At 44.4% G+C, this 144,179-nt stretch overlaps 1 protein-coding gene across 1 annotated transcript; it reads right to left on the bottom strand.

The window, feature by feature from the left end:
* Positions 1-888: 888 nt before the first annotated feature.
* SLC26A10 (solute carrier family 26 member 10) lies at positions 889-98,639 on the bottom strand. The gene is made up of 19 exons (XM_029594921.1): positions 98,109-98,639; positions 89,711-89,821; positions 88,795-88,952; positions 79,922-80,086; positions 79,292-79,444; positions 78,700-78,782; positions 78,277-78,424; positions 74,659-74,772; positions 72,804-72,881; positions 66,479-66,574; positions 65,309-65,415; positions 55,664-55,733; positions 52,408-52,587; positions 45,502-45,562; positions 42,968-43,050; positions 36,607-36,661; positions 34,680-34,786; positions 33,049-33,096; positions 889-1,655 (listed from the first exon to the last, which is right to left on the bottom strand). The coding sequence occupies exons 1-19, from the start codon at positions 98,488-98,490 to the stop codon at positions 1,617-1,619; spliced, it is 2,238 nt and encodes a 745-aa protein (XP_029450781.1). The 5' UTR covers positions 98,491-98,639; the 3' UTR covers positions 889-1,616.
* Positions 98,640-144,179: the final 45,540 nt, after the last annotated feature.

Here is a 144,179-nt window from a genome sequence, read left to right on the forward strand (position 1 = left end):
TTGCATCCACAAAAAAGCAGGGGAGTAGCTTGCTTGTTACAGCGGTTACTACCCAGAATCAATTAAGCCTGATACTTCACTTGGAATACATATCCAGCGCAGCTCACTGCTTCAACGGCAGGGGAATGAAGAAAAGAGGATTTATATTCAGACAACAACCAACAAGGACTGAATTGCACAGGCTGGGTAAACAAGCATGGGAGTAGCTTGCTTATTACGGCGGTTACTACCCCTAAACAATTAGCTAGATATTTCACTTAGATGCAGCACCAGCACTGCTATCTTTATCGATGGTGGGGGTGGAAGGGAAATAGAACCAAGAAGTTACTTATAAGGGCCAAGAGTAACAGCTAAGTATGAAAAAAATAAGTGTGAAAGCTTGCTGGGCAGACTGGCTGGGCTGTTTGGTCTTCTTCTGCCGTCATTTCTATGTTTCTATGCTTTGTGACTCCTGCCTGTAAAAACTGCCGTCTGTATGAGGCTCAAAGGGGACAGACTAAGGAGTCACATTAGGACATATTTCTTCATGGGTGGATCATGGATCAACCTTTCTTAGGTGGGGGTCATGTGTGGAGACAAAAACAGTAAAACAATTCAAGGAAGCTGCCTGGGAGAAGCACGAAACAGTGAGGAAAAAGCCAGACATCAGCCGGGGGGGGGGGGGGGGGGGGGGGGGTATGGCAATGCAGCAAGAATGTAACTGAGCAAACTGGGTGGGACTTATGGTCTTCCTTATCTGACCTTGCATTCTGTGTTTCCTAGGTTTTCATGTGCAACTGATAGACTTGTACTAACTCGAATAGGAAGCAACAGCAGGAGGGGAGGGCAGGGAGGAGATGGGAGAAGCAGAAAGGGAAGGAGGCCCCAGACTAAACAAAATATCCAAAACACACCTCATTATTATCTTTATTTATAGATGTCAAATAAAGTAACATTTAAAAAAAAAATTAAGTTTACTGCAATCGAACAGCCTGCTGTAGAGAAGCACGTCGCAACCGAATTGATTTTTCTCTTTCTGCTTTATAACAACATAAAGCAACATTTTAGATGCGTTGAACTCTGGTGAAAACAAAGAAAATCACAAATGCAATTTGCTTTTTTTTTTTGTAGAAGCTGTTATTTAAATACCTCATTAATTTTTAACCATTGTCTTAATAAATGAAATTCCCCAAGTCTCTTGCAATGCATGTTTGTCTTGATTAGACCGTAAGCTCTACCGAGCAGGGACTGTCTTATATGGGGGGTTTTTTTTTAACAGCACTGTGTACATCGAGTAGCGCTATAGAAGTGGTAAGTAGTGGTAATAGTATATTAACCAATGTAGACTTGGCACACAGTGGCTGAAGGATTGGCGTCACAGGCTGCAATTTGGGTTCTGCAGTAAACGGTAATGGGTAGCCGCATGCCAGTTTCATATCTTCAAATAAAACCTTTCCAGGGGACCTGGTGCTCCGTGCCATGATGATGGCCTCCAAAGTACCCGTCGTCGTGTTTCCAGCCTTCTTCCTCCTCGTGCCCGGCCCTGTTTGGAGGTGCACTTCCCCTGACAACCTCAGGGACTGCTTCTTCCGTTCAAAAAAAACTTTTGTCCGATTCCAGGTTCAGGGGAAAGGAGATTAGACCCAGACGGTGGAGGACTTCTGAGCAGAGGACTCCTACAAGCAAAGAGATGACAGAAATCAGACCCAGGAGGAGCCTCACTAAACCATATGCCCAGTCTACGAGAGAGTTTTGCTATATTCTGTGCTTACAGCCCATATGAGCTGCTTATCGGCTACCAGGGAGCTCAAGAGGTCAGATAGATGGCCCATCCTCCTCTTACATCTGGGGCTAAACATCTCAGACTGCTGTGTGTCCGGCCTGCTCTTAAAACCCTCCAGGGACGGAGATTCCTCTTCCTCCTCCTCAGGTAGCTCTCCCTGTTCCACTGCTCACCCACCCTCGCAGGGAGAAAGTTCTTCCTGACGTTTCACCTCAATCTCCCCCGCTGCTGGAATGTAAGGCCATTACGTTTTTGGTTGTAATTTTTTTTTTTTTCAAATTGTTTTACCAACTTATAAAACGTTGAATACAACTGCAGCCCATGACAATTTATCATATAATCAGCTCAGTCCCTTTAAGTCATATTGTTACAGTGGTCTTCAGGTTTCTCCAGGGTATGGGCATCTCCTTCTCCTGGAGTTATTCTGTCCTGTTGATACAAGTACAGAGGATGTGTTGGGGGGAAGGGACAAGAGAAACCAGAACCCGGAGCCTTTCCTGGTTTTCCTTTCTGCCTCATTTCCTGAGTTATCTTTCTGATCTGGATATTCAGGATTCAATTCCTTGTTTGTTTGTTTTTTGGCATGTTTGTTTATAAGTAGGAGACTGGTATTACCGCAAGATAACAGTACAACCATTCCAATGCGTACTTGAAGAACAAGACTATACAGAGCATCAAAAGGCTTCGCTAAACTGGCTATACCAAAAACAAATAAACTAATCCCATCTCATACATTTGTCTTAACAAAGTTGCCATAGCAGCTAACAAGGTAATCGTGCAGCAAAACGTAGTCTTCATCCAACAGTCCTACCTGCATTCATACCCATGCACCATATTGCCACTGTGAGAATATTGCTTACAACCAACTTGTCAAACAGCCTAAATCGTTCAATCTGCTTTTTATAGAGGTTGGCAAGATAGTATAGAAGAAAAAAAAAGAGTCCCATGCTTAATAATATCATCTTTAGCAACTCTTCCATGCCTATAAATTACATCTAATCTCTCACATTGCATCCAATCTGTCATTTTCTAGAACCAAAGCATCATAAATGGTGTCACCTCTTCTAACCAAAATTTTAGTATACAAGATTTAACCTAAGGTATAGCTATATGCACAGATTTAACATATCCTTTAGATAATTATAGTCACCTAAGCATATGATTCCTGTATTAAAAATTTGCCAGTGAAAGGTGGTTTAATTGAAATCACTTGCTGAATATCATTTACAACCTCTTCCCGAAAAAAGGAATTAGCTTGTTACATAAGGCAAATTTATGAACTAATGTACAATCTTCCATTTTACATCTTCTACATAATGCAGCAGTTATTTTCATTTTAAATGCCTTTACTGTGTCTAGCTAGTTATGATGTATAAGCTTAAATTACATTTCTGGGATACTAGAGGCTATTGATGTCTTATATACAAATCAATATACAGTAGGGATCCTGTTAGTCCCCTACTAATACTGGATAAGGAATGTACCATGTGGTATGGGAAGAGACAGACTGATAGTTTGGTTGGTTTGCAGCTCCCCCATGTGACAGCTAGAAATGGTAGTGTCCTTAGTGTGTTCTATAGACAGCACCATTTACCCTATGCATAGTGGATCCTTTGCGCTTTCAAGGAGGCACCATGTCCTAATCTGTGCTTTCATTTTTCTAGCTTTTAACTTTAAGCTCCATGGAGACTTATTTTGGCTAAGAGTCTCTCATGCCACCTTTAGCTTATTTGAGTTTGGCATGCCAAAGCCTTTTTGATGCAAGCTGAGTTTTCTCTTCCAACCAATGGAATAGGCTCACTTCTTGCAAGTGGGATCTGAGATCACCAGCAACCAAGGAGAGGAGGAGGAAGGAGATAAAAGGAGAGAAGGAGAGCAGTTGGACCACATCAATAGCCCATGAAAATCCTCTGAAGTTAAGAAGAAGGAGATAAACGGTATCACCCTTGATACTACAGGAGGAGGTAGGAGATAAAAAGACTAAAACATTTAAAAACAACTCTCTATGATACTTCACCTACATTAGATTCCAATGGGAGGGGAGAAATCAAGAGGTTACAAGAACTACCGGTAATTGAATAGGAATAACATCTGAATTTACTAAAGACTGTAAGAAGTCACAAACTTATTAAAAGAACTTGTACCATCTTAAAAATGAAGTACACAGCTGTAAAGACTTTCAATCATCATTGCACCTTATCAGTAAAAGAGAAATGTTGGAAACCATCAAACAATTCTCATGTCTTATTGAGAAGTGATTTTGCTATCCTCTATGCTGAGATTACACTGGGCAACAATGAAAGTGTTACTGACCTAAAAGGGTCCTACTCTGTAGTATCTTGATGTGCTGAACACGAATATGACCATGAAAAGTTTTTATTGGCTCTCGTTTTGAAGATATTTAATATAGTTCACTTTCTATGTTTAGTCATGTAAATGTATCCAGTAGGACTGTAAATAAGCCCAGAATGATGTAATATTGCATCATATTGCATAATACCATCATGCACACATCATCCAGAGTTTATTACATCATTTTCTGATGCAATGCAGTTCTACTGCCATGCTGCTGCTGAGTAAGCTGACGTCAGCAGTGTACTATATGAAGCCCAGTCAGAAAGGGTGAGCATTTGAAATATTCATGCTGGCTGACTACTGCTGGACACTCCGCAGAGATGCTCCCAAACAGGTGTACAAGAGACAAGCAAAGAAATCTAAGACGTAGTCTATGACTTCATTTTTCAAATGGTATTAACCGTAGGTCTCCTATTATTGGCATACAGTTCACGATGTAATTATATTATTGCATATTACAAAAAAACTAGAGCCAATTTTGCATTTTCACAGTCACATTCATGTTTAGCACATGGAAATGTATAAGAATTGACTAATTTCATTTCCGTAACATGACTTTTGTGAAAATTTGTTGCCCATTGTTATCAGTGCTGGGTGCAAGAGACTTAACTATGGGGAAACTAAAGAGCAATGTTAAGGCCTTAAAAGATAACTCCCCCCCCCCCCCCCCCATATGCAGGAAAACCTGCAAAATACAGCTTATTGCATAAAGTCAGTGTACCCACTAACAAATAAGTGTGCAATATGAACTGTTATCTGTGTTCAGTTATCACAGGGGTTACAATACTATTTCAGAAACTTCTACATCCACACCAAGTTTGTAGAGCAAACATTTTTCAGCTTAGTGAGAGAATCTGGAGAGTATTTTGGTCAATTTGATTTTATACCAGTAAGAGATTAATTTTGCAGACTAACAGAGCATATTATATCTTCCAATGAGTTTGACTGAAATAATGTAACGTGGTGAGATTTTAAAGCCTGTCTATATATGTCTAGCTTGTAGAAACACATAGAAGTGTTTATGAGGCAGATTGTAGTGTAATTTACCAAATATCATTGTTTTCTGTATTTTACGTTAAAAATGTGCTATTTCACTTAAGCTTTTCGCCTTCAGTTCTGTGAAAATTTTCCCCTGTAATCCAGGAATGAATCCCAGATTAACTGTAAATGGTAAAAAATGCAGTTCCAGTAAAAGAAAGCCCCCACCATTTACACAGAAATCTCCAAGTTAACAACATTGGTTTTATCAGGATGCAAGATTTCAATTGCTTTGGGATCATTGTACCATTAGTATGCACTGGGCCAATCAATGAAATAGGCCTTGCAATAGATTCATCGGTGTGTGGGTACAGAATCATAGTCCCCAGAATATCATTCACAGAGAACGCATTTGGCATGCCACATTGTGAAAATGAAAATCGGGTGGGTTTAAACCTCCCTATTTCTTGTTTCTCATTAGTATGCTGTACCCAATTCTTCCACCTTTAGATTTCCAGAGCAGCTGGGATTTACGTTTAAATTTCTGTACATCTTGATTTGTAACCCAGATGAGCAGCATTTGGAGTTTATACAGTAGCTTGGGTAGTAATGTCATTTTAAAATGTGCACATCTACCAATAGGGATAATGGTAACTCTGCCCAGCCAGCCATCTATTCCCGAAAAGTGTTATGCAGGGGAGAAATGTTTGATTTATAAAATTCTGCATGTTTTAAAGGGAAAAGTGTACCCAGGTACTTGAAATGTGAAGTTGCCCAACATAAGAGAAACTCTCCAGTCCAAGCTGTCTTGTTTTTATTTGTAAAGGTGCAGCTTCTGATTTGTCATAGTTAATCATTAGACCTGCAAATTTACCAAAAAAGTAAAAAAAAATCTAAATTTTTGGGAGAGACAAACAAGGGTTACTCACAAAGAGCAACACATGATCAGCAAATAGACAAATTTTATGAGTTTCCCTAGTTTTAATAGCCAAGGATTCTATGGACAAAACATGAAGAGACAAGGGACACCCTTGCCGTCAGGCACAGTGGAATGCCTTTTTGGTTGTGGGAGCCAAGCCAACCAAGCTCCCCCCCTCCCTTCTCTGTATCTCACCCGCTCCCTCTCTCTTCTCCTCCCCCACCCCCACTCTGTCTTCCCATATCCCTTCCTCCTCCCTCTCTCTCTCCCCCCCCCACCCCCCAGCATCCCTCTTCCCCACTGATCAGTGGCAAGAAGAGCAGTGTGGTGGTCCTCTGCCACATTCTCCTCATCCTCTGCTGCCTGGCTCTCCGGCTGCTTTGATCCACATAACTGTACAGAGTCCCATGCAGTTTAAGCTTTAAAGCAGCAGTCAGGTCCAGAGCTGCAGAGGTGTAAGATGCAGTAGACACATCACAGCATTCCACTTCCTGCAGCCGATTAGCTGCCGCCTACAGGAAGTATTTCTTCACGGAGAGGGCGGTGGATGCCTGGAATGCCCTTCCGGAGGAAGTGGTGAAGACCAGAACTGTGAAGGACTTCAAAGGGGTGTGGGATAAACACTGTGGATCCATAAAGTCTAGAGGATGTGAATGAAGAGTGGGTGGCTCGCGGGAATGATGGCTACTACCTGGAGATAATACCCTTATTCAATAAACATACACACGGTTAATACGACTCCAACATTGCTCTAAGCTTCAACAGCAAGAGGAAATGTGGAAAAAAGGATTTGCATTCACAAAAAAGCAGGGAGTAGCTTGCTTGTTACGGCGGTTACTACCCCAAACCAAATAAGCCTGATACTTCACTTTCAATGCATATCCAGCACAGCTCTCTGCTTCAATGGCAGGGGAGAAAGACCGATACTTCACGCATATCCAGCATAGCTCTCTGCTTCAACAGCAGGGGAGGAAGACCGATACTTCACGCATATCCAGCATAGCTCTCTGCTTCAACGGCAGGGGAGGAAGACTGATACTTCACGCATATCCAGCAGAGCTCTCTGCTTCAATGGCAGGGGGAATGAAGAAAAGTGGATCTATATACAGACAACAACCAACAAGGACTGAATTACATAGTCTGGGTAAACAAATAAGCATGGGTATAGCTTGTTTATTGTGGCGGTTACTACCCCTAACTAATTAAGATAGATATTTCACTTAGATGCAGTTCCAACACTGCTCTCTACATTAATGGTGGAAGGGAAGGGAAGGGAAATAGAATCAAAAGGTTACTAAGAGCCAAGAGAAACAGATAAGTATGAGAAAAAAAAAGTGCGAAGCTTGCTGGGCAGACTAGATGGGACGTTTGGTCTTCTTCTGCCGTCATTTCTATGTTTCTATGTTTCTATGTCCTGTCCCCGGATCTCTAACAGAGATTCCACAGGATAGGGTCATATTGTAGTGAGGACATGGCTCCTGTTGCCCTCCCCATTCTGACACCTAAGCTTGCCACGTACCACTTTGTAAATTAAAACTGTGTAGAAATTAACCCATTTATTCTCAGTCTTGCCTGTGGGTTGCCATACAATAGGAAAATCCAATTCACAAAGGAGATAGGTATCCAATAGTTAGACAACACCCAAAACAGGTATTTCCACTGAACGCGATCAAATGCCTTCTCAGAGTCAAGACTAACAATCATACCGTCCTTATTCAGTGGAGTTAAAGACCATACAGCCTGAACTAACTGTCTGTATTGGCCAGTCCATGGCCACCTCTCATAAATCGCATTTGGTTGGGTGAAACCAGAAAAGGGCCAACTAAGGTGAATCATATTGCCAAAATGGACACCAACATTTTAATGTCCACATTTATTAAAGAAATGTGCGGTAAGACTCAGGTTGGAAATCTTTTCCCCTCTTTGAGGATACTGTAATCAATGCCCGATTGGCTTCTTTAGGGAAGGATCCCTTTTCAAGACTGTGAGAATTCATTTGCAATAAATGATATGTAACCTTATGATGTAACATCCTACAGGATTCCAGGCCTAAGCCATCTATCTAGTCCTGCTGTTTTCCTCAGTTTTGAATTACAAATAGCACTGTCCATTTCTAGCCTAGCAAGCGGCATCTGTAGCCAGCTCTTTGGTTTTGCAATTAGGTGAAATAAGTGGAGTCCTTAAAAAAAACAACTGTTCCATCTCTGTCTTAGAAATCTTTTTCGCAGAATATAGATTTTTATAAGTCTATGAAAGTCTGAGATACATCTGGCATAGATAAGCAGTCCTTACATGTTTTCTCTTTTATTTTTAGAATAATGCTTGGGTTTTTGATTGGTAACTAGACTATGAAATCTCTGGATAGTTTTGAGCTCTCTGTGATAATTTATATTTTTTCTAGTACCTTGTGTCTTATATTCAGGCACTTTCAAACTTTTCATTTGTATATTGTCTTAAAATCCCTTTCTCTCTCTCTTTGGCCATAAATGCTGTCTATCTTATGATTTCTCTTCTCATTACAGAATTTCAGGAAGTTAAACTGAAGTCCAAACATTCTTGCTATTTAAATTTAAGATATTCAAAAAATGTTGTGTCATGAAAGAGAGAAGAGTTCATATGTGGATTACCATCATTTAATTTCTTAGTCTTAAGAATAACTGAAAGATAAAAGACATGGGGGTCCATTTTCAGCCATTGTGCGGCTCGGCTAGTTAACTGGATAAGAACATAAGAACATGAGTTAATAGCAGGTAATGGACTTCTCCTCCAAGAACTTATCCAATCCTTTTTTAAAATCAGCTACACACTGGGGTAGATTTTAAAAGAACCGTGCGTGGCCTACATGTGCGCAAGCTACCTGGTGCGTGCACATGTATGCCTGATTTTTCATAAAATCCGGGGCCACCGCGCGCGCAAGGGGATGCACAGTTGTGCACCTTGCGTGCACCGAGCCGCGCTGCCTTCCTCCGTTCCCTCCCCCATAACCTAACCTTCCCCTAACCTTTCCCCCCCCCCCTAGCCCTACTCTAACCCCCCCCCCCCCCCGACTCTTGTCTTAACTTTTGCGTCTGCTGGCAGCTTGCAATGGCCACTCTGTTGGAGGCCTCTGGTCCCTTCCCTGCCCTGGCCCCATCCCTGCCCTGGCCCTGGACTGCCCCCGTCTCCAGACTGCCCCTTTAGTAAAGCCCCAGGACTTACACGCGTCCCGGGGCTTTACGTGCGTTGCCGGGCCTTTTTAAAATAGGCCCGGCACGCGTAACCTTTTTTAAATCCGGCCCTAACTGCACTAACCACATCCCTTGGCAACAAATTCCAGAGTTTAATTGTGCATTGAGTGAAAAAGAACTTTCTCCGATTAGTTTTAAATGTGCCCCATGCTAACTTCATGGAGTGCCCCCTAGTCCTTCTATTATCCGAAAGAGTAAATAACCGATTCACATTAACCCGTTTTAGACCTCTCATGATTTTAAACACCTCTATCATATCCCCCCTCAGTCGTCTCTTCTCCAAGCTGAAAAGTCCTAACCTCTTTAATCTTTCCTCATAGGGGAGCTGTTCCATTCCCTTTATCATTTTGGTCGCCCTTCTCTGTAAACATATCCGGCTAACTAGCAGGATATATTCAGCAGCACAGTTGTGCCACTAAATACACCCGCGTATCTTAAAGTTAGCTGGTTATGTCTAACCAACTAACTTTAGGATAGCCCTATGGCCTGACCAGAGTTAGCCACATACTAACGACTAACTCTGCTCTGCCCAGAAATGCCTCCCACCCATCCTGGAATACCCTGACATATGCAGCTAAATTTAGCCACACACAGTGATGAATATTGCCAAGTAGCCAGATAACTTTTCAGTTATCCGTCTAAATGGATTTTGAATTTTGACCTAGGCCCCATGCCTGTTTTCACAACTATAGAAAAGGCAGATCCAGAAAGAAAAAAGTAATTGATTCTAGAATAACTATTGTGTGGTTCTGAGTAAAAGGTAAAATCCTCAGGATGTAATATCTACCATATATCAATCATTTATAATTCCTTCATGAGGAAATGAATCCCTTCAGGAAATTGATATATTTGCGTAATCCTGGTGGTTTAGCATCTTTTGTCTGCGATACTCTGGATGTCTCTCCCTACTAGCAAAATATGATCTTGGTACTGACTCTGTAAGCAAATGAGAATACAAAGCACGGTTATAAATATTTGGAGCACATACATTGCACAACACATCCCTCTGGTGGTATAAGTTCCACTAATGAAAATATTAACAGCATTCACTATGTGTAATTTTCTTTTCTATCACAAATGGTAAATGTTTGTGAAATAAAATAACCCTCATTACTACTAGAATATGAAAAGAAAGCTACCTGACCCACCCATCCCTGCTTAAACTGCTTATGTTCCCGCTCTGTGAAATGAGTTTCCTGAAGGAACAGCACATGTGCTTTTGCTTTACTAAATATAGTTAAAAGCTTTCACTTTATGGGAGAATGCACACCATCAACATTAAGAGAATAAACATTTAAAGCAGACATTGAAACACTATAAAAATATCATGTGTTCCTTGTTTATCCATTTCCATACGGAGTCCATGCGTCTCCCAGCTTAGATGCAGCAACTCTATAATATGCATAGGAAAAGCTCTAAGGCTGATTGCTCCAGTGCACCTACAGTATTTACTCATCCAGCCATCCAAATCCCTTCCAAACACATTCACACACATTAATTCCCACATCATTCCCACAAAACACAGCAAATCAGAAACCAACAAAATACAGTGCTCCAAGGGACAGCATCCTTGGCTCCTGCCACCATATTTCTTAGTCCAAAGACGCTCCCTTCTGAGGTTAATCCGATGAAAAAGCTGCAGTGATTCTTCTTGGGGCTATATGGAGACTTAGTCTGTCTAGTATCCTTAGTCCATCCAAGATAATGAAAAGTGACACTATTGAAAGAATAAGCTGTCTGACACGCTGCAAGGAATATCATATATTCACTGATTTCAGTACTGGCTGCCAGACTTAACTAATACCTCCTGTAGAGATCACATAACACCAATTCTTAAGCAACTCCATTGGTTACCCATTCATTATCGAATTCAATATAAAATTTTAATGCTCACTCACACCCTACTACATAGTACTACTTCCATTTGGTTGAGTTCCACTCTACGAATTTATCAAACCCCCACCGTCAACTTCGATCTTCAGACAAAAATTACCTCCAAGTACCAACTGTAAAAACTGCTAGGTTAAACCTAACTTGCAACTGTGCCTTTTCGGTTGCGGGTCCCACCTTATGGAACTCTCTTCCCAACCATATTCGTCAACTCACCACAAAACACGATTTCAAAAAAAATCAATAAAAACATCTCTCTTTTCCAAAGCTTTCCCAAATCTAGAATCTTAAAGTGATAATTCAATCTTTTTACTACTCCTTTTCAATCTCATTGTGATTTGTAATTTTTCCATAATGTATGCTTTTTGCTTTTATTAATTATGTATGTTTTATCTCTTGTAAACCGCTTAGTTCTACTTTGTGTGTATACACGGTATATTAAAAATCTTTTAAATAAATAAATAAATAAAATAATTAGCAGTCCACAGCTAGGGTTAGGGGTGTTAGGGGTGTGCATTCGGTCCCTACGTATTGGCAATCCGCAACGGATGTGCCAATATTCGTTGTATTCGTGGGGAAGCGAAACATATCGCGATTCCCCATGAATACAACAAATTTTTGCCGAATTATTGGCTGCCAATTTAAACAACCCCCCCCCACCCCCCTGATCCCCCCAAGTCTTACCAAAACTCCCTGGTGGTCCAGCGGGGGGTCTGGGAACCATCCCCTGCACTATCACACCCTCGGTACATTTCAAAATGGCGCAGGTAGCCCCTGTGACATAGTAAGGGCAAGGCTATCGGCGCCATTTTGATTCCTGGCACCCGACGGCATGAGTGCAGGAAATCGCTCCCGGACCCCCGCTGGACCCCCAGGGACTTTTGGGCAGCTTGGGGGGGGCCTCCTGACCCCTACAAAACTTGCCAGAAGTCCAGCGGGGGTCCGGGAGCGCCCTCCTGCACTCAGGCCGTATTGTCAGTATTCAAAATGGCACCGGCGCTAGCCTTTGCCCTCACTATGTCACAGGGACCGACAGCCGCTAGCCTTTGCCCTCACTATGTCACAGGTGCCGACGGTCGGCCCCTGTGATATAGTGAGGGCAAAGGTAGCGCCGGCGCCATTTTGAATACTGGCAATACACGCCCCAGACCGCCTCCTGACCGCTAGCACGCCCCTGGACCCGCCCCTTTTTCGAAGCCCCGGGACATACGCGCGTCCCGGGGCTTGCACGTGCCGCCGAGCCTATGCAAGATAGGCTCGGCACGCGCAGGGGCAGGCAGGGGCAGCTTTTCGGGGTTACGCGCGTATGTTACGAGCATAACCCTTTGAAAATCTGCCCCTTAGGGAATAGCCACTGCTATTAATTGCATCAGTAGCATGGGATCTTCTTAGTGTTTGGGTAATTGCCAGGTTCTTGTGGCCTGGTTTGGCCTCTCTTGGAAACAGGATGCTGGGCTTGATGGACCCTTGGTCTGACCCAGCATGGCAATTTCTTATGTTCTTATGTTCATCAAAGTCATGTGAAACAAGTCATCCAGAGTCTCTGTGAGCACCATCTTTATGCAAAGTTAGAGAAGTGTACTTTTGAAAAAGAGGAGCTCCCAAAAAAGACAAAAAACTTCACATAGGCATCTTAATCAATTTAAATGGTATTGAATGTATAGGATGTCATCCAAAAGGAGGAAAAAGACCTCAGAGCCTCTATACCTGTTCTCAATGAAACAATTGGTATTCAAGAGATTATATCAATCACAGGTCTTAAAAAAACCTCCAGCCACCTGATTTACTTTTATTTAATCTTGACACTATTTTATCTCATATTTATTCTTTTTTTGTTTTTAATAAAAAAAATTTTTTGAAGAATTCAACACTGGCACTAGAATTCACAAAAAATCATGTTTGTAGATTATTTGATATATCCTAAATAGATCTTTCAAACTTTAAGACAGTATATAAAAATCATCTGAGTTTTGATGTTATAAATCCATCTTCTTTATGATGAAGGAAATTGTAAGCCAAGTTGAATGTAACCAAATAGGTAACCGCTAAATGGCTTAAGCAATTTAAAGACCATGAAAGTCTTGTCCAAAGAAGGAGCCGACGTCAGCTCAAAGTGGAGGTACTCCAGAGAGGCAACCCTGAGGGTGGAGCTGCACAGTGTGGAAGATGGTGATGTAATGCCGAAGGCCAACCCCCAGGACAGGGAAGCCCGAGCTGAGCCTCTAGTGGTGATGTAGCACAACCCTGAGAAGCGAGGAAGTGCTGGCAGTCTCGATGTAGTACATAGACGCAAACCCGTAGATAGTCACAGAGAAGACTGAGAATGCTACCCCGAGGAGCAGGGAAGCTCTGGCAGTCCTATGAGAAACACGGAGGTGCGATCCCGAGGAATGGGAGGCGCGGACAGTCTTGTACAGTCTGCAGGCTCAACCCCGAGGAGCGGGGGAGCCCCACTGTAGAACTCACAGATAGAGGTTTTCCAGAGGTAGTCCCGAGGCATGGAAGGCCTTGCAGGTTAGGACCAAGGAGACGCCGAGCCAGCCTGAGGAGCAGGGGAATATAGGACATCCCTCTCTTCTCTCCCCAAAGTCTTCTGAGTTTGATTCCATTTATCGTTATTGTTGCTTTGGGCTTGGGGGTAGAGTGCTTTGCTTCAGCATACAGACTCGTCCCCCAACTACAGTGAGTTTAGGAAGGCAAACAGAAACTCCCACGCTACCTTATCAAAGGTTTTCCACATCTACGGATTCCAGATATGCTTTGGTCTGTTTAATTTTAGCTGCACATATGATATCAATCAGCCTCCATCCAATGTCCAGGGGACTGCATGGTATGAAACCCTTGTGAAAAATCTCGGGTTTTTTTAATCCTTTTCGCTAAGATTTTCCTATCCCAGTTTATTAGTGATAGAGCTCCATTATGTTTGGGTTTCTTTTCTTTGTGGCTCACTGATATTTGAGCTTTGTGCATAGTGTTTGGGAGATTTCTGGTGCACATTAGGTCATTGAATACTCTCACTGGGAGCAGAGATAACTTTGGCTGATAGAATTTGGTAGTAACCTGCAGGGAGCGGCCTCGGAGGGAACGCGCGTATCTTATAAAATCCACCGTACTTTTGTTCGCGCCTGGTGCGCGAACAAAAATACGCGATCACGCAAATTTAGAAAATCTACCCCTATGTATACAGGAGTGGCAATAAAACTTAATTTTTATATATATATATATATATATATATTTTTTTTTTTTTAGAAGCCAAGGGAAAATATTTCCCTCACTAACTGGTTTGGATTATCTTTTTTGCTTTTTTGGCTTTTGTCTAAATAATTTTTCTTATTTTGCAGTATTTGATTTTTTTTTTTTTTTTGCTTTGCTTATTTCATTCTTTTTTTTTCACTTTTTTGCCTTTGTTTTCCCTCTAGTCTCTCTCTCATAACCCATCATCTTCTCGCTCTCTTTGGACTCTGCTCCTTTTTCTCCTCCATTTCTTTCCAATCTCACCATAATTTTTCCCTTAGGCTCAGACTGGCATCAGCAGTGGCATCTCTTGCCAGGCTTACAACTTCTTTCCCTAGACTTACACACCACACACACACATACACACACACACACACACACACACACATATACAGAGTTTCAGCTCACTTATACACACACTTTAAAGGGCCTCAGCTTCTCTCTCGCCTCTGGGCCTCCTTTTCACCACAGACTTCATGGCGGCCCTGATCTTCTCAGGATGCCGTGAGCTGGTATTCACGGCGGCCCTGCTATCAGGACTCCTTGGGCCACTGCAGATGATAGAATCCACTTCGGTCCTGCCACTTCACTTCTCCTCTTCTGCACGCACGCAGACGCTCCTCCTCCAACTTTTTAAATCCGGGGCCACATGGGCAGGAAGGAGAAGGCGCACCCAGTGTTTTGGGGATCTCTTCTTTGCTTCGAGCCATGGTGGGATGAGCTCCACCACAGCCCCACTGGTCTTCCCGTGCAGGGGAGTAAAAGATGTGCACAGCCTCGCACGCGTGCAGCTTAGAGACAACAGTGGTTACCAGTGCTGTATAACAAGGATAAGTCTTTAGTCTGGTTCGGTTCAACATTTTAGTATGCAATATTGCAGAAAGGCTATCTTGTAATGTTTGTCATTTTGCAGATAATACCAAAATCTGCAACAGAATAGAAAACGTAAAAGCTAATGCTGAAAAAGTTCAAGGTTGTGCATTTGGGTTGTAAAAGCCCAAAGCAGCAATAGAGTATAGGAGGTGGGCTTCTCCTGGGCACGAATCAAGAGTGGGATCTGGAGATGATTATATCCGATGGCTTAAGGTAGTTAAATAGGTAGATAAGATGATGGCGAGAGGAATAGCCAATAGGAGAAAGGAGATGATATTGTCTCTGTGTCTGATGAGATCTCATTGGGTTTATTGTATACACATCTGGAGACCACCTCTTCAAAAGGATATAAACCAGATGGAATCAGTCCAGAGCGCAGTTACGAAAAATGGTTAATGGTTTTTGTCATAAAATAGATGAAGAACGGGGGGGGGGGGCGCTGTTCACATCCGATGTGAGAGGACGTGCGTTGGCTCAGCTCCGTCCCCTCCGGGCCTGCCTACCCTCGAAATACGCTTTAATTACCACAATTTCTTGGCGAAAATAATCCTCAGGCATACCTGCTCGGCCCTACTTACTTTAGCCATGACCAGCAAGAGAAAAACCACAGATCTCAAGCAGTATTCGTATGGGAAACTTTTCCCTGATCCAGGCCAAGATGGCACCGAGAGCGGGGCCGCGGACCAGAGTTGCATAGGGGAACTGGCAGATGGGATGAGAGACCCCCTGGAAAAAGCACTGGACCCTGCCGCTACCGCACTATCTAGAGAGGAAGCCAGGTGTTGGTTCATGGAATTAAGGGCTGACATGAAGCAATATAAACAAGACATCTTGGCATCGGTGGCAGACCTTAAAGAGGACCTGGCTGCCCTGGGGAATCGGGTAGATGAGACGGAAACCCGCATTGATGGTCACGGCGATGCCATCAACAGTTTGCTCACCCGACAGGAAAAAACCTCCGTGGAATTACAAGCGCTCTACGATAAAATTGAGGACTTGGATAATCGCGGCAGACGGAACAATATGCGGATTAGGGGGGTTCCAGAAACCACTGAGTATGCCGATGTGCGTCAGATAGCCGCCCAAATTTGCACCTTCGTCCTCGGCAAGGGAGCTGAAGGTCAGTCGGGGAGCACGGAAATACCCTCAGAAATCAGCTTTGAACGAGCCTACCGGGCGTTGGGGCCTCAGAAGGATCAACAACCGCGAGATATAGTCCTCTGTTTCACCAGCTTTCCTTTAAAGGAAAGAATCCTTAAAGAAGCGAGACAGTTGAAAACCATCCAGTAGCGTAATTGCCACATTTCTCTCTTTCAGGACCTAGCACCAATTACGCTTAAAAAGTGCTATGATATGAGAGAAGTGACACTGGCCTTGAGAGAGCGGGACATAAGATATCGCTGGACATACCCGTTTGGATTGACCTTCCAGCACCAGGGCACTACCTATCGCATCGCCTCCTTAGAGGAGGCAGCAGCAGTTTTTCAAAAGGCCCAGCTGCCGGTCTCGTTCAATTCTTCTAAAATGGCGGCTCCTCCGCCATCTCATGACTTGGCTCCTAGATGGCAGAGAGCAGGAAAGGGAGGCAAGAGGCTGCGTCGTCAGTCTGGAGACACAAGATCTCGCACCTCCGAACCAGACTGAGGGAGCTCGGGGCTTCTTATAGCCATAATTCTTTTTGGAAAGATTCTCAAAGCTCTGGTATACTGTTTGAGGAATTCTGGGGCAGGTCTGGAGCCTGTAGTAAATATTACTGTTTGATTATGGTTACGCTGGTTTTACTAATTGCATAGCGCTTGCAATACATCTGAGAAAAGCGCCAACAGCATTAGAGGGTTGTTATTTATGACAATTTATATTGATGTTAATAGGTGGGGGGGGGGGGGGGGTTATGTTTTTCTCTCTGCTTGGATGGCGGCAGGCCCTCCACATTTGGTGTCCCATATGACGACTTGGGATGCAGTAGGACGTATAGTGCTCATGACCATACACATAGGTAGTAACGCTAGCAGGCGACAGGGGAAGATGCAGTGTGGCAACCCCAGATCAGCTTTGGTGACACGTTGGGGGGAGGACCTGGACTGTATGCTTACGGGAGGGCTGTGAAGGCTATGGTGAATGTCTTTTTCCTTCATGATGGCGACTAAATTAGTATCTATAAATATAAAAGGCCTAAACTCTCCTCAGAAAAGGCAATTGCTTAAGCGAGAACTCGCAAGACAGGCCGCTGACATCATCTTTATTCAGGAAACGCATATGAAGAAATCACATGAGCAGCTGTTGAAATTCCCGAGATTTTCTACTTCTTTGTGGGCTGCTTGCACACCTGAACATAAATATGCAGGGGTGGGTATTTGGTACTCCTCCTTATTTGCTCATGAGCAGATCCTGGTAGTTACGGATCCTCATGGTAGATTTATACTAAATAAGATCAAAATTGATAAAAAGATATTCACCATCCTTAATGTGTATTTTCCCAACCAGCATCAGGTGTCTTTTATAAAGTGATTGTGCACCTTATTGCAGCGACACGCGGAAGGGGAGGTAATTGTGGGGGGAGACTTTAATTTTGTATTAGACCCCGCTAAGGATTCAAGTTCTGGAATACAGTCCCACACGGTTGCTAGGCAAACTTGGTTGGGAGCTCTAGATAAATGGGGATTGGTGGATATATGGAGGACTAGACATGAGCATTCCCGCTCGTATACGTTTTACTCCAACCCTCACTCCACGTACACTCGCATTGACTACATTTTTGTGTCGGCTTCTATGCAGCCCCGCAAACAGAAAACTGACATTGACAACATTACATGGTCTGACCATGCCCCTGTATGGATGGTTTGCACAATGGGAGATCTCGGGGGTGGCCTACGTACATGGAGACTCAATGATAGTCTTTTTAAGGATCCCTCTTTTACTGCCTCCACCTCACAACAACTCCTTGAGTATTTTCGGTGAACCAAACGGAGGGCATGTCTCCCCTCACAGTCTGGGAGTGCTCTAAGGTGGTAATTCGGGGTTCCTGCATTGCTAGGGCGACCTATTGTAATAAGGAGAGAGAGGCCAAACGGGCACTACTCAATCAGGAACTCACTGACCTAACCAGACGACATAGTAGCTCCCAATCTGGGAGACTGTACCAAAAAATTCTGGCAGTCCGAGCTCAGATCAGGACGTTGGAAGACTCAGCTATTAGCCACTCTTTGACTCTTCTTAAACAACAGTATTTTGAGGGGGGTAATAAGGTGGGCAAGTTGTTGGCTAGGCAGTTGCGAGTAGCCCAAGCCCAAACAGTTATATCTAAGATACAGGACGCCAGAGGACAGGTTGTCACCTCCTCGGACATCCGACAATCATTCACAGACTTTTATTCTAAACTGTACTCCTGTGACCCAACTATTGCCCCTGACATAATTGCTGATTACTTGTCCTCTATTGCCTTGCCCCAACTTACTCCACTACAGAGAGAGGTCCTAGACAAACCTATATTGCAGCTGGAAGTGTTAGCGGCTATTAAGCTGTTGAAAGCTGGAAAGGCACCAGGGCTGGACGGCTATACCGGTAGTTACTATCGTAAATTTGCCCATATACTAGCCGGCCCTATGACGCTGGCATTTAATTCCCTACTGGAAGGTGCGGAATTCACTTCCGATGCAAATACTGCGGGTATCACGGTATTGGCCAAACCGGGCAGAGACCCGCTCAGTGTAGTTCCTACAGACCGATTTCGTTAATCAATATTGATTTAAAGATATTGGCCAGAGTATTGGCGGCCCGGTTAAATGGGGTTTTGCCGGGGCTTATACATAATGACCAGGTGGGGTTCGTGCCAGGGAGGTTAGCTGCAGATAACGTCCGTAGGATAGTGGACATAATAGATCTAGTACACTATTTTTTATTTATTTATTTATTTGTTTATTGTAAACCGAGGTGATGTTATTAACATGCTGCGGTATAGGAAAAAAAAAAAATCACTAAATAAATAAATAAATAAATAAAATGAAGGCCTTCCGGCTATTCTCCTGGCGTTGGACGCTGAAAAGGCCTTTGATCTTGTTAATTGGGATTTCCTCTTCTCTACGTTACAGGCTATGGGATTTGGGACCTCCTTTATTGCTTGGATACGCAAAATGTACGCCCATCCAGCGGCCAGAGTTAAGGTCATCGGGAGATATGGCCATCAGTTTCTGATTCACAGAGGGACTAGGGCAGGGGTGCCCTCTCTCCCCCCTGTTTGCCATCTTTTTAGAACCCTTCGCTAGCCATATTAGAGGCAATGCGAGTGTGAGGGGCATTTCCAAAGGAGATGACCACTTTAAAATTTCCCTGTTCGCAGATGATGTTTTGTTCACCCTCACTGACCCTGAGCTGTCATTGAGGGGAGTTATGGACGAGTTGGTGGAATTTTCGGCACGATCAGGGATGAAAATTAACTTAGATAAGTCAGAAATATTGAACCTCTCATTGCCGTCTGAAGTAGCTAAGGTGCTGCAGGAGACATTTCCCTTTAAATGGGCCGGAGACATTTCCCTTTAAATGGGCCGCTACCTCTCTAAAGTATTTGGGGGTTCAATTGGGGAAGCATACTGACTCCCTATATGATCTGAATTATCGACCATTACTCGTAAAGCTTCAGTGCGACTTGGATAAATGGGGGGATAATGCCCACTCATGGTTGGGTAGAGTAGCCATTCTCAAAATGAACGTGCTGCCTAGATTTCTGTACTTTTTTACCACCATCCCTATCTACCTCCCAGACAGCTTACTTCGCAAATGGCAACAAATTCTTGGGCACTTTATCTGGCGGCGCAGGCCCCCCAGGATAGCAAGGGCCACTCTGTATCAGACTAGAGCACGGGGGGTTCTACAAGTGCCCAACCTCGTCTGGTATTATAGTGCGGCGCAATTACGGGCGTTAGTTGCTTTCCATGCTAAAGGGGAAATACCACAATGGGTTAAGTTGGAACAAGCTTACTTGGGCCGCTTTCCCATAGATGCCCTTCCTTGGCAACCCCGGTCCCTTTGGGGAGAAAATCTTTTTTTGCCGTTTGCCTTACGTACTACCATGCAGATCTAGCAACGGTGGAAGAAGGTGTTGGTGGGGCCAGAGTGTTTTTCTATGATGACTCAGCCAATCAGGGGACAGCCCTGATTGGCCTTTAAATCTGAAGATCTCCCGGACTGAGCCCTCTTCCTCCGGACGCAGCACGGCGGAGTAGAGAAGCAGGGCCTGCGCGATCGGCGCCGGAGACCCGCCGGGGTAAGGCCCGATATTTTTCACTTACCCACGGCCGCCTCCGACCCCGACCACGAGGCAGCCCCTGCCGGCCTCCTTTGAAGCGAGACACTGACGACATTCGGCTCACCTTCCTCCGCCTCCGAGGGGCACGCCGAACACCTTCAGCCAATCAGGGGACAGCCCTGATTTGGCCTCCTAATTTAAATTGAGAGACACCCAGGCGTCGCGCGCCTAAGGAGCTCGACAAAGGAGCCTGCTCCTTTGTGCGCTCCTTAGTGCACTCCCTATTTGTGGAACCCGCCCGGGACCCAATCCCCCAACGGGAGGCCTTTAACAGAGCAAAGGAACCGATGCTACCTAACCACCATTCTAGCATGTTATCTTTCAACCCAATCATCGGAGCCCAGAAATATAATAGTCCTCGATATAACTGCTGTGACCAGAATCATCCCAGCAACCACTCAGACAACCAATCAAGCTTACAAAGGACAGAGCACCTATCCAGCCGAACCAACTAAATTACTAACACCTTCAGCAATTCATCCAAATTAACTCATACAGACAGACACCCTCTCTCACCCATCCTCAGTCACCTCTTGAATTCATACAGACGCACACCATTGGGCTTCCAAACCCAGACCCAATCAAGCGCATCTCAAAATAAACCTCCACCAAAACCATCCTCACCATGCTCACATATAACATCCCAATCATCCACAACCTTAGGAGAACCCCCATATCTAACTTCACCAATGTCATACAAAAAAGAATCATCCCTATCACAACATCACCATTGAACCAACTTCTAGGCCTCACGCTACTCTCAGTAACCCTTATCAATGCGCAATCCTTAACTAAGAAGACACACATCCTCAACGATTACCTCTTGGATAGCAACCCAGACATCTGTGCCATCACAGAAACCTGGTTCAAAAACTCTGACATTGCCTTAACCAATCAACTACAAATTCAGACATACGACATCTTCACTTTTCATAGACTCAAAAAAAGAGGAGGCGGACTTCTCCTAGCCACTAAGAAAGAACTCAGACTGACCACACATTCTATCAAGACAGAATCCAAATTAGAACTGGGTCTAGTCAAATCGAAACACTTACAAATTCTGTTAGTCTACGCTCCCCCGGGAGTTCTAGAAACGGACCCATCACCCCTCGTAGAATCCATCGTGAAACATATTAATTCAGACCTTCCAACAATAATTATGGGGGATTTCAACCTCCACACAAACGCAATACCTCGCTCTACCAACTGTGAAACTCTCCTCACCACTCTTGGCGCGATGGGATTCACTCAGACCATAAACAGCCCCACGCATAAAGCTGGTCACACCCTGGATCAAATATTCATTAATGCTAACTTCACCTGCACATCAGAACCTTCCTGTACCCCAATCCCTTGGTCAGATCATTTCTTAATAGAATCTTCATTTTCCACTCACAAACAGACACACACCTCTCCTCACACATCTACCATTCAATTCAGGAAAACATGTCCTTCCGACATACTCGGCGATCAGCTATCCAAAGAACTCTCCAACCTAGACCTAGCTAATCCTGACTCAGCCCTATCCTCCTGGCAAAAGATTACAGAAACAGTCGCAAACAAATGGTGCCCAATAATCTCCAAGTCACTCAACCCAACAAAAAAGGGAAACCAACCTTGGTTCTGCTCAGAACTGAAACAAATGAAACAGGATTTACGCCAGAAAGAAAATAGATGGCGCAAAACCCCAAACAATACAACCCTCGCATCATACAAGGGTTTCTTAAATCATTACAGGACTGCCATTCTACAGAAAAAAAAGGAATACTATGCAAACAAAATACACCACTTTCAATATGATGCGCAGGCCCTTTTCTCTTACGTATCACAAATCACCCAATCAACCCCACCACCTATTCCTGATGAACAAGCTCTCACCAAAGCCATAGAACTTGCTTCCTACTTCCAACAGAAGATCTTAAATACCCTCGCCCTCCTTCCTACAAATACAACTCCCATCAAGTCAGGTGAGAATTCCAATTCTCTAAACAGACCCAAATTTGACTGTTTCGAATCAATCTCCACCAAAGAGATTGAATCTCTTCTAAAAAGACAGAAACCTTCTAGCCATCCAGCTGACAATATCCCATCGAGACTCCTGCTTCTCATCCCAAACTTGATCTCAGGACCCCTGACCAACATAATAAACAGCCTCCTATCCCAAGGAAGCTACCCAGACATCCTAAAAACCGCTTCACTCAAGCCCCTCCTCAAGAAACACAATCTAGACCCAAACGTACCAGCAAATTTCAGACCCATCTCTAACCTCCCATTCGTCGCTAAACTAACGGAGAAACTGGTAAACACACAGCTTTCTGACTATCTGGAAGACCACAAGATCTTACACCCTTCGCAATATGGTTTCCGTAAATCACGCAATACTGAAACCCTCCTCATCTCACTAACAGACCATATTATTATAGGGTTAGATAAAGGACACTCCTTCTTACTAGTCTTATTAGACATCTCGGCGGCTTTCGACACCGTCAATCACTCCATCTTGTTGGATCGCCTAGCAGATATTGGCATCTCTGGTACTGCGTACAACTGGTTCAAGTCCTTCCTCAGCAATAGGACTTACAAAGTCAAAATCAATAATAAAGAGTCACCTCTAACAAAATCTAATCTGGGCGTACCACAAGGATCTTCTTTATCCCCAACCCTCTTTAACATATACCTCCTCCCCCTCAGCCAATTGTTAACAGATCTCAATCTAACTCATTATCTGTACGCAGACGACGTACAGATTCTAATCCCCATAACAGAATCACTCTCAAAAGCGCTCACCCATTGGAATAACTGCCTTTTATCCATCACCAACCTACTCAACAGCTTAAACTTGGTCCTCAACGCTTCTAAGACAGAGCTTCTCCTCATCTCCTCAAATGATATCAATATCCACCAACCAACACCACTCAACCCCCACATCACATGTAAGCAGGTTAGAGATCTTGGGGTGATTCTAGACAATCGTCTAAACCTAAGGAAAATGGTCAATTCAACAACGAAAGATTGCTTTTACAGATTACAGGTCTTAAAACGACTTAAACCTCTCTTATTCTTCCACGACTTCAGGACAGTCCTCCAAGCGCTACTGTTCGCCAAAATAGACTACTGCAGCGCCCTTCTACTAGGACTCCCCAAATCCACTACCAAACCTCTTCAGATGATTCAAAATGCAGAGCAAGATTGTTGACCAGCACCAGCCGCTACGAACACATATCACCAATTCTCAGGAACCTACACTGGTTACCAGTAAATTACAGAATTCTATACAAATCAATCACCTTAATCCATAAAACCATCCATCATCAACTTCAACTTGACCTAGAAATACCTTTCAAACTTTACTCCTCTAACAGACCAACTAGAGACATTTACAAAGGCACTCTTAATGTTCCACCCACTAAAGCTACACGCCTCGCTACGACCAAAGACAGAGCCTTTTCGACAGCAGGCCCTTCCATCTGGAATAGTATCCCATCAAACCTCAGACTGGAGCCATGCCTATTAACTTTCAGGAAAAATCTTAAAACCTGGCTCTTTCTCCAAGCCTTCCCTGAACCACCAGACAATCACTAGCTGGCCTTCTTTCTTACCCAGTCTGTCACTCCGTTTCTCAAAGAAAAAAAATAAATGGACTCTAGACTTCAGATTAAAGCACCGTTCTTAAGTTTGTAACTTGTACACTCTACGGTAAAATTACTTTACTGGCCTTTTCTTCTTTCCAGCTTGTTGCAAGCTTCCAAGTTCTCGCCCCCTGATGATTGTAACTTTGACTTATTCCTGCTTTGGTTATCTTTCGTTTACGTGAATTTGTTACTCTAGTTTTTTCCCTTTGTTAAACTGTAAACCGATCCGATATGGTAATCTACTATGAAGGTCGGTATATAAAATTGTTAAATAAATAAATAAATAAATAAATGACTCATTTATTTTCTAATGCAGTGATACCATTGAGAGATAGGTCACAAGCCCCCCTGCAGTGGATACGCCAGGGGGTTTTCAAGTTGGGGCATGTTTATCAACAGGATGTTATGATGTCAAGTGAGCAATTACGAGATGTGTATGGGTTGGTGCCAGTTGATTTTTTATTGTATGCCAAAGTATATCACTTTACTCTTAAGGGGATCCGAGAGGGACTGATTAGAACTAAGGGCACGTTATTTGAAATGTTTTGTAAAAATGCTTCCACCCTCAGGGGAGTGATCTCCAAAATTCATGGACTTTTGAACACCCGGAAGACAGCTTCGCTCCGGCATCGTACTTTGTGGGAAGTGGACTTTCAGACTTCGTTGGACGATGAGGACTGGGCACAAATTTATGCAGCTGCACACAAATGCTCCATATCCACAGGGCTTCAAGAAAACTGCTAAAAATTGCTCTATCGATGGCACTACACACCAGTTGCCCTTCATAAATTTGCTCCAGACATTCCAGATACTTGTTGGAGAGGTTGTCACTCCAAGGGTACTTACTATCATCTTTGGTGGCAATGCCCTTTTGTAGCTCAATGTTGGAAGGCGGTGTTTGCCTGGTTATCTCAGATATTACACTTCCCAATAAAAATTGAACCTTGGCATGCGTTATTGGGTTTACCAATCTCAGATACTTCCCAATCTGTGCGAAAATTGGCTCTCCAAGTCTTTATTGCAACACGAGCGGAGATTGCCCTTTATTGGAAGCAAAAACTTACACCATCTTTAGCCACCATTCAGCAACGCTTACATTCCTATTACCAGCTGAATAGGCTTACAGCCTTCCATCAGGACCGTCTTGCCGCATTTCAAGGCATATGGCACCCATACTCAGAATGGCTGGAGGCTCAGAAGGCCTGATTGGTGTGGGATACTGGAGTGTATTGCAGGCCCGGGTAACACCCTTGAAGTGGACTGTTGCCACTCGAGCATGAGCCATCACAGTTTCCCTCTCTATTTGTTTATTAGTTTCTTTGATAGCTTTGTAGCTTGCACTATTACTTAACTACTATGTTTGCTACCTGCCGCCTTGTGTTATGGTCATGGGGAAAAGGGGGGGGGGAGGAGGGGGCTTTTTGAGGGAAGTTTCACTTTGGCGACTGCAATATGGCGTTCCACGGCCATCCAGCATCCATGCTGTCTAATGCACAATGTTTGTACCTGGTGTCTTATACAATGGACATGTTATTATGGTTTTCTGTATTGTTGGATGTATACTCTGAACACTGTTTTTACATACTGCTTGCCAATAAAAAACGTTTAAATACAAAAAAAAAAAAAAAAGATGAAGAACTACAAACAACCAAACCTCGATTCCCCGTCCTAAAACATCAACTATTAACCACTTTGGGGGAATTCTTTGATGTGTTGTGATGTGCGGTATCTATATGCATGTAATAACCACTGAATAGTTATACCCTTCTATGGCATACCGACTTTATTCTCCAAAACATTTTTTTTTGAGTTTTTTCAATTATATTTAATTTTTTCAAGTCATGCCTTTATCTTGGCCGTTTCCTCCACTGCGCTTACTCTCCCTGACGGTCAACCCGACTCCCATGAATCATACACACTTATGAATTCTGTACTTATCTTCTTCAATGTTGTAGGCCAAAGCCCATCAAATTGTTGTAAACTTCCTGTGTGAGTCGGAGCCACCGTAGGCCCACAACATTGAAGATAAGTTCAGAATTCATAAGCATGTATGATATATAGGAGTCGGGCTGAACGTCAGGGAGAGTAAGCGCAGTGGAGGAAAGGGCCAAGATAAAGGCATCACCTGAAAAAATTAAATATAAAAATAATTGAAAAAACACAAAAAATGTTTTTTGAGAATAAAGTCGGTATGCCATAGAAGGGTATAACCATTCAGTGGTTATTACACGTATATAGCTACCGCACATCACAACCCAAAGAATTCCCCCGAAGTGATAAAATAGATGGGGACAGACTGAAAGATCTAAACATGTATACCCTAGAGGAAAGGAGGGAAAGGGGAGATAGGATAGAGACATTTAAATACAACCAAGGATTAAATGCACAGGAGGCTCTAGAATGAGGGGTCATGGAATGAGGGTGCAAGGGGATAAAATCAGGAGTAATCTAAGAAAATATATATATATATTTTTTTTTACGGAGCAGGTGGTAGACATATTGAACGGCTTCCCAGTGAAAGTGGTGGAGACAAGGACAATGTCAGAGTTCAAAAACATCATGGGCCTATAGTTATTTATTTTATTTGTACCCTGCAAAATCCACAGTTCTCAGCGGGTAACAAGCCTACACTCTTAATTTATAAACAAAACAAATAAAAACTCACATTGAAATAAAAAAATACACTAAAAAAATCTATAAAAACAGGAACTCAGAATTATACCATCACAGAAGTTGCAGAACTTAAATTACATAAGTTCACTAAAAGTTTGTTTAAAATAGTAAACTTTAACCTGCGTTCTAAGAGACACATGGCATGACTACTTCAGGCAAATTATTCCATAATTGTGGGCCAGCAAAATAAAAAGTTCTTTCCCTTGTTTCGAGGCGAACTTGATGTATTGTAGGACTCTCAAGCAAGATCGGACTGGCTAATCTTAAATCACGTTCTGGTTTGTATAGCTTTAAAGCTGAGGTTATACAAATTGGCATATCGCTTCTAAAGGCACAATGAATCAGTGCAACGATTTTAAATTGAATATACCACCTTATTGGCAACCAGTGCAAGCTATGCAGGAAGGTGTGCTAGGATCGCACACTTTGGTCTCTGTTGATAATAATCTTGCTGCTGCATTTTGAACAGCCTGTAGGCATTTCAGCATGTAAGCTGGTATAAGGCACAGTCTTCGAGATCAATAATGAACGTATGATCATATGAAAGTCAGGAGTGGACAGAAACAATTTAAGTCCTTGCAATGCTTTAAGTTTAATCAAGAGTGCAAAGGATTAACTATTGACAGAACAATTTGACAAAAAAATTTTTGTTGGAAGGAGCGGAACGTTTCATATATATTATCATAGATCCCCACCAGGGGTAATATGACTGTTGATTATAATCATAAACGTCCCACCTCCGAACAATATATGTGATGAATGTGCAAAATGTGCTACAATCCACAAGCTTTTTGTTGGATAATTTTTTGTCTATTGCTATAAAACATTATGCATAATTAATTACAGTGAAACAAATCACTTCAGATTCAAGTGCAGTAAAACGCTCCTCGTAGCCTTGTGTACTAATCCCAACGAAGGGTAAAAAATCGCCACAGCCGCTGATGGCACGACCTAGAACGGCTTGATAGGCAGTCTCTTATGGCTTAGAAATAAGCTCATACAACACCCCGACTTATCTGCTGGTTGAGCGGGTCACCAAGCCATAAGAGACTGCCTATCAAGCCGTTCTAGGTCGTGCCATCAGCGGCTGTGGAGATTTTTTACCCTTCGTTGGGATTAGTACACAAGGCTACGAGGAGCGTTTTACTGCACTTGAATCTGAAGTGATTTGTTTCACTGTAATTAATTATGCATAATGTTTTATAGCAATAGACAAAAAATTATCCAACAAAAAGCTTGTGGATTGTAGCACATTTTGCACATTCATCACATATATTGTTCGGAGGTGGGACGTTTATGATTATAATCAACAGTCATATTACCCCTGGTGGGGATCTATGATAATATATATGAAACGTTCCGCTCCTTCCAACAAAAATTTTTTTGTCAAATTGTTCTGTCAATAGTTAATCCTTTGCACTCTTACATGAGGATCTGGGAGTAGAACAAAGATAGTTATATAAGTATCATGAAGGATCTGTTTTGAGGTTTTCATAGTATTGTAAGGATCCTCTTAAATTCTATTGGTGCCTATTGATAATAGTTAAGTTTAATCAAAGCATTGCTTGCTACCTGCCTTATCTGCTCCTTCAAGGATAAATTTGATTCCAACATGACACCTAAATTTCTAACAAGTGTTAAAATATTGATATTCCATTTTATCCAGATCAAAAGGTTGTTGGGGTTTTTTTGAGAGACATAATCATCACCGCCTTTTTAATTGACAGATAACAAAGCATTATGTTCATCTCTAGGGTTGTATATTGGTTAACAGTCAGGAGTCTGAGAGATCTAGCATTCTCCCCTTCCTAATGTAATCCCTTATTCCCCCCTGCTCTAACCCAGGTTCAGAGGTGTACAGGTTTTGTAATATTCTTGGACTGATTTACATACAGGTATGTCTTTTGTGGCATTTTTGCAGGTTTTCCTTGTTTGTCTCAACTTTCTTATATCCTTCTGCCTCCTGTTTTATGTTTTGTTTTGAAGTTGCTAGTTATTTCCCCTATGGTTTTCACTGCTCCTCATTAGGTGTTTCTGTCTCATCTTCCTCTCTTTGATTTATTCTGCTCTTGATTTCTAAGATGCTTGCATGTCATTTCTTCCCTTCTTGAGTTACCACTGGAGGGAGCTGAGCTCTAATTTTTTTCTTCCATGCCGAGACCCTGATATAATCTTGCCTCCCTCATATTGGCCTTTTCCGTTTCCCATATTAGACTGGGAGGGAAAAAAAAAGGAGAAAATCAGGAGAAATCATTGCTATAATATTGGTCGAGACAAGGTGGGAGAAACCCTATATTCCCAGATCACAGAAAAAAAAAAAAAAGCAAATGAAGAAGAGGACCCAAAGCAGTATGAATGGTGTGACTGATAAAGCAGTGGGAGAAAGAGGAAGAGAATTTCTTATTTCTGTGATATGGCAGGGGAATTGATAGCAACAAGTAAAGTCGAGATAAGACCCTCAGATCACTAGAGAAGTATACCTTGGAGATGAGGAGAACTTGGCAGTGGAAGGGCCGAGGGAGTGGAGAAAGTTCAGCCGTTTTTGCTCCTGCCTATCAGGCCGATACAGTAAAGTTCACGGGAGAGCGGGCAAGCGGCCAGTGTCCTGTGCGCGCAATTCAGTAAACCAAAATATTTAAATTAGGGCCCGCGGTAAAAAGAGGCACTAGGGACACTAGCGCGTCCCTAGCGCCTCCTTTTTGACAGGAGCAGCGGCTGTCAGCGGGTTTGACAGCCGACGCTCAATTTTGCTGGCGTCGGTTCTCGAGCCCGCTGACAGCCACGGGTTTGGAAACCGGACGCCGGAAAAATTGAACGTCCGGTTTTCAACCTGCGAGCCTACTTAAAAATTTTTTTTTGAACTTTTTGTAACTTTCGGGACCTCCGACTTAATATCGCCATGATGTTAAGTCGGAGGGTGCACAGAAAAGCAGTAAAAACTGCTTTTCTGTGCACTTTCCCGGTACCCGGAGAAATTAGCGCCTACCTTTGGGTAGGCGCTAATTTCTGAAAGTAAAATGTGCTGCTTGGCTGCACATTTTCCTTTCTGAATCGCGCAGGAATACCTAAGAGGGCCATCAACATGCATTGCATGTTGCGGGCGCTATTAGGTTTGGGGGGTTGGACGCGCGTTTTCGACCCCTTACTGAATAAGGGGTAACGCTAGCGCGTCAAAAACGCGCGTCCAATCGCGGGTTAAAAGTGCGCTTCGCCGGAGCGCACTGTACTGTATCGGCCTGTATGTGGGCAGTGCAGCAGGCCCCATTTGACTAAATGCCATCAACGTGGAGACAGATACTGGGAGGGAAAACATTTTTTTTTTTAGGCTTGGTAAATGAAAGAAGGAATGCGGCTAGTCCAGAAACAGAAAAGGACGGACCCCAAAACAGGAGTGTTGAACCCCTCCGGTCAAACACATACAAAAGAGGTAGAGCTAGAGGAAGACCCTCCTTTTCCACCCCCAAAAGTAACTATTCCCAACAGCTGCTGGCCTGAGAAACAGAAGAACTCAAAATATATTGCTCAAATAAGATCCACTAGTGAAGTGAAACACATAAGAGAAAGGGAGTTACAAAAGTCAAAGGGAATAGCACAAAGGAACTCCTCTAGGGAACGAAGAAAGCGCTAGGCTTAGATCTTGGGAAAGGAGAGGGTGAAGAGCAGTGAAACTGCACAACCAAAGTAAGACAGCCATAGAGAGAGAGTAAAAAAAAAAAAAAATATCCAGAGATGCAACCAGAAGGCAGCAGAAGATATTCTCCATGGAAATGGAAATATCAAAATATTGAATCTTACTGTACTACTCTGTGTTATTCCTAGCAGAAACCCTGAACCTGGAGCACTTTTGTCATCTGCCTCATAAGCACGCCTCCCTACTAACACCAAAAAAGCTTGGTGCACCCATCCCACATCTCGGAGAGTCTACCATAAGGAAGAACAATGCAAAGTTGAGGATTAATATTGCACCCTTCATTGGGGGGTGGGGGAGAGGGCAGGGTTCAACAACTCAATCAAAAGAAAAAAAAGTCCTAAATTACCTGGGAAAGCATTAGATGGCCATAGCTCTGTTACAGTAACACACCTAACCCCACAAGAACACAAAGTACAAAAAGCCAGATATATTATATTCTATGTTAAACTAAAAAAAAGGGAGTGGTAATGCTAAAAAAAAAGGGGGGCGGCAGTACTAAAACAAAAAAGTACTCTCCATTATATGTGATACACAAGAACAATCAGACAGACTGAATGATACCCTTCAGAGGTCGGGATGTGCAGAGGGAAAAAATGTGTTTTGGTTTGTTAATTTATCTTGGAGACATCTAGTTTGTTTCATTAGTTCTTCCCTTTTTCAGCCATCGGCGGGTTGGGCTCCACCGGTGGCCTACAGCGCTTCCTCGGCCTCGAGCGGGTTGGAGCTTTGCCAGCAGCCCTGTAGTCTCTCCTCTTTTTTTTGGCCGCCAGCACCACCGTGAGTCTCCACTCCACTCTGAGTCAAACTAGCAGGCCATCGCCCAGTTTGACTCTCTCTGCTGCCGCCGCTCCGCTCAGATGTGCTGCCCTGTGCAAATGCACGGTATGCACGCCCGATGGCGCTGGATATGCCTTTACTCTTCCCTCTTCCAGCTTCCGCTACAAACCTCCACACCTCTCTCCCAATGGATCTCTCCCACTCACTCGAAGCAAGGGCACAGAACTACAGCAAGAGTGGCAGAATCAGAACAGTAGTGGTGGTCAGTGTGCACTTGCAAGCCCTGGCCATCCTGCATAGGTTTCAGAGATAAAAGGAGGCTGTAGAAGGGTCTGTAAGTTGACGCTGGATCACAGGCCCTGCACTGACTGCTGCTGCTGTTGCCAGTTGCAGTGGATAATCGGTGTGTGTGTGTGTGTGTGTGGGGAGGGGGTCAAAGGGAATGGTGTTGATTCTTGTGACCCATGTACTGATTTCTCTGACCTCGTTTATTGTTGTGACCTACAGTTTGGTATTCACTAATTTTTATCCATTTCTTTTTGAGGTCCAGGAAGTTTCATATTTTCTAGTTATTGGAAGGAATTTCTTTCAGTTACCAAACCTGTGCTCCGTTTTAGTCTCGGTTAAATAGACCAGAGAGGCGTAGGAGTTGGTTTATTCTGAGCGTGTGTTACAGTTCGTGTTTTTACGGTGTATGTCCCTCCCCCTCACCCGTTAACTCTGGAATGGCTACATCCAGATGCACCAAACGTTGTTTGAAAATAAGTCCTTGTTTTGGGGGGAGGGGCGGCTAACTGACTTTTTTCACCTTTGAAAGTTGGCGAGTGATTTGCAGGGAGCAGGGGAGTGGAGCAAAATTGGCAGTTTTCTCATAAGACATGTGTGTCCCTCCCCCATCCCCCCTCATAACTTGGACACAGATGAACCTAGCTCGATCCAGTTTTGTGTGGAGGTAAGTCCTTCTGGAAAACTCTGCTGTTCCCCTATTTCAAAGGCGGTGAGTGATTTGGAGGGTGGGGAGGAGGAGAGGCAACAGGAAATGCAGAAGGAGAGCAAAGTTGGCACCTTTTGAAAAGAAATGCATGGCCGGTTGAACTGAGGCTGCCTAGAACGTCTCTTACCTTCTAGTTGACTTTGAAGTGGAGAAACTGGATGATCGGGGCCCTTGTTCTCTCCCCCCTGCTCTAGGCCGCAGCTCTCTGTGTGCTTGCTCAGTTTCGCAGGCGCACAGCTGTGCACATCAGGAAGCAACCCAGCGGTATCTGCTTCACCAACGTGGCAGTGTTTGGGGGGGGGGGGTCTCACCTCCTTCAGGGATCCTGGAAATTTGTGTATTCGAGCACCTGTCTCCGTTTTTCCCCTTTGCTCTGCTTTAAAATATTTTGATGAGGACCTTTCCCTTTTCATCCGTTTGATTTTGGGTTCAGTCCTTTTTGTGTCCCTGTCTGTGGGTGTGCCAATCTGGGTCTCCATCTCCTCCATTATTTCTGGAAAGAATAGAGAGTTTTCTCTCATCTTGACTCTCGATGTGGATCTTTGTATGTCTATTAGGATCACAACCAGGTTGGAGTTTTGGAGTGATTTTTTTTTTTTTGTTATTTTCGTTTCTCTTTCTGCCGTGGCTGGTGAATAGGGCTGCCAGTTCTGTTCCAGGAAAAACCCTGCTCCGATTCCCAGATCTCATGTTAGCTCTTCTGTTCCCCTCCCCCCCCCACCACCCCAGACCTCATCTCACCTCCTCTGTCCCATCTGCATTCCTTTCCCACGATTCAAGTTCTTCTCCCTGGAAAAGAGAAGCAATAGCAGGCAGGATATTAGTCAGTATGGGACCTGTGAGCCCAGTGCGCTCATAGGCTCTGCAGTAGCTCCACCCCCTTCCTCCCCCTGAGAATTTCCTGTTTGAAGAAAAAGTGGCAGAGTTTCTACAAGGCCCATAGGCATGCATTGGGTTCGCTGACCCTGCCACCTGGAGATGGAGAGGGGGGGGTGGCAAATGACTCCTTTTGCTCCCCCTCTCCATGGGCACCCATGTGGCCCTGCGTTACTTAGATCCCGTCTCCAATGGGATCTAGAGCCTCAGCAGAGGGAATGGAGTTTGGGGGAGTGACTACTTCCTTAGGAGAGGCCGCTAGCTGGCAGATTGCCAGCACAGATTGCCAGTCTTAAAGACCTGCCTGCCTCTAGCCTCTCAAACAAAAGCAGCCAAGCCGACCGAATAGCAGGCAATTGGCAACCCTGCTGGAGAGGCCAAGGATTCTGGCTGGTGTTGGGGATCCATAAGTTGACCGTTTCGCTTCTCTGCCTCTCCTTGTAAAATTCAGGAATACTTTTGATCGGTTTCAAATAAACTGCTTTCTTCATTTCGAGTTTCGAAAAAGGGTTTGTGTCTGGGCCGCCGGTTCCAGCTTTAACTTCAGGTCATGTGAGGAGCACTGCAGAAGCATATCTTGCTGCCGTGCGGCCAGGACTGGAAATGCCAACCCCGTTGCATCTCATCCTTCCCTCCGATAAATAGCAGCCAAGCCTCACTCTCTTTATGACCTCAGTTTTAAAACCTGTCTGCTAACCTGCCTAAAAGCTCACGTTTTGAACCTTTTACATGCTATATAATATATAAAATTAGTCTACATGTACCACTACTAAACATTTCTATAGCGCTACACGACATACGCAGCGCTGTACATTTCTATAATTCTATAATCACAGAGACTCAGTCACTGTCTAGCCAATTAGCTTGCCATTCCTGTGCCCTTCCGTAATCATGGGGCTAATTTCCAAAAGGAGTTAGGCTCCTAGATTAACCCTATTGATGATTTACTAGACCTGAGAACCTAAGTTTAGGGTCCTAGTTTCACGAGGCCCCTAACATGTGGGTGGCTAAAGGGGCAGAGCTCGGCTGAGGAAACTAAGTTAGAAGCTTAATGCCAATTTTCAGCACACTGCGCCCAATTTAGGAACCTAAATCTAGGCAACTGAATTGCAGGCCTAAATGTGGGACCCTAAGTTTTAGGGCTTTAATTGATGTGAGTTTTGAGCTGGAGACTTAGGATCCTAACTTAGGTGCCTAAATTTGGGAGGCTGAACTTTTTTTCTTTTCTTCTTCTTCCAATATCAGATTTCTAGGCTCTCTCTCTCTCTTATGTCCTAATATTGTATTTCTTGTATCTTCTTAGGAGTGCTTTATCAGAATAAAGCTGCAGGTACCTGAATGTGAAACGAGTATAGCTTTAAAGTCTCTTAGGTTAGGCACATGCTGCTTTACTGGTGCAAATCCATGTGCAGTGTCAAGGACAAGTATTGCAACTGCTTGCGCATTTCTTCCAATTATCCCCTCTAAAAGTGTGGAACAAGATGTGATAAACTTACCATGGTCTGCTCCGCGAAGCATGCTGCGTCATGGACGGTCACAAACACCTGCTGAGTGCTGAGATGTTCCATGAGGCCGCTACATGCCAGCGTTCTCAGCACGTTTCCTGAGAGAAGCACCAACACAAGGGGGCAGCAGTGAGGCAGAAATGTAATACCCAAGAATAATTACAAATTAAAATTAAAAGGATGCATGTGCTGCATTTAAAGATAATAAAAAATACATTACTTTGTGTTTATTGTTTTGATTTGTTGATTGGGAAAGTGAGATTAAAAACAAATGGCTTCAGCTGGGTGCTAGAAGCACAAGGGAGATAAAGTGGCTTGCCCAAGGTCACACACAGAGACCATGGCAAAGCTGGGAATTGGAACAGAGGCACATGGAAAAGAAAATTACTTGCCTCCAAGGTCATACACACACAGAGATGGTCAATGGCAGAGCTGGCAGGAGCAACCTCTTGTTTTGACCCTGTCTGCCCTCATCCTCCAAGGCAGAGGAGAGCCAGCTGATTCTGGCTCAGAGAGGAGGACTGTGCCTTATTGGCTAAGGAGAGTGCAGTTAGCATAGCTGGATTTAAAAAAGGTTTGGATAAGTTCTTGGAGGAGAAGTCCATTAACTGCTATTAATCAAGCTGACTTAGGGAATAGCCATTGCTATTACTATCATTAGTAGCATGGGATCTATTTAATGTTTGAGTACTTGCTAGGTACTTATAACCTGTATTGGCCACTGTTGGAGACAGGATGCTGGGATTGATGGACCCTCGGTCTGACCCAGTATGGCATCTTCTTATGTTCTTATGTGAGAGAGGAGAAGAGTTGCTGGAGAGGGTAATTTTCTGGAGGAGAGGAGCTCAAGGATGAAGAGTAAGACTTGGGGACCCTAGGCCCACTTGGGGAGGGATGAAGAACCAGCACTGGGGATTCATAGGGGATGCTGAGAATGGAGGATCAGGATGGAGAAAGGGCACATTAAAAAAAACAAAAAAAAAAAAAACCCAAACCCACCCCAACCCTTCAAATTTAATTAATTGGAACCCCCCACTCTCCTGACCCCCGAAGACTTGCCCGACTGCCCCAAGACTTACCGGAAGTCCCTGGTGGTCCAGCGGGGTCCTGGGAGCGATCTCCCCCTCTCGGGCCGTCGGCTGCCACTAATCAAAATGGTGCTGATGGCCCTTTGCCTTACCGTGTGACAGGGGCTATCTGTTCCATTGGCCGGCCTCTATCACATGGAAGGGGCCGGGGGGCGGGGTTCGTGCTTCGGTTCGGGGTCAGATGAAATAACATCGGCCCAAACCATGGGAAAACGAAATTTCCTGTGGCGGGCCGATAACGAAGGCCGAACCAAAAGGTTTGGCTGAATCACATCTCTAATAGTTATCAGTCTAAATGGCTTAGATGGCTATAGTCAGCCCTTACCTAGTTAAATTCTAGCTGGGTAACTAGTTTAGCTGAATAAGACGGGGGTAGGCAAAAAGCGTTCTGGGGAGGAACAGAGTTAGCTTCCTAAATTAACCAGTTAACTCCGATATTTGGAGTTAGTTACCTTCTGCGGCTATCTCTGGTCGGGCCTGTAGGGCTGTCCTAAAGTTAGCCGGTTATACATAACCGGCAATTTTAGGATAGCCGGAAATATTCATGATGCGACTGCACCGCTGAATATAGCCTTCTAGTTAGCCAGTTATATATAACTGGCTAACTAGCACAGCTGCACTGTGGCTGAATACAGACCTCAATAGGATTTGCATTAGGCCCAGATTAGCCCCCAGTCGGGTGATCAGGTTCTGGTTTTGTCCCTATTGCATCAAACAAAATCCAGGATGACAAGTCCAGTGATCCAATGAGGGGTAAAACCAAGACTGACTCATTGTTGACCTGAGTCAAACACCAGTCCATGAATAAGTTAAAACAATTTCCAGCTTACCATTACACCCAGCTAAGAAAAGCAGTATTCCAGCCTTTTTGCATTCTGTACACATCTGGGAAAACAAAGATCAGATTTCAAGGGTCGTTAGTACAGCTACCGTAAGAGACTGACTGACTTCACCATACCTACCACTCAGGCCGATACAATACAGTGCGCTAGCTTTACCCCTTATTCAGTAAGGGGTAATAGTGCGTCGAAAACGCGTGTCCAACCCCCCGAAACTAATAGCGCCCGCAACATGCAAATGCATGTTGATGGCCCTATTAGGTATTCCCGCGTGATTCAGTAAGTAAAATGTGCAGCCAAGCCGCACATTTTACTTTCAGAAATTAGTGCCTACCCAAAGGTAGGCGTTAATTTCTGCCGGCACCGGGAAAGTGCACAGAAAAGCAGTAAAAATACTTTAAAATCGTCAGCTCAGTGTGCTGCAGCAGTCAAAAAAGCAAATAGAATGTTAGGAATTATTAGGAAGGGAATGGTTAATAGAACGGAAAATGTCATAATGCCTCTATATCGCTCCATGGTGAGACCGCACCTTGAATACTGTGTACAATTCTGGTCGCCACATCTCAAAAAAGATATAATTGCGATGGAGAAGGTGCAGAGAAGGGCGACCAAAATGATAAGGGGAATGGAACAGCTCCCCTATAAGGAAAGACTAAAGAGGTTAGGACTTTTCAGCTTGAAGAAGAGACGGCTGAGGGGGAATATGATAGAGGTCTTTAAGATCATGAGAGGACTTTAACAAGTAGATGTGACTCTGTTATTTACACTTTCGAATAATAGGACTAGGGGGCATTCCATGAAGTTAGCAAGTAGCACATTTAAGACTAATCGGAGAAAATTCTTTTTCACTCAACGCACAATAAAGCTCTGGAATTTGTTGCCAGAGGATGTGGTTAGAGCAGTTAGTGTAGCTGGGTTCAAGAAAGGTTTGGATAAGTTCTTGGAGGAGAAGTCCACTAACGGCTATTAATCAAGTTTACTTAGGGAATAGCCACTGCTATTAATTGCATCAGTAGCATGGGATCTTCTTAGTGTTTGGATAATTGCCAGGTTCTTGTGGCCTGGTTTGGCCTCTGTTGGAAACAGGATGCTGGGCTTGATGGACCCTTGGTCTGACCCAGCATGGCAATTTCTTATGTTCTTATATCCCACCGGAGGCAGCCGCTATCTCTGGGGTTTCCAAATCGAGGGCAGGCAGGCGGTGGAGGGTCTTATGTGGACTCTGCAAGCACGGGACTGGCTCTAGCCTGGAATCTGTGAGCGCAGGAGGGAGACGTGCTGCCAGGGGGGGGGGGCAGAGAAGTTCCAGAAAAAAAAAAAAGTGCTGGTATTCAGGGAGCGCAGAGCAAGGAAGAAATCCAAGCCTGTGGAGGAGAGGGAACCAGAAACCGAAAGGTGAATGAAGGATAGCCTAACATGCTGATGAGGGGTGGGGGGGGGGGGGGGGGGTGGGTGGGATCAGTGAAAGGATGGGTGAACCAAGACCGCAGAGGAGGGCAGCTGGTTAAGGAGTGAGGGAAAAAGGAGCCTGCGGGGGAGTGGAGGGAACAGGTCAGCGGGAAATGGGGAGAAGATATGGTTAAGGGGATGCAGGGGGGTGGAGCTGGAAGAGGGGTATTAAACCGGTCCCCCAAGTTATAAAGTTCTAATTACGCAGGAAGGAGAGAAATAAGAGTGCAGAGGGAGTAAGGAGGGGAGCGAGGGAAAAAAAACAAGAGGAAAAGCGGTGAGAGGAGGAGAAGGAGATTAGGAGAATGAGAGAAAAAGGGGGGTTAAGAGAGTGGTGGTGACTGGTGAGGGGAGGGGGAAGGAGCAGGAGGGAGCAATGAATGTGTCTTCCCTAGCTTGTTTTGACCACACGAGTCTCTCGCCCATGACCACATTACTTGCGGCTCTCAGGACATTTAAATACAGGCTGCTCAGTCACACTCACAAGCCCCTGTGCTCTGCTTTTTCTTTTTTTGCTGGGGGGGGGGGGGGGGTTGTAATTTGTGTTGAGCTCAGCACCCCCCAATCATTTTCAAACACTGGCTTCTATGGCCTCCAATATTTATTATTTTGATGGAATTGTTCGCTGGCGGTTGGTTGGAACAGATGGAGCTCCCTGGAAGACTGAGGCTTGTCACTAGCCAGCTGCCCCTTAATTAAGAAAGCAACTTGTTTACAGCTTACTGGGAGATGCATCAAGCCGGCTTAGCGCTCAAACGCGCTTTAAACGGCGTATATCACACGATGTACCGCGTATATCATGCAATGGAGCACTATCGTGGCGATATTGCATGATATATGCGGTAGTTTGCATCTTCTCACCCTCCTACCCTCTCCTGTTTTTAATGACCTTCTTTACGTGCAATCTGCATGCATGAATAATGCAAATGAATGCAAAGGTGGTGATTTCATGCACATATTTCATCAGAGCAGACTGAGAAAGTGGTCTGCCACGATAAACCACCACCTTGTCAATTTTCAGTAAATGTAATGTTACAGCTCCAGGATCCTAAAGTGGGTTCCGAAGCTCCCACCTTACATGTACCAGGCCTCCAAAATGAAAAACAAAATACTTCCGCGGGCACACGGGAAGAATGAACAGTGGATCAAGGCTGACCCCTGTCTCGATCCAGGGCTGCCTCTTGAGGTGCCCCCCCACCTCGACTCCCCCAACGTGATAAAATAAAAAATGTAACCACATGGCAACAGCTCTGTTCCCCCCCCCCTTCCTTCCAATAGCCCAAGTCATACAGAGCCCCCCCCTTGTGGCCTGGGACCCTCTTGAATGAGAGGGTGGGGGGAGCCATTGCCACGCAGCTGCATTATTATATGGAGGAGTCTGGTCCGCCTCTAGTGGACTGAGACGGGGGTCAACCTTGACCCCCCCCCCCCCCCCCCGCTCAACATCCCCAGGTGGCTGCAAGCCTTTTTTTTTTTGTTTTTGAGGCAGCCCTTTAAGGTGACGGTGGTCCCTTGAGGTTGGGGCTGCTGCTCTCATTAAAGGGCTGCTAGGCGGGTTCTTTTGCCCTGCGGTGTTTGGCTGCAAGAAAAGAACCTGCCACAGAGCTGCGATGTTTTTTCGGGGGGAGGGCCCCCCACTTCCACAGCACCAGCACCCCTGCGATAGCGGGACCCCCCTTCTACGGTAAAACTTTGCAGCTTAGTGGCTCTAGGCCGGGGTGGGCAATTCCAGTCCTCGAGGGCCACAAACCTGTCGAGGTTTTAGGATATCCTAATGACTATGCATGACATAGATTTGCATACAACTGAGGCAGAGTGCATGCAAATCTCTCTCATGCATATTCATTAGGGATATCCTGAAAACCAGACTGGTTTGTGGCCCTCGAGGACCGGAACTGCCCACCCCTGCTCTAGGCCTTAGTCTGAAATAGGCTGGCGGTGCACAGAAAGGGGCAGTGCTCTCCCAGGCTGCGGCGGCAGACAGAGGCTTATGTACTTTCCCCCCATCTTACAGTGCAAATTGTAAATTCTGCTCTTCTTATCCTGAAACTGATTATTCCTATTACTCCTGCTGCACTGTCCAGTGACTGCTTGCTAAACTACAAGACTGCTTTCTCATAGCAGTGTATTTGCTCTAGAAGGTTCAGCTAAAAGCAGTGGCTCCCCAACCTTTTTCCTGTCATGACACACCTGATGGACAATGCTCACGTGTGTGACACACCGCTCACAACAATCCACAGCTAAACTTAAAAAAAAAAATAAAAATAGTCTCAGTATTATTTTTATTGTTAAGAATGACACAAGGGAAAGATGAGATTACTCTCTCGGAAGAGAAATAACACATTTTTGTTCAAGCTGCGTTCTCTGTCCCCTGTGGAGCCACCAACCTTTTTTCTTCTGCTGTCACTTTCGGGCCCAGCAGGGGGGGGGGGGAGATAGAATCAGTTATCACTAGCCCAGAAGAGAGAGAATTGCCATTTCTCGCTGGGTTCCGGCAGGAATGGAGGACAAGAGCTGGGTCCTGCTGGGCCCAGTGGGTGAAAAAGTCTGCCTTGTGAACCGTACAACCTTGTGCACTCTCCCCTCCCCACACAATTAAAAATTATGCATTTATCATAGATTTTATATGAAAACTGGCATTAAAAGTAAAGTCTGAGGTAAAAAAAATATCACTTACAACATGTATATTATATTTACATGCACTGTTCTGGTGCCAACCAGAAAACTGCAAAAAAAAAAGTAAAAAGACACTTGGAACCCATATGGTATTAGGCCTATTGTAATGTGTTCAGTGTGGGCTTAGCACTCAGAAAGTCATAAGTAAAAGAATTAACGACAATATAGTAAAGCCTCCATACTAAAACACTAACTGCCAGCACGCAAACAGTAACAACCCTTCTTATGAAAAGATAGAAATGCTAATATTACACCAGGCCCTAAAACAACAATATACCTCATATTAGGAATACCTCACCTCAGTCATTCATGCAGAATACAGACAGATCCTCACCAAATACAGAAAACAGAGCATACTGAAAGTATGAATAGAAATATACAGACAAAAACTGAACTGGAAACCACAACAGTACAACAATGGAAAAACAGAATCACCACTCATAAAAAAAATAAAAAAATATAAAATCAATAGTAATAAAATCATACTAATAAAAAAAACATATTTCATAATAGCTGAAGAATAGAATAACATCCAACAATTAAAAACTCAAAAATATTCCAAGCACCAATAAAACATTTCAAAACAGCAGACACAAACATCCAATAATTAAAACTAATAAAGGACAAAAAAAAAATCTCCTGCTCTCCATACCTGGCAACTTTTGATTTCCGGGTGCCCAAAGGTTGTCTTGGATTAGATGAGGAGAGGAGAGGAGAGGAGAGGAGAGGGGTTGTTGCTCAAACTTTCTCCTCTCTTTCATATATGCACATGCTTTCTCCCTCACTCTCACATGCTCAGTCTCACATAAATGCACAGGCTGTCTCTCACTCACTCTTGCTCAGTCTTGTTGGCACACACACACACACATGCACACACGGAAGCTGTCTCACTTTCACATGCTCAGCTTCTCACACAGGCTGTCTCTCACTCAGGTGCTCAGACACACACACTCTCACATGCTATCTCACACAGGCACATGCACACGCAGGCTGTCTCTCACTCACATGCTCAGCCTCACATAGGCAAACACACAGGTTCTCTCTCTCTCACATGCTCAGTTTCATACAGACTGTATCTCACACATGTTCTCAGTCTCACACAGCCATATACACAGGCTGTCTCTCACTCTCACACGATCAGTCTCACACAGGTACACAAACACACACACACATGCCATTTCTCTCCTTCTGGAAGCACAAGTAACAGTAGCAGCAGCTTGAAGCTTCAGCCTGTCCTTCTCCAGCCTCTGTGGCTGACTGGACTCGTTCTCTTTCTTGGGGCCATGGGAGCAGACGCTGTGCCTCTTCAAATTTGGCTCGCACTGCTCCTTCTCATTCCTGCACGGGCCCACCTCACTTCTTCTTCCAAGCCGTGCTAATAAGGAGGCCATACCACCCAAGCGGTCCCCCACCCCCACTTGTTCTTTCTAGATGGCCACTTAGTGCTGCAATCGGCTCTGCTGCTAGTGTTCCACCCGGGCTTGAAAATGCTGACAGCCCAGTCGAGGAGGAGATCTCTGCATTCCGCTGGAGCAGAGGAGGGGGAGAGAAGAGGAGCCGCTTCAGCAGGAAATCAGGGAGCGCACAATTCCTGCCGTGGAGGTGGCGACACACCAACCTGTGCTCTATGACAGTGGTCTGTCGTGACACACTGATTGAGAAGGAAAAATGAGCTAAAGGAAACATTCCAGCATATCTAGAGCAGTCCCGTGATCTGGCTCCTGGGGGTGAGAGACTTTTGGCTGGTCCTTGTTTTTTTTTTTTTTTTTTTTTTTTTTTTATTTATAATTTTAAGCAGGTAAACATATAATGTCATCACAGCAGCGATGTACATCTTTTGTAACAACAAATTAATAAACATGTAGTAGCTCAACAACCAAATATGCAATACAATATGTAATATAAAATTGTAAAAAACCGTGCTTGAGTTTTCATTTTCCCCCCCCCTTGTTTTTTTTGACCACCCCCCCCCCCCCACCATCCCTATGGTGCATTCTGGAATCTACAGGGCTGATTTCACACAGACACAGAAAGAACTACAAATACCACAATGCACTGAGGATATAAGTTGTAAAAAGCAATGGGTCAAAGGTCTCTTTCTAGAAACCCGGTCACCTGGTAGCAATGACGTACTAGGGTTGGACTGGGTGACCCTGATGTAACATTTGCTTCCACGAGGATCCCTCTCCCACCCTGTGTTTCCACCCTGGAGTAATTAGTTGGTTACCTGAATGAAGAGCCTTGCACCAGCCATATCGATGAATATGATGCCACTGCAATCGATTACTACTATTTTGATCTCCTCCTCACCTAGTAAAGAACAAAAGGTAGATGAGAAGATGGGTGAGGGGTTTTGCTCTAATTCACACTGGTGTCTATTTCTCTTTAGTGGGCCCTAACAGTCGCACTGTTAGCCCACGTTTGGCCGTGCGTTTTCGATACGTTATTTTTACCCCTTATACAGTAAGGGGTAAAAGCATGTCAAAAACTCGTGGCCACCACCCCACCCCCCACCCCCCGAAAACTAATAGTGCCCACAACATGCAAATGCATGTTGTGGGCCTAATAGTTATTCCTGTGCGATTCAGAAAATAAAATGTGCAGCCAAGCCGCACATTTTACTCTCAAAAATTAACTCCTGCCAAAGGCAGAAGTTAATTTCGGCCGGCACCAGGGAAGTGTACAGAAAAGCAGGAAAAACTGCTTTTCTGTACACCCTCCGACTTAATATCATAGCGATATTAAGTCGGAGGCCCCAAAAATAAAAAAAACATTTAAAATAAAAAAATTTAAAAATCTGCCCGCGTCCTGCGGGTTGGAAGACGGACGCTCAATTTAGCTGGCGTCTGTTTTCCGAACCCGTGGCTGTCAGCGGGTTCGAGAACTGACGCCGGTAAAATTGAGCGTCGGCTGTCAAACTCGCTGACAGCCGCCGCTTCTGTGAAAAAGGAGCGGCTAGGGACACGCTAGTGTCCCTAGCTGCTCCTTTTACCGTGGGCCCTCATTTACATAAATGTATTTACTGGATCGCGCGCCCAGAAGAGCCCGCTCTCCCGCAAAGTTTTATGTATTGGCCCATAGATAACCACCCTCATAATGAAATTGCCACCTGGTTCCATTTCCTCAGGACCAGCTGAGCCAGTCCTGTTTTATTTGGGGTTGGCATGGCCATTTCTTTCTGCTCTTTTTTTTGGTTCCAGTTCTATCACAATTGGTTGTTTTACTCCTGGGGGAATTATGTGCACAAAATTTTAAAATTCTGCAAACTTTATATTGGTCAAAATAACACAATAATACAGCACAGTCTTTGAGTAATTCATTTAAAATGTAATATAGAACAATTATTATTCAGAGATGCAGAGTTTAAAATATTTTGAGCAGAATTCCCCTAGAAGTACACTGTAGGCATGTCCCTTTCACCCTTCTCCCCTGGCCAGATGCCTTTCATGCTGCCTTCTCAGGCTCTAACTTCTCCACACTCCACTATCTCTCCCCTGTCCCCCCAGGCTCAACTCCTTCCACTATCTCCACCCTCCACTCCACTCCTAGAATTCAACTACTCTCTCATACAGCCTCTCACATAGGCTCTCTCTGTCACACTCTCACAAGCCCACACACCCTCACAAAGACTCCCTTTCTCTATTGCACATCCCCCTCCCCCTCACATAGGCTCTATCTCTCTCTGGCAAATACACACACACAGGCTCCTTCTCTCTTGCACCCTCATACATCCCTGCACTTAGTCTCTCTCACTCACATGCACCCCTACACATAGGCTCCCTCTCACACACAAACACACACACCCTCACAAAATCCCTCATTCACACACACCCTCACTAAGACACATCCTTCTATGCCTGTCATTCTGCGCACACGCACACTAACATGCCACGTCGATGCTACTCCTTGGCCGCAACCCACTCGCGGTCCACTGGCACCTCCCTTGTCTTCAGCCTCAGGCAGGATGCGCTCCGCTCACAGCTCGCCAGGCCTCCTTACACTTTGGTCGTGAGGGGGATGATCTCTGCTCATGGCCCATCAGGGCCTTCCTCAACTTCGGTCATGAGCAGAATGAGCCCCGCTCATGGTCCACTGGCGCTTCCCTCGTCTTCAGCCGCGAACGGGACGGGTTCCACTCGCGGCCCACCAGGTCTCCTTCCACTTTGACCGTGAATGGCACTGGCTCTGCTCGCGGCCTGTCGGGCAGCTTAGAATTCTGCGCCCCGCAGTAGTGCAGAATTCCCCCAGGACTATTGCTATTTTGGGGGGCTATGGTACCAGAAGCTTTCAGTTGCAACTAAGCAGGATTTTCTTTCCTCCCAACTCACTTAGCCCCAGCCACTGCAATGATACTCCTTGGATGGGTGTCACAGACTACAGCTCCCTCCGGGCCAGGATAACAGACTTGAAATCTTGCCACAAGGTGTTCCTTCAGGGCTGTGAACACTTCTTCCGCAGTTCCACTGGCTCGGGAAGCACAGTCCAAGCCCAGGCATCAAACTCAGGTCCTCTCTGCATGGCAGTGCACAGCACTTCCCACTGAGCCAGCAAGCCAGTCCTGGTTTTATTAGGGGGGTAACCAGATGATTGCTCCTACTAAATCCTTATTCTTAGGGAAATTGAAACTACAAACCCATGGAGGCCATGGGGCAAAATCAGAAGTAGCTCAGCCTGGCCCTGAGGGCTAGGAACTAGTTTCAAGTCATATATCTAAGATGCAGGAGAGCTTTGCCATACTAAAATAATAGAAACAAAATCTACCTGAATTTGTTGATGGGTTTGCCTGGTCTGGCAAATAGGCAGGATTAGCTATTCCATTTTCCTATGAAACAAGACAAAGAAGGGAAATTTGGCTAGCGCCACCAACTGCAGTTAATAAGACGTTCAAGGGTGGACTTTTGGTGATAAAATGTCAGTAAAGTAAGAACAGAGAAGATCTTTGTTATTGGATTAACCAGGGTTTCCCAAACTGATTCCATGATTAATTTTCAGGCTCAGCCACTAACAAAAGGGAACTCGAGCTAGTCAATAAAATAAATTAGAAGCTAGAACATACATTAAGCGTGGCAATGTAGAATTCCTGCCAAAGGGAAAGACCCCAGAGTTAAGTCTGAACAAAACTCAATGTCTCAATCAGATTTAAAAAGCCTCCATTTTTTTTTTGTAGTTTTTATGCAAAATAAAAACCTATCTCAAAACTTTTTCTGCAGGTATTTTTCCCCATACTTAATATGCAGACTTCCTATTGCAGAGAAAAGTATTCTATTTGTTTCACAAAAACACGGATGTGGCCAACATTTTGCAAAACAGCTGCATCAGGGCTAATCTACCAGAGAAAAATATATTTAAGTCTCTCATGCATATTCCAATCTTAATGAAGAACTTCCTTTCAAATGCCAACAGAAATCTTCACTGTGACACAAATGGTCTTCCAAAACTTTTTTTTTCTTAATATGAAGACACTAATCCATGGCACAGGACATGATTTTGTTTTCAGTTAAAAAGTCATTCAGCACTTGGCTTGAAGGTCCTCCAGTAGGAAAACATCGGAAGAACCTTTTGAATTATTAACCAATCTCAAACAGCTAAAGAAAAGGTCAGTGATGGACAAGCAGGGAAAAACATCCAATGTTCATCTCTTTCCTTATTCCCCTTTAATACCAGAACTGTCATCAATTCTACTGTTAGAAAAGTGTTATTTATTCTATACTAGAATGAAGACCATCTGTTTCAATACAATTAAGCTCAAAAATCCGCTTTTGTTCTGCCATTGTATGAGAATATAGCAAATAGCATTTGTCAACACTGGAGATTTCTTTCTACATTAACGTGCTTTTGAGACACGGAGTTCAGAATGGCATATTCTCGCACTCCAAATTTATGAGAACATTTATGTCTGGCAATGCCATCTGCTAATGGAAAATCTTCAATACAGACATTACATGGTTATAGTCTTTATGGACATTTTAAATGTGGTCATTGAGGTGTGTTTGTTCTGTTATGCTATGATTAAAGCAATTGTGCATCCCATAACTTGATGAAATTATGAATTTTGCTATTTTAGCAATGTTCAGCTGTTTTTGTGATATATGTTATTCTTTGTCCTTGTCAGCTGATCTATGTAGGCAAAACTGAACGTGCTTTTAGAACTCAAATGGTAGAACATCACAATTGTTTGAAGAAAAAGAAGATGGAGGCAGCAGTAGTGACATTGTTAATTTTATACATGTTAAAATGTTTTGCTTTGGATCATGTTCACCTGCATGATTGGGAGAGAGATTGTGACCAGTTTTATATTGGCTGGAACAAAAAAAAGTGGATTCTTGAGCTTAATTCTTTTGAACCCGATGGAGTTAAATTCTGGTATAGCATGGGGAACATTGGGAGGATGCAAGAGGGAAGCATATTAGATCTTAGACATTGAGACTCCTAAAAGTTTGTCTTTTCTCTCTTTAAATTTTGATGTTTTTCTTACTTGGTTTATGGGGAAGAAGACTGGAGCTTGGATCCATCCACCTGGTCCCACTATTTCATCGCCTTCTTGCTTTCAGCAAAGGCGGTCTTCTACCCCTCAACTCCCTGTGTCTGCCCAGCCTAGACGGGAGGTGTCCTTGGCAGGACCAGCTCTTGGAACGCCCTGGAGTATGAGGGTTGCATCATTCTGGAGCTGCCTGTGCCAAGCAGCTCTGACCTCCTGGGCCTTGCAGCCCAGCCTTGAGAACCTAGCCAAGCAGACGTGAGGGGGAATGGTGTGGTCGGGAGCTAGCTCAACATTAGAGGATCAGTGCAATGAGGCCCTGCAAGATCCTTAAATAGTGGTACATGCAGAAGCCTAGAAGAGCTGGAACCCTTGAAATAACTGTTCCATCTTCAGGCATGAGCTCAAAACCAATTCTTCCTGCAACTTTTGTTTTGGAAAAACCTACTAAAATAACACAAAGTGAACTTTGGATGGCTATTCTATTATGGGGCAAAGGTTTTTGGGGCAGATTTCCAAATCTGGCATTTAGACTTGTAATGTGAAACCTAGAGTCAAGGAAAATGAAGAATATAAGCAGTTCCAGGTAAAGATGGAAGAAGTTGATAACTAAGAAAGTTTAAGAACTGTGCTCGACTAATATAAAAGAAAATCAACAGCTTCTTAAGAAGGCAGAAAATCTGGTGCAGAGAAAACTTAAGGTTTAATTTTCTTCAACTCTCTTCAGTGACTCTTGAATTTATTTAGGCAGTACCTTAAGGAATGTTTGCCATTCTTTGCCAAAACTATGTCACAGAATTTTGCAGGGTTGAAGCTCCAGGAGAGGACTTCTCAGAAAATGTGTTAGAAAATGTGTTTCTTTGTAATCATGCATGTATGGTGTAGTCAGTTAAATGAAGTTTATATTGAAGCATATGAAATGCAATTTTTACTATTACTTAGATGAGGGCCTCTTTTGAGATGCCTTCCAACTTCAGACACCTGTGTCCTTGGAGGCTTAAAAAAAAGTATAAGAAACTTTACTTCTTATTTTTGGGAGTTGGAAAATGAGAGCCCCCACCTGGCTACTCTTATCGGGGGGGGGGGGGGCAAAAAAGTTAACTTTCCTCAATTGGGATACCTTCCAACTTTCTTATCTTTGTCCTTGGGGGGCTTCAAAATCTGAGCCCCCACCGGCCTGTTGTTCTGTCTATTTAAACCCCTGTTAAGAACAGTACAGGGAGAGGAATGGTAGCAGAGCAAGATAAACTGACTGATCGCACGAGAGAGACAGTAAACGGGCTAATTGCTTCATGACATTGGTAAGCCTTTTAATTAGTCATTTTCTGCATAAGAGAACCCTAGCTAGTATAATTAACCTAGTTAGGATTAGCTAAGCATGTACTAGAAAGAATTTATTTTACAAGAAAAATGTCTTTAGTAGATATTTATTTAATTGCTATAGTAGCAGTAACTATTGTTATCATACTTATAGCTCTGTACTGTTTGATTAAGATAAGATTTGAGAAGTATAACGCTTCATAAGCTAATAAGATAACTTATCTGAATAAAGAGACTTATTTTCATACATCTAGACTGGTTTATTTCTCTAAATAACTATTGGGGAACCCTCATCTGTAAATAATAAACTCCTCCCTAAGGGCTGGAGGGTCTTATGAAAAGGTAGGATAGGAGCAGAGCATATCCTGACTTTCACTGACGGACTTGTCTGTTTCTGAGTCATCATTAGATAGCTTGGATTGGTCTTTGATTTAAAAAAAAAAATAAATCATGTACTATCCTATTTGATCTTGGTAGTTAATTTTGCTTTGGAATCGGATGCAGAGCTTGCCCTTCATTTATTCTTCATGTTTAAGAATACATTGATTCATAACTAAAATTAGGGTATTTCCAATTTATTTGGAGAGACCCAGAAGAAAAAACAAGTTTTTCTCCTTTATAGGCTGAAGATTTTACAGATTGGTGCCTCTTTTTTCTTAAAGTATCCATGCAAATTTCTTGTTAAAATTATCAGGGGGTGAGATATTTTATTTTAACCCTCTCAGCTTCTATGTTCCTCTGTGACAAACTGCTATCTACTGCCTCGGTTGTATCTTGACAACACATAATATTTATATAGTCATTGTTTCGCCTAAATTTGCCTTGTGATGTTCTCCTGGACTTAATGGAGCAGATTTGAAAAGCCCTGCCCGCTTAAATCCAGCTGGATTTACGCGAGGAAGGGGACTTGCGCGCCAGCACGCCTATGTTGCATAGGTCGCCGGCGCGTGCAAAGCCCCGGGACACACGTAAGTCCCGGGGCTTGGGGGGGAGGGGTGTGTCGGGGGCAGTGCGGCATTCGGGGGCGTTCCGGGGGCGGGGCTGTGGGCATGGTGCCGGCCCGGGGGCGTTCCAGGGGCATGGCCGAAGCCTCCGAACCAGCCCCCAGGCCGGGGAATGGCTCGCTGGCAGCCCGCCGGCACACGCAAGTTACGCCTGCCTCAGGCAGGCATAACTTTCTTAACAAAGGCAGGGGGGGTGATTTAGGTAGGGGAAGGGAGGGGAAGGTGGGGGGGGGGGCCCGGAAAAAAGTTCCCTCTGAGGCCGATCCAATTTCGGAGCGGCCTTGGAGGGAACGGAGTCAGGCTGCTCGGCTCGGCGCGCACAGGTTGCACAATTGTGCACCCTCCTGCGCGCCGACCCTGGATTTTATAACATGCGCGCGGCAGTGCACGCATGTTATAAAATCGGGCGTAGATTTTTTCGCGCCAGGTTGCGCGAACAAATCTAAGCCCGCGCATAACTTTAAAAAGATCCTCCTCTAATTTGTGGATTATATCACTCTTAATTATGAATATTTCAAGCTGGTGTTTCTTTTCTTTTTGCTTGTTTTTGAGTAGGTTGTGTTTTTCTGTGCAAGAATCTTTCTTGTATGTTTGGAATATCATTGATAAAGAAATAATTGAAAAGAATGGAGAACACTTTCATAACAGAATTGATTAAGTTCTGATTGATTAATGGGGATAATGAGAGGGATGAACAATGTATATTTTCCCTGTTTGTCAGACTGTTCTTTAGTCGTTTTGGATTGGTTAATAATTCAAAAGATTCTTCAGATTTTTGACTATTGAAGGACTTTTGAGCCAACAGTTGATTGACTTTTTACTATAAAAATCACATGCTGCATCATATGCAAGGGACTTCATAATTAAAAAATGTTGGTAGTCCATTTGTGTCACAGTGAAGATTTTTGTTCATGTGTGAAATGTAAGTTAAGTTGGTCTTTATTAAGATTGGAATACGTATGAGAGACTTAACTATTTTTCTGGTGTAGATAAGTCCTAATGCAGCTGTTTTGTGAATCATTGGCCACGTCGGCATTTTTGTGAAACAAGATAACATATATTCTTCTAATTGCAGAGGATTGTAAGTATGGAAAAATCAAAGATAAGTTTCTATTTTGAATTTTAAAAAAATGGAATTTTTTTAGACCTATGATTGAGACATTGAATTTTGTTCAGCTATCTGTTCAAATCTAACTCAGATTATTTTGTCTGGAAGGAATTAAACTTTGGCATTCCATATGTTCTAATTTCTAGTGGGGTATTTTTTGTTTGTTTATTTTGTTTTTTATGGGTTCTCCACTGTGAATATTCATGGGTTAAAAGCTGAATACGACTGAACTAAGAACCAGATTAATCTGCGTATTTTGGTTTATCCCAAAAACCAGACAGGTCCAGGGTCCCCAGGTCGAAGAATAACATATATCACAAAAACAGCTGAACATTGCTAAAATAGCAAAATTCATAATTTCATCAAGTTATGGGATGCACAATTGCTTTAATCATAGCATAACAGAACAAACACACCTCAATGACCACATTTAAAATGTCCATAAAGCATAAATGACTAGCTTTTGAGAGTTGGCAGGTAAAATACATTTTACAGTGCAGTCACGTGGTCACACCTGTGGACCAGACTAAACTCAGTGGGGAGGAAATCTACTTTCAGTAAAGGCCAAAGACTTCCAGAGGATGCTTCCAGGTTCTGGCCCTGGAACATCACCACGTCCTGCCGTGACTTGACATTTGACAGAAAACATCCACAAGAAGGGACATGTAAAACACATTTGCAGCAAAAAAGGAGGGCTTTTTTCCTTCTGAGGACAAAATCACAAAAAATGTCTTTTTGGATTAAATATTTTCCCCATAGAAATAAATTACCGGTAATATCTTGTTAAATTCAAGAATGGTCAAAATGGAAGCATTAGTCTATTTGGCTGCGTTTATTGTCTTATTGTTTTTCTTTTAAATGTCAAAAATCACGCAGCATTCACATGACCACTGGAATGGAGGGGAGGGAGTCCCAGTTATTACACAACAGCGACACCTACTGGTCAGACTCAGGGTACAAGTTTAGCAGGTTCTGAAGGGAGTTGTGGTTTATGGCTCATGGACCCTGGCCAAGGATCGTTGCTGTAATGGTTCAGCCATGTTGAGAGGGGAATATAAAAAAATAGGTGGGGGAAATCCCAGGTAGTTGTAAATGAAGGCTCCAGCTGCTATACTCAGCAGAAGCCACATCCAATTGAACTAGATACCCACAGGAGCAGAAGGAAACTGTCAGGCTAAAAGAAAAAAAGTCAAACATTTGTAGAACTGGTGGATGGTGCCAATTTCTTTTTTACAATTCAGGGTAATTTTTAAAGCCATTTATGCCGTAAAACATGAATTTATATATGTAAACAGCTGTTATAAAATTGCACAGGGATGCATGCATTCAAATATGAGTGGGACCCAATTTTATGCACACAAAAAATAGACATTCTGGGGGGCGGAGTTGAGTTACATGCATGCTTAAGATTGTAAAAAATATGCGCAGAAATTAACAGGCACAGGAGCAGGTGAGACTTTGTGCAAATGAGTTTGTGTGCTCTCTTAGGGAGGATTTTCAAAGCAAACTTATGTGCAAATGTTTCTTTTGAAAATTGGCAGAATTTATACATTTTGGAAACACAAAACTTACATGGGTTGTTATAAAATTTACCTCATCCTGTTAAAGATGGTGACATTTGTTTCTCATTTCATCGTTTACTTTGTAAATAATTTTGCCGTTCCATGATGCATGGTTTATAAAAAAAAATTTTGCGACCCTCCCCAGGGCATGAAACATGATCCAGTGCGCCACCCTCCCAGGAGAAGTATCCTTACCACAGTGCTGATGCTCATTTTTCGGCCATTCTGCAGGGCTTTCAGAGCCTTTTCTCTCTTCCTGATCTTCTCCTGGGTCAGCCCCAGCAAACGGCTCATGGCTTCTTTGAAGAAATTCCTGTTCCCGTAGTAAACGGGGGCATTGTAGGCCAAAATTTTAAGCCCAGGGATTTCATAGCACTGAAAACAAGGGGGGGAAAAACCTAAAATATTTATACCCATAAGAGCCAATGGCATTGCCCTGCTTGATATCTCTTCCATATGTCATTCGTCCCCCACAAAACCAAAGGCCATGGGGGTGGTCTGGTTGGAACCTGGTTAAATTCTCCAGAAATCAAATGGCTTGTACCAGAAAGTTGGTGTAGGCCAGGTACCGTCCAGCAAGGCCGCAGGGACCTAGGTGGCAGGATGTCAGGCAACAGCTTCAGTTTTAACTGTTTAGTTTACAAACAGGCCGATACTATAAGAGTGCGGGAAGACGGGCACTCAGTGTTGAGCGCCCGCTCTCCCAACGCACGCGATCCTGTATTGAAATGGGGGGGGGCTCTGTCAGCGGGTTCAGGAAACAGACTCAATTTTTTTTTTTTGAATGTAAAGTTTTATTGGTCAGAGTGAGCAAGCAACTGACAACAGTATCAATGTTAGACCAATACTTTAAGAGCATCTGTTTTCCAAACCTGCTGACATCCATGGGGTAGGAAAACTGACGCCGGTAAAATTGAGCATCTGTTTTCCTAACCTGTCCGGCAGGCACTTTTTAAAAATGTTTTATTTTATTTATTTATTTTCATTTTCGGTTATTCTGACTTAATATTGCTATGATATTAAGTCAGAGGGTGTACAGAAAAGCAGTATTTTCTGCTTTTCTGTACACTTTTTTTTGGGATGCTCATAAGTTAACTCCTAACTGCAGGAAGAGGAGGGGTGTAGCAGTGCATCAGGTCACTTTCTCCTCTGCCACCTGGGATCTGACCACTGGAAGCTAGAGTTTCGCTGGCTATGTGCCCAAATATTCATTCAGCCGGCTAACTTCTGAGTTAACTGGCTAAGGCACAAAATCCTAGGTGGTGAAGGTTCTATGGTTGGTAGTGGGAATATATCCTTAGCTGTGATCTCATATAATACTAAAACATCTTCTAATCTGCTGGTGAACCAAGAAGGGAGGTTTTTGTAAAGTAAATAGTTATAATGGAGGTATTCAGATATTTAAAGGAGCAAAGGGATGCCATTTCTGTCTGTGGAAGAGGATAATGCAGGGAGGAGATAATTAAGAAAGTGATTGAATCTATTGGTGAATGACACAGGGAAGAGAAATTTAAGAGGTTCTGTTGAAGTCTATGAAAATGGACGATGTAATATAGGTTTCTTTATTATTCTCTTTTTATTTATTTATATTCTGTTTTTCAACCCAGAACTCACCCCAAGCCTCTCTATCACATCCCCCAAGTCCCTTCCTGGCTCCCCCTCCCCATGCTGATTTTGCTGCAGGAAGAGGAGGGGTGTAGCAGCGCATCAGGCCACCTTCTCCTCTGCCACCTGGGGCCTGACTACTGATTTGAGCCCTGCAGGACACCATAAGTCACGGTCTGACGTGCTACCTCTCTCCTCTTCCTTCTGCTGCAAAATCAGTTCAGGTACGGGGAATCGTTGGAGAGAGGGAGATGAAGCATGCCACCACTACAAAACACTTCACCTTTCCAGCCCGGTCCAGTGCTCCCCCCCCCCCCCAATCTCCCACAGCAGTTCCACTGGGATCAGCAAATTCTGCTGAAAGAGGCAGATTTTGCAGCCCTTCCTATGGCCACAGAATCACAGGAGACCTGGGGCCCCGTCTCCCCTATCCTCTGTTTGTCACTCAGCCAGTTTCTAACTCAAACACCTTATCCCACGTATGACGCTGCTAACCTGTGTAGAGGCTATGGCGTCTCCACTAGATGTCCCTAGCACCCCAGTCCTTGGGTAGTCAGTTGCAGAGGGACATTTATTACAGCATCTCCCCCAGAGATTGTCTGGAACTGGAAGTCCCTTAGGCACAAGGGGGTGCTAGTGTAAGTGAAGTTAGGGCAGATGTACTTTGCTTTTAGAGGGGAAGGGTGTGTGTCATGTGGGCGCTCTGAGGAAGGCCCCAGTCTGACATAGAAGAGAGGTTCATACCTTGCTAGTTCATGTAATAGGGCTGGAAGGAAGAGTTATAGTATTTTCTGGTTTCTTCATTTTGACCTGGTCCATTCCTGGCAGGCTATATTCCCTGCCCAGGGTGTGTGACTGTACACCTTTTCGACCAGCATAAGGGAAGGTTGCAGCACCCGACTGAGAAGGGAGCCCGATTCAAGTTTTTGCAAGTTTGGATTTTTCCCTGAACTGGAGACTTTTAGTGACTGTTTCCAGTTTAGGCCTTTCTTCCTGGGAGGCCGGCATCTGTTGAAGAGGAACATCTGGAGATACCCAATGGAGTTTCCACCCCTGGGACACAGGACACTGCCAGGTGAAGGCCGGGTTCTGTGGGAAGGGATCCGGTCAGAGTTAGGATATCCCAGCCCCTTGGGACCGTTATCATTCCATGCCATGGAGGATAAGTCAGTTCCAAGCCCCTGCCTGGAGGAACACATCCACAGAGTTAGAGAGCACTCAAAGCCTGGCTCATGTAAAATCTGGGAATGCTGGAAGTAACTGGACACTATATTTTGCAGCTATCAATTCTTCTAAGAGGAATGACAATAAACTTTGATTTGAATCCCCATCCAGTGAGTCCTGCCTGGTTTGTAAGTGCCTGTCTCTAAGGGATATGGAAACACACAGGGAATATCATTACTGCCTGGGCCAAGGTGGTCTGCCTTCACCCCCATAGAAGGGACCCACCCCGTTAGTGAGAAGGGTGAAGTCAGCCCCAGTTGTACATTTTTTTGTGTACCGTCGGAAACAGTGACAATCCAGAACAAAGGGGTCACACCTGACGCCTTCCATGCTTCCCTGTCCTCCTTTACTGATCCATTAACTTTCCAGCCATCTCTTAGGAAAACCATTCTGCTTTTTGCACTCACTTTTGTTTACTTTCCTTACGTAAATATTTGTTGCCTTTACAATATCTCCTTTTCATTTTTCCAGCTTCACACCGATCTTCCCACCCTACCAGATAACCACTTGCATGAATTTAAGATATCTCAGGGGGACTGTTATTCAAAGAATCAGAGGCATGCCTGTGGTGTTGCTTCCCATCTCTACCTGAAAGGATGGTCCTCTTCCCGTTTGGAATTACCTTGTTGTTCTGTTTGATAGGTCGGTAGATTTCTGTGTTGGTAGCTCTTCCCAAAACGGAGCACTGAGCTCTGAAAAAGGATGAAAATGTCTCATTGTCAAGCTGATGGTATTCAAACCTGCTGAACATGCTGTGCTAGCATTGCAATTCCAGCTGTTGGTGGTTGCTGAATACTGAAAAGGGCAATTTCTTTTCAATAGCTGAGAGGCATTGTCTGTGGTTCCTTGGAACCGCTGATACACATGCACACTAAGCCACAGCTAGTGAGTGACTCTTGAGCAGGCCCGGTGCGACCGGATGGGCACACCGTGCATCTGCATGAGGTGGCACACCTGGTAGGGGCAGCGGCAGCAAGAGAGGCTGTGAGGCCACCAGCAAAGCTCAACCTGTTGGCGGCCAAAAATGAAAGGCCACAGCAGTTTCCTATTTTAGCTGCATGTGTGTGCTCATAGCTTTGCAGCTCTCGCCCCCCTCCCCCCCTTTCGCAAAAAGGCCATTGGGGCTGAAGAAAGAGTAGCCACGAGCCATGGTGGAGCCCATCCCACCGTGGCCTGGAGAAAGGAAGCCGTGCATCTGTGAATCTGTCTGTGTAAGAGCTTGTGTTCATGTGTATGTGTGAGAACCTGTGTGAGCTTATGTATCACATATAGGTTCTCACAGGCATGCTCACACACACACACACAAACTGTATATGAGGGAAAGAGCAAGTGTGTGTGAGAGCAAAGACGTGTATATAAGAGATAAAGTGTATGTGAAGATAAAGGTGTAGAATCATCATTTTGCTATAAATTTCACCTGAATAGTGCTTATGATAAAGAAAGGGGTGTAGTCAGGGCTAGTTTTGAGTTGCTACAATGCATGCTATTTTAGATGAGAGAGAGAGAGAGAGAGAGAGAGAGAGAGAGAGAGAGCGCGCGCTCATATTGGTCAACTATTTATACCACTGTGGAAGGGTCAACTAGTAACTCGAAGTGAGGTTTTGGTGGTGGTCTAGGGTTTGGTGAGCAGTTTTACATGCACAGAGGTACGAACAGCACAGTACACATCAGTGAAGAATTGATGTGATTTGGAGTGAGGAAAGGTACACAAAGATGAGATTTGTACATTGTACTCTCAACCTAGTTTGCACTCTCTACCTAGCTGCTATCAAGCCAGGATGAGAGTACAATGTACAAATCTCATCTTTGTGTACCTTTCCTCACTCCAAGTTGCATCAAATCTTCACTGATATGTACTGTGCTGTTCGTACCTCTGATTGTGCATGTAAAACTGCCCCCAAACCGTAGACCACCACCAAAAGCTCACATTGAGTTACTAGCTCACCCTCCTTCGTTGGTATAAATAATTGACTAATAGGTGTGCTATCCCAGTGTCTCTCTCCCTCCACCTCCCTGAAACATGATTTGCAATAAATATTGCATATCTCAGTTCAGGCATGTCACATAGCATAATACCAGGAAAAAAGGTGTAGTTATTTCCAGCATTAAAACATGCATTATGATATCACATGCAATGTTAAACACTCCTCATTTTTATAAACTCCTCCCCTTTGACTACATTTTGAAAATTTGCATACACGACTTGTGATGCAGAACACACATGCATTATGGCATTCTCGCAGGGGTAAGGGCCCAAAAGCCCGCAATAACGCCCTAACACATTTTGATGAATGACCCTGAAAGTTTGTGTGGCCCTACCTCCCCAATCCACGACAAACTCAAAGTGACTGGAAATCAAAAGATCCCAGGTATGGAGAGCAGGAGATTTTTTAATCCTTATTAGTTTTAATTATTGGGTGCAATTTGATGTTTCTACTGTTTTGAAATTGTTTTTTGGGGAAATATTAGAACATATTTTAATTACTGGATTTTTTTATTCCTCAGATATTTTGAAATATTTTATTGGTGTTTGAGAAATTTTGGATATTCTATTTAACAGGTTTGAAATATTTATTCTTTTTATGACTATTTTACTAAAGCTTTTACTGTTATTCTAATGTTATGTTTAAGGATTTTAAGATAGTTGTATTATGTTATTTTAATGCAGTTTTGTCATTTTTTTTTTTTTTACTAATAATTTTTATTGAATTATCCAAAGAATACAAGATATACAGCACGACATATCACAACAACAGAACATACGAAAGAGAAATTCAGTGCTGCTTATCCCCCCCCACCCGTCATCCATGTGCCCTGAAAGTACAATGTGCAAGGTCCAGAAATCATATCAGTACAATGAAATGTGGCAACATCGAAAGGAAGAAAGAAAACAAATGATGGTTAGCAAGAAAACAAATGGATCTCAGGCTACTAGCTGAGTGAAGGTAGCGTTTGTTGTCGTTCCCAATTTAGGTATGGGGACCAAACAGCCTGGAACTTGGCAACGTCCGCGTGAAGATCCGCCGTGATCGCCGCTAGCTTACAAGAGAGATGAACTTTATGCTGCACCATCGTCAGCGATGGCGCTTCTGTTTGTTTCCATGCTTGTGCAATTGTCAATCTGGTGGCAATAAAGACTTGATGGCATAAGAGTATGTGATTCTTTCGTAGGGTGATGAGCGGATGATGTAGAAGCATAAAGCTTGCCCTGTATATTCCAGATACTCCCAAAATGCGTTCCAGCCATGCCGCTACTGCAGTCCATAGCCCCGTCACTTTCGGACATTGCCACCAAATGTGGAAGAAAGTCCCCGGGTGGCCGCAGTTCCGCCAACACTGTGCGTCCAATTGAGGATACCGGCGGTGTAAGAGATGAGGAGTGAGATACCAGCGGGTTATCATTTTATAGCAATTTTCCTGGTAGAGGGCGGAGACTGAGCATCGATGGGCCTGATTGTAAATGTTGAGCCAATCCTTTTTTGTAAACGTTAGGCCCAGATCCTGTTCCCAGGCTCCCGTATGGGGAAAAGGTCGCTCATCAAGTCCCGCCAATAGAGTATAAAGTTTGGATATCATCCCTGTAGTTTTGTCAACTGCTACACAAAGGTGTTCAAACTGAGATTTGCCCCTATGTATGGAGTCTTTCATTCTGGGGGACCGGAGAAAATGAAGCATTTGGCTGCCCGCCAGGAAATCAGTAGGAGGTAAATGATAGAGCGCCTGTAATTCAGGCCACGTCAGCAAAGACTCGCCTCGAAGTAAGTGCTCAACGCGAGTGATTCCTTTCCTCCGCCAAGCGTTGAACACCCCATTTTGGCGACCGGCTGGGAATTGCAAATGATTGTAGAGTCCCGTGGTATGAAAGTAATAGCGATCTCCCGCCAGTTTCGTCTTCCAACGTTCCCAAAGACGTAACATAGTTGCTAGGGCTCCCGTCTGCATTCCCGTCGGTAGCCAAGTGCAGCGCGGCTGCCAAATAAGATCAGTCAGTGGCATGCCCCCGAGTACCTGCTCCTCAAAGGAGGCCCATTGCTTTGGAGATCGACGGCTGTGAGCATCAGAAATCGCCTTCAATTGTGCAGCTGCGTATAGCCAAATTAAATTCGGGACCCCAAGGCCCCCACGATCACGAGGTTGAAACAACAGGCGCCTCGACACCCGAGGGGGGCGCCGACGCCAGATAAAGTCAAAGAGTATTTTCTGCCAGGATCGGAGGACAGCTGAAGTAATGTAGATGGGAATGGTATGGAAAAAATACAAAAACCTAGGTATAACATTCATTTTAATAATCGCCACCCTACCCAACCATGAATATTGCCCCCTATCCCATAGATGGAGATCTTGACCAATCCGTTTCAGCAGTGGTGTATAATTAAGGCGAAAGAGCTCATGATAATGCGCTCCAATGTGGACACCCAAATATTTTAACACCTTGTGGGAGACCCTAAAGGGATAAAGTCGCGTCAGCTCTCCCATTACCGCTGCGTCAGTGTTTATATTTAATAATTCCGTTTTGTCCATGTTGACCTTGAGCCCAGACACTACACTAAATGCCTGCAATTCTTCCGCTACTCCAGCTATGGAAGTCAAGGGCCTGGTGAGGGTGAGAAGTATATCGTCTGCAAAGAGGGAGATTTTCATGGGGCTGGGCTTCATGGGCACTCCTGTAATGGAATCAGAACCGCGAACCCTGGTCGCCAGGGGCTCTAAATACAGTGCAAACAACAAGGGGGACAAGGGACAACCCTGACGCGTCCCTCGGTTGACCTTGAAAAACTCCCCATACTGCCCATTAATCTTAATTCGGGCCCCCGGCTCCTGATATAGGCATTGGATCCAGCGTAAGAATCCGGGGCCAAATGACATTTTCTCCAATACTGCAAACAAAAAATCCCAATGGACCATGTCAAAGGCCTTTTCGGCGTCAATGGCCATCAGGACCATGGGGACTTTCGCTGTCTGGGCCCACCAGATCGCATCTATCACCTTGCGTACGTTATCGGCAGCCGTCCTGCGGGGTATAAATCCTACCTGGTCACTATGTACTAAACAAGGGAGGATGGTATTTAGCCGGGCTGCCAAGACTTTAGCCAAAAGCTTTATATCGATATTGAGCAAGGAAATAGGGCGATACGATCCGCATTGCGCGGGGTCCCGGCCAGGTTTTGGGAGGACCGTTATGCCCGCCACGTTAGTATGATGAGGTAATGAGGCTCCGTCCCGTAATCCATTAAAGTAGGCAGTCAGGGGTCCCACCAACTGGGCACTAAACTTCTTATAATAACCACCAGTAAAACCGTCCAGTCCCGGCGATTTACCTGCTTTCAGATCTCGAATGGCCTCCTGTATCTCTATATCCTGTATGGGGGAATCTAGATAGGCTCGCTGGGACTTGGTCAAGGAGGGGAGGGACATGGTCGCGAGATAGTGGTCCACCTGAGCTGGGGAAATAGTAGAGTCTGCTGCATACAACTGGGCATAATACTGGGTAAAGCAGCGTTGTATATCTTTAGTGGCGGTTAGCATAAGTCCCTGTTTATCCCTGATCTTAGCTATGAGGGTCGAGTAAGTGCGTTGCTTAAGTAGTCTCGCTAAAAACCGTCCCGCTTTATTATTGCCCTCATAATAACGTTGCTTAGCCCGAAACATAGCATGCGTGATCTGCTCCGCGTCCATTAAGTGCAGTTCAGTGCGTTTAAGCCGGAGACGGGCCAGTGTATCCCGAGCCCGGCGTTGGGCATGTTCCCGCGTCAGCTGTGCAATGTCAGCTAAGAGGGCTACACGCTTGGCCTCCCTTTGTTTCTTCAGGGCGGAAGAAAGTGCCCTCTCATGACCGCCTTAGATCCCTCCCAAAAAATCCCCGCGTCACGCACCGTCCCCCTGTTTAGGGTCAGGTAGTCCCGTAAGTGGGCTGTCAATTGATCACTGTGTACAGTGTCCCGGAGGAGTTCATCTCGAAGGCGCCAGAATCTACACCCCGATTCTCGATCCAGCAAACTAATGGTGAGCCATACGGGAGCATGATCGGACCACGTAATATCCCCTATTCCGGTGGTCAACACCTGATTTTTAACCCCCTTGTCCACCAGCAAAAAGTCCAGGCGGGAATAAGTGTCATGAGGATTAGAATAAAAAGTGTAAGTGCGAGACGTGGGATTTCTCTGCCGCCATATATCAATAAGGCTCCACCCCTGCATTAAAGTCTTCAAGGAGGAAGTGGCTTTCCAACTCCCTGCCTTCCTGGGATGAGAGGAATCCACCCTGGGGTTCCTTACTACATTATGATCCCCGCCCCATATCAGTAATCCCTCAGCATAGGTGGATAGCACTTCCTCTAGTTTTGCAAAAAAGAGATGCTGATCCACATTAGGGGCATAGACGCTTACTATAGTGTACAAGCGCCCGTCCACCCGGAGTTTCAGGAGAACATAGCGGCCCTCTGGGTCCACCACATGCGACTGGTAATCAAAAATGACAGATTGTGCCACAAGGATACCCACCCCTGCGTATTTAGAAGTAGGAGAACTAGGGGCAAAATAACCGTGTGGATAACCGGTAAAGCGTAATAAGTGTTCATGATGTTTCCTAGTGTGAGTCTCCTGGACTAGGGCAACATCAACATGTTGACGTTTTAAGTCTCGAAGAAGGTGATGCCTTTTCAGGGGAGTGTTAAGGCCCTTCACATTCAGGGACCATATCTTCAAAGCCATAAAAAGACCCTAAGGGTTCGATGTATACCACACTGCTGGAACAACTCCCGCACTGCATTCCGGACCACCCCCTCACATGCCATCTCCCCAAGTCTGTCCCCTGAGCACATGGATGAATACCCCCCCTCACCCCTCCTTCCAATTCCCAATATATCCCTCATTGGGATAACTCCTGAACCGGGGGTCTTAGTAACCCACGAGAAGGGCCTCCCCCCGGCTCTATGGCAAAATTCCCTACGAAAGGTCAGCCAAAACCCCGGCATCACAAATTAAGGAGAAACAGCATTGGAACTTTAAACAAAATCTATATATTCAGAACTCATTCACCCTAGAAGATGAAGAGAAAAGCTGCCCGTCCTTCAACCTGTGGGACCTGTAGCGGGCAGCAGCCGCCCCCCGGGCGGCGTCCGTCCCTGGCGTTCCAGTCGGCGCTTGTTTCCGACCCGCTGCCATCGCGGTGTCCTGGACGAGCTAGGCATCTGTGGGGCCACGGCTGAGGCAACGGCTGGTAGAGGGAGCTGGATCTGAGTGAACGCCTCTGACGCTTCTTCTAGGGTACGGACTCGGAAGGTCCTCCCCTGGTGTTCAAACTGAAGGCCAAAAGGAAAGGTCCATCTGTACCTAATGCTCCGGTCCCGCAGCGTGCTGGTTATAGGGCGAAATTCAAAACGCCTGCGCAACATGGAGGCTGCGAGATCATTAAAAATGCTGATCTTTTGGCCCTCCCAGGCCCATTCGCGCTGTTTACGGGTGTGAGCGTATATCCGTTCTTTCTCTTTGAAGGTCTGCAGGCACACTAATATGTCCCGGGGTTTTTCGGATCTCCTAGGGCCCAGGGTCCGATGTGCCCGCTCGATATAAAAGGTGGAACCGTCGGCCACTGCCCGCTCCCCCTCAATCGCACCCTCACACAGGAGGGACTGAAAAATTTTTTCCACCACAGCTTCACTATTGGCATAGCGTTCCTCTTCGGGCACTCCCCGTATGCGTAAATTATTCCGGCGGGACCGATTTTCGAGGTCCTCTACCTTATCTGCTAGTAATGCCTGTTCCTTCATGCTGGAGCGGAGCTCGTCGGCCATTTTGTGTATCACATCCTCATGGCCCTCTACCTTGGTCTCCACCTCGTCCACGCGGCGTCCGAGTGCCGCGAAATCGTCCCGGAGCTCCTCCATATGCTGCAGTAAGTCGGTCTTATGTTGTTTCATATCGGCACGCAAGCCGATAAACCAATCCCTCATCTCTGCCCGCGACGGCAGATCCGAGATGGCTGCTGGCGCCGGGTGCTCTGCCTCCTCTGCTGTTGTGGGGCCGGCAGTCCCAGGCGCTTCAGACTCCCTACCTTCAGGTCCTGATTTCGCGTACGTAAAGCGTGTTAAGTCGCAGCCCGACTTTGCGTTTGCCATCCCGGTATCGTGAGCTACAAGCTGATATAGGCCAGAGGGGCGTTCAGGCGGGATAAAGGTGGGTTTTGGCGTTTGCAGAAGAGAAAAGCCGGGAGCTCTTCGTTTATGCGGCCATTCTCGCCGGTGACGTCAGCGCGCCCCCCAGTTTTGTCATTTTATGTGTACATTGTATATATTAATAATGTATTTTATGTATCTGCTGTATATTTCATTGAAATGATATATCTGTAAATCGGTATGATGCTACCACGAATATCAGTATATAAAAATAAATAAAGTATTTTATATTTCTTGATTTTAATTTTTTATGTTTTATGAAGAATGGTAATGTTTCTGTTTTTCCAATGTTGCTCTGCTTATAGAGGCTGGCTTGTTGTGGATTCCAGTTCAGTTCAGTTCTCTGCATCTTTTTATTTATACTTTCTGGTCTCTTTATTCTGTATTTGGTCAGGGTCTGTGTGTTCTCTGTGTGTGACAGAGGTGAGGTATTCTGCTGCCATATAATTTATCTGTAGTGATCCACAGCAGTCTGATTTGTTCTGTTTTCCTAATAGGAAGTGTATTGGTGTTCTAGGGCCTGATGAAATGTTTGTTTTTATATACCAAAGTTTAGCGAATGGTCTTCACTCTGGTTTACAGGTATAACAGTGTATGCAGTGTTACCTTTTAATAGATAATCAGCTAAATTTTAAATCCCCTGTACACGGGGAAAACTGAGGTTACGTGCATGGCTGGGGCTTGTGCGCACTGCGCGCATTTTAGAAAAGGCCCGGCCATGCGCGTAACCCCTGTTACGTGCACAAGAACCAGACCTCTTCCAAGGGGTGGCCCCGGGGGTGGGGCAGAGCTGGAGGCTGCCGGTACAGCGGCCATTTGCTGCTGTGCTGGCGCGAGCAACTTACGCCAGCTCAGGAGCTGGTGTAAGCTCGAAAACAAGAAATCAAAAGGGTCAGGGAAGAGAGGGGAAGAGGGAGGGAGAGTAGGTAGGGGGAGTAGGAATGTTCCCTCCCAGTCTGCTCCTTAATTGAAGCGGACTGGGAGGGAACTGGGGGAGGCCCGATCTCCTCGCCGCGCGCAAACTGGGAAAATCTCTCCCCCCACGCGTGCTGGCCCGGATTTTATAACATGCGCACACCGGCACATGCATGTTATAAAATCATGCATCCATGTGCACGCGCACACGTAATTTTTTTTAAATCTACCCTAATGTTACATTTTGAGTGCTGGCACTTAGGGTTGTTTTGGTATGGGAGGTTCATTTCATTGTAATGGTACTTTATTCATGGCTTTATGAGGGCCAAGCCCACACCCAGCGCACATTACAAAAAACATAATTCCATAGGAGTTCAAAGTGTCTTTTTTGCAGTTGGCACCACAGCAGTACATGTAAATATAATATGTATGTTGTAAGTGATATTTTGCCTCATAAGATTACTTTTGAATGTTTTTTTTTTTCATGTAAAATCAGTTATAAATTCATAATTGAATTGTGTGTGCATCTGTAGAGGGTGGGGGTGTATGTGTGTGTGCGCGCATGTGTGTCCACGCAGAAGGCTATAAGATTTGCTTAGGGTACCTAAAACCCTTCCCTTGATCTTGGGTTCTGTTTGGGGGGGGGAGCGTCAGTTCTTAAAAATATAGATTGCTGGAGGGGGCATGGGACAAAGACTGAATGATGTGGGGGCAGCACCGTAATTGTTCGCACAGGGCAGCAAAAAAAAAGCTAGCACCAGCCCTGGCTCTCGAGCAATCCATCCCGGGTGCTGTCGAAGCTGCCAGCCTGAAATTCAGGACCCAGGTATGGAAATCAAATCCAGGTTGCTAGGGCATTGGGCTGGCCCAAATGGTGACACCACATTTGACCAAATAAAAGCAGTGGTTTGGGGTTTATCAGTAGAGCACCTGGTAGTACATATCATGCCAAGACACTTGTGTGGCTCTGCCAGAGGAGAGGAAGGAGACCAAATAAGAGAAAGAGCTAGGAAGGCCAGAGTCTATATTATTCGGCCCAGTATGGTGCCTGAATTCAAATAAAGATCAGCCTTTTTCCCTGCAAGGAAATAATGCAATACATTCAAGGGCGGCCTCAGCAGGTCAGCTTCCTGCACACCGAGTGCTGCAGTGTTCATTGTAGATTCCCTAGCACCGTACCTCTGGGTTCGGCAGATTACAGTCATCATGGAGAAGACAACGCCGACAGCCAGCCCCATGTCCACATTCAGGATGATCACAGCAAGCCAGGTGACCACCCACACTGCCTGCAGACAGATGGGGGAAAGTGACAAGGGGAATGCATGAACACAAAGGCGTGTGCATCAAAGATTACACTGACCAACCTTTAACGAAGAGCACTTTGGAAGTGCAGCATTATTGGCCAAGCAAGTGCTTTTTCTCTCACTCTGACCTTTGCCATCTTCACTCCCTTCCCCGATTCTTGCAGCTTTTCCGGATAGTCTTTGAGATCTGAAGGCTTAACCTTTTACCATCCACCTCCTTTGAAAACCAAACTGCTCTCTTTTTCCGCTTCACTTTCCTAACATTAAGATTTGTCACCCTTACTATAATTTCTTTTAGGTAAGCCCACTGTCTCTCTACTGTGCAAAGATTTTCCTATCCTCACAGCACTTTCTTAAAGAGATACCCTCCCCACCTCAGATTAAAAAAAAAAAATCAGTACTCTTGACGTCCAGGGCAATGACCTTTGTGTGACTCCTCTCTGCTTTGCTCTTATATTAAATTGCATTGTCTGGTAACCATTAGTGCTAAGGTGATCGTCTAGAAGATGGACATTAGAAACAATTTTTCCATTTTTAAGTATTAGTCCCTCTGTTGTGATATACATTACCATTTCCCTCAGGAGAGCCAGGATCTCTCTACTTCTAAGTGATTCTGCAGATGGGATGCTCCAATCCACGTCCAGCAGATTAAAACCTCCAACCAGTAAAACCTCCTCTTTCATTGCAGTTTTATGTATATCACTGACTGGATTTCTGTCTAGCTCGTCAGTAGATCCCTCCACTGTCTATGGAAATTCCACCCCTCTCCTTTCCAAAATGACTCAGTGTCTCTTCCTTTTTCCATATCCCATTTTTTTTAGTTTCTTTACTTTTTTTTTTTTTTTTTTTAACATAAGGTGCTACCCCTCTCCTTCTGTCTTCTCTCTATCTTTCCTGAACAGATTATGGGCCTATATGGCCATCTCCCAGCCATGGGACTCTTTGAACCATGTTTCCATGATCGCAACAATATCTAGATCTGCTTCAACCGTTAGGGGCTCCTGTATAATGCACATAGCAAACCGATGCACATCCTCCCACTTACAAAGTCAATTTTGCTGACCCTCCAGAGCTCAGGTAGATCCTGGAACTGCAGAAACATCTGTCTCAGGCTCACTACATTAATGCACGCCAACACAGCCTGTGAAGGAAGATCAAGACTTTAGTGTAAACTTAACTGAAGTACCACTCTGACACACCAATAAAAGCGAGATCCCTTCAGGGTTTCCACACATCTTGCAGTCATCACTGGGGGTCTCTTGCTTACCTACGAGCTATTTGCATAGCAGGCAAGCAGAAAACTCCAGTGGAAGCCATTCCCAGAACTAATCAACTTCTATCTAAAGGCTTGTAAGAGGGATCCTAATATTTGTTTGAAAAAGGCACCCTTGAGCTCGCTGAGAAGCAAGCAAGCTGCAAGTCTGAGCAACTGCTGTTTGAAGTTTCAGCCCTGCAGGAAGCAATCCATCTGGAGACAATATGACTGCATTTGCAGAAACCTGTTTATTTTTATTTATCTGATTTATATTTCGCTTCTTAGCATTACAACCCAAATTGCATTCAGGTACTATAATTATTTCCCTATCCCCAGAAGGCTCACAATCTGTTCAAACACATTGGACTGGCATTCACCTACAGGATCAAGGAACTGCGCCCAACATTAAATGACTGTAATGCAAAGCTAGTAATGTTCTACATTATATTTTGTGAAAATGGTTACGTTAACCATTACATCGATGTGAAGATTATTTCCTTATAATCCTTCAGTAAGATCTCATCTGTTGCAATTCCTTTCCCATGCTGAAATGTTTATTGTTATCGAGGGCTCTAATTGCATATGCTCAGAAGTAGTAAATCACCAGAGACAGACGGGATTTGTTCTCCTGTTTAAAAGTGCAGAAATCCGCAGCCAGAATTCCATCTAGAAGAACCCTGGTAAAAGTGAGGAGAATGGCATTTGGCTATTTATATTTTTCCTCTCCTCCCTCCAGGTACCACCTGGAGAGTCTGATCTGAAAGGAGAAAGAGGGTTCGATTAGCCACGATCCCCAATGTAACTGCATATTTCAAGGATGGGGGGGTGGATATTAAGCAGCTGGAGAAGAAAGAACCATCACCAACTTAATCCCCCATCACCAACTGGACAACCAATAAGCACCAAGGACCAGAGACCACCCCTTGCCCACCTAAACCTCTAGTACTCTGGCGGATGAAGTGCTGCTCCTCAAACTCTTCCTAATTTTGAAGCCTTTTGCCAGAAAAAAAAAAGTTTCAGAAAGGTTAGAGGGACGGAAATAAATGAGCAAACTCACTGAAACTTTATTTCAATGTATTCAAGTGGATTAAACACAGACTACTTTATGCAGGATAGAGGGAAAAGGTTATCGTACCTGAGTGATGCCAAGAGGGGGTTATTTTATTGTTATATTTGTTTATTAAAATTTGGTTTCAGCCAGCTAAGAAGCATTTTGAGTGCGTGCCTCTGGTTCTACAGAGTCCTTCATATGGATTCTGGAACCCACTTATGTTGTTTGGCCTCTGTAGGACATAGAAATAGGTCTATAAAAAGCTTTATGCATTGGAACAAGTCACCTTGGAGAGGTCGAGGAATCCTCATCACTGGAATTTCCACACACTCTTTGGGCTTCCAGCTCCGTTGGAACCAGGCTGAGATTTTGTGCCATAGCCTCCATTCGCAACTAATCAGGGATTCCCCTGCCCCCCCCCCCCCCCTGCTTTATATATCCTCTCTGTACTCAGCCCAATTATTGTGGGGACAGTCCTTGGCCAGAAGGCACGCATCAATGTCCTCCTGGAACCCTGCAATAATGCAGTCTTCTCGACCATTTCAAGGCACGCATACACTAACAAAAATGATACTGTGGCACACAGGCCCCCATGGAGCGGGCAATGCGGACATGGAGAGATAGGAAGCAATGCAAGACCCAGTCTCTTCCATATTTTAAACAAAGAGAGAGATGGGGAGGAGACACATATGAACTCATGCAAATGCAGGAGGAGGCAGAAGTTGCATGTGGCAGCCAGAGCTCCTCCACTGCTGTTGCTCCCAGCACTCAGAATGAGACACATCCGGAGCTCAGTTCATGCTCTCCCTGTCTCGCTCAGCCTGGGAATAAGACAGAGGCTGGAAACTCAGGAGGGGGAAAGCTGAGGTGCTGTATATACTGTGTATGCCATACAAAGCGGGGCTCAGCTTTTCGTGCCCTGCATGCTGCCCATTGAGTACCACATGCCAGAGCTCATGCTGCAGCTGGAAGAGGCATGCATGATTGCACATTCTCATAAAGGAGCTCTTACATGTTTTAAGAGCCACCGCTGGGGACCGGTTAAGAGATACAAAAACAGAGAGGTGGGTTAAATGGTAAATTTTCCCAATGGAAGAAGGTGAAGAGTGGAGTGCCCCAGGGATCTGTTCTGGGACCGATGCTTATTAATATATTTATAAATGACCTGGAAATGGAAACAAGTTAGGTGATCAAATTTGCTGCTGACAAAAAATTATTCAAAGTTGTTAAATCGCAAGAGGATCATGAAAAATTGCAAGAGGATATTGCATAACTGGGAGAATGTACATGCAAATGGAAAATTACATTTAATGTGGACAAGTGCAAAGTGATGCACATAGGGAAGAGTAACCCAAATTATAGCTACACAATGCAAAGTTCCACATTAGGAGTCACCACTCAGGAAAAGGATCTAGTATCATCATTAAAAATATGTTGAAATCTTCTGCTTAGTGTGCAGTAGCAGCCAAGAAAGCAAATAGAACGCTAGGGATTAGGAAAGGAATGGAGAATAAAACAGACTATCATGTCTTTGTATTGCTCTATGGTGTAATCTCATCTTGAGTATTGTGTGCAGTTTGGTCACCACGTCTCAAAAAAGATATAGCAGAATTAGAAAAGGTACAGAGAAGGGTGACCAAAATGATAAAGGGGATGGAACAATTCCTCTATGAAGAAAGGCTAAAAAGAGGTTAGGTCTCTTCAGCTTGGAGAAGAGTCAGCTAAGGGGAGATTTGATAGAGGTCTATTTATTTATTTAAAATTTTTTCTATACCACTTCTTCAATGGAGGAAGATCGAAGCTGTTTCCAATAAAAACATACATAATAAAATATAGAACTCAAAAGGTTATCAATACAACATAAACGGCATAAAATAAATCATTTGACATAAGAAAGCAAAAATAGTTGTAGCTTGCATCAGAGTGGAGAGAGAGGAGATCAGACAGACGCTAGTTGCTTAAAAGCCAGGCCACAAAGAAAAAACTGAAGACCTATTTAATTCCTTTGGATGTGTCAGGAGCCTTAAAGAATCACGGAGGGAATTCCAGAGTGTTGGGCCTGCCACTGAGCATGCACGCTTCCTTGTAAGGTGTGATCTAGCTACCGTATTTTTCGCTCCATAAGACGCACCTGACCATAAGACGCACCTAGGATTCAGAGGGGTAAAATTAAAAAAAAAAAAAAAATTGTGCTAAACCGGCTCTGCGTCTGGGCATCTTATGGAGCAAATTAGGGGAGTGCATAGCTTTTTTTTTCCTCCCCATTTTGTTTTCGGGTCTGGGGAGGGCCATTTCGGTCTACTCCCCAGATCAGAAAACTTTTCTTTCTCTGGGAACCCCTCCCCCCCCCCAAAAAAAACCCCATCCCAACCCTTTAAATTAACAACCCCCACCCTCCTGACTCCCCCAAGACCTGCCAAACGTCCCTGGTGGTCCAGCGGGGGTCCAGGAGCGGTCCGGGAACGATCTCCAGGGCGTGGGCCGTCGGCTGCCAGTAATCAAAATGGCGCCGACGGCCCTTTGCCCTCACTATGTCACTGGGACCGGTCGGTCCCAGTGACATAGTGGGGTCAGGAGGGTGGGGGGTTGCGGTAAATTAAGTCGGCAGGTCTTGGGGGAGTCAGGGGGGGGGGGGTTTGTTAGATTTTTGTTTGTTTTTTTTTATATTCGCTCCATAAGACGCACATACATTTTCCCCCCACTTTTGGGGGAAAAAAGTGCGTCTTATGGAGCGAAAAATACGGTAGTTTGACGCATGGTACTTCGAGAAGTTTTTGTTCAGGGAGCGGAGATGAGTCTGTTGATACATACGTAGATTGAACATAGCCAGATCAATGATTTCTTATCGAGGAGGTTATAGGTAATAGTGAGGATTAAAAATATAAAAATAATGAGTGGAACGGAACGAGTAAGTATTAATCTGTTTAATCTTTCGAAAAGTACAAAAACCAGGGGACACACAATGAAGTTACTGGGTAATACATTTAAAACTAATAAGAGAAAATGGTTTTTTTGCTTAATGCATAATTAAGCTCTGGAATTCGTTGCCAGAGGATGTGGTGAAAGCTAATAGTGTAGCTGCAATTAAAAAAGATTTGGACAAAATCCTGGAGGAAAAGTCCATTAACCATTATTAAAGTGGAGTTGCAGAAATCCACTGCTTATTCTTGGGATAAGCAGCTTTGAATCTATCTACCCCTTAGGATCCTGCCAAGTACTTGTGACCTGGATTGGCCACTGTTGGAAACAGGATATTGGGCTTGATGGACCTTTGGTCTGACCCAGTATAGCAAGTCTTATGTTCTTATGACTCTTGTTGCTGTGAGGTGTTGAGAGCAAAGCATCTGTTACGCATCTGGCAGATAGCTGCGACCTCATGCTCACCTCTTTTTTCCCCGCTCCATCAAGTCTGGGAAGAATGGCGGCTTCTGCCAGTCCCCGCCGACCTCTCCGGCATTCCCGGGACAGCGTGAGCACTTCTGACCACCATCTTGGACCTGGAGTTACCTAGATGCATGTGCATATGCGTGCACAAGGGCCTCATTTGAACACGTCATGGCGGGAACCTCGGGGGCGTCCCCGCACGATGAAGTCAACCCGCTAGTGTATTTAATCTGACCAGCCCATGCCTTTCTCGAGTTAGCAAGGAGTTCCGTCTTGCTGAATTCGCCACATTCAAGGACTTCCTGTTCCTGACTTGGCTTTGGCATCCAGACGCTCTGAGTACCTGCTCCTCAGGGGCTCCCTGCGTTCAGCTATCCGCTCCTCGGAGGGCCATCCTACCTGTCTGCTACTAGACCTGCTTCTCAGGTCTCTACTTCTCTCCAGGAACCATCTACTGTGAGTACCTCTACTGACTTCTATTATACAGACTGCATTGTGGATTCCATGCGGTGTATCCCAACCCTCGGGCCACTACCGTCTTTCTTCAGTAGAAGCCATTCAGCTTTCCTGCTCTACAGAATACCGATACACCATCTATAGGAGCCACTTCCGGGTTCTGGCATCACTACCAGTTCTTCAACATCTACTGTACAGACATCCTCGGCATACCCCACTCCATGGGCCACTACTGGATCCGTATTCCCGCAGTGCCTACACTCGTCAGAGGGGATCCCCGGCGTACCTCGCTCCGCAGGCCACTACCGGATCTTCTCAGTGTGGTCTCACTGTGGGTAATTCCCATTGCCCAGGACTATACTTCTCTATCTCCAATTCTGTGAACATTACTTTTTCCTTCCTTCATAATAAAATCTCCACTTCTAGTGTCCCACGCCACTGAGACCGTGCCTGCCGACGGTAAGGCTCACAGGGTGGAGACATCTCTCATCTCAGCCCAGGGTTCACATTCTTACTTAAACATAACAGCATCAGGCAGTGTTGTCTTTTCTGTGGCACACCTGAAGAAGTCTGAAGGCACACCAGTGTGGCATGGCACTCTGGTTGGGAAACACTAATAATGAGCCCTACATGTGGCCACTAGCTGTCACCATTGCACGATAACAGACTCCCTCCCCACAAGGTGTGTGGACCAGTGCCTACACAGCATCCCCAGGCCTGGCTGACCCAGGGTCTACTCTCTGCATAGCACCTACCAGTGAGCCACCAGGCCAGCCAAACGGAGGTTTTCAAAAGCAGGTTGGATACACACGTCTGGAATGGGGGAGGTACAGGGGATTCTGCCTGAAGGCAGGCGATTGGCTAGATTACCTCAGGTCCCTTCTAGTCCAATCTTTCTAGTCATCCCTTGTGGTTCCTTCTGGCCCAATATTTCTATGACTTTCTGACACAGACAGCATCCAAGCACATGAGGGTATAAGTTGCCCAGCTTTCAAAATCTTGTTTTGAGAGGCAGTTTGAGATACATGAGGAGAGAAAAAGGATCCTGGTTTTAAAAACCCATCCAGATTCCTTGGGTTAAATGAATTGTTTGCAGAGCAGAGTGAAACAAAAAAAAAATATTAAAAAAAAAAAAAAAATTAAAAAAAAAAAATAATACAATTAGAACCATCTTTCCAAATTCAGAGCAGATCTCCGAGAATTAAATCTCCATTTCTTTCTTACCTTGGGTAGGTAGTAGAAGAGGGGTCCAACCCAAATCAACACCACAAGGACTACACAGCTGGTGAAGAACCCAGAGAGCTAAAGAGAAAGTAAACAGGCTGCTAGTTATCCAACACAATCCCAGAACACAGTACAGCTTCCTTCAGTGGGGGATATAGATATATAGATATGATAGAGGATATTTCAGATAGCAACCCAATTTCCAGTAACACTGGTGCATTTCCACTGAAACTTTTTTGTTACATAGTATAACTGAAAACATTTCCATCAGGGTTAGTCTTCTTAGGGGGCCAATTTTCAAAGGGTTTAGGATCCTAACATTTGGAGTTAGGCTCCTAAATTGGCACCTTTTGAAAATTTACTAGGGCTGAGTTCCTAAATTTACATTCCTAGTTTCATTAGGCTCCTAAATTAGGACTCTAACAAGTGGGTGGCTACAGGAACAAAGTTAGGGTAGGGAAACAAAGTTAGAAGCTCAGCACTGATTTTCAGAACTAGGCACCTAATTTAGAAACCTAAATCTAGGCAAATAAATAGCAGGCATAAATTTAGGGGCCTAACTTTTAAGCCCCCTAAATTCATATGAATTTTCAGCTGAAAACTTAGGGACCTAATTTAGAAGCCTAAATTTAGGAGCTCAGCTTTTGAATATCTGCCCCCCTTACTGTCTAGTGCTAACTAGCATTTCCGGTACCCAAACTGACTGGAGTAAGAGAAGGAAAAGATAGAAATAAACAGAAACAGCAAAACATGATCCCATGTCCATAGAAGAGAAAGGATGACCAGACAGCAATACAGCAGGTAATCCCAGTAAAGGCTGACACTAACTCAAAAGAAGGGTCTCTTTCAAGGCTCGCAATCAAAATGAAGTCTTTCACTTTGGATTAATTACTGCAATCAAATTTGTGGGTGTCCCATTGCTTCTCTTTAGTACATTGAATTGATTACTTGTACTGCAGCCTTATCTTCCAAGAACCACCAATTTATTCACTGAGGCAACAAGATGAAGGTGACAAGTGGTGGTTTTTGGCCACTTCATGCTCTCATATAGGCCAATACAGAATGGTGCGCTCAGCCGAGTGCACTGTTAACCTCCATTTGGCTGCGAGTTTTTGACGCACTATTATTACCCCTTATACAGTAAGGGGTAGTAATAGTGCATGGAAAACGTGCTGCCAACCCCCCCCAAAACTAATAGCGCTCATCACATGCAAATGCATGTTGATGAACCTATTAGGTAGTCACCCGCAATACAGAAAGCAAAATATGTGGCCAAGCCGCACATTTTACTCAGAAATTAACTTCTGCCAAAGACAGAAGTTAATTTCAGAAGGCACCGGGGAAGTGTACAGAAAAGCAGAAAAAAAACTGCTTTTCTGTACACCCTCCGACTTAATATCATAGCGATATTAAGTCGGAGGCCCCAAAAATAAAAAATTCTTTAAAAAAAAAAAAAATCTGTCAGCGGCCCGCGGGTTGGAAAACGGACGCTCAACTTTGCCGGCGTCCGTTTTCCGAACCCGTGGCTGTCAGCGGGTTTGACAATCGACGCCAGTAAAATTAAGCGTCGGCTGTCAGACTCGCTGACAGCCGCCACTTCCGCCAATAAGGAGGCGCTAGGGACGCGCTAGTGTCCCTAGCACCTCCTTATTAGCGCTGGCCCTAATTTAAATACTGAATCGCGTGCCCAGGAGAGGTGCCTGGGCGCGCGTTGGGAGAGCGGGCGCTCGCCTCAGAGCGCCGGCTCTCCCGCGGAGTTTACTGTATTGGCCTGATTGTGCAAAAAAGTGTTGCTCACCTGATCACAGTGCAGCTCAGAAAGATTGGGAGCCTGAACCTGGTCCCAAAGACGTACCTGGGTGTGTCCACCTGCGCTCTCCAAAATGTTGGTGGTGGCGAGGGTGGCAGAATTAGCAAAGCAGCTGAACAGCGAGGAGATGATATTGGAAATCCCGTGAGCCAGGAGCTCCTATTGGAAAATCCCAAAAGAGAGCACAGCTTGCAGTTAGGAAGTTAGCCAATACTACCTGGAGTACTGCAATTATAGAAAGATCCTGGCGAGGTCCTCGCCTCCCGTTTTGTTTTTTTTTGTAAATGGTATTTTATTGAAATCAGCTGTCATCATATTAACATAACAATTACACATTGCAATAAACTCTACATATTCACTCGCCTCCCTTTTATGGACAGCTCTGGTGGTTTTTGGATTTCTCAGTTGATTGATGGCTGAACATAACATGTACACTATCTGTGCTGACCTATGTTCCGGCAGAATACAAGGACACAAAAAGTCACCCTGTATGAATTAAAAATTCTATTGTTCATTTATTTTTCAATTCCTTAGGCAATTGTAATATCCTCGGATATTAAAGGAGCTTAGAGAAGTTCTGGCAACTACATTGACATTGCTTTTCAATCATTCTTTGGTGATGAGAGTGGTTCCAGAGAACTAGAGAAGGGAAGATGTGAACAGCAGAAGTAACAGCGAGGCTTGAGACTGCGGGCCAGGTAATCTGACCTCAACAGTGGATAACCTGAGGGAGTCACTACTTAAGGAGAGAGTAGTGGAGTATCTTCAGATCTAGTAGTTTACAAGAGCTAAGGCAGCATTGCTTTACCAGAGGCAGATCATATCAAACAAGTCTGATCCATTTCTTTGACTGGGTGTCCAAAGAATGAGATCAGGAATAAAATTGCAAGAAGACTTTTGGCACTGTCCTAAAGAGGTGACTCATAAGTAAATAAGAACAGCCTAAAGGTGGGTCAGTGGTAAACTGGATTAGAAACTGGGTGAGTGCTAGGCAACCGAGAGCTATGGTAAATGGAATTCACGTCAGGTAAAGGGATCCATCCTAGGTCCAGCTCAGTTCAATATTTTTACCCGTGATATTGCGGAGGGGTTAGTAGGAAAGGTTTGCATTTTTGTAGACGATACAAGAACTGCAGCAGGGTAGACACTTTAGATGGAGCAGAAAAAAAAATGAGACATGGTCTAAAAAAGCTTGAGGAGTGGTCATGGGTTTACTAGAATTTACTGCAAAACAAGTGTATTTGGGGCACAGAAACCCAAGGGAGTAGTGTATGATGGAGGGTGCGATACTGATGTGCACCAAAGAAGAGATCTCAAAGCAGCAAACAGTACAGCAAGACTATAGTGAAGTCAGATAAATGTTAGGATGCATAGGTTAAGGTAACACCAGTAGAAAATAAGAAAAAAGGAAGGATAATTGTTAAGACCTTATCTGGAGTGTTGTGTCCAATCCAGAGGCTGCATTGCCAGAAGGATACAGAAAGAGTAGAGGCAGTCCAGAGAAGGGCTACCAAAATGGTGCAGAATCTGCTTAATACGTCCTATGAAATACATCCTAGAGCAGTGGTTCTCAACAGGTGTGTCGGGACACACTGGTGTGTCGCGAGGTCCCAGGAGGTGAGCCGCAGGGCCAGCAGGAGGCTGCTGTCTCCTTAGCCTGGGTGGAAGTTGGCTGACTTCTCATATATTAGTGTTCACATCACTACTAAACCAAAACTGCAGCCTCAGGAGCAATCCCCAACATTAGTTACATAAATGACAAAGAAAGGGGAAAAGTATTAAAGAATGTTGGTCAAATGCTACTGTCTGGTAAAGTTAGCCAGCAGTAGTAGCCTTGCTTGACCAGTGCTGAATACGTTCTGTACCGTTTTTAATGTATTTAATGTACAGTACGTATTCAGCATGGTTAAGCAAGGCTACTACTGCTGGCTAACTTTACTGGACAATAGCGTTGACCAACATTCTTTAATACTTTTCCCCTTTCTTGGCTCCTCTCACTTCCTTCTCTTCTTTCTGGCCGAGTGGGAGGCTGTTTCCTCCTTCACCCAGATCACAGCGAGACATTACAAATTCCTACTATTCTGGGCCTGATGGGACACAAACCTTATCTCCCCCTGCTGAGTCTGGGAGTGATGCTGCTGAAGAGCTCTTCACCCTGTGGAGGGTGGGGGAACGGAGGGTGGGGATGCTGAGCAGATAAAAGTGGAAGGGAGAGGGAGTGTGGGGGCTACTGAGCAGGAAGGGATGGGAAACAGGGGGTCAGGGAAACTGGTATGAAGGGTAGGGAGAGTCAAGCAGGGAAGAGAGAAGCACAAGGAAGAGGATGTAGAGGGTCGGGAAAGCTGGGCAGGGATATGAGTGTGAGCGGATGATTGAAAGGGAGTAATTGGGAAAAGTGAAGGATGATAAAGGCATGGAGGGGAGTGATGAGTTGCAAGAGGCATAATGTCAGTTTGGGGAATGTGTATTTCTTCTACCTTTGTACTTTGCTTAGTGTAGGAGGAGATAGATGTATTTGTTTCTAGTTCTCCAGTTTTGCACTGCATGCAGAGTGGCTTTTTGAGGTTTCCATTCCAGTTTTTGTCTCCACATTTGTAATGTATGGTCTTTTATTCTGTATTTGGTGAAGGTCGGATCTGTATGTGTTGCTGAGGTGAGGTATTTTACTAGTAGGTCGGCATTTGTATCAGTCTTATTCGTTGTGTTTTCTCATTCTCAATAGGGCATGCACTGGTGGTGCCCTGCTGCCTTTTCAAAGGTAGGGATATTGCTGTCTGAATTCTTGGAGTTAGTATTGCTATGGTATGGCAGGTTTGCTACCCATGTGCTGACTGGGTTGTTTTTTGGGGGTTTTTTTTCAGATTTTGTATATATTTACAATGTGTCTGACAGTAAGGGAGTTTGTGTTTCTGTTACTGAGATACCACCAGACTATCTTTTTTTATATGGCGAATGGTATGGGGAAATCTCCTGCCCATGAGGGTCAAGTGTTCAGTGTGTCGCGCCTCTAAGCATTATCTGTCAGGTGTGTCCCAGTAGAAAAAAGGTTGAGAACCATTGTCCTAGAGAAGAATAAGGAGAGGGGAAGTATGAAAGACATTGGAAAGCCTCAAAGGTACTACTAATACACAAGAACTAGCATTTTGCAGTGGAAAGGAAGTTCTAGAACAAGGGTTCATGATATGAGACTCAAAGGGGAAATCTCGGAAGTTCCATAAGGACATTTTTTGACACAGAAAGTGGTGGATACATGGAACAGCCTCCCATTAGGGGCGGTACTGGCTAAAACAGTAGCAGAATTCGAGAAAGCAGGAAATAAGCACAGAAGATGGGAGGATGTGAGAGGAAAGCCTGAGATCGGATGGGCATCAGGAATGGACAGATTAGATGGGTATGATCTCTGTTACCATCAATTGCTATACTTCTGTGTTCCTCCAACATCACTGGGAACCACCATGGTAAGCAAGAGAGTGAAAAATTACCTCATACTCACTGGATTTGATTGGTCTATGCTGAATGTGATATCACACATGACATCACACACACATGTACCATGGACCAGTGGGATACTAGAGTAGAGTGTGTGCCCTAGAAAATAAATCTGAGTTTCCTCTTTAATCTGGAGTCACAATATTTCTGAAGAGTTCATTTGTAATTACAAACCTGATTAGGATCGATGGTGTAGCTGTGCTTTTCTGCATAGATCATAGCCAGCGACACGGACACAGCATATGCAACAAATGTAATGGCTACTGTATCTCCAATCACATCAGGGATGACCTCCAGGCTCGGGAGCTTGGGTTCAGGAAATCTAGACAGGAGCATCACAATTCCGCAAATGTAAATTCGGAAGAGGGTTTCACAGGCTTTCAACCCATCAGCATGACATTTCTAAGGACCTACTTTACATTGACTGTTGAATAATGAGACTTGACCCATTTGGTTCCTCTGTCTCTACGCACAAGCCTCTCTGCCCATCAAATAAGTGAATTAGTTCAACAGCCATCTACTAAAAGGATGCTTTCTGTAGCTGCCATGCTATGGAGTGTAGACCTGCCTAGCCCATCTCAGACCAGTACTTCTTACCCAGCTGGTATGTGTCCAACAATCTGAATACCATATTGAGAATCCAGGGACGAGGCAAAGGTTACCCCTGTGGCTACCAAAACCTGCAATGGTGCACAAGGAAAGAAGTGTTAAAGAGGAGGAGCTTGCATAATGAGCAATCCAAAAACAGGAATTCTAGGGCAATTATAATGCTACTTCATTTTCCTGGCATCATATTAATAGACATTTAAACCTATGCTTATTAAAAGGAAACCAGCAAAGTAGCTTTAGTAGAGATAATACCTTTACAAAGCTTAAATCCACTAGACCATTCCAGTTTATTTCTATTTTAAAGTTTGGGTAAGATCATTTTTCTATGAACAGGCTACCAGCCTGTCATATAGCATCCAACTGGGGGACCTTTGGTCCACTCTTTGACTCTTCTTGAGACTTATTCAGCAAGGGTACTCCTATCAGGAACTTATGCTCCGCTGACATAGCTCTCAAGGTCAGAGCACACAAGCCCCTCACTAATATTAAGGAGGGGGTCCCATGGCTTTACAAGTTGACAGCCTTCTTTAGGCCTCTTATTTAACCGGGAATTATGGCAGACTGGCAACAGTGTACCTACTATTACAATTTCCCCTGGGATGGGCATTCGTAGTTTGTTCCGGAAGCGAGAGTTGATTTCCTTGATTGGAACCAGTGCTGCCAAGCAGAGGAAGGAAATGATGAGCTCTGCAATGTTTGTCATCAGTAAGGCTTGAAAGACGGAGGCCAATGTCTAGACGCAAAACACAATGGGTAGAAATCAGTATTCAAATCCACCCCCATCCTCAACATGAAGTCTCTCTGGGGGACAGGAGGAATATCTATGCAAGGTGTGCACGTGACATCAAAGAACATCCAGCTGGCACTCTGAAGGCTTGCTAAAGCCTTGTGCCACTTAAATCCTGAGGTGGTATTTGTGATATGCACATTGGCATTGAGGTGTATTTCTCTGTTGCATTTTAGAGGAATTCTACTCATCATATCTAACTTTTAGGTTTGTTCTAGTAAAGTATTCCTTTTATACATTACCTGTCCCACATTGCAATGTCTACTCCTTCTCTGGTGGGCATGGAATCAGCTTTCATCATCCTAATCCCAGAAGTGCAATAGTGGAATGGAGAAAAGCCATATGTGATGGCTCCCCGATGAGAAACAGATAGGAAGCAGTATGGATGGATGCCATGCAGTGGATGATAAAGGCAAAACCAACCTTAAAGATGGTGAAATATCCGGTAAAGCGAGGCAGGGGGAGTCCGAGCATGCTCTGGATCTGGGATATCATAACGTGGAAGGCTGCCCCATTGGTAAAGGCCTTCACTATGGGTTCAGAGAGGTATGTGGAAAGGAAGCCCAGCTGGAGGATGAACATTACAATCTGAAAGAGAGGGAGGAGCAAGCTTTTGTAAAAATAGATGCTACATGGTTTCTCCCTGCTGAATTCCAACTTTACTGGGTGTACGGCAGGCTTTCTTCATAACTTAGATGGATATTAATGGACAAGCTCTGTACAGTGTGTACAATAGTTTAAGACCGGAGACATCTATTAGCACTAAGGATCCACAAGACAGAACATAATTCATCCACTGGGTTTACTCATGCACAGTCAAGTTGGGTAGAAAATAGACATCAAGCCTTTCCATTTTGGGGGATGTTTTCTTCTGCTCCTGTGGGTTTCCAGCTCATTCGGAACTAGGGCTGCAATCTGACACCATGAGGCTTCCTGTGCAGCTATACAGGGATTTTCCCCCTATTTTATATCGCCTTCCAACTCACATAGTCAAGTCTTCACAACAGCCCTGAGCCAGAGCTTCTCCACTCTCAGGAATAGCCTAGTGGTTAGAGCAGTGGGCTGAGAACCACAGAAGCCAGGGTTCAAATCCCCATCATCCTCCTTATGAGCTTGGCCATGTCACCTTACTCTTCATTACCCAAGAAACAAACTCAGGGGTTTTTCACTAAAGGTTTTCTCCCATTCTGTGTCTATGGAAAAGATGCTTAGAAAATCAGAGCTCTTAGGTACCAATGCAAAAAAAGAGGCAGAAAGCCCCTTTAACATGTGCATGGTACAGGTGGTCTGCCGGTTATGAACGCCAAGTTTATTGGCATCTGTTTTCATAATGCAGCTGGCCGGTTATGAAAACAGATGCCGAGCATATCGGCCTCGGTCTTCTTAATGCAGTCGGCTGAGGGGTTTTTTTTTTTAACTTTTAAAAAGTTCAGAAAAGCAGTTTTTCTGCTTTTCTGAATTTCTTTTCAATGCGCTCAGCTATTATGCCTACTCCAGGCAGGCATTAATAGCTGAGCGATAAATGTGTGTCAGACGCACATTTATTTTTTTACATTTGGAGAGAAAGAGTAATAGCCTCGTTCACATACATTCGCATATGTTGAGCGCTATCCCATCCACTCTGCGAATGCGCGTTAAATAGGCGCTAATCTACCCCCTAATGCAATAAGGGGATTAACGCCTCTTTAATGTGCATCCGACTGCGGGTTATACAGTGTATTGCATTGGCCCCTTAGATTATAAACTCTCTGTGGACAGAGAAATACCTTCAGATACTGAACATAACTCACCTTGAGCTACCAATGAAAAGGCATGAGCTAAACAAATACATTTTAAAAAATGAGCTTTGTGTCTGACCCTTAGGAAGCAGCTTTGCGTGAAGAGTGGGATTTCCCCCCCCACAAACGCATCAAGGGTTTGAATACTGCCTCTATGGCATCTCTAGCCCTGGGTAATATTTATTTATTTATTTATGTATGTATTTATGTATGTATGTATTTATTTATTTAGAGTTTTTCTATACCGGCATTCATGATACAATCACATCATGCTGGTTTACAAAATAACAGGGGGAGTGATAATTTTGAACCTTGAACAAGTGAAGAGAGACAATGCAGTTACAATAAAAACAAGGCTGTTCAACTGGGAGAAGAAGAAACAAAGCTATAGTAACTTAACAGACAGAGGTATAATTATTTACAGTATTATAATAGAAGACAGCATCAAGCTTTATAACAGCAGTCCAGCCACCTTTTTTTTTTTTTTTTTTAATGAAATATTCTTAATTGTTGCTCTGGGTATCTTATCCAAGTCAGCACAGATTATCCTTTTCTTCATCTCCATCATTTAGCCACTAGGAATCCTCTGTGGTTTATCCCATGCTCTTTTGAATTCCCTTACTCTTCCTTGTCCTCACCACCTCCTCTGGGAGGCCATTCCATGCCTCCACCACCCTTTCCACATAGGAAATACTTGAGTTAACCATTTGTGAATTACCAAAGGTTGGATCATTTCATCTAAGTCTTCTTTACAAGCAACGATCTAAAGAAAGGTCAAATAAACCTTGAGGAACGCTAGCCAAGAATGTTCCAAAAGTTAAAAAAAATCCTTGGGTTTTATCACTTGGCCTTCAAACTCATGCTCAAGGTGAGTTACAATTCAGGTAGGACCTTTCCCCAGAGAGGGCTTTATAATTTCACTTAGTAGCTGGGGAAGCAGCAGTCGCAGCAACTTGCTCAAGGTACATCAGTGGGAGAAATGGGATTCAAACACTGGTTCCACCAGGTATTAGCCCACCACTCTAACCCACGAGACCACTCCTCCGCATCCTTCACGTTTCCAAGAATATGGCCAGACCTACGCATGAGGGCAATTTTCAAATACCATTTCCCTGTGTAAATGGCTACTTGCATAGGTAACAAGGGCTATTTGTAAAAACGTGTAGGGGATAAGACAGAGAATGTAACTGTCACCCTCTTTTTCATGGCGTTAAGTGTCCCAAAGGGCACACAAAAGAATTTATGTTTCTGGGGCTGCTTCTGGCAATACTCTTTCCCCTCCAGTAAACTTCCCAAGGTGTGCGTTCTTTCTGTGGGGGGAAGCTGATGCTTATAGCCCAGGCGATCTCCCTTCGCCTTCTCCCTGTTGGATAGGACCTCTCAGAAACGTCTGATAGTAAAGTTCAGAACCGTGTTTCTCCAGCCCTAGTCCCAGGCAAGGAGGGGTGGCAAACACCTCCTCACCAACTTAAAATAGGTAAAACCTCTCTCATAGTCCAAAAATCTCCTCTGGAGGGGCCCTCTGTCACTACAGATCTGTCTCTCTCCTAGACAAGATTCTGTCAGATCTTCACCAAAATGTCTAGGCTCCCACTCCAATGTGATTTCTCAAAAACAGTGAAACATTTGAAGTCTCCGTTCTTAATCAGAGGCAGATCCAGAGAGTGCACAGAAAGGAATAGCCTCCGAAAATATATCCGGTGAGGGGATAGGCCTCACTTTAAAAGAAAAACTCTAAGAGCTCCTTACTCCTCAAACACCAACTAAAAATGCCAGCCACATATCTTCTACTAGCTCCCACTTATAGGAAAAAGGGTCCACCCATTTCAGACATTCCTCTGAGTGAGGTGCTAAATAGTGGTATCTCCTCCTAACTAATTCCTATGGTATGTGCAAATCTCTATAGGTACTTTTCCCATAGGCAGTTTTGCTCACAGGTGTTGTACTGGGAACTGATGTTACACCTGTGAGTAAAAGTCTTTATTTCAGTTTATAAGCTACTTTTCCACATACAGCAGAGAAGTACAAAAACAAAACATCAACAATCATAAAACATCAAAACAAAACACAATCAATATCACTCCTAGACAGATAAGCATAAATAATTTAAAAACAAAAAATTATAAATAAAATCACAATGCTTCAAAGCACAGCACACTAAAGAAATGCATATAAAAAAATAATTTAAGATAATCCTTAATCAAGATCACATCACCATAAAAATAAAACCACCACTACGAGCAGAAAGCACAAAAGCATAGCATCACGACAGACCCTCTAACCCAGGAGAAGTTGAAAGACCCAGGTCTTCACAGATTTCCTAAAGAATATATCATCTTGGAGGCTGGAGAAGGACATATACTTATTACCTGAAAAATAAGCTGTCTTGCACCCGGGGGTAAGCATTTGCCCCGACGGCTTGCTAAATACAATCACAGCTGATTCCCTTTGCACTGGAGGGGCATGGCCTAGACCAGATCCGGAAGTGAAGTGACTGCATTTAACCATCACTGCTTGCGGCGCGCAGTCGACGCCAGCGCGCTGCTTAAGCCGCGCGTGCTCAAGGGGCGCGCGGTTAAGCAGGGCTTAGCCGGGCTTTGCCGGGATTTTGTCCTAGTTTTTCTTGTTTCTTCGAATCATCAAATTGAAATTAAAATGGACTAAGAAACAACACCTCCAGGTAGGATAATTTATATTTGACTCTTTCTGGCCTCTCAAAGTGGAATCTTTTTGTATAGAACATACAATAACCATCTATACTCCTCTTGGCTCTTGTTATTTTAGATTAACTTTTTCCTTGAAATGCCACACACTAAAAGAAAGGCCAGGATACGGCCTTCCAGTGAGGTGGCAATTTCAGATATAGGCCAAAAGACAGTATTAGAATGGCTTGACCCACAGAAAACCCCACAGGTGTTAGTCGCTGGGGGAAATGCACAGGAACGAAGTGCTTCCTCCCTGACTACTGATATATCTTTGAGCCCTGGGGAGCCGGCTCCTCCATCACCGCCCAGAAGAGAAGGGGATATTTCCCCAATTAACCCGAGTGGTATCTCAGAGGGATCATTAAAACCAATGGATACCAGAAAAGAATTTGGTAATGGAAACCCTAATGTGAATCTGGACTTTAATGATTTGAAACAACAAATAAGTTTGGAATCTTTGGAAAATCCTACTTTAGAGCCAATTGAAACTAGTACTCCAGGCAATGTGGAATCTGTTAGAAGTAAAATGGATAATATAGACGTAATAATTAAAGCAAATAAGGTATGGTTAAAACCGGTAAAGTAACTATGGATAGTTTATGGTCATATATGGAAAAGCTAGACACTTCAATAAGTAAGTTAACCTATGTGGTATTAAAGACTTCTAGTTCTTTGCATTTGAATACAAACGAATTGGGAAAACAAAAAGAAGATATAAATAAGATATATAAGCGTGTTCTCCAGATTGAAAGGATTCAAAGTCATCAGATTGTAAAAGAGGAAGAAACAAATAGAAGATTAGAAAATTTGGAAAATACCATAAGATCTTTAAATTTAAGAATTAATAGTTTTCCAATTATTAAAAAAATGGATCCTATTGAATTATTTAGAAACTATGTATCCCAAGTCTTGAAAATTCCCGAGAAGTGTATGCCAGTGGTAGTTAAGGCTTACTATTTAAGTGGAAAGAAAAAAAGGCTGGAATTAGAACTTGAAAGACAGGGTAATGATGTTAAGGAATATGAAGCAAATTCCATAGATATATCAGATTTGCTACAAAAATCGCAAGATGAAATTGAAATAAAAGTAAGAGAAACTCTATTAATACAATTTGCTTTTTCCACAGATAGAGATAACATATTGAGATCTTTTTTTTAGAAATAGATCTACTACTTTCTATGAACAAAAGGTTTGGATTTTCCCTGACCTCATTAAGGATACTCAGATTCGAAGAAAGAACTTCCTACAATATAGGAAAGCAGTAACAGATAAGGGAGGGATTTTTACTTTAAAATATCCGTGTAAATGTTCCATTACATTAGATGGTAATAACTATATATTTTGGGATCCAAAGGGTTTGAAAGATCTTCTTGAGACTAATGAACGGCAAGTAGGAAATGAAAAATAGGTCAAGAAATATTGTATATTTTTTCTCTGAATTTATTTTTCCTAAATTTCGTTCAAAGGATTTAGATTCCACTTGTATTGCCTTTTTTAAAATGTCAGTATGGGGAAACTAATATAATATACTGATGTGATATTACCTGTATCTTGATATATGTTATTCCAAGGCTGACAATATTTTTTATTGCAGTGTAAATTGTTTACTGTAATTTAAGTATGTAAACAATAAATAAAGAATTGAAAAAAAAAAAAAAGAATATATCATCTTATTTCTCAAATGGTCTTTGGTAGGGAGTTTCAAGGAACTGGACCTGCATATGAAAAAACCTTAAGAATGTTTTGAAGCTTAATCTCTTTTGGCAATGGAGGCTGAAAACATACTTCATGGGTAGATCTCAGATTATTATTTACAAAAAGAGTAAGTTTTGCATTTTTTGTACCCAGGTCATGAAGACATTTATGTATCAAGAATAACTTGATACACCCAGCAATAGGTAGCCAATATTAAGCTTTTCATATGGATGAAACATGATCTTTCACCATTAACCCTGCAATTTATCAAGCTGATTATTTGGAATCATTTGAAGTCTACTCAGGATCTTTCCTTGCAATTCTAGATACAAGACCTTGCACTATTCAATCCTTGAGGAGATCCTCAAGCATACTACTGTAAGCAGATCCTCACTTGATAAATATGGTCTAAGATACATAAAAGACAAATGCAAAATCTGGATTTAATTACAGCCTGGATTTATTTATCCTTTTTTTTTAATTTTAGTCAACGATCAGACCAAGCATATGAACCTGATTAGACAATGGCAAATCAGAGCTTTTTAATGTAATGACAGGTGGAATAAGGGTCAAAGAAGACTTCCTAACACAAAAACCTTCAGTTTTTGTAGGGATACATTTTAATTTATAACCCTTCAGTCATGAAGCCATTTCCTTCAGACACGTATTGACCTTCAGAATGGCATCTACCCTTTTCTGACCAGTAGACCAGAGCAACAGTATATCATACATAAACTGGATCATATTGAAATTCTGGATTAAGGGTCCCAAACACTGAACATAGCTATGAAAAAGTAGTAAGGACATGCTCAACCCCTGCAAAACTACGGAACTGAGAGGCCAAGAAAGAAAAAAAAAAAAAAGGTCAATTCTCCCAAAATTTGCCACTGAAGCCTATTCTCTAAGAAAGAATCAATTCTAATGGCATGAAGACAATCTAATAAGATACAGTGATCAACTGTATCAAACGCAGTGTTAAGATCTACCCATACCCATCCCTTTGTCCATCAACCTATGCAGATAATCTGACAAAGCCAGTAAATTACTTTCTACTATGTAATGGTCTGAACACAAACTTTGCAATATCTAACATCTGATGGCGTTACAAAAAATGATTGTTGAAAAGCAACCGCCAACTAAATCAATTTGCCAGTAAAAGAAATAGTGGAGACAGGGCAATAATTCAATAATGCATTAACATCCAGAGAAGGTTTCTTGAATAATTAACAAATGACCACTACGGACTTTGCACCAAAACACAGAATTTTGTAAATTATCCCTATAAGGGAAGACAGACTTCATAAAAGTAAGGAAGCCGGGTGCTCAGTGAAATATTCTAGCACTTAAGTGGATTTTCAGCTGCCTGCTCGCCTAAATCCGCCCAAAACCGGGCGGATTTAGGCGAGCAGGGCCCTGCGTGCCGGTGAGCCTATTTTACATAGGCCTACCGGCGCGCGCAGAGCCCCGGGACTCGCGTAAGTCCCGGGGTTCTCCGAGGGGGGCGTGTCGGGGGGCGGGCCCGGTCGTCGCGGCGTTTAGGGGGCGTGTCGGCAGCGTTTTGGGGGCGGGTACGGGGGCGTGGCTACGGCCCGGGGCGGTCCAGGGGCGTGGCCGCGCCCTCCGTACCCGCCCCCAGGTCACGTCCCGGCGCGCAACAGGCCCGCTGGCGCGCGGGCATTTACTTCTCCCTCCGGGAGGCGTAAATCCCCGGAGAAAGGTAAGGGGGGGGGGTGTAGACAGGGCCGGGCGGGTGGGTTAGGTAGAGGAAGGGAGAGGAAGGTGAGGGGAGGGCGTTAGAGGATTCCCTCCAAGGCCGCTCCGATTTCGGAGCGGCCTTGGAGGGAACGGGGGTAGGCTGCGCGACTCGGCGCACGCCGGCTATACAAAATCAATAGCCTTGCGCACGCCGATCCAGGTTTTTAGCAGATACGCGCGGCTCCGCGCGTATCTACTAAAATCCAGCGTACTTTTGCTTGCGCCTGATGCGCCAGCAAAAGTACACCTATTCGCGTTTTTTGAAAATCTACCCCCATGCATACAAACATTAAGTATGCACAGAACTCTGCAGCCCCATTTTGCATCAGGTTAAGTTACGTGTGACATAGCAAGCTGATATTCAAACTCAATTTATGTTTAGACCTTGTGTTTGTAAATCAGATTATTTTGTGTAAGTCTGAAATTATAAACGTAACTTTGAAGATAGGTGCACTATTGACAATTTTTCCTTTCGTGGATGGTACTCATAGGCAGGCCGATACAAAAAGAAACGTGGGAGAGCAGGCGAGTGCCCGCTTTCCCGGCACGCGCACAGGCCAGTGTCCTGTGCGCGCGATACAGTAAATAAAAATATGCTAATTAGAGCCCGTGGTAAAAGGAGGCTGTCAACGGGTTTGACAGCTGACGCTCAATTTTGCTGGTGTCTGTTCTCGGACCCGCTGACAGCCACGTCGGAAACCGGACGCCGGCAAAATTGAGCGTCCGTTTTTCAACCCGCGAGCCGCGGGCTGATTTTAAATTTTAAATTATTTTTTTACTTTTGAGACCTCCGACTTAATATCGCCATGATATTAAGTCGGAGGGGGTACAGAAAAGCAGTTTTTACTGCTTTTCTGTGCACTTTCCCGGTGCTGAGAGAAATTAACGCCTGCCTTTGGATAGGCGCTAATTTCTGAAAGTAAAATGTGCGGCTTGGCTGCACATTTTACTTTCTGAATCGCGCGGGAACAACTAATAGGGGAGGGGGGGTTGGACGCGCGCGTTTCGATGCGCTATTACCCCTTACTGAATAAGGGGTAAAGCTAGCGCGTCAAAAACGCGCGTCCAACCCCCCCCCCCCCCCCCCCCCCCCCCCCCCGGCCTGAGGGTTGGTATAAATATGGTTGCAGTTATCCTACATTTTTATAGGTCTTTGTGCCTATGAAATTCTTATTTATACTAGAACAACAACTTGGTAAAAAAGTAAAAAAAAAAAGTTAATTTTTAAAGTTCATCACGCAGTATCCCATGGGCCAGGCAATGTCTCTGTGGGCTAAGAAGAGGCCAGAAATGGAAACGCTTCTGCCAGGGTATTAACTAGCTTCCATGTTGCTCATTATCATCTCATAACCAAGCAGCCTACCATGATGAGTCCCATCAGGAAAGCGATAGCCGCGGCCACTCCTATCCTTTGCTGCTCGATCTCCTCCACTTCGGCACTGGTGGCGTTCAGATCCAAAGGTTTGGGGACAAGGCGCTCGATCACAGAGCCAGTCATCAAACTCAGGACGGCAAAAGTACCTGGAGGACAGCAAATCCTAGAGTGTAACAAAGGTCTAGACAAACTTCCTGTGGCACTGTTGTGTTTATACATAGTTCAGCAGGTGTGCAAACATCGGGAGAGGGGTTTACACAAGCTTTTTCGTCTGTGTAAATAATGGGATTAACTAAACCTCCAATACTTACCTGCATCATGAAGGGCAAAGGACTTTTGCCTCTTAATGGTTCAGCGCAGGGAGGGTAATTTTATAACAGTGGTAAAGTCTGCATGGACAGAGTATTTCCAAAGCAAACGTACATGCATAAGTTTGCTTTAAAAGCGTTTGCGTAATTGGCTGAGCACTCAAGATTACACCTGCTTCAAGCAGGGCGCAACTTGGGGGGGTAACTTAAGTTTAATGTATCAAAAAAGCATGCATGTAAGTCGCAAATCTGCCCCAGCTCCAACCGTGGCAATTTCTTCTCCTCGAGGCCCGTACAAATATGAATAAAACCTAGTTACACAGTACTTTTACACACATTGGCCCCCAATTGATTTTCAAAACACCACTTACAAGCAAAAAAAAAAAAAAAAAACACCTCCTAAAACACCCCGGGAATTTGTGCATATAATTTGCTTTGAAAATCAAGTCCAAAGGAGGCGAAGCTACATGCACCCCCTCCTCGTGCCTGCGCCCCCTTTAATCCCAGAAATTTCTGCATCTGACCGACATTTCACTGCGGCCTGAAATTCACATTTGCCCTTGCATAGAAAATAAGCTGGCAAACATTCCACTCACCAGTAGACACATGGCGCCCAGTTCCAAACAGCATGTAAAGGATGACTGGGAAGAAGGAAGTGTAGAGGCCGTAGACTGGAGCCACAGAGGTCAGAAGGGCAAAGGCCATTCCTGTAGGAAAAAAATCAGAGAAAAAAAGGTTGAGGAAATGTCCACTCCTCGTGTTATCTCCTTGTACATCTGTGTTTTGGAAGTTGTTCAGCTTGCTTGGGATGTGTTTGCATTGTTCTGGGAATGCTGCACGCCGTCTTGCTGTCTGAACAGCACTGACATTATGGGCGCACAGTGGGGACCCACTGTCTCCTCAATTTCCATCTGGGGCCCTGCCCCACTTTCAGAGTCCCATCCCAGCCCACCCTAGTGGTCCTCGCCTTCTATGCCCTTCTCGATCCACATTCCTCCCCAGGCCAGGAGAGCAGAACTTCAAACCTTCCTATTTCCCTTTACAATTCTGTTTCTCTAGTTCCACAGTTGAACCACACTCAGTACCCCCATAGAGAGGGACCTTCATTTTCGGTTGTTATTGTTCTTTATTTTTTCCGGGAATTTAACAGGGTTTATTATGACAAGAACAAAAACAGGAGAAAATCTTTTGCAAAAACAAGACTCGTTTTTCCAGGTAAACATCAGTTCATTTTGGTGGACAGAGGTCAGGACCATAAAATATTAAACAGATCCACCCACTCAGCAGCAACCCCAACTCTACCCCCAGCCCCTGCCTAGCATGTCCCTCTCTCCCCCTAACCCCACCCTGCCAAGTAATCTCCCTTCCGCCCCCAAACACAACAGCCTTCCTCCTTACTGGTAGTAGCTCTTCTCTCTCTCTTTTGGCAGTGTGCTTCCTGAGGCTCCCGCGCTCTGCATTTCTGGTTTTGTGCAAGGCCATAGAGCTTGCCAGGAAGTGCTTCTGCTGGGACAGGACCTGCTTCAAATGCATTTGTGGCATCAGATACTTTGGCAGCTTGGGGGGGGGGGGTGAGAATGCAGGACTTTAAACATGACACGGGCAGCAATGGAGGGTGAGCGCTTTCAATGGTGCAGGATGAGACTTGTAAGCACCATGTGCTTTGGCCCACCCTGGCTTCCAGTAGTGCTGCAGTCCTTGAAATGCTGGAGCAGCTTTTTAATCAGCCTAAAATTAGGGTGAATTGCCACCTTTGGAAAAATCCAGGAATTTACGAGTAAAAAATTGGTTTAAACTGAAAATGAAGGACCCTAAAGTATAAAATGATATAACTAGGGGAGTTTTGTGGCTCGGCTCTTCCCCAAGGAGTTGAGCCATTGTTGACCAAGTGAATTCTAAAATAAATTTAAGGGGTTAAAGATGTGCAAATTGCAAAATGCTTCACTGCAAAACTGAAACTGGCAAAAACTAGACTCACTTCAAGTATCTTTGCTTGAATATTACTAATTGCCTTGTGTGCCCTTGTAATTTATTTATTTATTATTTATTATTTATTTAGTGATTTTTTATATACCGCGGCACGTTAAAAACATCACCTCGGTTTACAATAAACAATAATTCAGCAACAGGCTTTACAGAGAAATTGAAATAACAGACATGATATATATCAAAAAATACCAACAAAATAACAGCAAATACAATAAACCAATGGTAATCATGATCCTTAGTTAATGGCAAGTCTAATAATAAATGGAAGTTCAGAGACCAAAAAAGTCTCAGAGTTCAGAGACCAAAAAAGACCAAAAAAATGTAATATTGTGAAAGTGGAGAATATTCATTCCATCTCATTTCTTTCTTTGGAATTCATTTGTGAATCTTTGAAGATTGCAATCCCTTTGCTTGGGCCAATTAAAAAAAAAATGTTGTGGCACATATAAATTAGAGCTATTGGAAAGATAGAAAGAATTGAATAGAAAAGATCTTGGATCACTCTTTAAACTAGACAAATAAGAGCATTTTTTTTTCTAATAGATAAAGTTTGTCTGAGGGCATGTAAAAATATTGGACTACAGCCATAACAATAGCTTAAAACGTTGTTTTAATGTTTTGGAAGCAGGGCTGGAATAAGACATGCTGAGACCCTAAACTATGTGAAGCTTAAGAGGCTCCATAGCATTATCAAAACAATGGTAAAACTTGAAATGTAGAATTTTATTGTGTATTTAGAAGCCCCTCATAATCTGTACCTTATGTAGCCTGTTCCTAAACCTGGCAATGTTTGGAAGAATAAGAATCTGCCAAATTATAGAAACTGGCAAAATCAGATAAGAACTTGCTCAACTATTGCAGGAGCACATCACGTCCCCTCCCCCGACTGCCTGTTGAGTTGGGTGTGAAATGTAAAGTTTGGATTATGGTTTATATTGCTTTAAAATAATGTACATTCATCTTATTTTGCAAAAATGTTTCTGCCTCATCAGCCCTCTTGTTCATTACGTTCCTCCGGTCAGCAGTTGCTAATGATTCCTTCTACAGAGGAAGCCCAACTGCAACTGCCTAGGAATTGAACCTTATCAATAATTGGACCTAAAGTTAGGGAATGAGCTGCCCATTGAATTGCGGTTGCTGATGACGGATTTGAAACTTTTTGGGAAACAGCTTAAAGCGCTATTGCTTAGGGAAGCTTTTAATTGAATTTTGATGTTTTAACAGGTATACATTGTCTTTTCTGTCTGTGGATTTTTACCGTTATAGGTTAAGGTGTGATCCGCTTAGCTTGAGTTCTTCGATATAGGCGGCCTAAAAATATTTTAAATAAAATAAATAAATAAAAATTGGCACAAGTGCGAATGGGAAAAAATAAAGAGGATTATATTGTTTTGCGGATTAAGTATGAAAGAACACCATTATAAAATGTCAGTCTAGGAAATAAAAGGACTAAGAGAGCCCACAAAACATATTAGGGCGTGAATGAGTGCTTCATGGGAACAAAGGGAAAAAGTTAAGATTTGTGTTTAGAGCCAGTTGACAAGGGATCAAGCAACTTTTCATGCAATTTTAAATATTTGCTGTAACCTGTAACACAGTTAACTTACTTTTGTAAACAACTATGACTAATTGAATTAAACCTGAAGAATAAAATTGCTGTAGAAAAAGAAAGACGTAGCGCATGAGCGTCAGAGGCCACATCTGTCTCTTCTTCAGGAGGCCTCCAGAATTTGTTCTGTGTCCTAGAATTTAGGGGCGAAGTGCTGATTAAATGCAGCATTTACCCTCTTTTTACTCCGTTTGCAGCAGGATTTTCTTGCTGACAGTGACATATTCTGCACAATTTAACTGGGAAACAGCAACTTTGGCTTGTGGTTAGCAAAAGGGACTATAATGTTGGACTTTTTGACCAAAAGGAGTTGGATCAAACCCCTTACTAAAATAGAAAGAGACAGTAAATAAAATATATAGATTTATAAATGGACATTATAGTTTAAAATTTCAGAAAATGCATGCAGCCACCCCTGGGATGGATGCCCCAGGAAGGAATTTCTGCTATCTATTCTAGACTGCAGCAATGTTTCCAAAGGGAAAAGGGGAGAAGGAGCAAAGGGCATTATCTAGTTGCCACTGAGGAAATGTAGGCATAGCCCTTGCTAAGACTGGCATTAATTCACCAAGCAGAAAAGTAGTTGGAAGTTCTCCAAAGATGCATGCGAACAAAAGCAGCCATGCTCTCTGCTCCTGCTATTTCTGCAGACAGGATTAGGTAGGAGAATTTTCATGCATATTTATGGAAATAGATCAAGTTATGCCCCTGGATATGCATTTAGAGCTCTGCTTGGGACAATTTTATAACCAGAGATCTAGCCGCATAACTCTGTGGTTAGGCAGATAGATCCCATTCAAAAATGTTCCTCATAGATTACAAGTCAAAGGATTCAAATTTGCCTCCCCAGGGCCCTAGTGGACCAACTCCATAGCTGTCGCTATGGGTTAACAAGAGGTGGCAAGTGCCACCTCAAAAAATAATGTCTTTCCTCCCCCTGTTTCAGACATTGGATCGGGAGTGGGTTACCCCAACCCAATCTGATGCTGCAGGTTCACTGGTGGTGCTGCTGCAGCCATCAGTCCTTTTTTTACTGCCTCCCCCTCCCTGTGCGCTGGCAGCAGGAACAGAGTTTAGCCACATGGTCCTCTTCTGCTGCTATAGAGCTGGTTTCTGCAAGATTGCACTGCTTCTACCATGAGACTAAGCCCCAGGTAGCAGGAGATGGAAGTTCACTTAAACGCTGCTTCTGCTGCTGGAAGAGAGAAACTGGTGGGGACTCATAGGGAGGGGGGGGGGGAACCACAAAAACTGGTGGGGGAAGAGAGACTATGGGGACTGATGGGGTTGGAGGATTGGGGCTACAGCAACTGGCGGGGGGGACTTGTAGGGGGGAGAGAAACTGGTTGGGGATTGATGGGGCTGGGGAAAGGGCGGTGGAGGACTGATGGGAGGGGCAGAAACTTTGGGGGGGGGCGAGCCTCAGTCAGTCCCGGTTCAGAAAGTGGGAGAGGTAAGAGCCTGGAAGGGATGGGGGTGAGAAGATGGGGGAAGCGCATAGGGAAGGAGTGACAGTAGGAGATAGCATCTGCAATGTGGGAGAAAGTAAGAAGGGGAAGGAAAGGAGGAGAATGAGAAGGTGGGAGAATGTAGGAGAAGAAGGAAAGAGCCTCTGGAGGAAGGGAAGAAGAGAATGAGTTGAGAAAACATCTAAGAGACAGAGATGGAATGGGTGAGAAGGGGGAAGACTGTCTGGAGGGTAAGGAATGAGCAGTGGGAAAGTGAAGTCTGCAGAGAGGAATGAAGAGATGGTGTGAAGTCCCCGAGTGGACTGTGAAGAATTTGAGACGCAGTGCAAATAGAAAACTGTGGAGGGGCGAGTGAGTGTGGAAATGAGACTGGAGAGGAGATGAAAGAGGAGAAATGTGAAGCTGGGGAGGGAGAAGAGAAAGAAGGAGGCTGGATGCCAGGAGGAGATGAGTGACGGAGAAGGAGAAGGGGCTGGTGAGGAAATGAAAATTGGAGGAATGTAGATGAGGGGTGGAAATGGGGGAACGGAGAGACAGACAGGGAATGTGAGGGCTGCAAAGGGGGTGAGAGCGGGAGATGGAAAGCTGGTTGGTAGGTGAGAGGTAAAAGACGAAGACTGAAGAATGGGAAGGGGAGAATGAAGGGCAAAATCTTGATATGAATGGATAGAAAGGCAGAGAAGAGAGAAATGGAGACAAAGATGAAAGGGAAAGATCAATGTCAGAGACAAATGTAGAGAAGGAAGAGAAGACAGGAAGCAAGAGAAGAAATGAAAAATATAGATAGGAAATCCTGGAAAAGAAATTAGGAGAAGACAAACAATAGGAGAGTGGAAAAAAAAAGATACCAGGACCAACCCAATTAGAAAAAAAAATGCCTAGACAAAGGAAGAAAATACAAAATTTAATTTCAATTTTTAGATATTGGAATGTGTCAGTTTTGGGAAATGTGCATCTCTTCTAATGTAGCCTTATGCAAAGTTCAGGAAGAAATGCATTTCTGTTTTTTCTCCAGTATTGCATTGCTTACAGACAGGCCGATTCTGTAAAGTGCACTCAGCTGTGCGCATGTTTTAACACACGGTTGGCCATGTATTTTCAACACGCGTCCACTACCCCTTATACTGTAAGGCGTTTAGCGAGTCAAAAACGCATAGCCAAACCCCCTGTAAACTAAAAGCGCTCATCATATGCAAATGCTATTAGTTATTCACCCAGGATACTGAAAGTAAAATGTACAGCCAATCCACACATTTTATGCTCAGAAATTAATGCCTGCTCAAGGGCAGGCGTTAACTTGAAAGCTCCAGGTAAAGTGTACAGAAAAGCAGAAAAAACTGCTTTTCTGTACATACTTTGACTAGCGATATTAAGTTGGAGGAACCAAAAATGTTAAATAAATAAACAAACAAACAAATAAATAAATAATGTGCCAATCAGTCCGGTTAGGAGAATGGACACTCAATTTTAACGGTGTCCATTTTCCTAACCTATCGCTGTCAGCGGGTTCGGAAGACCAAAGCTGGTAAAATTGAGCGTCAGTTTCCTGAACCCGCTGACAGAGCCACCTCTCCTGGGCCAAGGAGGCACTAGGGGTGCTTAATTGTCCCTAACGCCTCCTTTTAGCGTGACCCCTCATTTAAATATAGGACCGCACGCCCAGGAGAGGTGGCTGGGCGCTCGTTGCGTGAGTGGGCACCCGTTCTCCCGTGTTTCTTACTGAAACAGCCTTTCTGTCTGGCTTCCTAAGTTTTCTCATTTCAGTTTTAGTCTGCGTGCTTCTGATTCTAAAATTTTGTAGTCTTTTATTATTAGTTGAGGGTATGTCCATGTTCAGCATGTGTGATCAAGGCGAGGAACTCTACTAACATGTAGCTCCTGTTGAGGGATTTGTAGCAATCCAGCTTGTTCTATTTCCTCAATAGGAAGTGTATTGGTATTTTGGGTCCAGTGTAATTTTTATAGTGCTGCTTTTTCAAAGGCTGTTATTTGAGTCTTTGGAGTTAATGCTGTTACAGTATGATAGGTTTGCTGTATGGGTTTGGAGTATATCTTATGCAGAGCTTTGTGTTACTTATCAAAATGTCTTGCAGTAGAAGATGTTTTTGTTGCTGTTACTGAGGTGATGCCAGAATTTGAATAATGTTTTTTGTATGGTGAATTGTAAGATTCACTTTCCTAAATCCACTATTGGATGTGGCATGTGTTATAGCACTGGAAGTGCAGGATTTGTATTAACATTCTTCCCTTCCTAAACTGACTCTAGAATTAATTCTCCATATAAAAGAATTGGTTGAATTAAGCTATCAAACATAGGTGCCAGGTCTATGGGTGCAGTGGCTGCTTGAACATCCCTAATACTAAGCAAACTCCTTCACTGTGTCTATAGAGGTAATCTGTGTTGAGTTTAGCATCCCCAATCGTTTTGAAAAGTTGGCTCCTATGCTGTCAAATAATTTTATTGGGAGGTTGAAACTGCCCAGTATTTTGCACAGGACGACCTTGGGATTTTTTTCTTATTGTGTCTTTTATAGCCTAATGTTTCCCAAACCCAGTGTGCCATGGTGTGTCTTCAGACCCGATCAGGCGTGCCACAGAAAAATCACCACTTCCTGATGCTTAGATCCAGGGCAGCACCCGAGCTCTGCTCTCAGCAACTCCCAGCAGCAAGAGACTCTAGGGGGGTGGTTCTTAAACATGTAGGAGCTTCTTTCTAGAAGCTGAGTACCCACGAATGCCTCCTCTTTCTAGATGCAGCATGAGCTCTGGAGTGTGGCAATTATTAATAGGCAGCATGCAGGGCACAGATAGCTAAGCTCCACTTTGTGCAGCACACCCAATGCACAGAGCACCTTTGCATCTTCCCTATTTTTGAGTCCTTCAAGCGTTTGTCTTATCTCTCTGGGTTGAGTGCAATGGGGGGAGCATGCTCTGAGTACTGGATGCCACTCACTCTGAGTGTTGGGAGCAGCAGCAGTGAAAGAAGTCTGGCAGCCACATGTGGCAGTCGAGGTAACTGACTGAGCAGGCTGTTCGCACCACACCAATTTCTCCCTTCTTCTGAAGGAGCAGGTACAGCTGAGCATGAGCATACTGCGTTCATGTTCATCTTCACCCCCTCTCTCTCTGTTTTAAAAGTTTCTAAGAGACACCTGTGGGTCTCAGTGCTTCTCTAGTTCTTCTTTTAGCTATACCAGTCCTCTCCATGTTCACACTGCCTGCTCTATGGAGACTGGTGTTCCACAGAACAATCTTATTAGTGTATGTTTGCCTTGGACATGAAAAGGCTGGGAAACAATGTTAAGGCCAATTTAAAGGCAGGGGGGCCATGCTGTGTGAGTAAGCCAGTTGTGTGGAACTATCACTTTGTCTTGCCCCCCTCCCCCATATACTTCTATCTAGAGATGCCAATGGCTGCCAACTCTCCTGCATCTGGTTTTGGATTTCAAGAGGTGGGAATAGGTAGAGAGGAGCTTTAGCAGTGGAGGGTAAAGCCAGAGATAAAGAGTCTGCTTATTGCAGCAGACAGGTTATATAATTTAATGTACAAATTTATAAGCTGCTTTTCCAAAAAAAAAAAAAAAAAGCTGCTTAAACAAAATCAGTAAAGGTAAATCATAAGATCATTGCAACATGTATAAAGTGAAGATAACAATAACATCATAAAATGTCACAAACATCCCACATAAGAACTAGCAGCCTAGAAGGGTCTGTAGGTGTTTAACTGCTGATATATCCTCTGCTTCTATTTCAGTTTTACAAACTCCTAGCTGTGTTCTGCAAAAAAAAAAATATATATATACTTTTTTTTTTTAAGTATCCAATGGAACTCATTGAACCGGGGCTGCAAGATAACCCGGGCACGCTCTTTCGTCGCCCCCACCCCGTCCCAAAAGGGGTAGGTGCGGGGGGCGGGACCCAACGTACCTTGGGGGATGTGGACGATGCCCACGGTCAGCCCCGCCACGAAGTCCCCGAGCAGGCAGGTCTTCAGCCGGTAGCGGGGCAGCCAGCCGGCGACGGGGAGCCGGGCGCTCAGCAGGCGCGCGGCCCCCCGGCACGAGCACCTGCAGCCGCGCGCCAGGCTGGCCCGCAGGCCCTCCCGCGCGCGCTCGGGCGCCGCGCCGTGCAGCCGCTGGAAGCGCTCCTCCGTGTAGATGGCCCGGTACACGGCCAGCTGGCTCATGGCGGCGGCGGCAGCCGACACTGGGAGCGGGCGGCTGCCCACGGGGCGCTTTATAGCGCCCTCCCTTCGCCGCCCGCTTTCCGGAAATGGAGAATTGCGCGCTGGCAGGCGGTGTAATTTCATTAAGGGCACTGATGCTTCGGGGAAAGGAAGCAAAGGTGGGTTGGTGCTGCTGCTGGTGGGAACGGCTTTTCCCCGGCTCTCCTCCTCATCCCATCGCTAAAGCGGACTCGATTACTGTGGGGGATTTTTTTTTTCTTCTTCTTCTTTTAAACTTTCCTTGTGGAGGGCTGCGCCTCCTGATTTGCCACTTCCTAGGGATGAGCGAGGAGTCGAGTCTCGGCGCCTGCCTATGCTCGCGGCTTCCATTGGCAGACGCTTTCCAGCAGGGCACCACCACCACCACCTGCCTCCCCCCCCTTCCCTTTCCACAGTCTCCTGCCGGAGGAGGAGAGAGGGAGCAGGCATTGCCCCGGGCAGAGGAGCGGGAAAGGAAGGATGGCAGAAAGGGGGGGCTGGATAGAGAGAGGATGGGGGGGGTGCAGCACACTATTCTTGCCTGGCTTTTCTTGTAATCGTTATTACCTTATTTCTGTTTCAAACTTTTTACTTCACCCTGAACTAATTCACATATTTATTTATTTTATTGCTATTCGGCTTTTCCGAGCAGATTACTTTCGGGTATCGTAGGCATTTCCTTATCGCATGTACCAAACAAAATAGGTAGAAAAGGCAGAACGAAGGTGAAGCCAGAACTTGCAAACAAATGAGTCCCAAAACACATGCACTATGCCACATATAGGAGGAAAGATCCTCCGTGCGGATATTTAAACTCAATTGAGCATTCACCCTAGGAAGGCTGCGGTTTCAGTCGTGAGTCAGAAAACCTCCTCTCGCTCACTGTTTTTCTTTATCTTTTAATTTAATTGTAAATTTCCACCGAGGAGATGCCTTCCCTCCACATCAGAGATTTGGTTTAGAGTACCAACAGTGAAGGAGGTATCAAGAAGGTCAATCAGGAAGCGGCTTTTCTCTGTTATAGGACCAGAATTGGGGAACTCAGCACCAAAAGAGTTGCAGATGGAGTTAAATTACCTGCTCTTTTGGGAAAGGGTGAAATCCTGGCTTTTCCCATTTTAGATTAGAATGTAACAGGTTTATTGTTTTAACAATTTTATTGATTTTTTTATTTTTTTTTTTGCATTTGAAAATTATGTAATGTGGTTTTTTTTAAAGAATTGTTTTACTGTCAGATTTTTTTATATGTTCTACACTACACCAATCAAGGTTTCTCTGTGTGAGTGGTCTATAAGAATGAATAAATAAAATAAAGATGTGCTGACATATGTAACTCGATATTCTCAATTGTCCTTTGAAAGAATATCTGCCCCATTGGCTTTATGGGATGTTCATGCGCGGGCTGGCAAATAACATCTCACACTTCACTCTAGAACATTACAAATGTGGACGATGCACTGTGTGTTGTATTAATGTATAGGTGAAATCTTTTATGGATCCAACGACGAACAATATGATTTGAAAGAATTCTCTACTTGTGCAACAGCCTTTGTGGTAAATCTGGTTAAATGTTCTTGTGATCTTATTTACAGTAGCAAAACAACAAGAAGGTTACACACGAAACTGATTGAACATAGAAGTTGTTTAAAGTTAAGAATGGTTGATAATTGTCTCAAAAATAATCATACATTTGAGCAGCCTCAATGGCATGTTATTGAAGTAGTAAAAAAAAAAACCCAAAAACCATTCCAGAGGTGGCACTATCTATGCATATCTTACAAGGCGGGAGCAGCAATGGATATACCGTTTAAATACCGTGGAAAGAGAAGATTTGAATGAAGCTGTGGCGTGGGGCTCGATCTGAAATGCATGAAAAAATGACCAATGGAATAGCTGAAAAGTGAATGCTGTCCATTTGATTGGTTGCTTGCAAAAAGAAATGATTGGTTGGCTGTGAACTCAACTGACTATAAATAGGGCAAGAAGCGCTCATTTTGAAAAGCACTGTTATTTGGAATTGTACCGCTATTGATCATAGACTGGTTCATAAGGAAGTGCCTATTGTCTTTTTTTTCCTAGAGAAAAGTTTTATAGTAAAGCATGTCCTGTTGATGATTTTGGATTATATGTTTGCAGAAAATACACTGAGGCAGCCATTATGGCAAAACGCTGTCAACATCAGGTGTGGTGAATTGATGCAGTGAAAATTGCCCACTCTAGAATGTTCTTTAACCAAGAGGAAATCTTGTTTTTTTACAACAAAAGATACGTTTATTTCAAATTTGAGCTGCAAGACAACCGTTGATATAGTAATCACATGGATTACAACAGCCAGAGTTTTGGAGGTGGTTTAATCATACACGACAATTTTTAAATTAGAGATCAATTGTGGGACACTGACAAGATATGCTTAAAAAAAAAAAAAACAATGGTGAATCAAAGAAGAAACAATATTTTTAAAAAAGTGAATACATTTACAATTGAAAGATAAATAAAAATTGGCAAAGGGAGGGAGGAGGTTTTCTGGACCCATGACTGAAACTGCATTCCTCCTAGGGTGAATGCCTAATTGAGTTAAAATATCGGCACTGAGGTGCTTTCCTCCTATATATGGCATAGTGCATGTGTTTTGGGACTAATTTGTTTGCAAATTGTGGTATTTCCTAATCCCCAGAAGGTAGATGCATCAAACCGCAGTGTGCTCTAGCGTGCATTAAACAGAGTATATTGTGCAATATACGCGATATTATGCATGGCCCTGCCCAGGTTCCCTCTTCTATTACAATGACCTGTTTTGCATGCAATTTGAATGCATTAATAATGCAAATGCACACAAGGCAGGTCATTACTAGGCAATTTGATGTAAACATTTCATCACAGCTGGCTGAGAAATTGGTCAGCTGTAATAAAATAACAACACCTCTGGGGAATCAGTAAATGTAATGTGAGAGCCCCGGGACACTAACATGGGTCCTGAGGCTCCTGCATTACATTTAAAGGGCCATGCAAACAAAAAACAAATGCCTCAGCAAAAACTAAAAGTTAAGCAGGGGTCAGGGTTGACCCCCAGCGCAACCCAGGGCTGCCACTGGAGGTTGCCCTGACACCCCAATGTAATAAAATAGTTGTTACTGTACGCGTGGTGACAGCTCCTCCACCCCCCCCCCCCCCCCCCACCTTGTGTTCACTAAAATCCAGGCCCCCTACAACCCACTAGTGAAAAAAAATAATTAGGGATATAGTACTCCCCCCAAAGGTATTAAATAAAATCATTGGAGTTATTTATTTATTTATTTATTTATTTATTTAAAAGAATTTCATGCCCACCAAAGTTCAGGGCGGGTTATAATAGTACATTCAAAATTAATATTAACATAAAATCAAAGACAAAAAATGAAATGTAACGACAACAATAAAAGAATTATAAAATATAAATAAACTCAACATATTAGATTAAAATAAAGGAAAAAGAACGGGGAAGCACACACCGGCAGCCAACCGGCGCATGGAACTTACTTGTAATGAAACCGCTATCTGATGGGAGGAGCAATTAGATAGGAGTTAGCAATCTGTAATGAAACTGCTATCTGATGGGAGGAGCAATCAGATAGGAGTTAGCAATCTGATGTGTTCTCCGTGAGTAGTTAGCAATCTGTAGTATTTAGGAGAGTTGTGGGTGGATCCTTGGACCAGTGGCAGATGACCACGCCCCTGGGGAAGATCCCAAGAGGGACCACCGGTCAGGCTCAGAGTATGGAGACAGACACACACTAGTTCTTTTATTAGACAGTATACTGAACCACCAGAGGTGGCAGTAGTGAGCTGGAATGCCAGGCTGGGCTGTAGTCCCTCAGAAGCTGGAACAGCGATCCCTGGAGGCTGAGCTGTAGAGAAACTGAAATATAGTGAGTAGGCAGGGTAAGCAGAGTTCATGTACCGAACCTGATGGTAAGACTCACACAATGGGGGGAGCCCGAAGAAGGAGAGAAAGAGTGGGGCATCCAAATCCCAACCAGCACTCGCTGAGAGAGAACCTTGGAGCAACATGAGGTGAGCCCCGGAACAGCATTAGAGCCCAGCTGCAGGGCTCGATAAAGAGGCGGGACCTGAGTGACGACATCGGAGAGCGTCTGCCGCTATAAAATCAGCAGCTGACAGTGCACCGCTGCCGTCGGTGCGCAGCTTGGACCGGCTTAGGCCAGCGAAGGCTGGAAGGCTGACTTCCTTGATTTTCTTGTTTGAGACTTTGTCTTTTTTCTCACTCAGTTCTCCCACTTCATACAAATATTTGTGAATATGAGAGGTGTTCATGATAGGAATCCAGTGTTGTTTTCTATATTCTTGTTGGATTGGCGTTCCTGTTTAAGAAATGCCACATACTAAACGAAAGGGCAAGGTCAGGCAGGAAGCCTCGACCCCTGCAAGACCCTTGTCGATACAAACAACGCTGACTGGTTTCTATTCACCCGCAGAGACTACGACCCTGGAGAGTCCCGCTATAGCAGTAGATGAGGAGCAAGCATCTCTGCTTTTGGGAGAAGTTAGCCTTAGTCCCGGGACCCCAACAATACCTTCCCCACCTAAGGGCACTGCAACCATCACTGAACCAGGTTCTACTCCACGACGAAGTGCGTCATTGGAGCTGAGCCCGTCCGAGGAGGCACATGGGATGGGTCTGGCAATGCTAGAAGAGGCAGGAGGATTGGAATCTCTTTCCTCACAGGTGGGGTCCTTTATCGGTGGAAACCGAGTAAGTGCCGGTGGAAGAACAGCATTAGCCGGAGGAAGAGAGCCCGCCTCCCCTCTGGGGAACTACGACAGGCAAGAACTTTTTATCCTTCAGCCTTTAAAATAACCGGTGTGCCTATTATACCATCAGGGAATTCTAAAAATGTGACTATGGAAATGTTGTGGCAAGCAATAGTTTCATTGCAAAATAATATTGTAAATTTAAATACTAATACAAAGGAAATGCAAACAGCTTTGCTTAATTTAAATCCTTTGGTAACTAATCATGTGGTGGCCTTGGCGAAAGTAGAGGAAGATATAACTCAAATTTAAAAAAGTTCAGACAGCTATTATACAAGGTGAATCAATGTTGTCTAGAAAAGTTGAAATTATAGAAAACAGTATGAGATATTCTAATTTAAGGATTATAAATTTCCAAAAATGTAAGCTAATTTCTCCCGAAAGAACAATTGAGGAATTAATTTCTGGAGGTGTTATCATTTTCTCCAGAGAATCTTCCTTTAATTTCTAGTGCTTACTTTATAAGTTGGAAAAATGATGGAGCGGCATCTGATCAAGTAGCAAAGGAAACCTCATTAAGTGTAACGGATTTGCTAGAGACAACCTTTATTTCCCAGATCGAAAAGAGAGGAACTCTTTTGGTCAAATTTACCCTTTCTTCTGACAGGGATAAAGTTTTAAAAGTATTTTTGTTAAATAGAGCTTCTCTATATCTGGGACAAAAGGTATGGATCTATCCGGATGTTGCCAAAGAAACTCAATTAAGACGGAAACATTTTTTAATTTTGGAAAATCAAGCAAGAACTTTTGGTATTCAAATTGTGGTAAGATTTCCCTGTAAATGTATAATGCGCATAGAAGGGACAAGATATGTGTATTATGAACCAGAGCATTTAGAGAGGTTTTTGGAAGAACGTCGGAGCCAGAGGGAGGAGGATAGAGCTCAAATCCAAGTACAGTTGGAATGATTAAATATATACTCTGTTACACCTTTTAGTAATGGTTTAGATATTATTGAAATTGGAATTGCTCTTGTATTTGACGGAGGACCACGGCAGGAAGACGCCGCAGCAGCCAATCTTCCCGCGGACGAAGAGGGAGGCGCCAAAGAGGTGAGGAGGGTGGAGAGAGGGCATCGGGAACCGACGGATACATTACTACAGCTCAGGAGAGCGAGTAAGTTCAAAAACCAAAAAAAATAGATTAGTTGGGGGGGGGGGGGGTTAGGGGTCGGGGAGGAGAGGAGAGGGGAAAAGGGAGGAATGGTAGGTAGGGGGATAGGGAACCTGGAATGGCCCAATTGCATCACCGCATGTTTTTTTAGAAAATCACCCCCCCCCCCCATGCACACACGAGTCACGACCCACCCGCACATGTGTGCACTGATATAAAATCGGGCACACGTGTGCTGTGGGTATCGTATTTTATAATATACTTGTGGCGACGTATGCATGTTATAAAATCGGCACGTCCATGTGCGTGTGCTGGGAATTGCATGCACATGGACGTGTGCTCCCATGTTTGAAAATCTACCCCTTAGGGAATAGCCACTGCTATTATGGCATCAGTAGCATGGGATCTATTTAATGTTTGAGTACTTGTAACCTGGACTGGCCACTGTTGGAAACAGGATGCTGGGCTTGATAGACCCTCAGTCTGACCCATTGTGCCAACTTATGTTCTTTTGTGTGTGTGGAAGTGGGAATATGTATGTGTGTGTGGAAGTGTGTGTGTGTGAGAGAGAGAGAGTGAGATCCTGTGTATATGTTCCATTCTCTCCCCTCGCCCCCCCCCCCCCCCCCCCCCCAGCCACTAATCCATGACATTCTCAGGGCATCTGGATATCAAAAGTTCCCAGGTATAGAGTGGGAAGTTTTTATTAATCCTAATTTGTTTTAATTATTGGTGGCATTTGCTGTTTTGAACTATTTTATGGGTGTTTGGGAAATTTTGGATATTTTCTTCTTCAGTTGTTTTGAAGTATTTATTCTGTTTATGAGTAAGGATTTACTATTATGATTGATGCATTCTATTTCTTGATTTTATTGTTTGATGTTTTATGAGGCATAGTGATGTTTCTGTTTTTTCCATTGTTGCATACAGAGTGCGGTTTGTTGCAGTTTCCAGTTCCATTTGTTTGCACATGTCTATTTATACTTTATGGTCACTTTATTCTGTATTTGGTGAGGTTCTCTCTGTGTTTTGCATGTATGACCAAGGTGAGAAATTCTGCTAGTGTGTACTTCCGTAAGGATCTGTTGTAGTACAGGGGCAGCTCATAACAGCTTGCTGCTTGAAGCAAGGCATGAGAAGACACCCCTCTTCCCAAAAGGGATACACTCACAAAGTCTCTCTCTCTCTCACCAGTCATCGCCACCCCAACCAGTCTGTCTCTCTCTACCAATCAGCCCCCTCCCAATTAGACTCTCTCTCACCAGTCAGTTCCCCAACCAATCTCTTTCTCTCACCAATCAATGCCCCAACCAGTCTTTCTCTCACCAGTCTCCTCCACCCAACCAGTCTCTCTCTGTCACCAGTCACTCCCTCAACCAAGCTCTCTTTCTCTCACCAATCACCCTCAGCTAGTCTCTTCTTTCACCAGTCAACCCCTCAGTCTCTCTTTTGCTCTCCAATCAACTACCTAACCAGTTTCTCTCTCACCAGTAACCCCCTCCAACCAGTCTCTCTCTCTCTCACCAGTCATCCTCAACCAGTCTCTCACTTTCACACCAATCTCCCAAACAGACTCTCTTGTTCTCTTACCCAATCAACCTCCCAACTAGTCTCTCTCTCAACAGTCACTCCCATTCAGTCTCTATCTCACCAGTCACCACCCAACCAGTCTGTCTCTTACACCAATCCCCGCAACTGGTCTTTCTCTCTCATACCAGTCACCCCAACCACTCTTTCTCACCAGTCATCCCTCAAGAAGTCTTCTTTTATTCATCACCCCTAATTTCTCTCTCTCACCAGTCAGTCCCCCAACTACCTCTCTCACCAAGTCTCTCTCTTGCTTTCTCACCAGTCAACCCCCAACCAGTCTCCCTTTCTCTCACAGTCACCCCTCCAATCAATTTCCCTATCACTAGCCACCCTTACCACACTCTCTGTCTCACCAATCAGTCTTCCAATCAATGTCTCGCTCTCTCACCAGTCATCCTCTCAACCAGTCTCGCTGTCTCACCAGTCACCCCCAACCATTTTTTCTCTCACCAGTCACGCCAACCAGCCTCTCTATTTCTCACCAGTCTCTCTCCCAACAATCTACCTCTCACCAGCCATCCCAACCAATCTCTCTCACCAATCATCCCCAATCAGTCTCTCTTTGTCACCAGTCACCCCCTATCAGTCTCTCTCACCAGTCACCTCTCCAACTAGCCTCTCTCTCTCACAAATCATGCCTAACCAGTCTCTTTCTCAGCAGTCAACCCCCCCAACCAGTCTCTCACCAATCATACCCCTGACAACCAGTTTCTCTCTCTTACCACCCCTACCTAGTCTCTTTCTCAGCAGTCACCCCCTCCCCACCAAGGACACAGGGGAGCAATAATAATTATAATGCAATGCTGTAAGTACTTATTTTGAGATCCCATGGGGCTCAACTGAACTGGCACCAGGCAGCAAACAGGTGGCAGGCATTGTGAAACCAGAGGTGATGACCAAGATTATGACCACACCATTGCTTCAGCCCTTACAAGCAGAAGCTCTGCAGGATGAAGTAGAGCAGTGTAGTGAGCCTGCATGTTGTGCTGACATAAACTGGGGACCTCTGCTGCAGATTTAAAATGACTAGCTCTGGCTAATTAAGTGAGACAGCCATTGTAGGCATGTTTTGGGGATTATTTTCTGCCACCCCAAACTTTTTGCCACCTGAGGAGGCCCCCTCACACTACCTAATGAAAGAACCATCCCTGAGAGATGCATTGTTGTTGTTCCACACTCTGTGTAATATTGCAGTGCTTTCTTTTCCTAGGTAAGGTTGTTGCTGTTGTACTGTTATATAGGGTGGCCCTTGGAAATGTAGCCTGCCGGCACGGCACTGGGAGTGGAGGCAGGCTACTTTTCCATGGGCCACCCTGTAGTATGGCAGCGTTGCAACACAGATTCTGAGTGTTGCAAGGTTTTGTGTTACTTCACAAAATATCTTGTAGTGGAAGGCATTTGTGTTGCCGTTACTGAGGTGACACCAGAATTTGAACATCTCTTTTTGTGTGATGAATTTTAAGGGAACACAAAACAAAACCACCACCCACAGTCTTACTTCCAATCAAATAATATTCACAAAAAAACTTCTTAAATGTGGATAGAATAATATTTTTGCTCTAATAAACATATTGGGGTAGATTTTTAAAAAGCGCGCCTTCGTGTACTTTTGTTGGCGCATCAGGCACAAACAAAAGTACACTGGATTTTAGTAGATACGCGCGTAGCCACTAAAATCCTGGATCGGCGCGCGCAAGGCTGCCGATTTCGTGTAGCCGGCGCGCGCCGAGCCGCGCAGCCTGCCGCCGTTCCCTCCAAGGCCGCTCCTAAATCGGAGCAGCCTCGGAGGGAACTCGCTTTCGCCCTCCCCTCACCTTCCCCTCCCTTCCTCTATCTAACCCACCCCCCGGCCCTATCTAGACCCCCCCCTACCTTTGTTGGGGGATTTACGCCTCCCGGAGGGAGAAGTAAATCCCCGTGCGCCAGCGGGCCGCTAGCGCGCCGAGACGCGACCTGGGAGCGGTTCCGGAGGGCGCGGCCACGCCCCCGGACCGCCCCGGGCCGAAACCACGCCCCCGGGCCCGCCCCCGAAACACTGCGTCCCGCCCCCGAAATGCCGCGTCCCGCCCCCGAAACGCCGCACCGATCCGACACGCCCCCTGACACGCCCCCGACCCGCCCCCCTCGAAAAACCCCGGGACTTACGCGAGTCCCGGGGCTCTGCGCGCACCGGTAGGCCTATGGAACATAGGCCTACCAGCGCGCAAGGCCCTGCTCGCGTAAATCCACCCGGATTTACGCGAGCAGGGTTTTTAAAATCCGCCCCATTGGAAAGAAAATGAAAGGGTGAAAAGACAGCTCATATATAGTAAATTTTTTAAACATGGCATTACACAGGTATTACTGACAAAAAGTGGCAGGTTGAGTAGGGCGCCCAGTGGACAGCGTGGTTCGCTACCAGCCCATGGAGGACTGAGTAGGGTGTGCTGAAGTGCAGTACTCTGGGAAGCTGGACTCCTGTGCCTGACTCTTCATCTCAAGTTCCTAGGTAAGGTAGGAACTTGAGATGAAGAGTCATCTTCTGAGTCTTTGTCAGAGTTCCATGTCATGCCATGTCCTGTCCTCAGCCTTTGACTGTCCTGATGCACAAGCCGTTTCCAAGTGGCTGGTCCAAAAGGGTTATCGAGACCAGCATTGCATTGTTGGATCTCACTCTGTGCTTTCAGGCTCAGCAGAAGTCCCAGGGAGCTATGTTCCGAGATCAAAGTTATGTTCCAAGCCCAGCCCGCACCCGAACCGCTCACCTCCCACGTTGCCTTCCTTGGAGCGCTGTCCTGAGGTTGCACGGTGGTTCAAAGGCTCACTTTCTCTCGAGCAAGGGATCACATTTCTTTTAATTTTTAGAATTTTAATTTATTTTAATTATATTTATAATTGTATATAGTTGTTGGATTGTATCTGGTTTTTGTCTATTTTATAACTGTAAACCGTTATGATTGAATACAGAATGATGGTATTGAAATGTAATAAATAAATAACTTATCTACACCATGCAGCAGTACTTAAATTTCACACTTAAACACGTGCAACCACACACTTTTCTCGCTGCTTGCCAAACACCTTTACGATTTCAAAAGGCTTTGTAACATGGCTAAAAAAAGCAAAACAAAATTCAACTGATATGTCCTATCTCAAATGAAAAAGTGAATCAAATAAACAGGCAAATAACCGGTCACATGCCTGAGGGCAGAGCTCACACATTTTCCAGTCTTCTAACACCCCAGAGAACCGGGTCTTCCAGTCTATTTATATGATGACAAAAACCCATCTGTCTACCTCCAACCAATCAAACGTATCAGCTAGAAAAACAAATTATAACTATTATTATACACATGAATCCCACTATTATCTCCTGATTCAAACCCTCTGGTTCTGAGGTTCCTCACTGAAATATAAACCTTTGTTCTCGATGTTTCAGGGCTAGAGGTATATCACCCCCACCCACATCTCAAAACAACTTGTTGCACCTCAAAAAACCTTAATTGCTCCAAAGTATGGTAGTATTGTGGTCCAATGAAATAAATCCTGCATTCAAATTACAAATGCAGGATTTATATTCTGTAATGCGGGTCTTAATACATTGCTCAGTTTGACCTATATACATTTTCTTGTCTTTGTCTTGTCAGGGACAAGACAAAGACAAGATAGGATAGATAACCTGCATAATGTTGCAATCAAATTGTCCATTGTCGATTTAAGCTTGGGATGTGCAAAGACTGGATATGAAGGTATTTCTCATATACCAAGCAATTTCCTCAGTGATATTGACCCCATTGTGATGAATTATCAAAATCCTCTCATTGTGGAGGTAAAGAAAGCACCAGCTGATCCCTTAAATTGGGGAATCTCCTAAAAGGAAAGCTAGGTTTATCTTCAATACCCTTATGTATGGTTAACAGGTCCCAATGGCATAGAATAATATGCTTGACATACTCGGATTGTGTAACATAAGGTAAAGCACACATCATATGTGACAGTGATGATTGTTCTTGTTATTAGCAAATAAGGCCCTTTTATAGGTCCATTTAATAATCCTTTTGGGATATCCCTGGGATACAACTGCGCCTTCATAAGGTGGGCTTGTGAAGTGCAAAGCCTGCATAATCTCTCTTTGAATATTTTCCTGTAATTTGCAAGGATGGTGGCTCAAAAAATGAAGCAAGGTGTTTCTGTCTGTAGGCTTTGTATAAATTGTGGTAAATAACTCACCATTATATACTCATATCAAAAAATGGAATGTTTGTAATGCTTCTTTGTACTGCAAACTGTGAGGCTGAAATTCAAAAGCCATTTAGATGGATAACTGAAATGTTATCCATCTAAATGGCAAAACCGGCATATTTAGAGACCTATCTGTCTAAATTCTAGCTGGATAACTAGGAATCCGGCGATAATTTATCCAGATAAATCAAGGGCGTTCCAGGGGTGGGTGGGAGGTATTTTGGGGAGGAGTGGAGTTAGCCAAATAACTTTAAGGTAGCTGGGTATATTTAGCAGTGAGGCCATGCTGCTGAATGTACCTTCCTAGTTAGCAAGATAAGTTTATTGGCTAACTAGCCAAGCCGCTCAACAGCTGAATATTGCCCACTGTAGATTCACATCTAATGAATTAGGTCATGTGTTTAAAACTTGCAAGGTTGTATAAGTGCAAGTCCAGACAAAAATATATATCTATAAATCTTTTCCACAGTCTAATGTCATTCCAATATGTGACCCATATAAGTATATTTCCTCAAAAGTCAATACATAGAGCCATGAGACTGAAAGGACCATTATGGCCCTCATCACTGTTCCGTTGATCTACTGATAAAACTGGCCATCAAAAAGAACATTTTTAGTCAATGCTAAGTGAGCCATATCATATACAAATTTCCTCCATGCCTCTATCAAGCCAAATCTTTCCAGGCACTCCTCTATAGTTTCTTTGGCTGCCTGTGGACACTAAAGATGTAGTGTCCATGGTCACCAGCAACCATGCAGTATCACATGAGAAATGTTGCAGCAAAGTTATGAAGTGAGCAGAATCCCAGATGTATGATGTGTAAATAGAAACCAAAGGTCTTTAAAAAAATATCCTTAGATAAAGGTTCAAGTACTGAACTAATGCCAGATACTATGGGGCAGCCTGTGGATGATTTGTGTATTTATTTTTTGAACTAAATAAAACACTGGAGTCACTGGAGCTTGCTCACATAGAAAAATCATACTCCTTTCTAGTAATAAGTTATCATGCTATTACCCAATCCAGTAATTCCTTAATCTGAGTCTGGATGTAATTGGTGGGGTCCCCTGGAAGAGCTTGATAAAATGATGTATGGGATAACTGCCTCAGTGCTTTGCATTGTACTTGTTTCTATCCATAATGATTACGCCATCATCCTTGTCTGCAGGCTAATCTCTCTTGTTTAGTCAGATTATTATGACCTATCCAGAGAGAAGATTCTAAACAGTCAAATCCCTTATGATCAATTTCTTGAAGGTTGCAATCATAGTTGACAAGACTAGGTGGCACCCAACTTGACTTCATAACCACCAGATGTCCTCTGGGCTTATTAAATGATGCTATCCTCAACCAGTGAATAAACCTACATATACCAACTCAGATTTTAAAATGGTCATACTAAGGTATAGGAACAAAGGACAAGCCCTTTGCCTAATAAATCAAACTCACTCAATGACAATTAATGTGAAGAAAGTTTGAATATAGTGTCATGCCTTAGTGTTGTGTTCGTGTCTTGTGTCTCTCTAAACTGAACATTGATGTGTGGCAAGGTGGTTGCTGTTGATAAGTTCTCAGAAATGCCCCCTTCCGATGAGGGCATGCTTCTAAAAAAAAAAAACCTTCTCCATGACTATTATCTGTGAAATTGCTGGTAGGTTAATCAGAGGATTCAGTCTTCCGTGGCTTATCAGAGCTAGATTTAAGGATATGTGGCTCTTCATCTGGAGAATCACTAGATGAGGTATCAAAATTCTTCGTCTTACATGATCTAACAATTCTATTTTTATTAATTTATATTCATGGGGTAGATTTTCAAAACTTGCGCGTGCTACCCAGCGCGCAGACATGGACACGCGCAGGTTATAAAGTGCCAGGTAAGCACGCGCAAGGGGGGGGGGGTCAACTTTAGCATATACCTCTGTTGAGGTGTTATTTTCATATTTTTCTGTTCTTACGTTATGAGTTAAAAAAAACCCAACAAAAACAAACTGTGTTTCTTGTATGAATTGTTACAATGTAAACCGGAGTGAAGGCAATCTGCTATACTTCGGTATATAAAAGAATTTAAATAAATAAATAAATACTTGCGGTGACTCATCGTGGCCTTCCCCAGTTTCCTTCCAGTCCACTCCAACTAAGAAGCGGACTGGGAGGGAACTTCCCAACCCCCTAGCCTAACCTCTCTTCCCCTTCCCCTATCCTGCACTCCCCTATTCCTATCCTAACTACCCAAATTTTTCTTATTTTACCTTTTCCTCCTGCCTCAGAGCAGGAGCAAGTTGCGTGCGTCGGCAAGCTGCCGGTGCGTGATCCCTCGGCACTCACAGCGGCAAATGGCCGCTGTGGTGGGTGCCTCTAGTCCTGACCCCGGACCGCCCCTTTTTCAAGCCCTGGGACTTACACGCATCCCGGAGTTTACACGCGTTGCTGGGCCATTTGAAAATTGGCCCGGCGCGCGTAAGGCCCGGGATTTACGCGCGCCGGGGTTTGAAAATCTACCCCTTAGCCTTTTACATAATCAGATTGATCTCTGTGAAATGTATTGTTTTAATTATTTTAACTTTCTTTCTAAACTGGTCCATGGTTGTCTGATAATTGGACAACTGACTTTCAAATACTTCAACTACTGTAGCAAATTTCAATATGTCCAATTATGGCTGGATTTCAGTTCATGTAGTATTGATGAGTTGTAAGGGGAAACATCCAAGGTCCGTTGTACGGGAAATCTCTATGCATGCACTGTGTTGCAGAACTGGAGGTGCAGGGTTTATATTAGGGATGTGAATCGGACTTCGGACAATTGAAAATATCGTACGATATTTTCAAAATCGTCAGAAATCGGGGGCTCTCCCAAAACGATAGGAAAACCCCACGATATTGTGGGGGTTCTCTTATCGTTTTGGGGGAGGATGGGAAAAACGGCACACAAAAATAACCCCTAAACCCACTCTGACTCCCCAAAAACTTTTTACAGGTACCTGGTGGTCCAGTGGGGGTCCCGGGAGCGATCTCCCGCTCCCGGGCCGTCGGCTGCCACTAATCAAAATGGCACCGATGGCCCTTTGCCCTTACCATGTGACAGGGTATCCGTGCCATTGGCCGGCCCCTGTCACATGGTAGGAGCACTGGATGGCCCGCGCCATTTTTAAAGATGGCGCCGGCCATCCAGTGCTCCCTCCATGTGACAGGGGCCAGCCAATGGCACGGATACCGTGTCACATGGGTGGGGGAAGCTAAGGGATTAGTTTTAAAGGGTCGGGGTGGGTTTTTTGTTTATCAGCTCGGGCGCAGCCAATAAACCAAACTGCGATCGGGCCGGACGAAAAAAAAACCCACGATGTGAATCGGAACCAATTCCGGTTCCGATTCACATCTCTAGTTTATATTGAGATTCTGTCCCTTCATGCATGAACTCCAGACTTCACTCTCATATCCATAATGAAGAACTGGTTAAATGAGGATATCAAACTTTAATTATAATTTTACTGGGAAGGTGAAACTGGCTGGATTTTTTTAAAAATTGCGCCCAAGGCCATTTGGATTTTTTCTTATTGCATCTTTTATAGCCAATTTAAAGGCAGACGACCATGATGTGTGGAAATGTCACGTTGGCTTGCCTCCTCCTCCATACTCAGATTGTCCCCCCATTGCCCCCCCCCCCAAAAAAAAAATTCTGTCTAGAGGTGTCGCTGATGTAAACAGATAAATAAAAGGAGAGGCCAGGAGGAGAGAGAGAAAAGAGAAGGGGAAAAGAGAGAATGTCTGCTGAATTGATGCAAGTTTGAAACTGGTTCACAGACAGAGGGTTCCTCATGGCTCCGCAAATTCTTTCCTTAGTAGGTCGATCAGATGGTATAGTGGACCCCGGGTAGCTATGAAAACTCATGGGCACTCTCCTCAGGAGTCACTGTATGCCAAGCCTGTTCTTTTAGGTCCAAGGATGGCACGGCACTCTGAAGCTAGCTTTTATTTACAAGTTCATAACGGGTTTGCTTTAAACAGTGCACACTGTGCCACCTTCCTGTTACGGTCCTGGGCCATGCCCCAGTCCCTCCGCCTGCCTCGGAGCTGGCCTGGGCTGCTGAGATGTTAGGATGGCTACACCGAATGACAGCATATAAAATCAGTATAAATAAATAAATGATACTAGTGATCGTACCAGAAGTCTCTCAATGAAATAAGGTTACTTTAGTAGGAAGAAATTGGTTAGAGAAACAGGGTCAGATAAAAAACTGGAAGAGAAGTTATCTGCTCTCATCTACTCTGCCACTATGGTACAGCAGGAACAGAAGATGGCAGAGTCATTTAATAGGGGGATCAGCAGTGCAGGGGCAGTGTCACTAGAAATGGAGAAACTAAAAGCAGAACAGCACAACTGTTCACCTGTGTTCCTCCAGAGAACTATCTGCAGAAGATCTGGGATTTCCAGAGTCAGAAAAAACTGAAAATCTAGTATCCGAGGAGGAATTAGGGAGTCTAGTTACCTTACTACCACTCTCATTCTTGCCTCTGCCTCTCTTTCCACCTGAGGCTGCCAGACACAGCAGCTTGTCCAGCTTCTCAAGCCCTTTTGAAGCATTAATAAACCCCAAGATACCTCTGTAATATTAGGGGACTTTATCTTACATATGAATGTTGAACCTCTCTCAACAACATGCCATACTTTGCTTGATGCTCTTACTGAGCTTGATTACGATTTGCTGATCCCAAACCCAACACATAAAGGTGGTCACTCGCTTGATCTAATTTTTTCCAATATAAAAAATATTATTGACTCCTCAGTACAATACACTCCAGGTCCCTGGTCAGATCACTTCTTACTTCACACACAACTGACTGTTAGAATTGACCCTGTCCTCAAGCAATTTCAACCAATAACCTTTATTTACCAACCCCCTTTTAGGACGGAAGACCTACAAAACTGAACTGGAGAAAAAGCTCAACTCCCTTGATACATCTAATACCATGAATGCAATTAACTCCTGGGCTCAAATGACATTATCCATAGCAGATAATATAAACCCTAAAAAGACAAAAACAATAAAACGAATGGAAAAACAAAATCTGTGGTATAATGAACAGATAAATGACGCAAAGAAAATTCGTAGAAAGAATAAATCTGATGCCACACTGAGTAGGTATCATTAATTTCTGGCCCATTATTAAAAAAGTGATAATGTCAAGAAAGAATATTACAGTTAAAAGTGTTATGTTTTGTAAGGTTTGGGTGGACCCTTGGACACTGTGGCAGCTAACCATGCCCACGGGAGAAGTCCTGTGAGGGGCCACAGGTCAGGCTCAGCTCCGGACACACAAACACAGATTACATCTTTATTTAGACAGTTTGTGAAGCCACCAGAGGTGGCGGTAGTGAGTAAGAGATGGAGCCTGGCTGGGCTAGTATTCCTCAGGGCGCTGGAACAGCGGTTCCTCCGTAGCAGTGCTGTAGTGAAAAGAGCTGAGAGAATGAGTACAATAAGACATTCACAGAGTCCCCAGTATGGAGAAGCCCTGAGATAGGGAGAGCTGGCCCTCGAGGAGCGAGTACCAGATCCCTGGGAGCAGAGACTCATTGGCAAGTACTCACGCAGCAGTTCCACGTAGGAGATGGCACTAGCGCTGGAACGGAGGCAGGCCCTCGAGGAGCGAGTACCTGGTTCCAGGGAAACAGCTCTGAGGAATAGATGGTAGTAGTACTCACAGATGGTGTCTGTAGCGAATTCTTCCAAGTAGAAGAGGAGATGGACACAGGCAGTAAGTCAGGGAACATGGGCCCTCAAGGAGCGAGTACCGGTTCCTGATAGCAACCTGAAAGAAGCAGCGACGCCCCTGAGGAGCGGGTACCCTGTTAGCAGAAAAGAGTCCAATAGAAGTTGGAGGCAGAGTAGCTGGGTACGGAGAGCGAATCCCATCCATAGGAGGACCTTGCAAGACTGGAAGATTGGGCATCCAAATGGCAAATGAAATTTAATGTGGACAAATGCAAGGTGTTGCATATAGGGAAAAATAACCCTTGCTGTAGTTACACGATGTTAGGTTCCATATTAGGAGCTACCACCCAGGAAAAAGATCTAGGCATCTTAGTGGATAATACTTTAAAATTGTCGGCTCAGTGTGCTGCAGCAGTCAAAAAAGCAAACAGAATGTTAGGAATTATTAGGAAGGGAATGGTTAATAAAACGGAAAATGTCATAATGCCTCTATATCGCTCCATGGTGAGACCGCACCTTGAATACTGTGTACAATTCTGGTCGCCGCATCTCAAAAAAGATATAGTTGCGATGGAGAAGGGCAACCAAAATGATAAAGGGGATGGAACAGCTCCCCTATGAGGAAAGGCTGAAGAGGTTAGGGCTGTTCAGCTTGGAGAAGAGACGGCTGAGGGGGGATATGATAGAGGTCTTTAAGGTCATGAGAGGTCTTGAACGAGTGGATGTGAATCGGTTATTTATACTTTCGAATAATAGAAGGACTAGGGGGCATTCCATGAAGTTAGCAAGGAGCACATTTAAGACTAATTGGAGGAAATCCTTTTTCACTCAACGCACAATAAAGCTCTGGAATTTGTTGCCAGAGGATGTGGTTAGTGCAGTTAGTGTAGCTGGGTTCAAAAAAGGTTTGGATAAGTTCTTGGAGAAGAAGACCATTAATGACTATTAATGGCCATTAATGGCTATTAATTGCATCAGTAGCTTGGGATCTTCTTAGTGTTTGGCTAATTGCCAGGTTCTTGTGGCCTAGTTTGGCCTCTGTTGGAAATAGGATGCTGGGCTTGATGGACCCTTGGTCTGACCCAGCATGTCAATTTCTTATGTTCTTAAAGTCAGAGAAGAATACTTAAAATTAATGACTTTAAGAAGCTTAAAAACACTTTTAATACAAAATGATTTTAGAACAATATTTCAGTCATTAATCTTCTCTAGCATTGACTATTGCAACACCTTATTTTTGGGCCTACCTGCACCAACAACTCAGCCATTACAACTCCTACAAAACGCTGCTGTGAGAATACTAATGGGGATAAGAAAAAATGAACATATAACACTGAACTTAATGGTCCTCCATTGGCTTCTGATCGATTCACGTATTCTTTTTAAAGTTTTATTATCCGACATAAAGTAATTTTTGGGGACCAGAATGACTGGCTGAAAGCTGCTATAAGATTACATACTCCTCAGAGAAACCTCAGATCGGCAAATAAAGGCCTTCTGATGGTGCCATCTATTACTTCAGCGAGATTAACCCTAGTGCGTGAGAGAGCCATCTCATTAGCAGGCCCAAAATATTGGAATGAGCTGCCCCCTGAATTAAGAATGCAATCTGATTTTAAAGTTTTTAAAAGAAATTTGAAAACCTGGTTATTTAAGAGAGCTTATAGCAGTACTGGCTGAGTCATGCTTCTAATCTTATTGTTTAACATTGTTTTATCATTATTCTTATCTATCTGTTTAGTTTTAACCTTTATAGTTATATTGGTAAGTCTGTTTTAAAATCAGTTTTACCTCTCTATTCTTATGAATTTATAGGTTATTTTATATTGAAGTGATGCATTTATTTTCTTAATCATGTAAACAAGTTTTACTAAATGACGGTCTAGAAAACCTGTTAAATAAATAAAAGAAATAAATAAATAGTGTGCTATCCAGCAAGCAGCTGCAGAAGGCAGCAAGTGATACTGTTAGGGAAAAGTGTACCCCCCCCCCCCCCCAAGATGAATAGGTAGTGGAAAATATGATAGATGTCCTTTGCCTTTTACCTCCCAATCCACCCTCAATCCCAGCCCCAGCAGCAGCACCACCCAAAAATCCAAAGAGAGAGATGGATCCAACAAGACTTCGGAGGTGTGAAGGCCCTTTAGAATTGGGGAGAACTAGAGTTCTGCAGAATGCATTCACTATTATAAGGCCCTCAGTGGAGGAAAGATACTGTACAATCTTAAAAACAGTGATTCGCAGTATCATTTGAAGAAAGAACCCGCGTTACCATTAGTTTCAGAAGAGGCTGCCAATACTAATCTGCTAAGACTGACTATCCTGCTTTCCACTCAAAAACAGCAGCAGGAAAACCACAGAAAAGAGGGAGTCTGTCTCCCAAGCTGAATCCCCTTTCCCAGTGCGATGACAGAGAAAGCACCCCATCTGCTCCATGGTGCCTTAGGACATCATTGTCCCATAATAAGAGACAGGAAACATCAAAGGTGGTGACATGGTGCTTGGAGGAAATGATTGCCCTGGACAGCCAGTTCCTGCAGATCATGGAGAATGTAGAAATTAAGCAGCTGCTGCATCTCTTAGTTCTCAATTATAAAATGCCCTCCCATACAACATTCAGGAGGCAGGTTCTCACCACACTGTACACTCAATGCCACTCTTGTATGCAGGTGCAGCTGGCCAAGGAGGAAGGGAATAGTGTCCATTTTACCAGCAACACTTGTGCTAGTGAGAGTACATGCCTATCTGCCCCTGACAGCACACTGGTGGCAGCTGGATGAGGCAGGGGGTAAGCTGCAGCTCTAACAGGAGTGGATAGGAAGGGTACAAGTAGGCCGTATTGCACACCCGGGTGATGGACTATATAGCAATACTTCGGGCAATATCTTAGCAGCAATAAGGAAGATGATGGAGGACTGACAGCTAAACCAGAGAGACAGGACTGTTTTTTTCTGTTTATTTTACTTTATTTTTTTTTTTTGTAACAAACAGTGGCACTATCATGAACAAGGCAATGGAACATGGAGGCAATGAGAGGATATATTACTTTGCAAATTGCTGCATCTGGTAATAAAGTACACCCTGGAAGCCAAGGGGGACTGTGGGAGCTTAGTCCTGAAGGAGATGCTAGAGATTTGCAGGAAATTAGCAGGGCATTTTCACTGGAGTATGAAGGGGTGGGCAGCAGCTCCACGAGAAGCAGGAAGCAGTGGAGATGCCTCTGCACCAACCTATTCAACTGTAGGCACCAGGTGGCCTTTCATCTATCTTTTGCTGCAGAAGTTAGTGGAGCAATGGACAGCCCTTCATGATTTGTCTCTGGAAATCAAGATGTGTAGATCACTCCCTGGGACATCATGACTGCGTAGACATGATCCAGATAGTATGAGTCCTGAAGTCCTTCAAGGATGTCCCAGAGGATCTGAGGTCCACAAGAACCACACTGGGCAAAGTCATTTCCATAGTCAATATCCTACAGGAGAAACTAGAATATTTCCGATGGGAACAGTGACTGGTACCAGAGGTGTTGCTGTTCATTGACTCCTTTCAACAGCAAATGCAAGAAAGGCTCAAACCCCTTACCCAACTAGATATTTATATGCTAGCCATGCTCTGAAACCCATGAGTGAAAGAAAGTATTTGCTGCCTGGTAAAACAGTTTAATTTACTGATGGCTAAGTGCAGGAATGGGAGTGACAGAGGCAGAGGAGCATTAGGGATGCAGCACAGGAAAGAGTATAGTACTTTCAGAATTAGCAGCACCGTGACAGCTAACATGGCCACTGTAGAATGAGCTTGAAAGGAGTTGAATGGGTAAAATGTGATTTGGTTATTTACTCTTTCAGGTAATACAAGGACTAAGGGGCATTCCATGAAGTTAGCAAGTAGTACATTTTAAAACAAATTAGAGAAAAAGTGATTTTTCATTCAATGCACAATTATGCTTTGGAATTCATTGCTGGAGGATGTGGTTAAGGCAGTCAGTGTAGCTGGGTTTAAAAAAGGTTTGGATAAGTTCCTGGGGGAGAAGTCCATAAACTGCTATTAATCATGTTGACTTAGAAGTAGATCTTAAATAAGTACTCGCGCGCAAAATCGGCAGACTGTGCGCGCCGAGCCAGGCAGCCTGCCTCCGTTCCCTCCAAGGCCGCTCCGAAATCGGAGCGGCCTCGGAGGGAACTTTCCTTCCACATCCCCCCACCTTCCCCTCCCTTCCCCTATCTACCCCACCCCCCAGCCCTACCTAAATCCCCCCCTACCTTTTGTTGTGCAAGTTCCGCATGCTTGAAGCAAGCGTAACTTGCTCGTGCCGCCTCGGCATCCCCCAGCACAGGCCGCAGTGCCGGGAGACTCGAGACCGCCCTCCCGGACCGCCCCCTGACCCCGGACACCCCCCCAGACATGCCCCCGGATACACCCCGGACACGCCCCAGACACGCCCCCGGACACACCCCTGGACTTCCGCCACACCCCTGGACATGCCCCTTTTACGAAGCCCTGGGACTTACGCGCGTCCCGGGGCTTTGCATGCGCCTGGCGGCCTATACAAAATAGGCGCACTGGCACGCAAGTGCCCTGCATGTGTAAATCCGGCAGGATTTACGCGCGCAGGGCTTTTAAAATCTAGCCCTTAGGGAATAGCCACTGTTTATTACCAGCATCAGAAGCAAGGGATCTATTTAATGTTTGGGTACTTGCCAGGTAGTTGTAACTTGGATTGGCAACTGTTGGAAACAGGATGCTGGGCTTGATGGACCCTTGGACTGACCCAGTAAGGAAAATTCTTATGTTCATATGTTCTTACAGAGGTTGCCAGAGATTTTCTCCTCACCTGCACTGGATACCCCAGCAGAAATTGTAGTCACAAGTTATTTCACAGAGCCAATTGAGGACATGGCCACAAATCTATGGCAAATTCGGCACACAAGGCTGTGATCTGGAAAAACCTGGCCAAAATGGCCCAGCATTTCCTAGCCTACCTACCAACTAGGATGCCTAGTGAAAGGATATTCCCAGTGACAGGAGATATCATGAGTGTACATTGTCCTCGGCTGGCACCAGAGATGGCAGAGAAATTGGTCTTCATTAAAATAAACCTTCCCCTGTTTGGTTTCTCTGAATCCCCATGTGAGTGGCAGGAGGATTGAGTGCACAGCTACGGTGAACCAATGCCCACAGTTTTTGCTGCATTGTGGCCAGCAGCCAATCTTGCAGCTACTACGTGGCCCATTGCTTGAGTCCTGTATTTCTCCAGGTGTAGCAGCTTGTTGTGCTATTGTTCCACTGTTGCTGCCCTGTCTGCTCTGTCCATCCTGTCTCTCTTTTGGTTATACTAGGGTGCTACAGCCTCAAAACAAAACTTTTTTTTTTAAAAGAAAACCTTCCCCTCCCCTTTGTCCCTCTCTGGATGTCTTGGGTTCCTGGAACCTTGCACCTGCTGCCTGGTCCGCTGCTCATGCCCTGTTTCTCTCCTGGTTTAGCTCCTTGCTGTGCTATTGTACCACTGTTACTGTCCTGTCTGCTCCTTCTGCCTTGCCCCTTGGTTATACTTGGGTGTTTTGATCCCAAAAAAGAAAAAAACTTCTCTTCCCACCCTGCCTCTCTCCTGGTTCAGCATCTTGTTGTATTGTTCTGCCACTGCTACTGCCTGACCTTCTCCTTTTTATTATTATTATTATATTTACATTTATTAGAGACCTAACAAGGTACTCTATGATTAAATATAGCATGAAATAGCAAAAAAAACAAAACACATAGAAGTCCATTTTCAGCCGCTATGCAGCTCGGCTAGTTAGCTGGATAAACATATCTGGCTAACTAGCAGGGTATTATTCAGTGGCATAGCCACACCACTGAATAGACTTGGCTATCCTAAAGTTAGTTGGTTATGTCTAACCGGTTAACTTGGCTATCCTAAAGTTAGTTGGTTATGTCTAACCGGTTAACTTTTGGACAGCCCTACAGGCCAACCAAAGTTAGTCGCATTGGTTAAGCGCCTAACTCTGAATATCAGCGTTAGCTGTATAATTTATGCGGCTAACTCTGGGCCGCCCCAAAAAGCTTCCCTCCTGCCCCCAGAATGTTCCCTTATCCGGCTAAATGCTAGCTGGGTAATTAGTTGCCTGACTAGAATTTAGCTGGATAAGGGATAACTATTATGTTATCCATCGAAATGGCTTTTGAATATCGACCTCATAGAGGCCAATATTTAAAATTAATAGAACAGATGACTTATCCAGCTAAATTTAGCAAGATAAGTTAGCCTGGATATTCAGTAGAATAACCATTCCATTGAATATCCCCTATTTATTTTAGCCTTAACCAACTATATTCAAAAGAATATTGCTGGTTAAGTGGCACAGCTGTTTAAAAAAAAAAAAAAAAGCAGCTTTCAGGCCTAGTGGCCTAATCACTGCATCCCCACCCGATGTTCTAACTCATTGACCCTGCCAGGCCAAGCCTTTGACACACACACACCCCCACCCCCCCTTCCCCAACTCTTCCGACTGGATTTATTTTGCAAAAGGTGAAGGGATCCGGTACCAGCCTCCACCCACCAACTTCCGTTCACATGAAAGCAGACTGAATTGACCCTCCAGGGACCTCCCTTCCTCCGTCATGCCAACTGCAACTCTCCCATTCTCCTGGTACCTTTTTAAACTGTAAATTTTCAGCCTGGATCATGGTGCACTGCTACCTCGACCTAGATCTAGCATTGCTATGTAAAGATCCCTAGAAGCGTAACCTATTAGCAATGCAATTTACAAGTTAGAAAGATAAGTACAGGGAATATTCAAAAAGTTGCCATGTAGCCGGATACATTATCTGGCTAAATGGCTTTGAATATTGGCCTCATAATAACCAAACCAACACAATAACAAAAGAAAAAGACAAATAATAACAGCCCACAGACTGGTTTGCTATCCAGCAGATGCCTTTTTCTTTATAACAAAGGAAAAGGCATCCCAAAAATTAAAATGTTCAGAAGCCTGGTTAGAAAGCCAAATTAAATAACCAAATTTTCTAAAGGCTAGATAATCTCTGTACAACCTTACATCAGACAGAGAGGAGTTTCAGATTTTGGACCCAAAATAAGAGAAAACTGGTTTGCAAGTTTCTACATAATGGATAGTTGATGGCACCAGTGCACACTAGAAAGCCTCTTGCAGAGAACATAAAGTTCTTGATGGCTGATACCAGTTAAGCCTATTCTTAAAATATTTGGGATCCAATCCAAAAAAGAGGCTTTCTAAAGTAAATTAAAGAAAGAACCTTAAACAAGATCCATGCAGTCACTGGGGGCCAGTGCAATTTATATAAGGAGGACATAATATAGTCATGCAATCTTCAGCTCAACAGAGCAAGAGCAGCTGTGTTTTGAGCACACTCTAGTTCACATTGTTGCTTTTTTTTATGAGTGCCCATGTACAAAGAATTACAATAATCCGGGCACCCAGTGATCAGTATAGGAATAACAGTAGCTAGCAAGATGCTCCTGCAATAGAGACAATAACATAGGGATGGAATATTTGTGCTCAACTTGTGGTCCGTTCCCCCCCCACCCCCAATAAACACTCAACACAGTTAACTGGTATTTAAATAGGCCGCACAGTTTATTAACACTAACTACAACCCGAGCCCTTACAATTTGAACATATTAAACACAACCAACTTTGCCCCTCCTCCATTTCTTCCCTCCCCTTTTTCTCCACCACCTTGCCCCCAGTGGTGAAGAGCAGCCCCTCCCCCGTCTCCGCCTACTCCACCTCGAACCAGCGAGAGCAAGCTCAAACCGGGAACTTTAGCCCCGTAGTTCTCCGGCCCTCCCGTGTAGCAGCCCCCCCCCAACTACATGAGGCTCACACTCCCCCCCCCCCCCCCCCACCAATTCCCCGCAGCATTCCAAAACCACATGGGCTCGGGTTTACCGCCACAGACAAGCTGACCTAAGTCGACTTGTTCCCCCACTACGGCCTATCTACCACTTCATAATCTCCCCCTCGAGCCCTTCCTGTAGGGAGTTATTGAACAGGTCCATCCCTACTTCTGACAGATGAACCCCGTCCCCACTGAACAAGCCCGCCTCAACCTCCCAGGACCAGGGATGCCTAACCCAAAATCCCCCTTCCCACCCCCATCCATTTTCCCATCTGTCTGTTTAATTTTTTAACCCTGGAATGCCAAATCACCTCATTCTTATTCTGCAATCTGACTATGACATCAGACCACCCAATATGCACCCGTGGCCATTGGATCATCACTTGGGACAGGTCTTTAAGAACATAAGAACATGCCATACTGGGTCAGACCAAGGGTCCATCAAGCCCAGCATCCTGTTTCCAACAGTGGCCAATCCAGGCCATAAGAACCTGGCAAGTACCCAAAAACTAAGTCTATTTCATGTTACCGTTGCTAGTAATAGCAGTGGTTATTATCTAAGTCAACTTAATTAATAGCAGGTAATGGACTTCTCCTCCAAGAACCTATCCAATCCTTTTTTAAACACAGCTACACTAACTGCACTAACCACATTCTCTGGCAACAAATTCCAGAGTTTAATTGTGCGTTGAGTAAAAAAGAACTTTCTCCGATTAGTTTTAAATGTGCCCCATGCTAACTTCATGGAGTGCCCCCCAGTCTTTCTATTATCCAAAAGAGTAAATAACCGATTCACATCTACCCGTTCTAGACCTCTCATGATTTTAAACACCTCTATCATATCCCCCCTCAGTCGTCTCTTCTCCAAGCTGAACAGCCCTAACCTCTTCAGCCTTTCCTCATAGGGGAGCTGTTCTATCCCCTTTATCTTTTTGGTCGCCCTTCTCTGTACCTTCTCCATCACAATTATATCTTTTTTGAGATGCGGTGACCAGAATTGTACACAGTATTCAAGGTGCGGTCTCACCGTGGAGCGATATAGAGGCATTATGTCCCCTACCGCATAACTTTAATTTTGCTATGGATGACATGTAAGTCCTGAAACAAAAAAAAACTAAAGAGGTTTGCAGGGTTTTAATTTTTGAGACTAACAGGGTAATAGATAGGCATTAACTAGGGTGGTTGAGAAGTCCTATCTAACTGGGGAAACTACTAATTGCGTTGGCACACGTCTACTCAAATTTGCACGCACATGCGCACGTCCATGCAAAATTGCGTGCACATGTACGCGCATGCAGCGTGCGCATATACGTGCATATGTTATAAAATGACCACTTCCATTAGTGTGAGCCAGCATAGGTATGTACATGTGCGCGTGCACGGCTGTTTAAAAGTTACCATCCCTATATGGCTCCTTGCAGTTCTGTGTAGAGTAAAAGTGCTTATGTAATCCATGCCCACAGGGAGGAGGTACAGTAACATTTCTTTCAACACTTTTGCAAGATATTCATCTGAAAAACTATATACATGTTGTCACTGTGCCTGCTCTATTCCGAAAATCATGGATTGGTTACTGCCAAAAGGGCAATATGTTTTTAAAAAGTGCTTTGTTTGCTTATAGGTAGGGTCGTTCGTTTTCAGTTGAAACCAATTTTCACTCATAAATTCTTAGATAATTCCAGAGCTGACAATTAATTTTAACTGATATTCACCCTAATTTTAGCTGATTAATAAGCTGCTGCAGATACAGCATTTCAAGGCCTCCAACCACTGCTAGAAGCCAGTGTGGACCAAAGTGCATGCTGAGTTTCAAGTCCCACTCCCCACCAGTGAAAGCGCTCACCCTCCAGTGCCGCCCATGCTGTGTTTCAAGTCCCACTCCCCACCAGTGAAAGCGCTCACCCTCCAGTGCCGCCCATGCTGTGTTTCAAGTCCCACTCCCCACCAGTGAAAGCGCTCACCCTCCAGTGCCGCCCATGCTGTGTTTCAAGTCCCACTCCCCACCAGTGAAAGCGCTCACCCTCCAGTGCCGCCCATGCTGTGTTTCAAGTCCCGCCTCCTCACCCCCCAAGCAGCCAAAGTGCCTGCTGTCTGGTGCCATGAATGTGTTTGAAGCAGGCCCCTGTCCACCAGAAGGATTTCCCGGCAGGCTCCCTGGCCCTGCATTAAAGCAGAAGTGCAGTGCGGCATGGTGCGGGAGCCTCAGTAAGCACCGCTGCCAAAGGAGAGAGGAGACGCCTGGAGCCTCCACCAGTAAGGAGGAAGGCTGTTGCAGTGTTTAGGGGAGGGGGGGGGAGGAGAGGGAGATTCTCGGTGGGGTGCAAGGCGAGAGGGGCATGCTAGGCAGGGGATGGGGGAAGAGGTGGGAATGCTGCTGGGTGGATGGTTGGGAGAATCTTTTAATGTTGTTTTACTGCCATGGCTTCTGTCCGCCAAAATTAAACTCTGATATTTACCCAGAAAAAATTCTGAGTCGTTTTTTTTTCCAACTGATTTTCTCCTGTTTTTGCTCTCCTCATAATAAACCCTGATAAATTCCCAGGAAAAATAAAAAAAAAACCCCAGTAAAAACCAAAAAATGAAAGTGCCTACTTATAGACAAGCTACTGACAGAAAGAAAGACGCTGCCTTAAGAAAGATGCAGAGAGACACTGTTGAGCTATGGTTATAATTTGTCATGTTGCAGAATTGAGAGAGAACCCATGGCAGTCCCTTACTGCAGAAGAATTTCAAAACACAGAACCATGTTGGGATAAGTATTGTTTCTCTTTGTTTGTGGTAATTTTATTAGCATAAATAATATAACAAAAAATAGTATACAGATGTGTATCAGAAATGTCTGTGATTAAATAAAAGGAACAAATATTTGGCTGTTACTGAGAGGAGCCAGTTGGTTCCCTTTATGACGGTCCTGTTCACAAGTCAGGGTTGTGGCATCGCTATATGAGATTATAGGGGTGTGGACAGCAATTTTTGTCGTTTTGTTTTTTGTTTCATTTATTAAAATGTTGTCATTTTCATTTCTTTAAAACTGATATAAAACAAACTAAATAAATAAATACAATTTAATTTAATGAAAAACTAACCACACCCAAAAAAAAAAAAATAAAAAATGTTGAGCCTCACCACTTCCAATGAAAAAGAAATCTCTCCCAGATCCTTCCCACATTCCGCCCCACCATCCCCCAGATCTTTTTATCCCGTAGTTTAACATTTCTTCATGGGGGCAGGATGGATTCCTGGATGCTTCTGCCCCGCTGCAAATGCTACAGGCCCATTGTATGGCAAAAATGAATAATGCCTCAGTCTGCCAGTGCCATTTCCAATAGGGCAGGAGCAACTGGGGAACTTTCAAACTACAGGTTAAAAGGGTCCAAGGATGGGGGAGGACCCTGGAGTTTGGCAGGGGGGGGGGGGGAGGGCGGTTGCAGCAGCAGGAGGGCTGCCTTTCATTTTTTTTTTCAAATAAAATGAAGGAAAACAAATTAAAAATCATTCATTTTTCTTTCCTTGTGTTTTTAAAAACAAATTGAAATGAAACAGGAAATCTCATTAAAATGTCTCCTCAAATGAATCAATAGGTGAAACACTTTCTAGCTATAGGCCCATTCCCTCAGCCAACTGGTTCTCGAGGCAGCAGTCTGTCCCCTGTGTCCGTCCCCTGAGCCAGCCAGCCCCAAGAGAGGCTTTGTTTCACTGTGTCCATCCCCGAGCCATCTAGTCCCAGGTGAGGCACGGTATCCCTGTGCTTATCCAGCAATGACAGGTTCTGCATCACTGTTCATTGAATTCCTTGACACTTTACAATTTATCTTGTTAAGCTGAGGTGAATCCACAAACATTGTTTTGTTGGGGGTTTTTTTTTTTTTTTCACTTCACAAGAAATGCTGATGTTTCCCAGCCTATGCCAAGAGAATGCGTGTTATTTTTCTTCAGGATAAGAGTCCTCAAAAGTGAAGTAAGGCATTGGGCTGAGCTGGTAACATGGACAGGTTCCATAAATCCAGCTCGGTTTAGGAATGCGGTGTTCCTGATCGCCTCTGGGATGGGCAGCCCTCCCCACCCTTGTGCAGATTCTGCACAGCTGTTTGGATCATCCCGTGCCTGGCGCATTTTAGGCGGAGGAAGAGGAGCCGTAAAGATTTTGGCAGGAAAAAAGGACGATGGGGGAAAATTCCCGCACATGGGTTTCCTGGAACTAAGAGAAGAAAGAGCCATGTGAAGGGCTGGTACCTAACTGCTCCTGAAAGTATATAGGAAGCAGCGGCAGCAGTCCAGGCTCCTCCAGCATTTTCTGTTTTGGAGGGTGGAGGGTCTGTAACCTTTTCTTTCCCTATTGTCCTGGACTTTATTCATTTCATGTGGGCAAGGCATCAACATTTATAGTGCATGAGGCAAACACGGGGATGCAGCCCAAATCACGTCGCGCATTACAAGAGTGGTTCTCAACCCAGTGCTGGAAGCATGCTAGGACAGCCCACGATGAATATGAATGGGACACATCTGCATATGTTGGTTCCCCAAGGTTATGTGTAAACATATCTCCTGCACAGGAATTTTACAATTCCTCCAAGACTTACTCACCAGGAATGAAAGGCTTTCACCAAATTCCACCTCAGCCCCGTGCAGTCCTCTTTCTCTCTCCTCCATCCCACAGTGCAGCCTTCTTACTCTCCTCCCCACTCTCCCATTTCCCCACTCCTCTCTCTCTTTTTTTCTCCTCTTTGTTCCCTCCTACTCTCTCTCCTCTTCTCCCCCCACCCCCTTTCACTCTCCTCCTCATGGTCTCGCTGATGCTTCCCCAGGCTCCGACTGAGGCCAAAGACGCTTCCGCTCTTCTTCCTGAGCCCTTCGCTCAACAGAGCAGGCATCTTGAACTTTGGAGGTGTAGGCAGCACTGGATTTTTGGAAGTGAGTGACTTGCATACTACTGACTGTTATATGCCTTTGTATTGTCATAGTGTAGAAAATTGTTTTGATCATGGAATGCCATGTCAGTAAAACTGTTGTTGAAGAAAACTTTGGGAGACTGATATTCAGCGCTACTTAGCCAGATAACTACTTATCTGGATAAGTAGTTAGATGGATAAGTGGTAAACAGGATATGGGCTTTCCAGCTAAGTAGCAATTTCATTGGGAATGTTCAGCAGCATAGCCGTGCTGCTGAACATCCCTTGTAAGTTAGCCGGATAAGTCTTATCCAGCTAACTTTGGATCTGCTAGTGAGCAGGTCTAACTTACCCCCTCATTTATCAAAATGCTATAAGGTGTTTTTGCATGCGTTAAGGCCTTAACACATGCGATAGCACCATATCGTATGGTGCGATGCAAATCTGAAAAAGAGGAGGAGTTAGGGGTGGGCTTACCAGTTTGCAAAGCCCTATCACATGGCTCTACCACCTGTTGTGATGTGTTTCATGGATGCTGGTTTTGGAGGGAAAGAGAGAGAGAGAGACAGACAGACTCTGGCCATAATACCCTCACACTAGTTAGCTATTTATATCCCTATGGGAGGCCCACCTAGTAACTCGAGGTGCAGTTTAGGTATTAGTGTAGGGGTTAGGGGCCACTTTGACATTCAAAGTGAGACGTACGAACAGAACAGTGCTCTCTAGTGAAGATTTGAGAGAGTCCATCAAGCTAGGTTGAGAGAACATTGCACAAATCTCATCTTTGGGTGAATTTTCCTCACTCCGAGGGTCATCAAATCTTCACTAGAGAGCACTGTTCTGTTCGTACGTCTCACTTTTATGTCAAAGTGGTCCCATGTTAGCCCGATAAGGAGCTCTTCCCTGGAATGCCCATAACCCGCCCATTACTTATTCATCTGACTACTTAGCCAGATAAGTAATTGTCCAGCTAAGTGGCAGCCGCTAAATGGGACCCAGGGCTGGCGGAACCACTAGGGTGCCAACCATTAGGGGGCGCAAGCCCTGTGGGGCCACCGGCCACAGGTGGCGACAAAGAGGAGGAGTAGAGTTTCATGCTCGTGGCCCAGCGCAATTGGGACCAAGATTGGGGGTGGAGGCACGGCCACGAGCAGCGCCCAACCTGCTCGCGGCCCAGCATGATCGGGATGGCGGCACGATTGGGGGGGGGGGGGGGGGTGGGCACAAGGCACCTAGGGTGCCTAATCCCCTTGCACCGGCCCTGATGGGACCAGATATTCAGCAGCTGCCGCTTAGCTGGATAAGTCTCTTCTTATCCGATTAAGTAACATTGAATATCAGCCTCCCACAGTTTTGCTCAAGAACAGTTTTATTAACATGGCATTCCTTGTTCAAAACAACTTTCTACACTGTAATGACACAAAGGCATAAAACAGTAGTATGCAAGTCACTTCCAAAAATCCAGTGCTGCCTATATCTCCAAAGGTATAGTCCATCCTAACAATATGATAGTATGAGACATTTCATTATAACAATGTTCTGAGACATAAGTAGCATTGTGAGGGAAATACAATGTAACAATGTGATACCCATGATGCTTTCCCTCTCTCTCTTTTCTAGATTGGTTCCTGCTGGATCGTCCCTTGTCCCCATATTTACAGCTAATCTCACTGTGGAATGCGTGCTACTGGTCCTCATTATAAACAGGATCCTTCCAGGGAAGGCCTCACCCCCTTGCCAAGTCCCTAATAAAAATAATTCCAGAGGAAGAGACTTGATTTTCGGCCCATTGCAGCAGCGGCAATGCATAGATGATCAGTCCCATGCGTCTTCCCTTCTGGCCCCTTCCATGTAAACACAGGAACCATTGTTCACTTCAACTGGAATAAATCATATGCAGGCTTTATTAATCACAATTACCAGCAGCAGGCCAAAAACTGGTAGAACAATTTAATTAGCATATATATATATATATATTTTTTTTTTTTTGCATTTTGTTTTAGTTCAGGGCTTCCCGCTACTATCACAGTGAACCTACAGTCAGCTGGGTTTTCAGGATAACCTCAATGAATGTGCTTGAGATAAATTTGCATATTATGAATATTTAGAATATGCAGCTCTATCTTATGTATACTCATTGTGGATATCCTCAAAATCCACGTTTATTTATTTATGTCACTTCTAGTCCACAGTTCTAAAAACCATTCAATGCAGATTACAACATACATGTATAAAATACATAAATACAACAGACAATAAAAACAATAACAGGCTAAATAAAACAGTCAGGATCAACTTACATACTGAATCTCACAGATCAGCAAATGCCTGAGTAAAAAGGATGGTTTTCACCTTTTTTTTTTTTTTTTAAAACTTAACATAATCTTGCTCTCTGCATGTTTGGAAGCACTGTCCTATGGGAACTTAGTGCTCAGGTCTCCTTGAGATTATATCAGGCCAAGGAGGCTAGCCCCGCTTGTGCAGTCAGGTGTCAAGCAGTGAGTAAGAGCAAGCCAGGCCAGCAGGTTTTTTGGTTTTTTTCCTCTCCTTCCTCCAGAGTGGTACATAGTTTGAAGGCAGCTTGCTAACAGGCTGATACAGTACAGTGTGCTCCGGCAGCGTGCACTGTTACCCCGCGTTTGGACGCACGTTTTTGACGCGCTAGCTTTACCCCTTATTCGGTAAGGGGTAATAGCGCATCGAAAATGTGCGTCCAACCCCCCCCCCCCCCAGAAATTAATAGCGCCCGCAACATGCAGATGCATGTTGCGGGCGCTATTAATTATTCCTGCACGATTCAGTAAGTAAAATGTGCAGCCAAGCCACACATTTTACTTTCAGAAATTAGCACCTGCCCAAAGGTAGGTGTTAATTTCTGCCGGCACAGGGAAAGTGCACAGAAAAGCAGTAAAAACTGCTTTTCTGTACATCCTCCAACTTAATATCATGGCGATATTAAGTCTTTAAAAATGGCGTGGGCCATCCAGTGCTCCTACCATGTGACAGGGGCCGGCCAATGGCACGGATACCCTGTCACATGCTAAGGGCAAAGGGCCATCAGTGCCATTTTGTATACTGGCAGCCAATGGCCCGAGAATGGGAGAACGATCCCGGGACCCCCACTGGACCACCAGGTACTTAAAAATTTGAGGGGGGGGGGGTGGAGGGGTCCGGAGGGTGGAAGGATACTAAAGAACTAATTTTAAAGGGTCGGGCTGTGTTTTGTGTTACTTTTAAATGCCCTTTCTTCCTGCCCCCCCCCCCCCATAACGATAAGAGAACCCACAAAATTAATCATGGGGTTTCCTATCACTCTCGGGGACTCCTGGATATCTGATGAGATTGAAAATATCATCCAATATTTTCAATCGTCAGATAACTGATTCACATCCCTAGTAGGCATTGCAAGAGTAGGTGGTGTAGCAGCATACAGTGCTATCCTAGATAACACAAGCTGTGCAAACTACTGTAACCAACCAGTTCCCCTATGGTGTCACCAGCACTACTTATGATGCCCCTAGGAGAAGACAAAGATGGATTCCTGAAAAACTCTGAATGCAGTTTACGACTGCAGGTGGGCTACCTATCTGGGGAATCTGCTCACCGGAGTAGTCAAGGTATCTCTTAAATCGTCATTCTGGAAGGAAGGGCCACATACCAGGATCTCAAGGCAGCCACTCTAAAGAGGGCAGGACTTACCCCAGAAGCCTAACAACAGAAATTTTGGCGGGGAGTTCTGCAGGCTGGAGAAAACCCAAGGAACCTCTTCCATAGATTTAAAGATGTCACTTGGAAGTGGCTACATCTAGAAGGGAAGACCGGGATGGAGGTAGCCAAAGCAGTTCTGCTGGAACAGTTCCTAGATTACCTTGAATGGCCTATGCCAACACCCAAAACTTGCAATTGAAAAAGCGCTTGAATTAGCAGAGGCCTATTATCAGGCTCAGACCATTCCTGAGTTGCCATGGTTCCCAGATCAGCCATTCAACCCAGGTAAACGATAGCAGAGTCCTAAGAGTCAGAGGTCCTGACAACCAGTAACGCAGATCCAACAGGATTTTTCACCTCACCTGCAAACCTCAGCCATACTGCCATGTTTCCGCTGTGGAGAAAGGGGCCATTTTGTTAGACTCCCCTCAGGGAAGATGAGTCAATGGACATTAATGCCATGACCCCACACTTTTGTAATTTTGTGGATGTCCCCAGAAAGGGAGTCTCTACTTATGTCATTTCGGTTTTGCTGGATGAGGTTCCAACCCAGGCATTAGTGAATCCTGGGAATGTGAAAATACTCATACGAAGAAAGTTAGTGAAGCAAGTTCAGATTGACTACGACAGAACAGTGACCCTGGCATGCATCCATGGGAACCAACGGCAGTGTCCAACAAGCTGGGTACAACTAAAGTCCCCGGTTAGCCAAGACAAAATTGAGGTGGGAGTCCTTCCTTGGCTACCCTTCAAGAGCTTCTGAAACCAGCTCACAACATGCTTGTAGACCCACAACAATGAAGAATTGAAGTTCCAGAACTCTTTCCTTTGGAGGATCCAAATCTATATTATGAAGACTTAGACTCCTAAATCCTGCGGTAACGCCAACAGAACAAATACAGTTATGCTGCTAATTTAGAGGCATCCAGAGAGGAAGAATCAGAGTCAGGGGAGAGCAGCAACCCACCCAGAATGTCTTACTTAGCCCCTTTGAGTGGAAAAAGAAGAGTGACCTGCGGAGCTTCAGGTGGGTCTAGCAGGAGGTGAGTCCTTTAAGTGGGCCCAGGAGGAGGGGAGGGTATGTGAGAAACTCCCTCAGACTACTTTAAAGGAACGGGCACAGCTGTCTCGCCAGTCCTCCTTAAAATTCAGACTCACAGGGAATCCAGGATGAATGGAGAAACCCCTCACCAGAGTTTAAGAATTCAGGGTCTGGAAGGGTTAAAGAGGCCCCAGGGAGTAGGCAGAGAACTACCCTACACTAAGACCTGTTATGTTTAAGGACTGTGTGCTACCTGAAGTGAAGGTGAGCTGCACTTACTATTTTGATTTTGTTTTTTCCACTGTAAATAAACTGTACCTAAGAAACAACCATAAACTGCCTCCTTATTTCTCTGGCTGTTTCCAAGCTGCTATTGCCCAAGTTACCACAGGGTCATATTCTGATTTAGAAACAGGATTGAGCCATTTCAGTAACCTCACATGAGGCTGCTGTGGACAAAGATTATCTTCTTTCAACAGGGACATGCTCTTCAGAAAAGATCCTAATGCAGCTTTACATAATATAGTATTCATTCCATGGCCTGCAGGCTGCCTGCAAGCCATGATCCTCAGTAGCTCTTGTGCAACCTATCTCCACTGTGTCCACACAGGAAGAAAGGCAACACCAGGCCTGGCCCTGCAGCAGACAATAGAAGCCACAGTGGGCTCAACTCCTATTCAGGGGGACTGGGGGAAAAGGGACATTAGGCAGAGCCAGCACTAGTGCTTTATTAGTGCTATTTGGACACAAAGTTCAGCTCCCATGGATATCCACTGCCCCACTCTTTCAAACAGAAAACTCATGCCAGAAGAGGGAGGCGGAGCCATTGAGGTGGACTTAAAGTGGTACTGGCTCACCATGCCCACAATCAGAGACTGACTGATGATACTGACAGTGGCCAGCTTCTGGGATGCCTGCTGGCAGAGAAAGCCACTTCTAAAATTGTTCTTGTCTGAGTAGGGAGGGACTTGGTGGAGGTAGATGAGGGCAGGGAGCCAAGTCACTGATGGCGAGAGCAGAGCTGCACAGGGGGTTGGTGAGCCGCATTGCGCTGGGGTGGACAGATTTACCTGCCCTAGTTGCTCACTTGTTCTGCCTGTGTTACCAGCCTTGACATTAGGTGCATGCCTGAAACAGGCTATATCATGGCAGGACCTAGGGAAGAGGCTGCACGCGGCCTGGCATGTCACCTGATTCCTATAGAGTAGGGAGAGGCAATATTTTTGCTGGCCTCTCAGGAAAAAGCTTCCCTGGAGCCTCCATAAGAGGAGTAAAGGAGGACTGATGGAGGTGAGGAAATATGACGAACTGATGTAAAACGTGGATGGAGGATCACAAAACGATGAGGAAGAGCAGTGGGAAGGGAGGGGGGGGGGTCTAAGAAGGGAGATGAAGGGTGAGGGATGATACAGAGGGATGCAGGTTGGGAGGTAGTGGGGAGATAATATGGTTGTGGGAAGGAAAGAATATAAAACCAAGTGGTCTGTTGGCAACACCGTGCTGGCCCTGACTCTAGGGTTAGTTACTGTCAGTAAATATATTGACTTAGTAGAAAAAATTAAAATGAACAAAACACGGCCTTTCCAATAACACACTACGTCCATTACGAATTTTACAGAATGCAGCTGCTAGGGTTTTAACAGGTGCAAGGAAATGTGATCATATAACTCTTATAATAATATCTTTACATTGGTTACCCATTAAATTCCATATTGAATTTAAAATACTCTATGTTTTGCACAAATTTATTAATGGAGAAGGAACCGAATGGCTGAATGCTTCTTTACATCTTTATACTCCCCAACATAACTTGAGGTCATTAGATAAGGGGTTACTGACTATTCCATCTAGTCGTACTGCTCATCTAAGGGGGTCATTTATCAAAGGCTTGTCGCACGCGAAGCGGCCGTATCGTGTGCGATAAGCCTCTATCGCATGCGAAAAGGGCCTTTTCGCAGGCGATATCATGCAAATTAGGGGAAGGGGAGGAGTCGGGGCAGGGAGGGGAGGAGTCGGGGCGGAGGAAGGGAGGAGTCGGCGGTGTCTTCGCTGCTGGCGATAACGTTACTAACGTTATCGTCGGCAGTAGCACGCCGAATAGCACCACCTTTCACGGTGGCGCTAATCGGTGCGAAAGCCGGCAGCCAGCGCACCGCCGTGGTACAAAAGCCGCGGGCTTTCGCAGGCCTGCCCTTCATTTTCGCAGAAATGATGAATCCTGGCCCAAGTGAGGTTAGATCTAGAGCTATCTCGATTGCCGGGCCTAAACTATGGAATGCTATACCGGCTGAATTACGATTAGAAACTAATTTTAAAACTTTTAAGAAGGAACTAAAAACATAGTTGTTTAGGAAGACTTTTCAGGAGTCAGAATAACATATATGATTATTATTCTTTTATCTTCAATCTTATTTTACTTTATTTTTAATTTATTTTAACTACTAATTTATTTATGTTTCATATTTTATTTGAATTTTACTTGTAATTTCATTCTATTTAATTATGAGCTGATCATTGTTCTTATAATTTTTACTTTTTATTTTTGGTTTTTAATAATCCCGTATTTATTTTCTAATTTTTTTTATGATGTCTGTATACCGTTGTGATAGAATACCGAACGCCGGTATACAAAATCATCAAATAAATAAATAAATCATGAGTGACAGGGCCTGGCTCCTGTGCCGTGAGCCTTAAGCTCTGTAAGGCTGCAGTACTCAGGCATTGGGGATTATGTCTTGGTGCGCAATCAGCATTATAAGTACCGCTGTGCACAAAATGGCAAGGGTAAAGCATGTGTCTGTAAAAACGTGAGGCTGTCAGTAAAAATCTGGCAAGACTTAGAGCAAAAAAAAAAAAAAAAAGTGATCATCAGTTGGCAAACCTACCTGGTTCCACTGCCTTCTCTCTGTGGCTGCTGGGCTGAATCTGCACCATCGGTTTTTATCTCTCCCTCAGTTATGTCTGGGGACCCCCTTCAGCCAAGGGCCCCCAGACCAGGCTCGGATGCCACATGCAGTTCCAACCATGGAATTGAGCCAAGAGGTTGAACGTGGGAGAAAAGGAGCAGAAGGGAGATATAATAGAGTATAGGAGGGAAGGTGTGGCTAGAAGACATTAGTGTGGGAGAAAGTAGGGTGGAAAAGCAGGTGCTGAGCTTCTATTAGCAAAATTTGTTCTACCTTTCGCTGTGGCGAGGGGGAGGTTAGGGTTTGTGTTTGTCTAGCCCCACAACCAAAACACAAAATAGTTCTATAGCCCTTTCTGAAAAAAAAAAAAAGGTTGGACACCTCTGCTACAGAGAGCATCATCTACCTGTTCTGTTTCCTTGTGTCACTTTGCACAAGCGGCAGAGGATTTTCATTTCTTTCCATGGCAGAGAAAAACCTTTGACAGCATTAGTTTCTTTGTCAAGTGCAGCTGGCTGAGTGTCCTGGCAGGCAGCCTCTGTTCTGGTTACAATGTGCGGGTGTATCCTCGGCCAGCCGGGCAGCTGTCATTCGGTGGCTTGAAGGCTTGCCTGTGAGGTCTGCCCTTGCCCTTTATTTTGAGGGCGAGAGGGCAGGGGAAGTTGCATTTCAGTCTCCGACATGACCTGTCCTGACCAGCTCCAGTTCATTTGTTTTCTTCTTAATGGTCTTCCCAATATCTATTCTTTCAAGTCTGGGTGGTGCTGGATGGAGCCCTTGGGCCTCCTAATTCCTTCCATTGTTCCTCTGGCGTCTTATCTCTCCCACTGGCCACTTAGCCAAGTTTGGCCTGGACATCCTGTGAAGGGGGGTGGGGAGGGGGGGAGGAGACAGCAGCGCCACACAGCTCCCCCCCCCCCCCCCCCCCCATCCAGAGATGGTATTGTTCAGAAGGATAACTCGAGGATGGGTTCCTGCATTTGAAATTACTCCTGGGAGGATTATCCTTGGACTCCAGCCACTTGGCATGGAAGGCTCGGACAGGGTGACATGAGTGTTGCTAGCACTCTGTGTGCATTGGAGGCTCCTAGGCGGCTATCAGGCCTCTTCCCTCCCAGCCACAAAACACCATTGTTTTAGATCAGGAAATCATTTTACAAAAAAGGCAGCGAAACTTCTCTGGATTTCAGAATAGAACAGAGTAGAAGAATCCCTGAGGAGCAATAGCACAAGCTTTAAAGGAGTACTTTCAAGTTACTTTGTGAGGGGGGAATATTGGATATGGGTATTTGCTAATAATAGCAGAATGGTATTATGTAATAATATTATTTCTCTTATTGTATATTTTAAGGTGCATTTGTCTACAGGTGGTAGTTTAATTTTATTTTTTAAATGGACTTTACGGATTAAATGTTAATACAATCAGTTTGTTATTTTGATAGACTATAATTCTTACTTTCAATGAGGCAATTTGTTACAAAGCAGAGGTCCAATGGAAGCCTGTGCCACTGCAGTGTGGCAGGAATCCATCGCACAGAGCATGCCCATGTATCCCTCGTCTTTTTTAATGGCTAGTAGAATCATCGTTTGGCCAACATATTGAAGTTTATTTCCTGGGGAATTCACTATTTGGGCATTTGCTCAGAGAAGGTGGGGGAGGGGGGTTTGGCAGAGGGATGGGGGTAGGGGGGAGGCAGAGGAATCTCACCAATTCATGAGAATTCAAACCCAGGAAATGAGAGAGAAAAATGAGTCCTCTGATAGGATTAGGGCTGTGGCTCCCGGATCTGGTTCCTTAGGATCTCTGGACTGGTCGTCAGATTTTCAAGATGAGCAAAATATGCAACTCAACTTAGGTCTTAGGCCAAGAGCATGCAAATATCCAGTGGAGTACTAAAGGGGGTGCGGGGGTGCAGTCCACCCCGGGTGCCAGCCAGGAAGTTGGCGGCCGCGAGCGGAGCCCATCCTGCTCGTGCTAGAAGAAGAGGGAGGCCTCCGGGCCGCGAGCGGTGGGAGCACTGGGTGGCCGCCTAGAGCACTCCGGTTTGGAGCCAGCAACTGCATAGCCCTTTCTTCTTCTGGCTCCCCCCTGGCCCGGAAGAGGAAGTGGCGGGTCCGCGCAGGCGAGAAGAAGGAAAAGTCGTGGCCCGAAGCAGGAGGAAGAGCAAATGCACTGCCCCCCCACCCTCCCCACCGCAGATCCAGGAAGCAGAGCCGAACCAGCCCCCATGCCACCTCAAGAAAAATGAAGAGTCCCCCGTCTGTTGCGGGAGCTGAAGGAGGAAACTGCTGCTGTGCTTCTGATGGGGAGCGGGGTAGGAAGTGAGAGAGAGTGTGTTTGTGTCTATGCGTGTGTTAGAGTATGTCTGTATGTGTGTGTGTGTGTGTGAGAGAGGGAGCCTGTGTGAAGGGGTGTGTATGTATGAGAGAGCCTGTGTGCAGGGGTGTGTGAAAGTGTGTGCAAGAGAGAGAGTGAGAGCCTGTGTGAGGGAGAAGGGAACCGGAGATCACTGGGCAGGAGGGAGAGAGAGGAGGAGGGACGGAGACAGGAACGGGGGGGAGGGGGGGGGGAGAGGAGGGATGGAGAAGTGATTCTGGGGGGCGTTGCCAAAGAAAGTATCCACCCCCAGTGGCAAATACTTTAGGTTTGCCACTGCAAATACATGGATGTTCAACGCGGATATCCTGAAAGAATACCCATTTGTTTGGGGGTGGCAGGGATCAGGTGAAAGACATGGTTAGTTTTAATCCTGCTTTCCCGGGATAGAAATATAATTTAACCTCCCAGATAATTGGCAGGCTCTATCAACTGTAGATTTTTTTTTTATATTTTCAAACCCATCTGGGCCTGGGAACTTTTTAATATTTGGCTACTAAAGCAATATCTATCCAAACTTCACCCCTAACAGCAAAGTCAAATCCAGATGCCAGTTAGCCCAGTTTTACATGTCAGAGAATCTAACTATAATAAAGAGGAAAGTTGCCTTGCTGGTATGCTAATTGAGCTCCACCCCTCTCTCTCCTTTTAGTCTCCAGCTCTGCTCCTCTCTGTATGAACTTGAGCTCTAACCCTCTCCCTGTATTTTCCAGCTCTGCCCTTCTTTCTCTGTATTGTCCAAATTACTCTCTACTACCACATATGGAAATTGAGTTGCCACCTCTCTCTGGCTATACTTTCCAGCTCCGCCCCCCCCCCCCCCCCCCCCCTCTCTCTGAATTCTCAATCCACTCTCCGCTACCACACAGTACCCAAGAGCTCAGCTTGCACTCTCTACTACCGCACATCTCAATTACACACTTCCTGTACTTCACAGTATTTCCCTGTACTTGGAGGAGCTTTTAGTACTAGTGAATTTAATAACTAGGATGATAATAAGGCACAGAGAGTGATTCAGTCTTCAGCTGCTTTCTGGCTTGCTTCCTTTGTTCTGTTCCACAACAACAACATAGTAATAAAAATTCTAAAATGTAAATCCAAAACGTGTCTTATCACAGAGACTTTACGCTCCCGCATCCCAAATGTGAGGGCTATGCTCCTGGAAATATTTGCAAATGTGTTCCCTGAATTGAAAAACAAAACAAAACCCTGCAAAACCCAAATAAGCCATCAGTTCTATTTGTATGCCATTAATGAGAAATGATTAGAGCATATAAGTCTTTATAATCATAGGTCAAAAAACCTCCAATGTCACTTTATTACCAAAAGTAATTTTTTACTATTTTTCAAAAATAATTATGCTAAAAAGAAATTATCTTTAAGAGAAAAATAACCTTTTTCTTTCTGGTCACTATTTGTGATTGCAAAATACCAAACAACCAACGTTGGCTAGCGTTTTGCGTTTGCTGTTTCAGGGTAGAACAGCACTGTAATCTTTCATAAACAATACAGAGTGTCTAGTTAAAAGTGGCATACAAACATATTTGAGGGCTTTTCCTCCTCCTTTTAAATTGAGTCTCAAATTGTGTTTTTCACAAGCACTGGCTTTTGAATTTTCAGTGAAAAATCTTTTTTTTTGGTATGGATTTTCATTCGCTTCCCTTGCCTCAGTGGTTGGATTTATCGGAAACCCAAATGAGAGACATACTGTATATGGCTCATCTCCTATCGTCCCTCTGCCAGCTGCTTCCTAGTTGGCTTAAAATTAATGATTAGATACACACACTCACACAGACTCTGCTGCTCCATAGATTTTTATGATATCTGAAGGCACAAACAGTGATTTCTCTTCCTGTCCTCGTCCCCCATTGCTCTGTTATGTGGCGTTCTGGGGGTGTTGTGTAAAGGAAACCTACACCCAGGACAGGCTGTACTTGAACTAGGCCACTTGCAGCAATCAAAAAGTTAATTTTAAGTTCTTAGCTGGAAGCAGCCATGTGGAAAAGCGTATGGTACATTGCTTCTTCATGTCCTTGTCAGAAATCACTGATGAGCTGTGCAGCCGAATTCACAGAGGGTCATGACATAAACACCTCTGCTAAGCAATCAAGGATACCATCTCATTTCACAAAGGTCATCTTTTTTTTATGGTTTTATACTAACCTACGCTAGATTTGAACTGCCAGCCCAGAGGTGAAAGTCTCTGTTGTGCTGTGACTATTGCCTTGAACCACTTGTTGAAACTAATTAACTCATCTTAGGTGTGACATTGCAAATAGCATCTCACACGTGCATGCACCAGATGGACTTGGCTGCTATGAAGTAATACCGGCCAGCCAGGACCTCACTCGCTCACATCCGCCCTTTTACAATTTAAGCAAGACGCAGACAACAAGTTGGGTTTAACAGGGCCGCAGCTTTAATACAAACACATGGGATGCCCGAGCCCAGTAATTAACATTACGCAACGTCCAATAATAACCATCCGCCACCACCCAGCAAGACGGTCAGCACCAGCCGCGGCCGGCTAGTAGTTCCAAAGCCTTAAACAGATTTCCAACCCCCGCCACCTCCCAGCAAGGAACCAGGCCAGTGGACCCCCGCCCCCCACCCAGCAAGGAGCCCGTACTAGACAAATGCACCCAGTTGTCTGCAAATACCAAATGTAACAGGAATGAAGCTTAACACATAGAAAAATATGAACTGTGGTGGCTCGGGACATCCGCCTCAATAAATACCCCCCCCCCCGCGACAGAACAACCCCCTTTACAACAGCAACAGACAAGGGCGGGTGGGAGGGAAGCGACCAGAACAGCTGCTGTGACGCCAGACAATGCCGTGAACTGGCGGCGTACAGCCAGGAGAACCCCCCCTCCTAACCCTGACATCACCGGGGAATGGCCAATAAAAACCGGCCAGCACAACTTTGAATTCCTGGAGCTGACGAATCCCGGTCTTTACCGCCCGCACCTTGCCAGCTCCAGCTACTCCACCCCCCTCCCCTGACTCCCCTACCAATAACCCTTCTGGCCTCGGATTGACCCGCTGACTGACCTCCCCATGATCCCCCCCCCCTCCGCGAAGCCAAGGATCCCGGGCCTGCTCCCCGAGTAGGCCTGGCACCACATTACTTTGATCGACTGGGCACAAGGTCCGGTCGACCTCCCAGAAAGTTAGGTGGGGGAGGAATGTTTTCAGACTCCCATTGTAGAGTAGTTTGAGCCACTGCTGTGTTGTTTTGTTTTTTTTTTAACATGTGCTTAATGTGTCACACCTGTTATATTTTTGCCTACAAAATTGTTGCACAATGGTAAATTTGCAAAGAATCCACATGGATTTCATAGAATATACAGGTTCAGGAAGTTATACTGTTTTGTTTTTAATGAAAGTCCCTTTTTTTTTCACGACATCTGCACTGTTTTAAAATCTGGAACTTGCCTTCATTTCTGCTCTGATTTTACATATTATCACTCCCTTCCCCCCAGTTTTCCTCCATTTCTTTCTCTCACAGGACAGTGCCTTCTCAAGAGCACCTCAGCCAGAACAACCCCTCCAAGCAAAACCCACAACAGCTATACTCGAGGAGCCACAGAGCCATAGCTGCTTCTTTAAAAGAGCACTGCCGTTTCCTCAGGCTGCAACCCCATGAAGAGTTATCAAAGGACAAGTGCCTTTCAGACGTGTTTGCAACCTGTTTCAAGAGCACTGTGGAGAAAATGAAATGTGCAGAATAAGGATAAGACGACCAGTACTTTCTACCCACAAACTTTGCAACAAATTTCTTTTTTTTTTTTTTTAAACTATTTATTTGTGAAAACTTTTAAATACAAAATAAAGAAGCTTTGCATATCAGAAATACAATAATATAAGAGGAAGTGATGTCACCGGTCAGAATGGAAGCTTGATCCTGAGCTTCTGTCCCTCTCAAATATAATCCAGTTTTTAAAAATAACCATCCGTTGTTGGCGCCTCAATTTTTTACTCAATACTGAGAGGATTCAGCCCGAAGGTGACCTCTAAATGAAAAACTGCTGCTCTTAAAAACATTTTCCTTTAGTAAGCAAGCGCTGAGCTGGTGGAAGATATACCTGAGCAGGTAGAGCTAGGCTCCATGGCAGGGGAAGTAAATGCAACACAATCCACTTCCGTCGACCCAAGGGCAACAAGTGAACTACCCTCCAGGGAAGAATTCCGGCAATGGTTTCACAGCAAATGCAGTGATATGAAATTGCTTAAAATTGAGCTGTTGGGAAAAATGGCTGATCTAACGTGAAGAGTTCACTGAGCTCAACCAGCGTGTTGATGAGATGGACACTTGCACGGAGGCTTATGCAGTAGCCCTGGATCACATTAAAAGGCAACAGAAGGCACAACCATCTGAGCAGGTACTTCTGGCAGATAAGGCAGAAGATCTTAAGAACAGGCTGCATTGTTGTAACCTGTGTTTTCGGGAGGTACTGGAGAACCCCCTCACACACACATGGGAGGACTCTAGGTCTGTGGTTATTTCAATTTGAAAAGCTTTATTGAGAGAAATTGTGAGAGCTCCTACTGAAGATGATGACGTGGCAATTGAAATAAAGCTGGAAAGTGGGTAACAGAGCTCATGATATAATTGCGTGCTTTCATAGCTATAATATTAAAACTCAGGTATTTGAGATTGCATGGAAAAAGCCTGAATGGTTATGGGATACCAACAAAATAAATATATATACAGAAATACAATAATATAAAGAAAATACATTAAATCAGAAAAAAAAAATCAAACATCACATTTCTCATTACTTCAGTATCCCACATCATTACAGGGACAAAAAACAAATAGTGGAGAATTCAGTGGGCAACTACAAAATAACTGCAAGATCATGATGAGCCCTGACTATATCAGTAGGTCACAGCCTGAAGTTATGTAGGGGCTGGAGAAGATGTCACAGTTAGAACATAAGCCCATAAGAAATTGCCATACTGGGTCGGACCAAGGGTCCATCAAGCCCAGCATCCTGTCTCCAACAGTGGCCAATCCAGGCTACAAGTACCTGGCAAGTCCCCAAAAACTAAGTCTATCCCATGCTACAGATGCCAGTAATAACAGTGGCTATTTTCTAAGTCAACTTGATTAATCGCAGGTAATGGACTTCTCCTCCAAGAACTTATCCAATCCTTTTTTGAACCCAGCTACACTAACTGCACTAACCACATCCTCTGGCAACAATTGTGCATTGAGTAAAAAAGAACTTTCTCTGATTAGTTTTAAATGTGCTAACTTCATGGAGTGCCCCCTCAAGTGGTGAAGACCAGAACTGTGAAGGACTTCAAAGGGGCGTGGGATAAACACTGTGGATCCATAAAGTCAAGAGGCCGCCAATGAAGAGTGGGTGACTCGCCAGAATGATGGCTACTGCCTGGAGACAATACCCTTATTCAATAAACATACACATGGTTACTGTGACTCCAACATCACTCTAAGCTTCAACAGCAAGAGGAAATGTGGAAAAAAGGATTTGCACTCACAAAGACGGGAGTAGCTGGCTTGTTACGGCGGTTACTAC

The sequence above is a fragment of the Rhinatrema bivittatum genome, chromosome 3 (genome assembly GCF_901001135.1).
Source record: "Rhinatrema bivittatum chromosome 3, aRhiBiv1.1, whole genome shotgun sequence".
In the NCBI taxonomy this organism is placed as follows: Eukaryota; Metazoa; Chordata; class Amphibia; order Gymnophiona; family Rhinatrematidae; genus Rhinatrema; species Rhinatrema bivittatum.

Coding starts and splice junctions, on each gene's coding strand:
- SLC26A10 (XM_029594921.1), bottom strand. CDS start 98,490: ATGAAATTACACCGCCTGCCAGCGCGCAATTCTCCATTTCCGGAAAGC. Junction 72,882..74,658: donor GCGCAGGTGGACACACCCAG/GTACGTCTTTGG, acceptor CTTTCTCTTTAG/CTCTCTGGGTTCTTCACCAG. Junction 36,662..42,967: donor GTGCAAGGCTCTTCATTCAG/GTAACCAACTAA, acceptor TTGTTTTCCCAG/ATGTGTACAGAATGCAAAAA.